This window comes from Lutra lutra, chromosome 13, assembly GCF_902655055.1.
Source record: "Lutra lutra chromosome 13, mLutLut1.2, whole genome shotgun sequence".
NCBI lineage: Eukaryota > Metazoa > Chordata > Mammalia > Carnivora > Mustelidae > Lutra > Lutra lutra.
Genome location: NC_062290.1, coordinates 83,386,795 through 83,530,973, shown reverse-complemented (window position 1 = coordinate 83,530,973; position 144,179 = coordinate 83,386,795). Strand labels below are relative to the sequence as shown.

The 144,179-nt window shown below is 40.3% G+C and overlaps 6 protein-coding genes and 2 pseudogenes across 6 annotated transcripts; 1 reads left to right on the top strand and 7 right to left on the bottom strand.

Annotated features, from left to right (window-relative positions):
- Positions 1 to 18,089: 18,089 nt before the first annotated feature.
- On the bottom strand, positions 18,090 to 19,040 carry LOC125083018 (olfactory receptor 1N2-like). Its single transcript, XM_047698912.1, is given in 4 exon segments — positions 18,090 to 18,281; positions 18,283 to 18,309; positions 18,311 to 18,361; positions 18,363 to 19,040. Coding segments are annotated over 4 exon segments (948 nt in total).
- A 12,619-nt stretch (positions 19,041 to 31,659) lies between these two features.
- LOC125083016 (olfactory receptor 1G1-like) lies at positions 31,660 to 32,575 on the bottom strand (annotated as a pseudogene).
- An 11,878-nt stretch (positions 32,576 to 44,453) lies between these two features.
- On the bottom strand, positions 44,454 to 45,419 carry LOC125083015 (olfactory receptor 1N2). The gene has a single exon (XM_047698910.1). The coding sequence runs from the start codon at positions 45,411 to 45,413 to the stop codon at positions 44,454 to 44,456; it is 960 nt and encodes a 319-aa protein (XP_047554866.1). The 5' UTR covers positions 45,414 to 45,419.
- A 21,842-nt stretch (positions 45,420 to 67,261) lies between these two features.
- On the bottom strand, positions 67,262 to 75,949 carry LOC125083478 (olfactory receptor 1J4-like). The gene is made up of 2 exons (XM_047700128.1): positions 75,456 to 75,949; positions 67,262 to 68,207 (listed from the first exon to the last, which is right to left on the bottom strand). The coding sequence occupies exons 1-2, from the start codon at positions 75,947 to 75,949 to the stop codon at positions 67,262 to 67,264; spliced, it is 1,440 nt and encodes a 479-aa protein (XP_047556084.1).
- Positions 75,950 to 91,012: 15,063 nt separating this feature from the next.
- On the top strand, positions 91,013 to 91,879 carry LOC125084036 (olfactory receptor 1J1-like). Its single transcript, XM_047701123.1, has one exon. It carries the CDS (start codon positions 91,013 to 91,015, stop codon positions 91,877 to 91,879), a length of 867 nt encoding a protein of 288 aa, XP_047557079.1.
- Positions 91,880 to 112,321: 20,442 nt separating this feature from the next.
- Positions 112,322 to 119,757, bottom strand: LOC125083014 (olfactory receptor 1J4-like). Its single transcript, XM_047698909.1, is given in 4 exon segments — positions 112,322 to 112,417; positions 112,419 to 112,493; positions 112,495 to 112,750; positions 118,820 to 119,757. Coding segments are annotated over 4 exon segments (1,365 nt in total).
- Positions 119,758 to 130,825: 11,068 nt separating this feature from the next.
- Positions 130,826 to 131,468, bottom strand: LOC125083012 (olfactory receptor 1J4-like; annotated as a pseudogene).
- Positions 131,469 to 134,699: 3,231 nt separating this feature from the next.
- Positions 134,700 to 137,848, bottom strand: LOC125084035 (olfactory receptor 1J4-like; the record flags this gene model as incomplete). The annotated part of the gene is made up of 2 exons (XM_047701122.1): positions 136,943 to 137,848; positions 134,700 to 134,720 (listed from the first exon to the last, which is right to left on the bottom strand). Coding segments are annotated over exons 1-2 (927 nt in total), but the record flags the coding sequence as incomplete, so codon positions are not given.
- Between the last annotated feature and the right edge of the window lie 6,331 nt (positions 137,849 to 144,179).

Here is a 144,179-nt window from a genome sequence, read left to right as displayed (position 1 = left end):
CACCCTCTTTCCCAGTTGAGTTCTTAATCAACTACTGAATAAGACAAGGACACACAAAAGACAGGGGCCATATCGCCACTTTTCTCCTGATGAAGTCTAGGTTAGAGACATGACTTGAAGTGAGAACCTAAATATTTTCCTGACCAACCCCAGAAGCAACTATTGCCGGATTTGGGAAGGTTCTCAGGAGTATATGAGTGGCCACTTTACCCTTGGAGATGCATAGCAGAGCACATGTCCCTGTGAACAGGTTGGTTCTCAATAAGAAACAGGGTTGGTCTGGGCTGAGTGTGCACAAATTTATGTTCTGGGGCAGAGTGAGTAAGGTAGCAAACTAGGGCAGTTGTTAGATGAATTAAATCTCATCCACTTGCAGGTACAAGTCAAGCTGGGTGAAAAAATATTCCTCTCAACACTAGCACACTCTTCCACCTACATTGAATCAACCATTGGTGACCCATGTGAAGTGAATATGGAGGAATTAAATAATCATTGGAAGAATTCTCCTTAACACAGTTTCTACCTCCATATTCAGAGACCTCCAAAATATTTAACAGACAGAGAAATCATGTAGAAGAGCCTTCATAAATAAATAAGAAGACTGGAAACAGGGCTTCCAGAGAGGGAGTGATTGAGGGTTTTCCCAATAGAGAGAAGGGAAGTCCTAAGATTAATTAAGATAAATAACAGAGGGGGGAGGAGTCAAGATGGCGGAGAAGTAGCAGGCTGAGACTACTTCAGGTAGCGGGAGATCAGCTAAATAGCTTATCTAAAGATTGCAAACACCTACAAATCCAACAGGAGATTGAAGAGAAGAAGAACAGCAATTCTAGAAACAGAAAATCAACCACTATCTGAAAGGTAGGACTGGCGGAGAAGTGAATCCAAAGCGACTGGAAGATAGACCGCGGGGGGAGGGGCCGGCGAGCGGCGAGCGGCGGAGCAACGGAGCACAAAATCGGGACTTTTAAAAGTCTGTTCCGCTGAGGGATATCGCTCCAGAGGCTTAACCGGGGTGAAGCCCAGGCGGGGTCAGCGCAGCCTCAGGTCCTGCAGGGTCACAGAAGGATCGGGGGTGTCTGAGTGTCACAGAGCTTACCGGTATTAGAACAGGGAAGCCGGCTACAGAGACAGAGCCGAGGAGTGAGCTCTAAGCTTGGGGTTTCCTTGAACCGGTCGCAGGCTCGGTCAGCTCAGAGCGCGGCCGGAGGCCAGGGTGACAGGAGTCATTGGGCGCTGTTCTCTGAGGGCACACTGAGGAGTGGGGCCCCGGGCTCTCGGCTCCTCTGGGCTGGAGACTGGGAGACCGCCGTCTTCATTCCCGTCTTCCGGAACTCTACGGAAAGCGCTCAGGGAACAAAAGCTCCTGAAAGCAAACCCAGCAAACCCGAGCGGATTACTCAGCCCAGTCCCGGGAAAGGGCGGTGCAACTCCGCCTGGGGCAAAGACCCTTGAGAATCACTACAACAGGCCCCTCCCCAGAAGATCAACGGGAAACCAAGCCAGGACAAGTTCACCTACCAAGGAGTGCAGTTTCAATACCAAGGAGAGCGGCGGAATTCCAGAGGAGAAGAAAGCAAAGCATGGAACTCATGGCTTTCTCCCCATGATTCTTTAGCCTTGCAGTTAATTTAATTTTTTTTTTCTTTTTCAATTTTTTTTTCTCTTCTTCTGCTAAATTTTTTTAAACTTTTACCATTTTCTTTTTTAACGTTTTTTAGTTTATCTAATATATATATATTATTTATATAAATATATATATTTTCCTTTTTATATTTTTTATCGGCTTTCTTTTTTAATAGTTTCTTTTTTTTTTCTTTCTGAACCCCTTTTTATTCCCTTTCTCCCTCCTCATGATTTGGGATCTCTTCTGATTTGGCTAAAGCATATTTTCCTGGGGTTGTTGCCACCCTTTTAGTATTTTACTTGCTCCTTCATATACTCTTATCTGGACAAAATGACAAGTCAGAAAAATTCACAACAACAAAAAAGAACAAGAAGCAGTACCAAAGGCTAGGGACCTAATCAATACAGACATTGGTAATATGTCAGATATAGAGTTCAGAATGATGACTCTCAAGGTTCTAGCCGGGCTTGAAAAAGGCATGGAAGATATTAAAGCAACCCTCTCAGGAGATATAAAAGCCCTTTCTGGAGAAATAAAAGAACTAAAATCTAACCAAGTTGAAATCAAAAAAGCTATTAATGAGGTGCAATCAAAAATGGAGGCTCTCACTGCTAGGATAAATGAGGCAGAAGAAAGAATTAGCGATATAGAAGACCAAATGACAGAGAATAAAGAAGCTGAGCAAAAGAGGGACAAACAGCTACTGGACCACGAGGGGAAAATTCGAGAGATAAGTGACACCATAAGATGAAACAACATTAGAATAATCGGGGTTCCAGAAGAAGAGGAAACAGAGAGGGGAGCAGAAGGTATATTGGAGAGAATTATTGGAGAGAATTTCCCCAATATGGCAAAGGGAACAAGCATCAAAATCGAGGAGGTTCAGAGAACCCCCCTCAAAATCAATAAGAATAGGCCCACACCCCGTCACCTAATAGTAAAATTTACAAGTCTTAGTGACCAAGAGAAGATCCTGAAAGCAGCCCGGGAAAAGAAGTCTGTAACGTACAATGGTAAAAATATTCGATTGGCAGCAGACTTATCCACAGAGACCTGGCAGGCCAGAAAGAGCTGGCATGATATATTCAGAGTACTAAATGAGAAAAACATGCAGCCAAGAATACTATATCCAGCTAGGCTATCATTGAAAATAGAAGGAGAGATTAAAAGCTTCCAGGACAAACAAAACTGAAAGAATTTGCAAATACCAACCAGCTCTACAGGAAATATTGAAAGGGGTCCTCTAAGCAAAGAGAGACCCTCAAAGTAGTAGATCAGAAAGAAACAGAGACAATATACAATAACAGTCACCTTACAGGCAATACAATGGCACTAAATTCATATCTCTCAATACTTACCTGAATGTTAATGGGCTAATGCCCCAATCAAAAGACACAGGGTATCAGAATGGATAAAAAAACAAAACCCATCTATATGTTGCCTACAAGAAACTCATCTTAAACCGAAGACACCTCCAGATTTAAAGTGAGGGGGTGGAAAAGAATTTACCATGCTAATGGACATCAGAAGAAGCAGGAGTGGCAATCCTTATATCAGATCAATTAGATTTTAAGCCAAAGATTATAATAAGAGATGAGGAAGGACACTATATCATACTCAAAGGAACTGTCCAACAAGAAGATCTAACAATTTTAAATATCTATGCCCTAACGTGGGAGCAGCCAGCTATATAACCAATTAATAACAAAATCAAAGAAACACATCGACAAGAATACAATAATAGTAGGGGACTTTAACACTCCCCTCACTGAAATGGACAGATCATCCAAGCAAAAGATCAACAAGGAAATCAAGGCCTTAAATGACACACTGGACCAGATGGACATCACAAATATATTCAGAACATTTCACCCAAAGCAACAGAATACACATTCTTCTCTAGTGCACATAGAACATTCTCCAGAATAGATCACATTCTTGTTCCTAAATCAAGTCTCAACCGTTATCAAAAGATTGGGATCATTCCCTGCATATTTTCAGACCACAACGCTCTGAAGCTAGAACTCAATCACAAGAGGAAATTTGGAAAGAACCCAAATACATGGAGACTAAACAGCATCCTTCTAAAAAATGAATGGGTCAACCAGGAAATTAAAGAAGAATTTAAAAAATTCATGGAAACAAATGATAATGAAAACACAACGGTTCAGAATCTGTGGGACACAACAAAGGCAGTCCTGAGAGGAAAATATATAGCGGTACAAGCCTTTCTCAAGAAACAAGAAAGGTCTCAGGTACACAACCTAACCCTACACCTAAAGGAGCTGGAGAAAGAACAAGAAAGAAACCCTAAACCCAGCAGGAGAAGAGAAATCATAAAGATCAGAGCAGAAATCAATGAAATAGAATCCAAAAAAACAATAGAACAAATCAACGAAACTAGGAGCTGGTTCTTTGAAAGAATTAATAAGATTGATAAACCCCTGGCCAGACTTATCAAAAAGAAAAGAGAAAGGACCCAAATAAATAAAATCATGAATGAAAGAGGAGAGATCACAACGAACACCAAAGAAATACAGACAATTATAAGAACATACTATGAACAACTCTATGCAAACAAATTTGACAATCTGGAAGAAATGGATGCATTCCTAGAGACATATAAACTACCACAACTGAACCAGGAAGAAATAGAAAGCCTGAACAGACCCATAACCAGTAAGGAGATTGAAACAGTCATCAAAAATCTCCAAACAAACAAAAGCCCAGGGCCAGATGGCTTCCCGGGGGAATTCTACTAAACATTTAAAGAAGAACCTAATTCCTATTCTCCTGAAACTGTTCCCAAAAATAGAAATAGAAGGAAAATCTTCCAAACTCATTTTATGAGGCCAGCATCACCTTGATCCCAAAACCAGACAAGGATCCCATCAAAAAGAGAACTACAGACCAATATCCTTGATGAACACAGATGCAAAAATTCTCGCCAAAATACTAGCCAATAGGATTCAACAGTACATTAAAAGGATTATTCACCACGACCAAGTGGGATTTATTCCAGGGCTGCAAGGTTGGTTCAACATCCACAAATCAATCAATGTGATACAACACATTAATAAAAGAAAGAACAAGAACCATATGATACTCTCCATAGATGCTGAAAAAGCATTTGACAAAGTACAGCATCCCTTCCTGATCAAAACTCTTCAAAGTGTAGGGATAGAGGGCACATACCTCAATATTATCAAAGCCATCTATGAAAACCCACCGCAAATATCATTCTCAATGGAGAGAAAACTGAAAGCTTTTCCGCTAAGGTCAGGAACACGGCAGGGATGTCCGTTATCACCACTGCTATTCAACATAGTACTAGAAGTCCTAGCCTCAGCAATCAGACAACAAAAGGAAATTAAAGGCATCCAAATCGGCAAAGAAGAAGTCAAACTATCACTCTTCGCAGATGATATGATACTATATGTGGAAAACCCAAAAGACTCCACTCCAAAACTGCTAGAACTTGTACAGGAATTCAGTAAAGTGTCAGGATATAAAATCAATGCACAGAATCAGTTGCATTTCTCTACACCAACAACAAGAACGAAGAAAGAGAAATTAAGGAGTCCATCCCATTTACAGTTGCATCCCAAAACTATAAGATACCTGGGAATAAACCTAACCAAAGAGACTAAGAATCTATACACAGAAAACTATAAAGTACTCATGAAAGAAATTGAGGAGACACAAAGAAATGGAAAAATGTTCCATGCTCCTGGATTGGAAGAATAAATATTGTGAAAATGTCTATGCTACCTAAAGCAATCTACACATTTAATGCAATTCCTATCAAAGTACCATCCATTTTTTTTCAAGGAAATGGAACAAATAATCCTAAAATTTATATGGAACCAGAAGAGACCTCGAATAGCCAAAGAATATTGAAAAAGAAAGCCAAAGTTGGTGGCATCACAATTCCGGACTTCAAGCTCTATTACAAAGCTGTCATCATCAAGACAGCATGGTACTGGCACAAAACAGACACATAGATCAATGGAACAGAATAGAGAGCCAGAAATAGACCCTCAATTCTATGGTCAACTCATCTTCGACAAAGCAGGAAAGAATGTCCAATGGAAAAAAGACAGCCTCTTCAATAAATGGTGTTGGGAAAATTGGACAGCCACATGCAGAAAAATGAAATTGGATCATTTCCTTACACCACATACGAAAATAGACTCAAAATGGATGAAGGATCTCAATGTGAGAAAGGAATCCATCAAAATCTTCAGGAGAACATAGGCAGCAACCTCTTCGACCTCAGCCGCAGCATCATCTTCCTAGGAACTTCGCCAAAGGCAAGGCAAGCAAGGGCAAAAATGAACTATTGGGATTTCATCAAGATCAAAAGCTTTTGCACAGCAAAGGAAACAGTGAACAAACCAAAAGACAACTGACAGAATGGGAGAAGATATTTGCAAATGACATATCAGATAAAGGGCTAGTGTCCAAAATCTATAAAGAACTTAGCAAACTCAACACCCAAAGAACAAATAATCCAATCAAGAAATGGGCAGAGGACATGAACAGACATTTCTTCAAAGAAGACATCCAGATGGCCAACAGACAAATGAAAAAGTGCTCCATATCACTCGGCATCAGGGAAATGCAAATCAAAACCACAATGAGATATCACTCACAACCAGTCAGAATGGCCTAAAATTAACAAGTCAGGAAATGACAGATGCTGCGAGAGATGCGGAGAAAGGGGAACCCTCCTACACTGTTGGTGGGAATGCAAGCTGGTGCAACCAACTCTGGAAAAACAGCATGGAGGTTCCTCAAAATGTGAAAATAGAACTACCCTATGACCCTGCAATTGCACTGCTGGGTATTACCCTAAAGATACAAACGTAGTGATCCCAAGGGGCACGTGCAACCGAATGTTTATAGCAGCAATGTCTACAATAGCCAAACTATGGAAAGAACCTAGAGTCCATCAACAGATGAATGGATAAACGAATGAGTGGTCTATATACACATGGAATACTATGCAGCCATCAAAAGAAATGAAATCTTGCCATTTGCGACACCGTGGATGGAACTAGAGGGTATCATGCTTAGCGAAATAAGTCAATCGGAGAAAGACAACTATCATATGATTCTCCTGATATGAGGGAGAGGAGATGCAACATGGGGGGTCGAGGGGGTAGGAGAAGAGTAAATGAACAAGATGGGATTGGGAGGGAGACAAACCTAAGTGACTCTTAATCTCACAAAACAAACTGAGGGTTGATGGGGGGGAGGGGTTGGGAGAGGGGGGTGGGTTATGGATATTGGGGAGGTATGTGCTATGGTGAGTGCTGTGAAGTGGTGTAAACCTGGCGATTCGCAGACCTGTACCCCTGGGGATAAAAATATATGTTTATAAAGCTGTAAAAAAAAAAAAAGAAAGAAAAAAGAAAGGATGAATACCCAAGTTTTGTAGCAACAGGACGGGACTGGAAGAGAATTATGCTGAGTGAAATAAGTCAAGCAGAGAGAGTCAATTATCATATGGTTTCACTTATTTGTGGAGCATAACAAATAGCATGGAGGACAAGGGTAGATGTAGAGGAGAAGGGGAGTTGAGGGAATTGGAAGGGGAGGTGAACCATGAGAGACTATGGACTCTGAAAAACGATCTGAGAATTTTGAAGGGGTGGGGGGTGGGAGGTTGGGGGCACCAGGTAGTGGGTATTGTAGAGGGCACGGATTGCATGGAGCACTGGGTGTGGTGCAAAAATAATGAATACTGTTATGCTGAAAAAATAAAAAATTTAAAAAAAACTGTATATATGCAAGGTATACAGTGTGATGTTTTAATATAAATATACATTGTAAAATGATGATCACAGTCACATTAATTCATACATCTTTTGCCTTAGAGAATGTAAATATCCAATTTGGCAGTTACAGTTCTCATGGCAAATGAAATTAATGATGTTTTTGGCTTATGCATCAGTCTCTTGTGAGTGTGATTGATGTGAGTCAGTCCATTTCACTTTAACCCAGTGCTTGGATGAGATCCACACCACATGGGAGCATTTCCTGTATTTCACAGAATCGAATCTTTACTATATCTATATACTTAAAACCACTACATGAGACTCATCTATTTGTCTTCAAGCAGAGTATTTAGGTTGCATAGCATAAACGGAAAAATTTAGTTTGTACTTAGAAAATTTTGACTCACCTTCCCCCCCCTTTTGTTAGATTTTTAAAAAATTTATTTATTTGACAGAGATCACAAGTAGGCAGAGAGGCAGGCAGAGAGAGAGGGAAGCAGGCTCCCTGCTGAGCAGAGAGCCCCATGTGGGGCTTGATCCCAGGATCCTGAGATCATGACCCCAGCCAAAGGCAGAGGCTTAACCCACTGAGCCACCCAGGCACCCCTTGACTCACCTTCTTTATCAAACATTGTAATATGGCTTCAAATAATTCATTTAAACTGTCAAACTTTGGTTTCACCCCCATGAAGAAAGGTAACTGAATTGATGTCATAAGCTGTTGTGAGTCTCCTTCTCACCATCAGAAAAACATCTAGGCTCTTTCTTATCATGACATTATTAGCCCTTCTTGAGTCTGTTTCCATCTTTCTGTCCAGTGACAGTCCCCTGTTACGCCACACCAGTCTTGCCTGTGAAACCGCTAACAGTCCTCAGACAACTCACGTGTCTTGCCTGTGTGATTTGGTATTTAGCCCTTTCACCTTCCTAGATGCTTCCTCCTCCTCTCCACCTGGCAAGAGCTTGGGTGTCAATACTGGACAATACTTCATATTCTCCTTTTGGAATCCATTGCTTTACCCTCTTTGCTCCCACAGCTCTGTATTCGAGTTTTGCTGGAACACTTGACATACTACCTTATAATTAGTTGCTTATCCCCATTAGATGGTGTCTCCCTCAGTGCCAGGGACTCATTTTTCTTCATTTTGTTTCTTTTTATGTATGCACTTCACATGTACTATTGAATAAGATAGTGGATGGATGGGCAGTAAAATGGCTTTTTAAGCTATGATGAAACTGTATGATGTTATCATTTAGCTACCAGCATTGGCTTTTATACTTTAAGTAAATTACAGTTAATGGAAGAGGTGTATGAAGAACTTAGGTTGCCTAGCATACATTCTAACACAATGTGAAAAAATGTTTAAAGTATTTGAATGTTGAATTAGTAAGTCTAATCGGTTGTGTTTCTTCCCAAGCACTGAATGTGTGGTTTGTTTATATCTTACATTTAAACTAAATATTGTTGGGTTTTAATTTAAAAATGCAGAGAAAATGGATGCTTGGAATTCCGATTTAGTAGGAATGTATCTTCTCATAGGTCTGAATCTGCTCCTTTGTACCCCTTCCGAGTGCTAAGAAATGTTCCCCTGAATCGCTTTGCTTTTCCATATTTGAAAACAGTCAATCCGACCTGACATGTTCCATCCACATATCAAGTCCCTTTCAGGAATATGTGGAAGTTTCAGGAATGTAGTTTCAGGGACTAGAGGGTTAAATTCATAGCTCAGTGAAGTAGACCTCTGGATCAAGGCTACCCTGCCACTCCATCCTTTAGGGACTGATGGATATTAAGCCATCTTATACAACTCTTTTTTAAAAATATTTTTTTAATTTCTTTTCAGCATAACAGTATTCATTGTTTTTGCACCACACCCAGTGCTCCATGCAATACGTGCCCTCCTTAATCCCCACCACCTCTTATTTTATGAATGAGTAAACAGAATCTCCAAGAGCTGCTGTAATCTGTCCAAGTTCAGTACTACAATTGATACCAAAAACAGGATTCCTGAAACAATTTCCAAAGGACCATTCTGCTTCTCTTGACTGACAGGGAAGGGGGAAGCATGGCCAACGACTTACTGTCAGTTCTGAGTTGGGCCCAGAAGAGCTCCTTGTTTTTTCACATTATGGTAGAGATTTGACTCTTCTGCTCTGGGTTCTCACTTGTCAAGAGTGGAAAAACCATATTTGATGACCAGATGAAAAGACAGCATCTTCCCCTATATTTAAGGCATAAAGGACTCCCTGGGACATGGAACCCTCATCTCCTCCAAGGATGGAGAAATGAGTGTGGGCCATCCTAGATCCTGAGTCAGCCAAACTGACTAGAAATGCAGAAAAAAAAAGAAGCTATCTCCCTGTGGTTTCTGGAGCAATCCCCAGAGCTCCCTGCTGGAAGTTGCAGAGACATCTGGGAACACCGGTCTCTGAAGTATTCACTGGGAAAAACCTTGGTCTGTTGCCCAGTCCCCAAACTCTAAATGGACTGCTCTGTGGCTTTGGGAAGTTCACTTATCCTTTCTGGACTTTTCTCAGGTAAGTAAGTCAGAAAACAAAATATTCTCTCAAATAGAAATTTCCGAGTTCACATTTTTGCCATCCTAAGTGTATGAAGTTGTGCTTTTATTTCACATTTCCCCAGTTCTTAATGATCCAGAGCACATTTTCTTGTGCTTGTCAGCCATTCTTATATCTTTGTTTTATGAAAAGTCTGTCCATTTTTACTGGGTTGATTGTCTTCTGATACTGATTTGTAGGAACTTTAATTCTGATTTGTAATGGATATACTTTCTCATTTTTCCTTTAGTTTAAGCCTTTAAAAAACCCCCAAATTTTATCAAGATGGTTAGCCATCTTTAATTTCCATACATCTTGCAGCATTTCCTAAAAATGTTTGTCCTTTAAGGTGCCTGGGTGGCTCAGTTTGTTAAGTGGTTGACTCTGGATTTCACCTCAGGTCATGATCTCAGGGTCCTGGGATCCAGCCCTGCATCAGGCTCCCCAGTCAGCCAGGAGCCTGCTTAAGGATTCTCTCCCCAACCCACATATTCACACATGCTCTCTTTCTCTCTAAAATAAATAAATAAATACTTTTTAAAAACATTTTACTTTTTTTATTATGTTCAGTTAGCTAGCATATAGTACGTTATTGGCTTTTTTTTTTTTTAAAGATTTTATTTATCTGACAGAGAGAGATCACAAGTAGGCAGAGAAGCAGGCAGAGAGAGAGGGGAAAGCAGGCTCCCTGCTGAGCAGAGAGCCTGATGCGGGGCTCGACCCCAGGACCCTGGGATCATGACCTGAGCCAAAGGCAGAGGCTTAACCCACTGAGCCACCCAGGCGCCCCACATTATTAGCTTTTGATGTAGTGTTCAACAATTCCTTAAAAAATGTTTATCTTTTTTAAAAATTTATTTTCAGCATAACAGTATTCATTGTTTTTGTACCACACCCAGTGCTCCATGCAGTCCGTGCCCTCTCTAATACCCACCACCTGGTTCCCCCAACCTCCCACCCCCCCACCTCTTCAAACCCTTCAGATTTTTTTTCAGAGTCCATAGTCTCTCATTGTTCACCTCCCCTTCCAATTTCCCCCAACTGCCTTCTCCTAACTCCCCATGTCCTCCATGCTTTTTGTTATGCTCCACAATAAGTGAAACCATATAATAATTGACTCTCTCTGCTTGACTTATTTCACTCAGCATAATCTCTTCCAGTCCCATCCATGTTGCTACAAAACTTGGGTATTCATCCTTTCTGATGGAGACATAATACTCCATAGTGTATACGGACCACATCGGCCAAACAGTCTCCACCCAAGATTATAGATTCCAGAAAAACATCAAGGCACCTGATAGTCAAATTGAGGAATCATAATTGTAGGTATAATCTCTTGAAAGCCGCTAGGACAAAAAATGTTTATCTTTTAATTTGAGTGTTTCCTTCACAAGTTTCAGTGAGGCAAACCTTCTGAAGCTTTATGCAGATATACAAATTATCTTTATTTAGATATATAAGAATATTTGTAATATGTTTTCACATCTGAGTGACAACTTTGCTGGATATAAATTATTGATTTTAAAGCTATATTCTTTTTATGCATTAAAAATATTTCATTGCGTTTTTATATACAGTATAGCTATTAAGAAATCGGATATGAGTATGATTACTGCAGGCAAACTCCCCTTTGTCTCAAAACTTTTCTCTGACTTTGAAATTCTTTTTTTTTTAATTTTTTATTTTTTATAAACATATAATATACTTTTATCCCCAGGGGTACAGGTCTGTGAATCACTAGGTTTACACACTTCACAGCACTCCCATAGCACATACCCTCCCCAATGTCCATAACCTCACTCCCCTCTCCCAATCCCCCTCCCCCCAGCAACCCTCAGTTTGTTTTGTGAGATTAAGAGTTACTTACGGTTTCTCTCCCTCCCAATCCCATCTTGTTTCATTTATTCTTCTCCTACCCCCTTAACCCCCCATGTTGCATCTCCACTTCCTCATATCAGGGAGATCATATGATAGTTGTCTTTCTCCGATTGACTTATTTCGCTAAGCATGATACCCTCTAGTTCCATCCACATCGTCGCAAATGGCAAGATTTCATTTCTTTTGATGGCTGCATAGTATTCCACTGTGTATATATACCACATCTTCTTTATCCATTCATCTGTTGATGGACATCTAGGTTCTTTCCATAGTTTGGCTATTGTGGACATTGCTGCTATAAAGATTCGGGTACTTGTGCCCCTTCGGATCACTACATTTGTATCTTTAGGGTAAATACCCAGTAGTGCAATTGCTGGGTCATAGGATAGTTCTATTCTCAACATTTTGAGGAACCTCCATGCTGTTTTCCAGAGTGGTTGCACCAGCTTGCATTCCCACCAACAGTGTAGGAGGGTTCCCCTTTCTCCGCATGCTCGCCAGCATCTGTCATTTCCTGACTTGTTAATTTTAGCCATTCTGACTGGTGTGAGGTGATATCTCATTGTGGTTTTGATTTGTATTTCCCTGATGCTGAGTTATGTGGAGCATTTTTTTCATGTGTCTGTTGGCCATCTGGATGTCTTCTTTGCAGAAATGTCTGTTCATGTCCTCTGCCCATTTCTTGATTGGATCATTTGTTCTTTGGGAGTTGAGTTTGCTAAGTTCTTTATAGATTTTGGACACTAGCCCTTTATCTGATATGTCATTTGCAAATATCTTCTCCCATTCTGTCAGTTGTCTTTTGGTTTTGTTAACTGTTTCCTTTGCTGTGCAAAAGCTTTTGATCTTGTTGAAATCCCAATAGTTCATTTTGCTGACTTTGAAATTCTTAAAATTTATTAAAACATGTAGATGTGCGAGCTTTTCATTTTCTTTCCTTTTCATCACTCTCTAGACCCTTGAACTCTGAAGTCATTAATATTTAACTCTAAATAAATTGTCTCCATTATTTTTCCAAATTTCTTCTCTAATTTTATTTTTTGTTCTGAGATTCATATGATTTTTTTTCATTAATCCTTTTATTTTGCTTAGGAGATAAATTGCATTGTTTGATTATTTTTTAATATGCTAAAATACACATAACATTTACATAAATTTACCATTTTAACCATTTTAACATGCACAAGTCAGTGGCATTAAGTATATTCACAGTGTTGTGCAACCATGACCTCTATTTTGGCTTCCCCTTTAAGTTCAGTAACAATATCACTTCTAGTCAATGTTTGCTGGAGGTTCTGGCCAGGGCAGTCAAGCAAAAAAAATAAAAAAATAAAAAAATAATATAAAAGGCATCTAGGCTGGAAAGGAAGGAGCAAAACTCTATTTATTTTCTGATGATTTTTGTATATATAGTTGATCCTTGAACAACTCAAGTTGAGCTGCATGGGTCCACTTGTATGTGGATTTTTAAAAAAATAAATACAGGACAGTACTATAATTTATTTTCTCTTCCTTATGACTTTCTTAATAACATTTTCTTCTCTCTAGCCTTCTTTGTTGTAAGAATACAGTATATAATCATGGAACATACAAAATATGTGTTAATTGACTCTTTATGTTACCGTTAAGGCTTCTAATATTCGGCTATTAGTAAAGTTTTAGGGGAGTCAAAAGTTATACAGGGATTTTCGACTGCATGGTAGAGGTCAGTGCCCCTAATACCTGCATTGTTCAGTGGCCAACTGTAAAAGATACTAAGGAATCAAAAAACAAACTATTAAAATGAATAAGTAGGTTCAAATATTGCAAAGTACAAGGTCAATATACAAAAATTGATTTCTATATACTATCAAGGAACATTCTGAAAATGAAATTAAGGAAACAGTTCTAGGGTCATATGCACCCCAGTGTTCATAGCAGCAATGTCAATAATAGCCAAACTGTGGAAAGAGCCAAGATGCCCTCCAACAGAGGAATGGATAAAGAAGACGTGGTCCATTAACAAGTAATGGAATATTACTCAGCCATCAGAAATGATGAATACCCAATTTTTTCATCAACATGGATGGGACTGGAGGAGATTATGCTGAGTGAAATAAGTCAAGCAGAGAAAGTCAATTATAGTATGGTTTCACTTACTTGTGGAACATAAGGAATAGCATGGAGGACATTAGGAGAAGGAAGGGAAAAATGAAGGGGTTCAGGAATTGGAGGGGGAGAAGAACCATGAGAGACTGTGGACATTGAGAAACAAACTGAGGGTTCTAGAGGGGAGGTGGGATGGAGGGATGGATTGGCCTGGTGATGAGTATTAAGGAGGGCACATATTGCATGGAGCACTGGGTGTTACACGTAAACAATGAATCTTGAAATACTACATCTAAAACTAATGACATACTGTATGGTGACTAACATAACAACAACAAGAAAAGAAACAATTCTACTTACAATAGGATAAAAAAGAATAGCATATTTGAGAATAAATTCATCAAAATAAGTGGAAAATTCATGATCTAAATACAACAAAATATATTGTTGAAAGAAATTAAACATGTAATAAATGGTATTGGTTGGACTGCTCATATGGATTTGGTAGCTGTTTAAAAAAAAAAAGGTAGCTGTGATACAAACCCACCCAAAGAACCAAAGAATAGTTCCTGTGACATTCCACCTTCTTCCATTTAGCCCCTCTTGGAAATTCACCACCAAGCTTGGGGACTTCACCCCAACAAAATTGTAAGCGTTGTTAGGTTTTCGTGTCAGACTTGCTGTAGCGCAAGGAGCTGTGATTGGTGAGCCGACTGTCTGTGGCTACCAGTTGCACCAAGACTGTAACAGCATTTTTACTTTCTGTACAACAAAGAAGCTTTATAAATAAAATCTTAACATTTAAAAAAAAATCCCATGTTCAAGGCTTGAGTTCATATTGTCAAGATGACAATACTTTCCAAACTGATCTGTATAGTCAACATAAATACTACCAAAATCCCAGCTCTCTTCTTTACAGAAATTGACAAGCTGATTTTAAACATATATGGAAATTAAAGGGATCCCAACTAACAAAAACATTCTCAGAGAAATAGAACAAAGTGTCAGGATCCATATGTCCTGATTTCAAATTTACTACAAAAGCACAGTAATCAGGATAGTATGATATAGGCATGAAAATGGATTTAGACCAATGGAACAGAGCTGAAAATCCAGAAATAATCCCTCATATGTAAATCCAGCAGGAATTTTATTTTATTTTATTTTATTTTTTAATTAATTAATTTTTTTTGCATTTGTTATTTGATTTTTTTAATTCTATTTTTTTCAGCATAACAGTATTCCTTGTTTTTGCACCACACCCAGTGCTCCCATGCAATCTGTGCCCTCTCCAATACCCACCACCTGGATCCCCCAACCTCCCACCCCCCACCACTTCAAACCCCTCAGATTGTTTTTCAGAGTTTTTATTTATTTTTTTCCCAGAGACTTCTTTTTTTTTTTCAGCATAACAGTATTCCTTGTTTTTGTACCACACCCAGTGCTCCATGCAATCCGTGCCCTCTCCAATACCCACCACCTGGTTCCCCCAACCTCCCACCCCCCGCCGCTTCAAACCCCTCAGATTGTTTTTCAGAGTCCATAGTCTCTCATTGTTCACCTCCCCTTCCAATTTCCCCCAACTCCCTTCTCCTCTCTAACTCCCCTTGTCCTCCATGCTATTTGTTAAAAGATGTCAAGACAAATCAGTAGGGAAAGAAATATTTTTTAAATAAATGGCTCTGGGAACACTACATGCAAAAGAATGAAGTTGAATCTTTTTGTGTGTGTTCATTACTCAAAATTAACTCTAAATAGATCATAAAAAGCAAGCTACATAATAAAAAAAATCCTCAATACATATATTTAGCAAAGGACTCCTATCTACAATATATAATTTTTACAAATTAATGTTTGAAAAGGTGAATACCTAATTAAACAGTAGCAAAATAATGGGAACATGTTTGTTACAAGAGAAAATAGTCAAATGATCAATAAGCATAGGCACAAGAGATAAACTACATGAGTTCTAAGACAAATGCACATAAAAACCACAACACATGATTTCTACAAACCCAGAAGAATGTGTCCAGTGGAGAAGGACAGTATAAGTGTGGCTGAGGAAGTGGACCACACTTATTCATATTTTATAGGGATGAGTGTAATTGATAAAGCACTTTATCTAACTTTCCGGTATTAACTACCAAGGCCAAAAATATGCATACACTCTGCCCCACCCCCAAATCCCATTCTCCAGAATGGATACATATACATACAAAGAGTAGAAATGTTCCATTTGGGATTAGGTTCAAGCAGGTCCAGAGAGCACAAGGCAACAAGAATGGTTATGATCTCCATGTTCTGGACCTTGGTTTCAGTTTCTTTTCACTCAGCTCACACCATTGGTCTGTTGGGGTAGAAAACACTTGAACCTGGTTCATGGATAAAATCATGATAGAGTGTAATGAGTTGAAAACAGATGGATGTCCATTGCCTGGATGTACACTGCCATATACAACCCCACCCCGGAGTGATTCTAAGGAAGAGGAACAAGGAAAAATCCAGTGCACAGAGCATCCACTTGCTTGCCTTTTTGAACAGAGGGTAGAAGCCCAAAGATAAGAATATAAGCAGATTCTTTGAAAGTGATGAATGCCTCACTCAGATAATATTGTTAGTATAATTGAAAATCATGCATAAAAGTAAACCAAGCATTATTCAAAGATAGCAGGTCCAGAAGGGTTTATGAAAAGCTAGTAAATTACAGCAAACAAAGAATAAAAAAATTGAGTAAGATATAAAAGGATTCAACCAGGGCTAAGTATTCAGGAACTTCTTGGTGCTGTCAACATGCTCGATCCCTCACTGATTTTTTACCTTGAAAGGGCAAATAATGAGGTAGGTATTTTCATACCTTATTTCATCTGCCCTTTTGCTGCCATGAAGGATGTCCCACAACAGGACTGTCAAACCTGGTTGCACTAGAATTACCTGTTTGTTTTGTGTTATAAAAATACTAGGATCTCTTCTCTAGAGAGTTCTAAAGCTCCAGAAAACACTAATCTACAGCTAGAATTCAAAAGCACTGACAATGACAGATAGCTACAAGGAACAGAATTGGCCAAGAGTATTGGCCAACAGAACTGGGAACGAAAACCTCAGACCCATATTTAGAGACCACTACGAAACACTTCCAAGGTTGGGCTGACATGGCTCCAACAACCTGCATGCCCCCCATTGTAAACAGCCTGTCGCTGTGGAATCCTCACTTTTCTTTCCTCACTAGTTCCAGTGAGCTGACAAAATGTCACATCATGGGTAAAACTATGCCTCACCATGGTTACGCATGTTACTTTTTGTCATGGCAACTATCACCATCTGACTTGACTGGTCACCATCTGACTAAATTGGACACGTGTCTGTCTCTACCATGTATAGGTATCGACAATATCTCATTCATTTTACATTTTACCAATAGTGCATAGAACAGTGCCTGGCATATGGTAGGCATCAGTGTACATACTAGCTTAAAGTGAATATGTCTCTTTCCACAAACATTAGCACCAAAAAGCAGGACACTAAAGCAGGAGTTTGAACACCAGAGTCAGACTAAGACTAAATTTAATACTTCTTTCCCCGCTTATTAGCTTTGGTCTCCATCTGTAAAATATAATAATCATAGCATTTAACCCAAGATCATTATAATTGGAGAAATAAATGGCATAATACATGTAGTGAGTAAGAACATGGAATAACAGAGATAATAAGCTTTATGAGAAATCATGATGATTGGACTTGTATTTAGTTAATTGCATGTACAGCTGCATGCCATTTTGAATTCTATCAGGGAATTCCATAAAGGCATGGAATCCAGTGCTTCCTCTGCCAGATATAGTATTTGGAGATTAATTATTTCTGATGAATCATAGGTTAAAAAATATAAATGCATTAGGATAACAGCAAACAGAAGAAGTTCTAATTGACCTTAGCCCCGTGTAGCTTAGATCACCCTACACAACACCAGGGAAATATTCACATTTATAGCATAGCACAAGTCCTTTATGAAATACACCCACCATACACTGTTAGGTTTGAAGTTTAAGAGAATGATCCTGGATCCTTCTTTTGAAACCTAAGCAAATGTGATAGGTGATGGTGTTGCTTCAAAAACACATGGGTTCTCCAGAGCGCAACGTCAAAATACGGCTGTAGGATCAAAGTCCCTGAGAAGACAATGTATGAATTCCAAAAAGGTTTCTCAGTGCAGCCTTCATATCGCTGTTCCTGAGGCTATAAATGAAGGGGTTCAGCAGAGGAGTCACAACAGTGTAAAATACAGCTGCAACCCTGTCCTTACCCCCAGATGTGAGATGAAGGGGAAACAGATAGACAACAATTGCTGTGCCCATAAAACAGGAAGACAACAGTGAGGTTGGGACCCACAAGTAGAGAAGGCCTTCTGCCTCCCAGCGGCAGATGGGGACCCTGAGGATGGTGGAGATGATGTGTGCATATGACAAAATGATCAGAGAGAGAGGACCAGTGAGGATCATGGAGCCCACGGTGAATAGGGCTACCTGGTTGGTGCTGGTGTCTGAGCAAGATAATTGCAGCAGAGGGACCACATCACAGAAGAAGTGATGGATGCTGTTGCCTGCACAGAAAGAAAGCCTAGCCATAAGCAGAGTGTGCAGGAGAGCAGCAAGGTTGGTGAGAAGCCAGCATGCCACCAGAAGGAGCACACACGCCAGGGGCCTCATGAGCGTGGAGTAGTGAAGAGGCCTGCAGATGGCCACATAGCGGTCATAGGCCATCACCCCCAAGAGGAAGTCGTCCAGCGCTCCAAATGTCATGAAGAAGTGCATCTGGGCCAAACACCCTCCATATGGGATGGTCTGACTTTGTCTCTGGATGTTCACCAGCATCTTGGGGATTGTGGTGGAAGAAAAGCAGGCATCAGCAAAAGAGAGGTTGGCCAGGAAGAAGTACATGGGCTTGTGGAGGTGTGGGTCAAAGCCAATGGCCAGGATGATGAGCAGGTTCCCCATGACAGTGACCAGGTACATGCCCACAAAGATAGCAAATAGGAGAGGCTGCTGCTCTGGCCTCTCAGAAAGACCCAAGAGGAGGAATTCAGTGACACTGGACTGGTTGATTCTGTCCATGCCACTACTCCTTCTGGAAGGAGAGAAAAAACAAGTTAAATAGTGTAAAAAAAAAAAAAAGTTGGTACTTCTAGCCTTCTCTAAAATAAACACCCCCCCCATCCAATTCACATATGTCTCTATTCCAAGTTCCTGGACCTTCCCTCCAAGGTCTGCATTGCTCCCTACTTTTCAATCCATCCAAGAAGGGAGATCAAGCTGGCTGAGAGGTTAAAATGCAGAAGCAGGGGCACCTGGGTGGCTCAGTTGGTTAAGCGCCTGTCATCTGCTCAGGTCATGATCTCAGGGTCCTTGGGTGGAGTCCCACATGGGTCTCCAGGCTCAGTGGGGTGTCTGCTTCTCCCCCTCCCTCTGTCTCTCTCCCCTGTTCATGCTCTCTCTCTCTCTTTCTCTCTCTGTCTCAACATGACCAAACAAACAAAACCAAACACAAACCTCTAAATGACAAAAGCAACGGTGATAGGTAGCTGTTGGAGAGGTAAGTTTTAGGATACCTCCATCACTTCTATCTTGTCACTGAGATTCCTCATCCCTGACTTCCAGGTCCTAAGCCATCTAAACTGCGGAACAGTAAGAGCCAACACTTTGAATTCTAAGCACTACATAATGCAGCATCTAATTGAAAACCTACACATTCTATTACATACACTTCACTAATGGGTTACTGAAATTCAGTGAAATTAAGTCATTTGCATAATATTACAAAGACGACGTGAAAATAGCATGGGGGTCTGAAGCCATTTCTCATACCCCTGGACACCCCGAATCAAGGCCAAGTCCGCTTAACCCCATCCTCTGCCGGGGCAGACGTAGGTGACTTTCTCTCTAAGGAAGTAGTTTCCACTGCCCATCCCAGGATGGGCTGAGAGACAGGAGGCAGGGACTCAGACTGGTATCTTTTGTGGGTATCAGAGGGAACACCCAACCCTGTCTTTTTCTTGGAGCACTCACCACAGGTGTCTGGCCCAGACAGCATCCACCATCAAAGTCAACCCCCCTGCACCTGTTCTCGGTTTGGTCTTACAGGACCTTGCTTTGGGCCTGCAGGTTCTTCTTAGCCTACAGCAAATGAGAGAGCAGAGGCCCCAGGACCACGGGCTACACCAGGCCAGCCAGATAGCAGCAGCCCAGACTGCAGAGGGGGAGGTTGGATGTGTTTCCCACATTGTCACATAAGTATTTCTAGGTTCTGTGCCCCAGGATTGTGATTCCCCAAGCTGGTCCTCAGAGACAAATCTGAAATAATTGCTGCAGCTTCATGGTTTGGCTTCCTAGGCCAGCAGTCACCGAGGAGCATGCGCGGAGGGAACGCATGGCACGTCGCTGGGTTTGCATTTGATAAATTTTGTCCCCGGGGATGTGTGTGCCTCTCCATTCTTAGTGTGGTGGCTGCTCTGGGAAATCTGCTGGGAAGCTGGTAACTGGGCCAGAAGGGGCTCCAAATGGGAGGTGGAAAACAACAAACTTTGATTCCAACCTGGATAGAAGGTGTCCTGGCCTTGCTATCCTGGGGTGGGTTGTTTGAATTCTGTGAGCCTTCGGGTTTCAAGTTCCTGCTAAGAGGGTAATTAGCTTATTAGACTGCCAGCTCCCACCCACAAAAATAATCCTAGACAAACTGAGGTGAGCAAAAAATCCAGACAATCACAAGAATATTAAAAAGTGAGAGTCCCATGGGACTAAGGAAGATGGCTCTGAGCCAGAATGTGTTGTGGGGACAGAAGGCTGGGTAGAGACTCGCTGTGGGGAAGAGATCTATCCCTTCCCTGTGAGAGGAAACTGGGAAAAAGTGAATCAAGCCTGCTGTCGCTTGTCTCTGCCCCTACCGGGAGTATTTAGATGACAGAGGTTTGGACTTCTCCACAGAAGTCCTTCTGGATATTTTTTCTTTTGTTTCCCTTGCCTTTGGAGTTGTGTCTTGAGAGAAGTTGCTGTGGCCGATGTTGAAGAGGTTACTGCCAACATGGATGGGACTGGAGATTATGCTGAGTGAAATAAGTCAAGCAGAAAAAGTCAGTTATCAGATGGTTTCACTTATTTGTGCAACGTAAGGAATAGCATGGAGAACATCAGGAGAAGGAGGGGGGGGGAATGAGAAATCAGAGTGGGAGACAAAGCATGAGAGGGTATGGACTCCGGAAAACAAACTGAGGGTTTTAGAGGTGGGGTGGAGGGATGGGTGAGCCTGGTGATGGGTATTAAGGAGGGCCCAGATTGCATGGAGCCCTGGGTGTTATTCGCAAACAATGAATCATGGAATACTACATCAAAAACTAATGACGTACTGTATGGGGACTAAGAAAAAAAAAAGTCCCGGGGTGCCTGGGTGGCTCAGTGGGTTAAAACCTCTGCCTTGGTCTCAGGTCATGATCCCAGGGTCCTGGGATCCAGCGCCATGTTGGGCTCTCTGCTCTGCAGGGAGCCTGCTTCCCCCCTCTCTCTGCCTGCCTCTCTGCCTACTTGTGATCTCTGTCAAATAAATAAATAATTTTTTTTAAAAAAGTCCTTCTGGATAGTGAATTGAGGAAAGTGGACACTTAGTGACTAGTCTATGTCATTCACTCTCATTTCTTCACACTAAGTACTCGGTGTTGAGGTTATTACCATAGGAGACCCGATTTCTTCTCATTTCTGTTTGATCCTAGCGGTTTGAAGATAAAGATGGGACAGATAAAGCTGGGAAATGGAATGCTGAAAGGCAGGAGGAAATGACTGTGGTTGATGATAAACGCAGCTTTCCCACTTAGCCCTCACCCTGCTGTCTCCTTCAGCTCTCAGGACAGACGGCTTTTCGGCCATGCTGACTGCACAGTGCCTGGAAGATATCCAGTACTGCACAGGGAACGCGGATCCACAGGGAGCCCCTGGTTGATGTGGGAGCAGAAGGCTCGCTGAGGACAAGGCAGAAGCTGACCCCCTGCAATCTCCCCACACCCCCCAACTCCAGGGTAGGACATGGGTGACATTCTTCCTGTCTTAATGTTAGTACCTTGCTAAGAGGGGAATACCAGCCTTAACCTGACCATGGCAAGGCCTAGGTATCTCCTAGGTCCTCTTTAGCATATGAAAAATTCTTTATGAAACCTCCCTTTTACATTCCCCAATCTGCCACCCCTCACAACCCAGGGGCAGCAACTCTTTCTGCCCATTTGTTCTGTCCCGGTGGTTAATAGAACCACATTTTTGCACCAGGGAGGTTCTTAAGAATTCTTTCTTGGCCATCTGCTCTGTCCCTCACTTATATTCTAAAACTTCATCATAGTCAACTTCTCAGTGATTCTGTATTCTCCTCACTGATGTATTCCTTATTGCTTTAGGAAAGGATCTCAGATGATTTCCGGTCTCGGATGATGAATCCATTTCCAACATGGCCCCAGAATCCCTGAGATTCTCACCTCTTCCTCTTTTACTTTGCAAGCAGTTGCAGCATCTGCATCCACTGACTGTGAGTGCCACCATGTCCAAGCCCAGCAATGGTCCCCGCGGTGTAGGAGCCCTTGTTCCGGGTGTTCTGTCTCCTGACTCACAGGAGTGAGAGTCCTCCCATATCAACCAGTTTTACCCCGTCTAGCCTAATATTTCATGATTTCTTTGTCCAGCCATTTATATTCCTTCATTGACTAGTGAAATGTATTAGCTAAGTGCTGCTCCCCTTTGAATGAATCAGGTAAATATTCCTGTAGCCAGGACTGTTATTTCATGCTGGGACTGCACTGACATCTGTTCCAAGTTACTGGTCTAGAGAAAATGAGCAAGGCAGGCATTTTGAGGAAGGCACTGCTGTCTCCAGCTCTCAGAGAAGATGTTATCAGTTGTCTAGTGCTGCGTAACAAACCACCCCCAAACTTAGTGTTTAGGCAACAACCACACCTTTTACCTTAGTTTACGTTTCTTTGGGTTAACATTTCAGATTTGGCTCAGCTGGCTCCCGGGTTTTGGGTAGGCTCACTCCTGCTCTGTGGTCAGCGGCCATCAATTGGGTGAGGTGACAACTTCAGGAAATGGTGGCTTGTTCTAGTGAATGAATCTCTGATACCAGAACCTTAGCCTCCAGCTTTCAAAAGATACCAGGGATGTGTCTCAGCACTCAGTGGCTCTGGACCACCTCCTCCCTGAATGGTGCCTGCAACTGCAATTCTCTACTCCTACCCGTGCCTTCTGGTGATGCCAACTAGGGTTACAACAGGGGCAGCAAATCCCTGACTTTTCCTGCTGCCTGAAGTCTAGCCAGATGCTGATTTCATCACCCTTCTTGCTTTCTAGTTTTTGAAGATCAAGTGAACCATAAGCATGCACTGACCAGTGAGTTAATGGCCAAGGGCCATTTTAGGTGGCAGTACCCAGTCTGTGTACATTATAAAAACTGACTACATCAGGAAATGATTGGATGCCCCAAGATCAGGAACAGAACATCCCCATGTCAACACACCTACACGACAGTAACTTCTCATTTCCTGTCTTGACATAAATTTGTGCTTTTCTGTATTCTTTTCCTCCTGCCTTGAAAAAGTTCTCTTTTCTGTTTTGCAATAACATATCCATACTTCAAAACCCACCACTTCACCCTCAGTGAAGTCCTCCTGGATAGATGAATCCAGGAGGACTTAAAACACAAATTACATATGATTTGTGTTTTGAGCAGAACTTGAAGATTCCAGCATAACGTGTTAAGACAGGCTAAGCACTTTACATGTGTTATCTTTTTGATTTCTCACAACAGCCTTAGATGGTAGTTACTATAACTATTCACTTGTTTATATTTGGAAAAGGGGCATTGGTGCCTAGCTAGAAGTCATTCAGGAAGTGAATACTGAAACTGATACAAAAACTGGGTATTTGTGATTCCAGTGTAAGCCTTAGTTTCGCTTAAAAAATTATTGAAAAAATCTGAGTTGGTCAGTGAGTGAGATTTCAGTGTCATAATTATGCAGGGAAGAAATTGATGGAGCGTACTGAAGTTTCCAAAGTTTCTCCTGTGGGTTATTGAAAAATCCTCTGCAGGTTGTTAGGATAGACCCCCCCCAGGGGGGATGCAGTAATGAAATCGATATATTTAAAAATGTATCTGAACATAGGTTGCTGGCATTGTACTGACTGAAGAATGATGGCCTCATAAAAGAAACCTGGTGAGAACCCAACATAATGTTGTCCAAGGACCATTCTCTCTGATCATGTGGCTTGGTTCCTAAGTCATTTCAGAATAGCCAACCACAGATTTATGCTCAAGCAGAGGGCCTGCTTTCTTGGGGACGTCTGAGGATCTCTGAGGCTGTTTATACTTCTGTCCTAGGTTCTGATTTGCCTTGCGCCATCCTCAAGTCATTTGGTAGTATTGAGAGAGAAGTTGCTGAGTAGAAATGTGTATGTGAACACTGTGACAGAAGCAAGAAAAGAAAACAAACTAGTAATTGAGAGAAATTTGTGATTTCATATCCATTTAGGCGTAGTGTAACCATTAAGGGTGTGCATTTTGGAGCCAGATACCTGGGTTCAAATTCTGGCTCTGGCACTCAATACCTGTGTTACTTCCTATAAGTAATTTAACTTTTTTTGAGTCATTGTTTTCTCTTCTGTACAATGCAAATATTTACCTCAAAGAAATATGTTGAACATTGCTAAAGAAAATGAAGATCTAAAATGCCTAGAAGGAGAAAATTTGCATATTTTCCTCTTGATTCTTCCAGGAACACTGCATGATAGAGAATATATTTTTAAATTTTTTTTTAATTTTTTTATTTTTTTCAGCATAACAGTATTCATTATTTTTGCACCACACCCAGTGCTCCATGCAATCCGTGCCCTCTACAATACCCACCACCTGGTGCCCCCAACCTCCCACCCCCCACCTTCAAAATTCTCAGATCGTTTTTCAGAGTCCATAGTCTCTCATGGTTCACCTCCCCTTCCAATTTCCCTCAACTCCCTTCTCCTCTCCATCTCCCCTTGTCCTCCATGCTATTTGTTATGCTCCACAAATAAGTGAAACCATATGATAATTGACTCTCTCTGCTTGACTTATTTCACTCAGCATAATCTCTTCCAGTCCCGTCCATGTTGCTACAAAACTTGGGGATTCATCCTTTCTTTCTTTCTTTTTTTTTTTTTTTTACAGCTTTATAAACATATATTTTTATCCCCAGGGGTACAGGTCTGCGAATCGCCAGGTTTACACACTTCACAACACTCACCATAGCACATACCCTCCCCGATATCCATAACCCCACCCCTCTCCCAACCCCCTCCCCCCATCAACCCTCAGTTGTTTTGTGAATTAAGAGTCACTTATTGTTTGTCTCCCTCCCAATCCCATCTTGTTTCATTTACTCTTCTCCTACCCCCTCGACCCCCCATGTTGCATCTCCTCTCCCTCATTCAGGGAGATCATATGATAGTTGTCTTTCTCCGATTGACTTATTTCGCTAAGCATGATACCCTCTAGTTCCATCCACGTCGTCGCAAATGGCAAGATTTCATTTCTTTTGATGGCTGCATAGTATTCCATTGTGTATATATACCACTTCTTCTTTATCCATTCGTCTGTAGATGGACATCTAGGTTCTTTCCATAGTTTGGCTATTGTAGAGATTGCTGCTATAAACATTCGGGTGCATGTGCCCCTTCGGATCACTATGTTTGTATCTTTAGGGTAAATACCCAGCAGTGCAATTGCAGGGTCATAGGGTAGTTCTATTTTCAACATTTTGAGGAACCTCCATGCTGTTTTCCAGAGTGGTTGCACCAGCTTGCATTCCCACCAACAGTGTAGGAGGGTTCCCCTTTCTCCGCATCCTCGCCAACATCTGTCATTTCCTGACTTGTTAATTTTAGCCATTCTGACTGGTGTGAGGTGATATCTCATGGTGGTTTTGATTTGTATTTCCCTGATGCTGAGTGATATGGAGCACTTTTTCATGTGTCTGTTGGCCATCTGGATGTCTTCTTTGCAGAAATGTCTGTTCATGTCCTCTGCCCATTTCTTGATTGGATTATTTGTTCTTTGGGTGTTGAGTTTGCTAAGTTCTTATAGATTTTGGACACTAGCCCTTTATCTGATATGTCATTTGCAAATATCTTCTCCCATTCTGTCAGTTGTCTTTGGTTTTGTTCACTGTTTCCTTTGCTGTGCAAAAGCTTTTGATCTTGATAAAATCCCAAAAGTTCATTTTTGCCCTTGCTTCCCTTGCCTTTGGTGATGTTCCTAGGAAGATGTTGCTGCGGCTGAGGTCGAAGAGGTTGCTGCCTGTGTTCTCCTCGAGGATTTTGATGGATTCCTTTCTCACATTGAGATCCTTCATCCATTTTGAGTCTATTTTCGTGTGTGGTGTAAGGAAATGATCCAATTTCATTTTTCTGCATGTGGCTGTCCAATTTTCCCAACACCATTTATTGAAGAGGCTGTCTTTGTTCCATTGGACATTCTTTCCTGCTTTGTCGAGATGAGTTGACCATAGAGTTGAGGGTCCATTTCTGGGCTCTCTATTCTGTTCCATTGATCTATGTGTCTGTTTTTGTGCCAGTACCATGCTGTCTTGATGATGACAGCTTTGTAGTAGAGCTTGAAGTCCGGAATTGTGATGCCACCAACTTTGGCTTTCTTTTTCAATATTCCTTTGGCTATTCGAGGTCTCTTCTGGTTCCATATAAATTTTAGGATTATTTGTTCCATTTCTTTGAAAAAAATGGATGTTACTTTGATAGGAATTGCATTAAATGTGTAGATTGCTTTAGGTAGCATAGACATTTTCACAATATTTATTCTTCCAATCCAGGAGCATGGAACATTTTTCCATTTCTTTGTGTCTTCCTCAATTTCTTTCATGAGTACTTTATAGTTTTCTGAGTATAGATTCTTAGTCTCTTTGGTTAGGTTTATTCCTAGGTATCTTATAGTTTTGGGTGCAATTGTAAATGGGATGGACTCCTTAATTTCTCTTTCTTCTGTCTTGTTGTTGGTGTAGAGAAATGCAACTGATTTCTGTGCATTGATTTTATATCCTGACACTTTACTGAATTCCTGTACAAGTTCTAGCAGTTTTGGAGTGGAGTCTTTTGGGTTTTCCACATAGAGTATCATATCATCTGCAAAGAGTGATAGTTTGACTTCTTCTTTGCCGATTGGATGCCTTTAATTTCCTTTTGTTGTCTGATTGCTGAGGCTAGGACTTCTAGTACTATGTTGAATAGCAGTGGTGATAACGGACATCCCTGCCATGTTCCTGACCTTAGCGGAAAAGCTTTCAGTTTTTCCCATTGAGAATGATATTTGCGGTGGGTTTTTCATAGATGGCTTTGATAATATTGAGGTATGTGCCGTCTATCCCTACACTTTGAAGAGTTTTGATCAGGAAGGGATGCTGTACTTTGTCAAATGCTTTTTCAGCATCTATGGAGAGTATCATATGGTTCTTGTTCTTTCTTTTATTAATGTGTTGTATCACATTGATTGATTTGCGGATGTTGAACCAGCCTTGCAGCCCTGGAATAAATCCCACTTGGTCGTGGTGAATAATCCTTTTAACGTACTGTTGAATCCTATTGGCTAGTATTTTGGCGAGAATTTTTGCATCTGTGTCATCAGGATATTGGTCTGTAGTTCTCTTTTTTGTTGGGATCCTTGTCTGGTTTTGGGATCAAGGTGATGCTGGCCTCATAAAATGAGTTGGAAGTTTTCCTTCTATTTCTATTTTTTGGAACAGTTTCAGGAGAATAGGAATTAGTTCTTCTTTAAATGTTTGGTAGAATTCCCCCGGGAAGCCGTCTGGCCCTGGGCTTTTGTTTGTTTGAGATTTTGATGACTGTTTCAATCTCCTTACTGGTTATGGGTCTGTTCAGGCTTTCTATTTCTTCCTGGTTCAGTTGTGGTAGTTTATATGTCTCTAGGAATGCATCCATTTCTTCCAGATTGTCAAATTTGTTGGCGTAGAGTTGCTCATAGTATGTTCTTATAATTGTCTGTATTTCTTTGGTGTTCGTTGTGATCTCTCCTCTTTCATTCATGATTTTATTTATTTGGGTCCTCTCTCTTTTCTTTTGATAAGTCTGGCCAGGGGTTTATCAATCTTATTAATTCTTTCAAAGAACCAGCTCCTAGTTTCGTTGATTTGTTCTATTGTTTTTTTGGATTCTATTTCATTGATTTCTGCTCTGATCTTTATGATTTCTCTTCTCCTGCTGGGTTTAGGGTTTCTTTCTTGTTCTTTATCCAGCTCCTTTAGGTGTAGGGTTAGGTTGTGTACCTGAGACCTTTCTTGTTTCTTGAGAAAGGCTTGTACCGCTATATATTTTCCTCTCAGGACTGCCTTTGTTGTGTCCCACAGATTCTGAACTGTTGTGTTTTCATTATCATTTGTTTCCATAAATTTTTTCAATTCTTCTTTGATTTCCTGGTTGACCCATTCATTCTTTAGAAGGATGCTGTTTAGTCTCCATGTATTTGGGTTCTTTCCAAATTTCCTCTTGTTATTGAGTTCTAGCTTTAGAGCATTGTGGTCTGAAAATATGCAGGGAATGATCCCAATCTTTTGATACCGGTTGAGACTTGATTTAGGACCAAGAATGTGATCTATTCTGGAGAACGTTCCATGTGCACTAGAGAAGAATGTGTATTCTGTTGCTTTGGGATGAAATGTTCTGAATATATCTGTGATGTCCATCTGGTCCAGTGTGTCATTTAAGGCCTTGATTTCCTTGTTGATCTTTTGCTTGGATGATCTGTCCATTTCAGTGAGGGGAGTGTTAAAGTCCCCTACTATTATTGTATTATTGTCGATGTGTTTCTTTGATTTTGTTATTAATTGGTTATATAGCTGGCTGCTCCCACGTTAGGGGCATAGATATTTAAAATTGTTAGATCTTCTTGTTGGACAGTTCCTTTGAGTATGATATAGTGTCCTTCCTCATCTCTTATTATAATCTTTGGCTTAAAATCTAATTGATCTGATATAAGGATTGCCACTCCTGCTTTCTTCTGATGTCCATTAGCATGGTAAATTCTTTTCCACCCCCTCACTTTAAACCTGGAGGTGTCTTCGGGTTTAAGATGAGTTTCTTGTAGGCAACATATAGATGGGTTTTGTTTTTTTTATCCATTCTGATACCCTGTGTCTTTTGATTGGGGCATTTAGCCCATTAACATTCAGGGTAAGTATTGAGAGATATGAATTTAGTGCCATTGTATTGCCTGTAAGGTGACTGTTATTGTATATTGTCTCTGTTTCTTTCTGATCTACTACTTTGAGGGTCTCTCTTTGCTTAGAGGACCCCTTTCAATATTTCCTGTAGAGCTGGTTTGGTATTTGCAAATTCTTTCAGTTTTTGTTTGTCCTGGAAGCTTTTAATCTCTCCGTCTATTTTCAATGATAGCCTAGCTGGATATAGTATTCTTGGCTGCATGTTTTTCTCATTTAGTACTCTGAATATATCATGCCAGCTCTTTCTGGCCTGCCAGGTCTCTGTGGATAAGTCTGCTGCCAATCTAATATTTTTACCATTGTACGTTACAGACTTCTTTTCCCGGGCTGCTTTCAGGATCTTTTCTTTGTCACTAAGACTTGTCAATTTTACTATTAGGTGACGGGGTGTAGACCTATTCTTATTGATTTTGAGGGGGGTTCTCTGAACCCCCTGGATTTTGATGCTTGTTCCCTTTGCCATAATGGGGAAATTCTCTCCAATAATTCTCTCCAATATACCTTCTGCTCCCCTCTCTGTTTCCTCTTCTTCTGGAATCCCAATTATTCTAATGTTGTTTCGTCTTATGGTGTCACTTATCTCTCGAATTCTCCCCTCGTGGTCCAGTAGCTGTTTGTCCCTCTTTTGCTCAGCTTCTTTATTCTCTGTCATTTGGTCTTCTATATCGCTAATTCTTTCTTCTGCCTCATTTATCCTAGCAGTGAGAGCCTCCATTTTTGATTGCACCTCATTAATAGCTTTTTTGATTTCAACTTGGTTAGATTTTAGTTCTTTTATTTCTACAGAAAGGGCTTTTATATCTCCCGAGAGAGTTGCTTTAATATCTTCCATGCCTTTTTCAAGCCCGGCTAGAACCTTGAGAATCGTCATTCTGAACTCTATATCTGACATATTACCAATGTCTGTATTGATTAGGTCCCTAGCCTTTGGTATTGCCTCTTGTTCTTTTTTTTGTTGTGAATTTTTCCGCCTTGTCATTTTGTCCAGATAAGAGTTTATGAAGGAGCAAGTAAAATACTAAAAGGGTGGCAACAACCCCAGGAAAATATGCTTTAGCCAAATCAGAAGAGATCCTGAATTGTGAGGGGGCAGAAAGGGGATAAAAAGGGGTTCAGAAAGAAAGAAAAAAAAAACTATTAAAAAAAAGAAAGCCGATAAAGAAAAAATATAAAAAGAGGAAAAAATATATATATATTAGATAAACTATTTAAAAAACGTTAAAAAAAAAGAAAACGGTAAAAGTTAAAAAAAATTTAGCAGAAGAAGAGAAAAAGAAAAAAAAATTGAAAAAGAAAAAAAAATTAAATTAACTGCAAGGCTAAAAAATCATGGGGAGAAAGCCATGAGTTCCGTGCTTTGCTTTCTTCTCCTCTGGAATTCCGCCGTTCTCCTTGGTAGGTGAACTTGGTCCTGGCTGGGTTTCCCATAGATCTTCTGGGGGAGGGGCCTGTTGTAGTGATTCTCAAGCGTCTTTGCCCCAGGCGGAGTTGCACCGCCCTTACCCGGGGCCGCGCTGAGTAATCCGCTCGGGTTCGCTTTCGGGAGCTTTTGTTCCCTGAGCGCTTTCCGTAGAGTCCGGAGGACGGGAATAAAGATGGCGGCCTCCCGGTCTCCGGCCCGGAGGAGTCGAGAGCCCGGGGCCCCACTCCTCAGTGCGCCCTCAGAAAACAGCGCCAAATGACTCCCGTCACCCTGGCCTCTGGCCGCGCTCCGAGCTGACCGAGCCTGCGACCGGTTCAAGGCAACCCCGAGCTGAGAGTCACTCCTCGGCTCTGTCTCTGCGGCCGGCTTCCCCGTTCTAATACCGGTAAGCTCTGCGACACTGAGACACCCCCGATCCTTCTGCGACCCTGCGGGACCTGAGGCCGCGCTTACCCCGCCTGGGCTTCACCCCAGTTAAGCCTCTGGAGCGATGTCCCTCAGCGGAACACACTTTTAAAAGTCCTGATTTTGCTCCGTTGCTCCGCCGCTCGCCGGGAGCCGGCCCCTCCCCCCGCGGTCTATCTTCCCGTCGCTTTGGATTCACTTCTCCGCCAGTCCTACCTTGCAGAAAGTGGTTGATTTTCTGTTTCTGGAATTGCTGTTCTTCTTCTCTTCAATCTCCCGTTGGATTTGTAGGTGTTTGCAATCTTTAGATAAGCTATTTAGCTGATCTCCTGCTACCCGAAGTAGTCTCAGCCTGCTACTTCTCCGCCATCTTGACTCCTCCTATTTTTAAATTTTTTAATTGTAGTATAGTTGACATGATAGAGAATATTTTATTACCTTCTTTCATGAATAGGGAAATTATGGCTCACTGAGGTTACTTAATTTGGTGTAGGTTGGAAAGCTGGCAAGAAGCAGATGCAAGATAACTCTATTAGTTGATATCCCCTGAATTCCTGGGATGATGTCCTTGGTCCCATGGAGATCACAGTGCCCTTCCACTCTAGAGTCTCCCCAAGGCACTCTTCATGTCTTTGTTTCTCAGGCTATAGATGAACGATAAGCATGGGAGTCACCACAGCATACATCACTGCTGCAATCCTGTCCCTGCTGGCTGAATCAGCAGAGGAGGGAATGAAGTAGACCCCAATAGCAGACACATAGAACAAGCAAACAGCTGAGACATGGGAGCTGCAGATGGGAAGGCCTTCCACTTCCCACTCATTGATGGGACTCTCACAATGGCAGCCATGATGCAGACATAGGAAATGATAATTAGCAAGGGGATCAAGATAGTTAAGGCTCCTCCCCAGTATATTAGCACACACTGGTTGACATAAGTATTGGAAGAAGAGAGCTTCAACAGGGGGAGAAGCTCACAAAAAGAAGTGGGGGATAATGTTGTCAGTGCAGAAGGATAACTGAGCCAGGAGAATGGTGTGGGTCAGAGAGTATGACTCAGTGAGTATTAGGGGCATGACCAACAGCAGAGTACAGCTTCTGGGAGTCATGAGCAAGGTATAGTGAAGGGGGTGGCAGATAGCCACAAGCCAGTCATATGCCATCACTGCCAGGAGGAAAACATCTAGACCAATGAACTATAGGAAGAAGTAGATCTGAGACAGGCATCCACTCTAAGTGATGATTTTCCTATCAGCTTGGATGTTTGCCAGCATCCTGGGGACTGTGGTAGATGCTAAACACAAGTCAGTGAGGGAGAAGTTTGCCAGGAAGAAGTACATGAGGGTGTGGAGGTGTGAATCAGAGACAATGGCCAGGATGATGACAATGTTCCCCAACACAGTGACCAGATACATGCTCAGGAAGATGCCGAAGAGAAGGGGTTGCTGTTCCTGCTGCTCAGACAGGCCCAGGAGGAAGAATTCAGAGACACTCATTGTGTGGTTTCCTGGTTTCATGTTGTGGGTGTAACTAAGGAACAAAATGGAGGATGACACTTCAAAAACGTTTCCAGCCCTGGTGTTGTCTAGATGGAAACAAAGACATAAAATAAAGATGGATTGTCTCCTTGACATCTGAAAGAACGCTATGAGGTAGTCATTGTTATGCTGGTATTATTGACGAAAGAACTGAGTCACCTAGAAAGTGGTGGAGGTAAAGTTTACATCTGGCAATTCTGACTTTAGAGTCTGTGATCATAACCTCTTTATCGATCTGGCTCTGATCAGGCACCCAGAACTAATTCATTTATTCATTCCACATTCAACCAGTACTTACTGTGTGTCAGTCTCTGCTCTCAAGGACCAGAGACAATGGTAACAAATACAGCAGGGCCCCTGCCCTCATGTAGATAGTATTCTAGCTGGAGGAGCTGGGTAACAAACACTTAAATAAACAAGAATGGGTTACTCAACTGAAAACAAAATATAGCAGTGACTAGCAGATTACTTTAAATGTTGTGGTCAGCAAAGGACTATGGAGGAATGGAGAGGATGGGGTCAGCCAAGTAAAGAATTTTGTCGAAGAGTGTTTCAGTTGCAAGGATCCATAAGTGCAAACATAGGAAGGAGCACATACATTTGGAGAAGCAGGAGGAAGGAAAGTGGGGTCAAGTGTGGTGGGTATAGGATAGGAGCGGCAGACAGGTGGGTGAGGAGGTGGGCAGGTTAGAGAAGGGCATGAAGTGCAGATTCTCAGAACCATCAGAGAGCCCTGGGGATGAGGGCTGCTTAAGCAGCAGACAGCCATGATCTGACCTCAGGTATGGAAAGAGCATCCTGGAGAAGTGCTGTAGGGAGCAGAAAACAGATAGGATAATAAGAAAGCACATGTGGGGCCCAGCAGCTGGGGAGACAGAGTGAAGTTGATGGATTTGGGCTTGGTTTCAGAGAGTTTGGGGACCTTGCCCAAGGAACCACAAGTGGTGGATCTGGGCCCTAGTAAATAGCCTTTGGCTTCCCCAGCTGCACCTGCACCTTTGAGGTACAAATAGTAAAGCTGTGTGAAGTGAACAGGAAAGAATTAAGGTGATTTCTTTTACCCATAGGGGTTGTTTAAAAACTGTACAGCTATAAGAAGCACAGAAATGATCTCTAGACTATTTCTTAATTGGCAGAAGCTCTGGAATGTTCTGGAAATGTAAAAAGACTAGGAGGAGAGGTGCCAGAGACATGGATAGCTCTGTTATCCCCAGTAGGGGAGCGAATGAAGGGGAAAAGGCATTTAGGGCCCATTTGCAAAAATGTATAAATAAAAGCCATTTATGATGTGTCTACACATCATAAATGTGTAGTATGCCAATGACTAGTGTCATTTAATCCACACCACCCCTGTGCTAAGTATTTCCCTCACACTTTTCAGATCAAGAAACAGGGCTCAGAGAGGCTAACTGACCAGCCTGAGATCACACAGCTAATAAAATCTCTTTTCTGCCAAACCCGGAAGTCAGTCCACTATGCAATTCTACTTCCTAAGACAGGCAGATCTTTGTTTTCTCATGGGTACTATAGATACTTGTCAACTTTGGGAGTACTTCGGGTATTTCTCAATACTTTGGGAATGTAACCATGTGGAGTTGATCCATCCTTTAGAATGCCTCTACATGTCTACAAGGTCTAGGGAGCTGTGTTTGCAATTTTTCATCTATGCCGATATCTGCTGATCGCTTACCTTATGGCAGACATGCTTGTGCGCACTGGATATTTAAGACTAATCAGAACAGGCACAGTCCCTGGGCTTTCAGGCTAATTGAATGGACTGACAATGAACAACTTAACAAGTGAACATATAGTCAGAAACTCTGATTAGTACCGAAAAGCAGAGGTATAGTAGTATCACCAAGAAAGTATAATTGGTGGACCTAATTTAGATCAGAGGCCAGGGGACAATTCTTTGAGAAACTTAGATCAAACTGAGGGTCTGAAGTAGTAATTAGCTCTGACAGTAGGATAGTAAACTACCCAGCACCTGCGACAGTCGTCAGGTGGTAAAGGGCCTGGCGGGCAGGGGAGGACCATGTGTCCAGAGAACAGTGAGCAAGAAGAGTTGCACAACTTAGGAGCCAGGATCTCTGGCTGCAGGTGACTGAACCACGGGGTCTATTGAATCAACCTGAGTCAGTCGGGTTGTCTTTTCAAAACTTGGAGTTAGTGATACAGAGAGTTTAGCCAGTTAGTTTTGGGACCCGAAGACCTAAGTACAGTAGAAATTGAAGTTCCTATAGAATAAAGAAAAGTAGCAGCATCCCAGCCCACCCGGCCTCATGTGAACCTTTGTTACAGATGGACAGAAACTGAGATGCCTCTACAGTGGGGACATTGAAAGAGACAGAGAAAAGAGCAGTCAGGGGGCGTGGCATTCCAGAAAGAAGCAGAGTAGCTGCCTCCTGATTTTCCAGCATAATCTCATTTTCTAGTCTGTTCCCCCCAGGACAGGGGGCAGAAATGACTTAGTCCCCAGCAGTACGGACCTGGGTGTCGAGGGCCAACTATTAGCTGTGGGTTTGTTACGAAATGACTCAGTGATCACAACATGGAGTGTGAATGAGTATTGACTGTTATCTGCCAGGTGCACTGTGCTGAAATGGCTTTACTTACCTGGTTGTATTTTCACTGTCTTATTAGGTGAACTCTCTGTTTTTCAGATAAGGAAACTGAGGTGAAGGAATTCGTCCCAAATGAAGCAGCTGGTAAGTAGTAAAGTCCAGACTTGAGCTCTGATGTGAACTCTGATTCAGCACTTTCCCAACCGTTCTCAACCAGTCTCACACATTTTTGAGCAGTGGGTTTCTGTGGCCCAAACACTTTGTCCTTGGACAATGCAAATTCACATCACAGCTCCATCTGGAGGCTCAGACTGTGCCCCTTATGTGATGGTAGGCAACTGCAGGGTGGATTTTTGGAGTCACAGTAAATGGAACTGAGAGGGCCTATGGGGACCCACGCGAATACTTACCAGAAAGCTCCAGTGTTCTCCTTAGTGGGAACAGAGGACTAATCGTCTCTGAATCCCTAAGGAGAGGAGGGCACTGATGTTTTCCAGAATGGCCCTGTTCTAGGTGCACACTCGCGGAGAGTGTTCCCTTTGTCTTTCACCTTGGGGGTTACTGCTCTTGCCTTGATACTGTCACTCTAGTCACTGCAGTCTGTAATTCAGAAGGAAGTTAAATATAACTTCCTGGGTAAAATGTCCAGTCATCTGTTTTTTCATCTGAACTTGAGATTGTCTTGGCCCAAGTATGTTGGCCCATATTCTAACCCTTCTGTGTGTTATGGTTCTCATAACATGTAACGAGGGTGTCTTGTCGAACAGAAATTCTTAATTTTAATGTAGACCAACTTATCAGTTTTGGGTGATTTATTTGTGACATTCACCAAACATTTAATATATATTTGGTTTATTTTATTCTGGTTCTGTTTAGAATTCCATTATGTGATTATACCTCGATTTCTAGCCCATTATAATGGGGGTGAGCATTTAGGTTTTTTCCAATTTGGGACTATTATGAATAAGGCTGCTGTGGATATTCTTGTAAATATCTTTTGAGAGGCATGTATACGTAGTTCTCTGGATTACATACCTAGGAATGCAAATGCTGTGGCATGGGGAGTATATTTGCAGGTACTGCCCAGTGGTACTCCATAGGGTTTATACCAACGCACACCCCCATTTGTAGCCTAAGGAGGTTTTGGTTCTACATCTTCTGTAAGACTCAGATTGATAATCTTTTAAATGTTCACAATGCTGCTGGGTGTGTAATAGTATCTTATTGTGGTTTTCAATTTGGGTTTCTTTTATATCAACCAAATTTGAACACCTTTTAATATGTACATTTTTCATTTGGAAATCTTCTTGTGTGAAGTAGCTATTCAAATCACGTGCTTATTTTTCTTTTTTATTTTTTCAGTGTAACAGTATTCATTATTTTTTACCACACCCAGTGCTCCATGCAATCCATGCCCTCTCCAATACCCACCACCTGGATCTCCCAACCTCCCACCCCCCGCCCCTTCAAAACCCTCAGATTGTTTTTCAGAGTCCATAGGCTCTCATGGTTCACCTCCCCTTCAAATTTCCCTTATTTTTCTATCACATTTTCTTTCTTTTCTCTTGTTGGTTTGAAGGATCTTTCCTATGTTCTGAATTTGATTTATTTGTTAAAGATAGAGGGATAGATAAGGAGAGAGGAAGAGCGAAAAGGAGGGAGAGAGAGAGAATCTTCTAATCTGTGTGTTGCCTTTCCACTGTCTAAATGGTATAAATGATATATTTTGATGAATAACAAATCATAAATGTGATATACTTCAGTTAATCTCTTTGCTCCTTGATGATGAGTACTCTTTGTATTTTGTGTTAATCTGGCCAAATATATAAAAATATTCTATGTTATTTCCAAAGAGCTCTTGTCTTTTCCCTTATATATAGTTAGATCTATTATTATCCCTCTGGAAGTAATTTTTTTAATACTGCGAGTTATAATTCGCCTTTCTTCTGTAGAGACACACAGTTCCTTTAGCGTCATTTGTTGGAAAGGCCATCCTTTCTTCACTGCATATCACTTTCACTCACTGCAAGGTCACCTTTGCCCCCTCTATGTGTGTACATGAATAGCCACACATACAAGTCTTTGTGTGACATTTTCATTTGTCTTGGCTAAGTACTTAGGAGTGGAATTGTTGGGTCAAGTGTATCTTTAACTTTATGAGAAGCTGCCACACTGTTGCCCAGAATGGCTCAACAGTTGCATTACTACCAGCATGTATGAAAATTCCACTCTCCAATGTCCTCACCACCAGCTGTTGTTGGAACTTAAGGCATTCTAGTGGGTTCATCGCCATATGTTCTAGTGGCTTTCATTTCCATTTGTCTAATGACCAATGATGTGGAGTGTCTTTACACATGCTGATTTGCTATGGATCTTCTTTCATGAAATACCTGTTTAATTCTTTTACGTGTACTTTTATAAATAATTAGGTTGCTTGTCCTCTGTATATATTCTGGATTCTAGTCTTTATAAGAAATACCATTGGCAAATACTTTCTGCCTGAGGCTTGTTTTTTTCATTTTATTAAGAGTCTCTTTTGAAGAGCAGATACATTTTCTTTCTTTCTTTTTTTTTTCAGTAGTCATTAATTTATTATTGTAAAATCAATCACGGTTACTTTAGCAAATGTTTAGTGTTCAAATCATTAATTTAGATCTATACATTTAAACACAATTACTTTGGTCTCTCCTCTGTGGAGGATAAGACATTTTTGTGCTTCATGACTCCCCCTTTCTTCTATTTGTCATTTGCTTAACCTAAGGTTCTTTTTCCTTTTTATCTTTGAAATTCCTTTTTTTTTTTAATTTCCAAGAAGTCCAAATTATAAATTTTTCTAGACTTCTGTGTCCTATTTAAGAAAATTTTTCCTACTCCATGTTTATCAAGTTGTTGTCCGGTGTTTTCTTCTAATGGTTTTATAGTTAAAGTTCTTACACATTTGACCCATTTCAAGCTACATTTTGTATGTGGTACAGTGTAAAGAGTCTATGTTCATTTAATATATATTAAAAATATATATATAGATAGATGATAGATAGATAGATAGATAGATAGATATTGAATCATGCCGGCACCATTTGTTGAAACAATATCCTTTTCCAATTGAATTATGTTTGCACATTTGAAAATATTAGTTGATCATATATGTATTGGTCTATTTCAGGATTGTTCATTCTGTTCCACTGGCCTCTATTTTGTGCTGGCCATGACACTATTCTTATATTTGTACATTATTATTTTCAATGATATGATTTATAAAAAGTGTTGAAATTAGGCAGAGTACTTCTGCCAGGCTTTTCATTTTTAAGTTGAAGAAATTCAGATTTCTTTTCATTTCCATATAAAATTAAGCATTATCCTCTAAAACCAGCCTGCTGATATTTTGACTTCGATCACACTGAATCTATAGACCATTTTTGGGAGAAACTTAACACCATAATAATATTAAGTGATTCAATCCATGTGCTAGGTACATCTCTTTATGTATTTGAGTCTGCTTTAATTTCAGTCATGAATATTTTGGAGTTTTTAATGTACTGGTATACATGTATTTTGTTAAATTTAACCATATGTGTTTCTTAATCTTTACACAATTATAAATTGTGTATTATTGTACACCTAGCAGTCAGTCCTTACCCCACCTTGCTCCCAGCCCTTCGGAACCACCAACCTACCTTCTCTTTCTGTGGATTTTCCTATTCTGGACATTTCATAAAAATGGAGTAATATAATTGAGGTCTTTTTTTGTTTGATTTGAATTTTGCTTAATGTTTTCAACATCTATTCATGTTGCAGCATGAACCAATATTTCATTTCTTTTTATTGATGAATAATATTCCATTGCATAGATGTACTACATTTTGTTTATCACTTATTGGTTGATGGATATTTGAGTTGTTTCCACTTTTTGGCTATTGTGAATAATGCTATTATGAACACGAATGTGCAAGTTTTTGTAGGGACAATATTTTCAATTCTTTTGGATATATAACTAAGTGTGGAATTGTTCAATCATGTGGCAAATCTATGTTTAAACTTTGGAGAAGCTGAACTAGTTTCCAAACTAGTTTCTAAAGTGCCAGTACCATTTTACTTTCCCATCAGCGAAGTTAGGGTTCCAGTTTCCCCCCATTCTCATTAACACTTGGTATTGTCTGCCTTTTTTATTTAAGTCACCTTAGTGGATGTAGAGTGAAATTTCAGTATGTGTCTGTGTGTGTGTGTGTCTGTGTGTGTGTTTTGTTTTGTTTTGCTTTGAGAGAGAGAGAGAGAGTCAGTAAGAGCACGTTGTGGGGAGGGCAGAGGCAGAGGGAGTGAATCTTAAGTGGGTTTGATGCAGGGCTCGATCTTGCAACCCTGAGATCATGACCTGAGCTGAAATTAAGAGGCAGGTACTTACTTAACCAACAGAGCCACACAGGCACCCCTCAGTGTGGTTTTGATTTGCATTTTGCTAATGACTAATAATGTTGAGCATCTTTATATCAGCAGACTTAGAGCATGATCTTTAGTTTGACTATTGAAATATTTACACTTTTCCTGGGAATTCCTTTTCCATATTTTCTGTGAGTGCTCTTGGCATGTTATGATCTTTAGCACCAATCCATATGCCCTGAAAAATCTAATATCTAAATATTAAATATCTCAGTACTAAATATCTCAGAACTTTGTTCCTCTGCCTTGACAATAGGAGAATGTAAATTACTGCAGATCAGACATATCAATTTAGGGGAAGAGAAAAGTTGTTATTCAATATTTTTATTAATAAATATTTGAGAAATAATCAGTTGGCCCTCTCCATCCAATCTGACCTTGTTCTGCTCTACCTTCCTATATTTCAAAAGCTGGAAAGAAGAAAGGAATACTTTTCCCAGGCTCCTTTGCAGGTCAGGTCCTAGATGTGAATTTAGTTCTATTGAACAGATGCACTTATGTGAAATTTGGAATATTGAAATGAGATGAAGGGCATTTGTTGTTGTTGTTTGTTTGTTTGTTTTTGTTTTTTGCCTTTTCTACTGACAGATGTATTAATGGAGCATTTTTTCAATAGCAGAATTTCAGTGTCCAATCAGTAGTTACATAATGCTGAGAGGCAGTTACATTGAGAATAGTAACTGGATCCCACTTTTCTGGGTCCAGTCATCAGGTTAGTTGATATCAAGAGGTAGTTTTGATGTTGATTCCCATTATCTGGGTCACAGCTGCACTGATATTCTCTTGAATTCAATAGTTCCAGTGGCAACCTTCTGATTCCCCACATTCTTGATTACATAAGAGATGGGAGTACTTCACGTTGGTCACATTATTACTGTTTTTTTTTAAAGATTTTATTTATTTATTTGATGGACAGAGATCACAAGTAGGCAGAGAGGCAGGTAGAGAGGGAGGGGGAAGCAGACTCCCTGCTGAGCAGAGAGCCCGATGTGGGGCTTAATGCCAGGACCCCAGGGTCATGACCTGAGCCAAAGGCAGAGGCTTTAACCCACTGAGCCACCCAGGCACCCCTATTACTGTTCTTAAGATTATTCCTGAAGACATCCTAGAGACATTCTATAAAACTGAATGACTTTGTAAGGACCCAATTTCCTAAATTAACTTAATTTCTGCTTAAAATACCAAAGTGGTTTCTTTTTGCCACCCTGAACCTTGATTAATAAAATAGATAATGAAGTGTAGACTTAATGCTGGAATAATTATGATGTCTGGCCCTTTATGCTTGTGTAGTTAGACAGGAAACTTTTCAGTGCCAAATGAAAACATCACAAATGATTTCTAATACAGATGGAATAACTACTTTTATTTTTAAAAATACTTCATTTTCTTTAAAAAGCCCCCTACTTCTTTCCCTTGTAGCAGAATACAGATGGTTGGTGGTTCAACTTCATGATTTTTTCACTGTACATGGTGCAAAAGTGATATGCATTCAGTACAAACAGTACTTTGAATTTTGATCTTTTCCTGGGCTAGCAATATGTGGCACATATCATGATGCTCTCTTGTGACACCAGCAGCAGCAGCTCCCAGTCAGCCACGTGATCAACAGGGGAAACAACCCATGCACTTGGAACCATTCCATCCCATACCACCATCCTCCTTTTCATTTTCAGTATACTATTCAATAAAGTACATAAGATATTTAACACTTTGTCATAAAATAGACTTTGTGTTAGATGATTTTGTCCAACTGTAGACTAATATAAGTGTTCTGAGCATGTTTAAGGTAGGCTGGGCTGAGCTATGATGCTCAGTAGGTGAGGTGAGGTGTATTAAATGAATTTTCCACTTAGGATATTTTCAACTTACAATGGTCTTATCAGGACACAGCCCCAATGTATGTCATGGAAGACCTGTTTACATTATTCTATGTTAAAAATGTGTTATCAAATAACTGGAAAGTCCACACACTAATCCATTGTACTGACATAATATAATTTAATTAACCAAGCTGCAGTTGTTGAAATTTGGGTGGTTTCTCTGTTTCTCTTATGAGTAACATCATTATATATAAGTTCTTTTTTTTCTCATTTGTAATGCTTTTATTTATTTTTTTAATCATTTTTTTAATTTATTTTCAGCATAACAGTATTCATTGTTTTTGTACCACACCCAGTGCTCCACTGTTGTACTATTTCCTTGAAAAGAGTAGGTAATAAGGTACAAATATTTTTGTGCTCATAATATTTATTATGAACTTATTTCCTGGAAATCTATGCCAATTTATACTTTCAGTAGCACTTGAGAATATCTCCCTTACCTGCTTTTATACACCATCAATTATTGTCATTTAAAAACCCAATTATTTTAAACCCGGTATTTTAAAGTATACATGTGGGGTGGTGTTATTTCCAAAAGTCTTTCCGTTATTATTCTGTACTATATGAAGGACTATTTCCGTTCTTAGAGTTTTGTTAGTTGTAATTAGCTATCTATATCCCAGAGGATATAGTGGAATTCTTGGATATGTCATTAAAGTCTCCAAATTTTTGTATACAAAAGAAACACTTTTACTAGTTAACACATATTAAAATTTGATTAAAATGACAGGTGATACATATGTAACTTCTAGGAAAAAAGTAAAGCACCAGTGAATTTAATCTATGGGGTCCCAATTTACAGTATGTATGCAGGCTTCCTTTCCAATTCATTCACTCTGCCTGAACAGTATCCCCCTTTATCTTCTGAGTCTTACAAGGGGCAGTCATAGTTGAGAACATGGGGAAAAGAGAAACCGGTAGGGTGTACCCACCCTATATTTAGCTATGTTCCTGCATCTAAAATTTCTGGACTCAGAAATACCTTCAGCAATATCCTATCCGTTTGAGATCCATTTGTTTTAAAAAGATCACCTTCCAAAATGTGAATGGTCCTCTGAAAGAATGAACCTTACTTACAAATTGAGTGCCTGTCTTTTAAGGGATATAATCATATTTGGCTCCGTGCTTCAGGAATGGGAGTTTGATCTGGGGCAGTCCATTAATGCAGGGCAGGAAGCAGACTGAATAGATGGTGAACAGCATGGTGAACCTGGATGATGGGAGAACGGAGGTGGGAATATTCCAGGGAGGAAATTGGTTCAGAAAAAGAGGGCTATTACTGACAAACACGAAACTTGCTCTTTTAAGCTTTGCTTTCTTACTGGAAATTGCAGTAGTAGATTGCTGTAGTCAGAGCCAAATAACCTACTTCAAGGCCAGGAGGATCTAGTCTGGTTTGCCTGGCTGTCACGTTATTCCTACCTCTTCTATCCAAGAAGAAACGACAGACGGGAGAAGGGATGATGGCCAAAGGGAAACATACACAGGTGCAGCCTTCTTCCTTCATGATCTTTCTTTCAAAACAAGATCTATTGTACGAGACATCAAAAAGTCACACCCTCCCTTTTTAAAAAGATTTATTTATTTATTTTAGAGAGAGAAAGTGGGGTGGAGGAGCAGAGGGAGAGGGAGAGAATATTAAGCAGCCCCCGCACTGAGCATGGAACCTGACATGGGGCTCAAACTCATGACCCTGAGATCATCACGCCAGCCAAAACCAAGAATTGGATGCTCAAAAGACTGGGCTACTCAGGCACCCCATACACCCTCCTTTAAAAAAAAAAAAAAAAAAAAAAGCTTGATCCAGGCAGCATTGGGCCCCAGGCTCAGTGGGGAGTTTGCTTGAGATTCTATCTCACCCTCTGCCCCTCCCCCACTCACTCTCTCTTCCTAAAATAAATAAATAAGTCTTTTGGAAAAAAAATAAAAATAAAAACATGATCCAGGATGAACTTGACCTTGAAACTTTGGAGAGCTCTGTTTTGGGGTACTTCTTTATATCTCTGGAGTGACTTGCTAGTCATTAGAATATTTTTGTGCCAGCCCTCAAATTTCATTTCCTGGCTCCAAAAATATCTATATTTGGAACATTTATATCTAGAATTTTCAAAACATTTAAATATTTAAAAAATAGTAACCTGTAATCCCACTGCAAAAGATAATCTTTGTTAAGCTTGTGACTTCTTGGAACACCCATTTCTACCAGACTAGCTTTCCTCAAATTATTGCTCTAAAATTTCCAGCACACTTGATTTATGGTTTTGTATTTGTATTTTGATTTTTTTATGAAAGAACTCAGAGGATAAATCATATACTTAGTACAAAATTGGCACACAGTAGGCACACATAAATATCGACTCTGTTTCCCCTAGAATAAGAGAAAGGAGTGTTCTTAAGTTAAAGAGATAAAATATTTTGGAAATTATATACTAATTTAATTCTTTACTTCCTATCATGATCATTCATTATTTTTCATGATCTCCACAATGTGGTGTGGTAGAAAGAGGATGGGTATTGGAATCAAACTTACCTGGTTTGGGGAAGCTATTTACATTCTGACTCACACTTTTCACAAGCCTACCTCAAAGAACTGTTGTGAAGAACAGTGAGGAACCTGGTAGATACTCAGTACGTGTTTGTATTCTTATCCCTTTACCTTATGTCATAGAACACAAGGGGAGGGTTACTTGGCTCTAGAACATGAATCATATCCTTTAATCCACTCTGGCTAATAATCTGGTTTTAGAGGTGAGGAAGGGGGAATGGTGTCCTGCCCTTAGTGATGGATGCTTCATTGGGATCGAGAGAGAGAGTGAGACAGAAGATATCATTCTAGAGCCAAGTAAAGGAGTGGAACTCACCTTTTCATTACATCCCTAACCCAGATTTAGTGATAATCTTCCCTTAAAAATCAGCCAGAATGGTGGAATCACTGAAATAATGAAGGGGAGGGATTGATCGGAATACCAGGATCAGGCATCACTGTGATGGTAAGAGGAACATTTTTCCATTACCAAATAGTTTACCCAAGGCCTCCTTCATGTCTCTGTTCCTCAAGCTGTAGATGAACGGGTTTAACATGGGGATAATCACCATGTAGAGAATGGCAGCCCTACTTTCACTCTCTGCCAAGTGAGTTGATGGAGGAAGTAAATAAACACCCATCAGAGACCCATAGAAGAGCAGGACCACTGTGAGGTGGGAACCACAGGTAGAGAAGGCTTTCCATCGCCCTCCAGGAGATGAGATGCCAAACACAGCCCAGGAAATGCAGCCATAGGAGAGGAAAATCAACATGAGGGGAGCAGTGAGGAATATTAGACCCATGGTGATGATCATCAGCTCATTAATGCGAGTATCTGAGCAGGCAAGCTTTAGCAGAGCACTGGGATCACAGTAAAAGTGAGAGATGGCCTTGTGGGCACAGAAGGCCACACGGGTCAGCAGCAGTGTGTGCATCAGTGCAGGGCAGTTGGTTAGCACCCAGCACATGACCAGCATTAGTACACAGAGTTGGGGATTCATAGCTGTGCTGTAATGGAGTGGCTGGCAGATGGCCACATAGCGGTCGTATGCCATCACAGCCAGCAGGCAGTTGTCAAGGCCACCAAACATAAGGAGGAAATACAGCTGTGCAAGGCACCCAGAATAAGAGATGGTCTGACTCTGGGTATGAATCTTGGCCAGCATTTTGGGGACTGAAGCAGAAGTGAAACAGGCATCAGTTAATGATAGATTGGCCAGGAAAAAGTACATGGGAGTATGAAGGCGTGGGTTAGAGCTTATGGCCAGGATGATGAGCAGGTTCCCTGTCATGGTGACCAGGTACATGCCCAGGAAGATGCCAAATAGGAGCCGTTGCTCCTCTGGCTTCTCAGAGAGTCCCAGAAGGAGAAAGTCTGAAACAGCTGTTTGGTTCACTTGGCTTGGTTTTCCCATCCTTTGTAGTTCTTATTATCTGTTCAATAAAACCCTTCATATGTTAGTATTTAATTACTAGATCAGTCACAGATGTGTATCTGTATAGCCAGAACTATACTGGGGGGAGGGGAGAGGAATACATGGACCTTGCCAGTGAGAATATTAAATCTCACTGGGGATGAAAAAAAAACACCCATGGAACACCAGAAGGCAAGACAATACTCATACAAATGCAGATTGTGCTTTTTGTGTTACAATAGGTCCAGAGAAGAGATCAGTTTGGCCAGAGAAGTCAATATGGGCTATAGCAAGAGGTAAGAATTGAGCATATCCACATCTTCCATCCGTATACGCTATGGAGTATTATGCCTCCATCAGAAAGGATGAATACCCAACTTTTGTAGCAACATGGGCGGGACTGGAAGAGATTATGCTGAGTGAAATAAGTCAAGCAGAGAGAGTCAAATATCATATGGTTTCACTTATTTGTGGAGCATAACAAATAGCATGGAGGACAAGGGGAGTTAGAGAGGAGAAGGGAGTTGGGGGAAATTGGAAGGGGAGGTGAACCATGAGAGACTATGGGCTCTGAAAAACAATCTGAGGGGTTTGAAGTGGTGGGGGGTGGGAGGTTGGGGGAACCAGGTGGTGGGTATTAGAGAGGGCACGGATTGCATGGAGCACTGGGTATGGTGCAAAAACAATGAATACTGTTATGCTGAAAATAAATAAATAAATAAATAAATAAATAAATAAATAAATAAAAAGAATTGAGCATATCTTTGAAGGCAAGATTGGAAAAGTCATTTACATTTACCAGTTGAAAAGGAAAGAGATGATTTCCATTGCTGCCTCTCCCCCAACACACACACACACACACACACACACACACACACACACGCACACACACGCACATGTAGACAAAACAGCCTCCTCTCTACTTGCCTTCCCCAGTCTCTAGAAATTGACCACACCATTCAGCTCCCATCCCTGTGCCCTTCCTTAAATGGTGGCACAGGGTATATAAGCTAGGGGCAGTGAGCGTCTATGATATCCCATCCTCCCCATCCATCACTAGGACCTCCCCTCCATAAACGGGGAGGGGGCTGCCTCTGCCTCCATCACTCTCTCTCCTTTGTCCTCTTCCCCTTCTGCTCTTCAGCACCTGTTATTTGCTCTAGGAGCTGATACTTCAGTTCTCCTGGCCTCTTGTCATGACCCCTATTTGTCGAGACTGGTTAAATACCAGATACCTTCATGGCTTTGTTTTTACTCTTCACAAGGCTATGAAGTAGGTATCCTTGACAACATTGTAAATGGTAAAACTGAGCTTCAGAGATATTTGATGTACTCAGATAACTAGTAAATTATATTCAAACACAGGTGTGCCTCTAGATCCTATGCCTTCACTCCTACAATTGTACCACATCTCTCTGATATTTCCTCAGGGGAAGGAAGGTGAAAGGAGCCAGGCTCTGGTTCCTTGGGCTTGAAAGTAGCTACTCTGTTCTTCTGCTCCCCTAGGGTTTGGAGGGAGCTGGTGTGAGAGGGCATTTGATAGTGACCTTGTCGAAACTGGGACCTTAGAAGCTTCTGTGAACATTTAATCCTCTGTTCTTTGGTTCAGAGAAAGGCTTGTGATCCTAGGCAGAGACTTAGCTCATATCTACCCAGGGAACTTGTGCTTAGCTCTTGGGCTGGGAACAGTGGTGTGTGTGTGTGTGTGTGTGTGTGTGTGTGTGTGTGTGGTCCCTTCCAGATTCTCACCTGTGAGACCATGAGTCAGTGTCAGGCATCTTCAGATTTTCCATTTCTCTCCCTTGGATGGATAATTCACAATGAGGAAGTGCTGGGACATTTCAGACTCAGTCAGTGAAGATGGGGTCTGTGGAGTCCAGGGTTCACTAGGAACACAGAGTGTATGATTAATTTTGACTCCCCTAGGCCTGAAAAGACAAGAATCTTTTTCAGGGTTTTAAAGCTCCTGAAACACCATTTCCCAAGGTGATCATTAGAGCCAACTTCAGTGTCATCGTGCAGCCTGTCCTCCAGCCAACTCTGGCTAGGTCTTGGGAGAACAGAAAGAGGGCATCTCTTTCTCAGGGGTTAAGCTCAGATGTGGATCTCAGGAGAGTGATTCTGAGGCCTCTTGCTGGGATACAGTGCACTTCAGCCTGACTGGCAGGCCTCCTAGGAACTCATGCTTATGTACTAGACAGTTTAATGCCTGTTCCATACCCTAGGTAGAACTGGATTGAGGGAGATGTCAGGAGTATAAATTATAACATGACTATTTCTGCTGGTGATTTTCCTAAACAGAGTAATCCTAGTATGAAACAAACCCCTTAAGTCCTAAACTCTCAGTGAAATGAGGCAGCCTATATAGAGCATGACAGCCATAAAGTCTGATACAGAGCAACTGCTAAAAATGTTATATCTTCTGTATTTTTATGAACACTATTGAATTAATCCTATTATTAATATTATTGAACACTTTCATTACACAATCTCAGTGATACAGCAAGCTTAGAATACAGAAACTATTCTTATTCCCATTTTATAGGTGAGAAAACTGAGGTCCAGGGAGTATAATGACTTGACCAAGGTCATACAACTACTAAATGGAGGGGGCAGAATTTGATCCCAGATTTGCATGACCCCTAGAGTCTATGCTCTTAACCACCACACTTTCTCTTAGTGTCATTGCTGGTTTTAATCACTAACAATTTCTTATGTATAAAATAATATTGTTCTACTTGCATGTCTTTGGTTACTAGTGAGACTGAATATTTGTTTCTCTGATTTTTAACCATGGTAAATATTCCTCAAATTATCCTGCTATTATATCTGTCCTTTCATCTACTTGGATGCTTGTGCTTTTTGAAATGGATGTTAAAGACCAAACAAATGAAAACATTTTATTCTGGGTGTTTTTAATCTTTGCTTACCATTCCAACATGTGTACAACTTTTTAAAAATTATTTTTGTAGTAAAAATCAACAGATACCAAAATAAAAAGCTTCTGCACAGCAAAGAAAGCAGTCAGCAAAACTAAGAGGCAACCCACAGAATGGAAGAAGATATTTGCAAACGACATTACAGATGAAGAGCTGGTGTCCAAGATCTAGAAAGAATTTCTCAAACTCAACACCCCCAAAAAACAAATAATCCAGTCGAGAAATGGTTTCACTTACTTGTGCAACATAAGGAATAGCATGGAGGACATTAAGAGAAGGAAGGGAAAAATGAAGTAGGGGGGGTAATGATGAACCATGAGAGACTGTGGACTCCAAGAAACAAACTGAGGGTTTTAGAAGGGAGGAGAGTGGGGGGATGAGTTAGCCTGGTGATGGGTATTAAGGAGGGCACAGATTGCACGGAACACTGGGTGTTATACACAAACAATGAATCTTGGAACACTACATCAAAAATTAATGACATTCTGTATGGTGACTAACATAACATAATTCAAAAAAAAAAAAGAGAGAAAGAAATGGGCAGAAGATATGAACTGACACTTCTCCAGAGAAGACATACAAATGGCTAACAGACACATGAAGAATTATTCAACATCACTAGCATCAGGAACATCACCAGGAAAATACAAATTGAAACCACAATGAGATACCACCTTCTACCAGTTAGATGGCAAAAATTAACAAGGCAGGAAACAACAAATGTTGGTGAGCATGTGGAGAAAGGGGAACCCTCTTACACTGTTGGTGTGAATTCATGCTGGTACAACCACTCTGGAAAACAGTATGGAGTTTCCTCAATACATAAGGAATAGTGCTGCCCTACAACCTAACAATTGCACTACTAGGTATTTACCCCAAAGATACAGATGTATTGAAAAGAAGGGGCACCTGTACCCTAATGTTTATAGCAGCAATGTCCACAATAGCCAAACTGTGGGAGGAGCCAAGATGTCTTTCAATAGATGAATGGATAAAGAAGATGTGGTTCATATATACAATGCAATATTACTCAGCCATCAGAATGGATGAATACCTACCATTGGCATCAACATGGATGGAACTGGAGGGGATTATGTTAAGTGAAGTATATAGCAATACCGGCCTATCTCAAGAAGCAAAAAAATCTCAAATAGACAACCTAACTTACACCTAAAGGAGCTAGAGAAAGAACAACAAATGAAACCAAAAGCCAGGAGAGGAAGGGAAATATTCCTAGTTTCCTATAGTGTTTTTATTGCGAATGGGTGTTGAAGTTTACCAAACACCTTTGTTGCATCTGTTGAAATTTTGAAAGGATTATTCTCCTTTTTATTTTAATGGAATGAATTTCATTAAACTATTACATTAAACTAATCTGTCATCACAAAATAACCCTTTGGCTCAGTGTAGTATGCTTTTTGTGTATCTCTGGATTTAACTTTGTACTATTTTGCTTAGAATTTTGAAACTTCAGAGATCATCCTTTGATTTTCCTTTCTTTTCATTTACCTCTCAGATTTTAGTATTAGGGCCATGCTTGCCTCACAAAAAGAGTTACAAACTTATTTCTCTTTTACTATTCTAATGAAGCATTCATTTAAGACCTGTTACCTTTTCCTTATATGTTTGGAAGAATCCATCAGTGAAATCATCTGGGACTTTATATTTTCATTATGGGAACTTCTGACAATGGATTCCATTTCTCTACTAGATAGCAGGATATTCAGATTTTCTTCTCTTTTGTCAGCTTTAATGTATTTTTAATACCTGAAGTTTTTGTCCAATTTGCTCAAATTGACATTCCTTAGCTTAAAGTCACTCATAGTAGCCTTATATTGTCCTGAAATTAAGAAAATGCAAGGAGGGGCGCCTGGGTGGCTCAGTGGGTTAAAACCTCTGCCTTCAGCTCAGGTCATGATCCCAGGGTCCTGGGATAGAGCTCCTCATCAGGCTCTCTGCTCAGCAGGGAGCGTGCTTCCCTCCCTCTCTCTCTGCCTTCCTCTCTGCCTACTTATGATCTCTGTCTGTCAAATAAATAAATAAAATCTTTAAAAATAAATTAAAAAAAAGAAAATGCAAGGAGCCAAAACCACAAATAATACCTGTAAAAATTAATGAATGGACCGAAGTGTCTTCATTCTCATTGGTTTCCATGAATTGTTTAAGTTCTTCTTTCATCTCCTGATTGATCCAAGCATCCTTAAGCAAGCTGGTCTTTAGCTTCCAGGTGTTTGAGTTCCATCCAAACTTTTCCTTGTGATTGAGCTCCAGTTTCAAAGCATTGTGATCTGAGAATATGCAGGGAATAATCTCAGTCTCTTGGTATCAGTTGAGTCCTGATTTGTGACCCAGTATATGGTCTATCCTTGAGAAGGTTCCATGTGCACTTGAGAAGAATGAGTATTCTGTTGTTTTAGGGTGGAATGTTCTGTATATATCTATGAGGTCCATCTGGTCCAATGTGTCATTCAATGCTCTTGTTTCTTTATTGGTTTTCTGCTTCGATGATCTGTCTATTTCTGAGAGAGGCATGTTAAGATCTCCTACTATTAATGTATTCATATCAATATGACTATCTTGATTAACAGTTTTCTTATATAATTGGCTGCTCCCATATTGGGGGCATAGATATTTACAATTGTTAGATCATCTTGGTGGATAGTCCCTTTAAGAAAGATGTAGTGTGGGGCGCCTGGGTGGCTCGGTAGGTTAAAGCCTCTGCCTTCGGCTCGGGTCATGGTCCCAGGGTCCTGGGATCGAGCCCCACATCGGGCTCTCTGCTCAGCAGGGAGCCTGCTTCCTCCTCTCTCTCTCTCTGCCTGCCTCTCTGCCTACTTGTGATCTCTATCTGTAAAATAAATAAATAAAATCTTAAAAAAAAAAGAAAAAAAAAGAAAGATGTAGTGTCCTTCTGTATCTCTGACTACAGTCTTTAGTTTAAGATCTAATTTATCTGATCTGAGAATCACTACCCTGGCCTTCTTTTGAGGCCCATTGGCATGAAAGATGCTTCTCCATCCCTTCCCATTCAATCTGGGTGTATCGTTAGGTTCAAAATGGGTCTCTTGTAGACAACATATGGATGGTTCCTGTGGTTTTATCCAACCTGCAACCCTGTGTCATTTTATGGGCGCATTTAGGCCATTCACATTAAGAGTGATTATTGATAGATATGTTTTTATTGACATCGTGTTACCTTTGAAGTCTCTCTTTCTGTAGATTGTCTCTATATTTCTGTTCAATGCTATTCTTAGGATTTTTTCTCTTTTATAGACTCCCCTTAATATTTCCTGCAGTGTCAGCTTTGTGGTTGCATAGTCTTTTAAGCCTTGCCGGTCTTGGAAACACTTTATCTCTCCATCCATTTCTGGGAAAACTGGACAGATATATGTAGAAGAATGAAACTCGACCATTCTCTTATACCGTACACAAAGATAAACTTGAAATGGATAAAAGACTTCAATGTGAGAGAGGAATCCATCAGAATCCTAGAGGAGAACATAGGCAGTAATCTCTTCGATATCAGCTACAGCAACTTCTTTCAAGATATGTCTCCAAAGGCAAAGGAAACAAAAGCGAAGATGAACTTTTGGGACTTCATCAAGATCAAAAGCTTCTGCACAGCAAAGGGAACAGTCAACAAAACAAAGAGGCAACCCACGGAATGGGAGAAGATATTTGCAAATGACAGTACAGACAAAAGGTTGATATCCAGGATCTATAAAGAACTCCTCAAACTCAACACACACAAAACAGACAATCATATTAAAAAATGGGCAGAAGATATGAACAGACACTTCTTCAATGAAGGCATACAAATGGCTATCAGACACATGAAAAAATGTTCATCATCACTAGCCATCAAGGAGATTCAAATTAAAACCACATTGAGATACCACCTTACACCAGTTAGAATGGCCAAAATTAGCAAGACAGGAAACAGCATGTGTTGGAGAGGATGTGGAGATTGGGGAACCCTCTAACACTGTTGGTGGGAATGCAAGTTGGTGCAGCCACTTTGGAGAACAGTGTGGAGATTCCTCAAGAAATTAAAAATAGAGCTTCCCTATGACCCTGCCATTGCACTACTGGGTGTTTACCCCAAAGGTACAGATGGAGTGAAAAGAAAGGCCATCTGTACCCCAATGTTTATAGCAGCAATGGCCACGGTTGCCAAACTGTGGAAAGAACCAAGATGCCCTTCAACGGACGAATGGATAAGAAAGATGTGGTCCATAGACACTATGGAGTATTTTGCCTCCATCAGAAAGGATGAATACCCAACTTTTGTAGCAACATGGACGGGACTGGAAGAGATTATGCTGAGTGAAATAAGTCAAGCAGAGAGAGTCAATTATCATATGGTTTCACTTATTTGTGGAGCATAACAAATAACATGGAGGACAATGGGAGTTAAAGAGGAGAAGGGAGTTGAGGGAAATTGGAAGGGGAGGTAAACCATGAGAGACTATGGATTCTGAAAAACAACCTGAGGGTTTTGAAGGGACAGGGGGTGGGAGGTTGGGGGAACCAGGTGGTGGGTATTAAGGAGAGCACGGATTGCATGGAGCACTAGGTGTGGTGCAAAGACAATGAATACTGTTATGCTGAAAAGAAATAAAAAATTTAAAAAAATTAATGAAAGTTACATATGTATATATCCATGTAGCCTCTATGCAGACAAAAATATAGGACATTTTCATTGCCCTAGTATTCTTCAACAATACCCCAAAGATAAAAAGACAGACACTGTTACATTTGTTGAGTCTATTTAGCAACTAGAACTCTCAATTATTTTGGATGGGAGCATAAATTTGTATAAGCATTTCGGAAATAGTTTGCCTACACATAATATTTCTCACTCTAATGCCCAGACATATTACTCCTGGGTGTGTGCCTGAGAGAAAGAAATACATATGACCCACGAAAGGCATGCTTAAGGATTCCTATCACCTTTACTCATAATAACCAAAAATTGGAAGCAATCCCTCTATGTTCATCAACAGAAAAATTAATCAACTAATATTTGTGTAATGAAATGTTACACAGCAATATAGAGAACAAACTCCTATTATAGGTCATACATGATTGAATCTGACAGACACCATGTTGTGCTAACAAAGCCAGATGTAGGCATTCTACTATAGGATTCCTTTTACATGAACTTTAAAAATGGACAAAACTAACCTTCTGGTAATATTTATCACAAGAATAGTCACCTCTGAGAGGATAGTGCCTCAGAAGGGAAGAGAGGGAACCTTCTAACCAGAAGGAAATATTCTATATCTTGATTTGTGGGGTGGTTATAGTGGCATGTAAACATGGAAAATTTGTAGGGCTGTGCATTTCAGATTTGTGTGCTGTGCTGACTTGTGCCATACCCAGTGCATTTTTGGGAAACTGGCTGGCAGCTCTGTGCTTATAGATGGAACTGTTGATTGAGTTTCACTGAAGTGCATCCTGGCTGGGAGTCGACCTGTTTTTGAGAAGGGAACCTCCAATGCCCATATCTTCAGTTCTTTCCTGTTCAGCCTCCAAAGAAAATCCTTCTAATATTCTATATTCAGGATAGAGGTCTGCCAGCAACATCTGGATAAAGGGCTGTGGGTCTCAGCATTCAATATCTGGTGTGTAGGTATAGTCATGTAATTTCCTTGTTTTTCACATGCTTCACTAATAATAAGATCTTGAGCTGTATGTGGCAATGCCCCAGTCCCAAGCTTCTCCAGAAAGTAAACCTCCCAGTTTCTGCTGGGGTAGGGCAGGGACAGCATTCCCATAGTGTGGGCTGTAAAGTGGAATCTAGGGACCTAGCTTCTTCTGAAATAACTGTCACCTCTTAGAGTTCCCTTTTACTCTTAGGTCCCACGTTACCAAGGGATTCCAGTTTCTGGGCCTTTTGAGGATTCTTTGGTGCTTACAAGATTGACTCTTTTATTTCACCTGCTGGTAGTTTAGGATTCCACTTGTCTGTTAACTCATATCTGTTGATTCAGTCCCATAAAAAAAAAAAGGTTGTACCACATGGAGCTAAACAGTCAAGGAAGACTTTATTCAATATGATTGCAGGTGCAGATGTGGACAAAAGAGAACTATTGTGTCAATTGGTGCAGCCACTGTGGGAAATAGTATGGAGCTTCCTCAAAAAATTAAAAATAGAACTACTATACAACCCACCAATTTCACTTCTGGTCATATACCTGAGGGAAACAAAAACACTATGTTGAAGAGATATCTGCACGCTGTGTTTATTATAACATTACTGACAGTAGCCAAGACATGGAAACAATGGAAGTGTCCATCATCAGATGGATGGATATAGAAATTGTGAAACACACACACACCAGGAATAGTTTTCAGCTATAAAAAAAAAGAATGAAAACATCCCATTTGCAACAACACGAATGGACCTTGAGGGTATTATGATCAGTGACATCAGTCAGAGAAAGACAAATACTATATGATCTCACTTGTATGTGGAATTAAAAAGAAAAGAAAAGAAAAAATCCCAAACTCAAAGACAACTGGATCAGATTTATCATTTCCAGAGGTAGGGTTTGGGTGATTGGGGAATTGGATGAAGGTGGTCAAAAGTTACAAGCTTCCATTTATAGGATAAATGGGGCTATAATGTACAACATGATAACTATACTTAACAATCCTGTACAGTATATTTGAAAGTTGTTAAGAGAGTAGATCATAAGAGTTCTCATCACAGGAAGAAAAATTTTTGTATCTATTCGAGATGATGGATGATAAGCAAACTTACTATGGTAATCATTTTACAATATATGTAAGTCAAGTCACTATGCTGTATACCTTAAACTTATACCGTGCTGCATATCAATTATATCTCAATAAAACTGAGGGGAACATGATTGCAGTAGGAAAGAGAGATTGAACTCGATTCCACTGGAAAAAAAACGGTGGAGGACTTTTTTTTTTTTTTTACATAAGGTCTACATGCAATATGGGACTTGAGCTTATAACCCTCAGATCAAGAGTCACATGCTTTACCAACTGGGCCTGCAGGAGGACTTTTAAGTGCTCAGGGGGGCTGGTAGAAAAGTAATGGAGGCACTTAGAAGGTTGGTCACTGTGATTAGGCCATCTGTGTTTGCTGATTGGCATCACTGGAGTAGGGTTCCTACCCTTCCACTGAGATTGGGAAATAAGTATGCTCTTTCTTCATGATTACATTTCAAAATGATGGCTCCCAGGTACTTGAGAAAGATATTTCTAGATTGTAAAACTGTCAAAAAGCTGGGATAAGTTTTATATATCAAAGAGGGCAGAGGAAAAAAACTAAGTTTTCTAAAGTAAAGCTCTAAGAAAGTGGAGGTCAGAAGCACATAGCCAGGAGAAACTGTCTGCAGCTTAGTGATGTTGAAGACAATGTTAAGATCATCTTTTGCTATTTAATGTGATAGAGTGACTTACCTTATTAAAGTTTTCAAATATAATGTTTAAGCTTTTAATTAAAAATAAATTTTAAAAGTACTGAAATTAGTATTTGAGTAAAATACTATCAGTTTTCCCCACTAAATAAAAGTTTGCAAATGTTAAAAAAAATGCTTAGTACAGTGACTACAGTGATAAGTGACTCATAAGTATAATAAGTGGCTGGTAATTGTTAGCTGTGGGATGCTCTTGGTGCTGATGACAAATAACTCCAAACACTGGAGGAAAAATACAGAACTCCATCTTATTTTGGAAGAAATGATAAGGAAATAAAACAACATGAGTTCTTGTGTCTGATAGCCATTTCTTTGTCTTCATTGGAAAAGTGTCCGTTCATATCTTCTGCCCATTTTTTGATATGATTGTCTGTTTTGTGTGTGTTGAGTTTGAGGAGTTCTTTATAGATCCTGGATATCAACCTTTTGTCTGTACTGTCATTTGCAAATATCTTCTCCCATTCCGTGGGTTGCCTCTTTGTTTTCTTGACCGTTTCCTTTGCTGTGCAGAAGCTTTTGATCTTGATGAAGTCCCAAAAGTTTATTTTCGCTTTTGTTTCCTTTGCCTTTGGAGACATATCTTGAAAGAAGTTGCTGGTGCTGAAGAGGTTACTGCCTATATTCTCCTCTAGGATTCTGATGGATTCCTGTCTCACGTTGAGGTCTTTTATCCATTTTGAGTTTATCTTTGTGTACGGTGTAAGAGAATGGTTGAGTTTCATTCTTCTACATATAGCTGTCCAGTTTTCCCAGCACCATTTATTGAAGAGACTGTCTTTTTTCCACTGTATATTTTTTCCTGTTTTGTCAAAGATTAATTGACCATAGTTGAGGGTCCATATCTGGGCTCTCTACTCTGTTCCACTGGTCTATGTGTCTGTTTTTCTGCCAGTACCATGCTGCCTTGGTGATCACAGCTTTGTAGTAAAGCTTGAAATCAGGTAACATATTGCCCCCAGTTTTATTTTTGTTTTTCAACATTTCCTTAGCGATTCGGGGTCTCTTTTGGTTCCATACAAATTTTTGGATTATTTGCTCCAGCTCTTTGAAAAATACCGGTGGAATTTTGATCGGAATGGCATTAAAAGTATAGATTGCTCTAGGCAGTATAGACATTTTAACAATGTTTATTCTTCCAATCCAAGAGAATGGAATGGTCTTTCATCTTTTTGTGTCTTCTTCAATTTCTTTCATGAGTGTTCTGTAGTTCCTCGAGTACAGATCCTTTACCTCTTTGGTTAGGTTTATTCCCAGGTATCTTATGGTTCTTGGTGCTATAGTAAATGGAATCGATTCTCTAATTTCCCTTTCTGTATTTTCATTGTTAGTGTATAAGAAAGCCACTGTTTTCTGTACATTGACTTTGTATCCTGCCACGTTACTGAATTGCTGTATGAGTTCTAGTAGTTTGGGGGTGCAGTCTTTTGGGTTTTCCATATAAAGAATCATGTCATCTGCGAAGAGAGAGAGTTTGACTTCTTCATGGCCAATTTGGATACCTTTTATTTCTCTTTGTTGTCTGATTGCTGTTGCTAGGACTTCTAATACTATGTTGAACAAGAGTGGTGAGAGTGGGCATCCTTGTCGTGTTCCTGATCTCAACGGGAAGGCTGCAACCTTTTTCCCATTGAGGATGATATTTGCTGTGGGTCTTTCATAGATAGATTTTATGAAGTTCAGGAATATGCCCTCTATCCCTATACTTTGAAGCGTTTTAATCAGGAATGGATGCTGGATTTTGTCAAATGCTTTTTCTGCATCAATTGAGAGGACAGTGTTCATCATCACTAGCCATCAGGGAGATTCAAATTAAAACCACATTGAGATATCACCTCACACCAGTTAGAATGGCCAAAATAAGCAAGGCAGGAAACAACATGTGTTGGAGGGGATGCGGAAAAAGAGGAACCCTCTTACACTTTTGTTGGGAATGCAAGTTGGTGCAGCCACTTTGGAAAACAGTGTGGAGATTTCTCAAGAAACTAAAAATAGAACTTCCCTTTGACCCTGCCATTGCACTACTGGGTATTTACCCCAAAGATACAGATGGAGTGAAAAGAAGGGCCATCTGTACCCCAATGTTTATAGCAGCAATGGCCACGGTTGCCAAACTGTGGAAAGAACCAAGATGCCCTTCAACGGACAAATGGATAAGGAAGATGTGGTCCATAGACACTATGGAGTATTATGCCTCCATCAGAAAGGATGAATACCCAACTTTTGTAGCAACATGGACGGGACTGGAAGAGATTATGCTGAGTGAAATAAGTCAAGCAGAGAGAGTCAATTATCATATGGTTTCACTTATTTGTGGAGCATAACAAATAATATGGAGAACAAGGGCAGTTAAAGAGGAGAAGGGAGTTGAGGGAAATTGGAAGGGGAGGTGAACCATGAGAGACTATGGACTCTGAAAAACAATCTGAGGGTTTTGAAGGGGCAGGGGGTGGGAGGTTGGGGGATCCAGGTGGTGGGTATTAGAGAGGGCACAGACTGCATGGGGCACTGGGTTTGGTGCAAAAACAAGGAATACTGTTATGCTGAAAATTAAAAAAAAAAAGAAAAAGAATGATGTAGTGTCCTTCTGTATCTCTGACTACAGTCTTTAGTTTAAAATCTAATTTATCTGATATGAAAATCACTACCCTAGCCTTCTTTGAGGCCCATTGGCATGAAAGATGCTTCCCCATCCCTTCACTTTCAGTCTGAGTGTATCTTTAGGTTCAAAATGGGTCTCTTGTAGACAACATATGGAGGGGTCCTGTCGTTTTATCCAATCTGCAACCCTTTGCCATTTTATGGGCGCATTTAGGCCATTCACATTGAGAGTGATTATTGATAGATATGTTTTTATTGACATCGTGTTACCTTTGAGGTCTTTCTTTCTGTAGTTTGTCTCTATATTTCTGTTCAATGAGACTTTTAGGATTTTTTTCTCTTTTATAGAACTCCCCCCCCCCTTAATATTTCCTGCAATATTTTGGCTTGGTGGTTACATAGTCTATTAAGCCTTGCCGGTCTTGGAAACTCTTTATGTCTCCATCCATTTTGAATGTCAGTCTTGCTGGATAAAGTATTCTTGGCTGCATGTTCTTCTCATTTAGTGCCCTGAATATATCTTGCCAGTGCTTTCTGGCTTGCCAGGTCTCTGTGGACAGGTCTGACGTTATTCTGATGGGCTTTCCTCTGTACGTAAGGAGCTTCTTTGTCCTGGTTGCTTTCAAGAGGGTCTGCCTACAATTATAATTCTTCATTCTTACTATTAGGTGTCTCGAGGACTTTCGAGAATCCATAATCTTGGGGGGAAACCATTCTGCCTCTAGTACATGAACGCTGGTTCCATTCGTGAGATTGGGAAAATTTTCATGAACAACTTGTGCCACTATATCTTCTAGACTTCTTTCTTTCTCCTCCCCTTCAGGGATTCCAATAATTCTGACGTTGGAACGTTTCATGGCATCATTTATTTCCCTGATTCTGTTTTCATGGCTTCTAAGCTGTTTGTTCCAGGCTTACTCCTGATCTTTTCTCTCTATCTGTTTGTCCTCCAGATCACTAATTCTATCTCCTGTCTCAGTACCCTAGCTTTTAGAGAATTTAGATTAGATTTGAACTCATTGAGAGCATTTTGAACATCAGCCCTGGTGGCTTTCAGTTCTGCCCTAACATTATGAACATCATCCCTGGTGGCTTTCAGTTCTGCCTTAATCAATTCTGTTTGGTCTTCCATGGCTTTCTCCAACCTAGCTATTGCCTGGATAATTGTTAGCCTGAATTCCCTTTCCAACATATTGTCTATGTCAATAGCCATTAGCTGTTGCAGAAGGCCCATCCTCTGTATTTTCCTTCTGTTGGGCATTCCTCCTCCTAGTCATTTTGGTGAGAGATGACTGAACAGATGTAGCTGGATGTATCGACTGTGGTGCAGTCAAGGTGCACCCTGGAACGCTTCTGAGCAATCAGGATTCCCCACCCAAATGAGAGAAAAAAGAAAAGAAAAAGAAGAAAAAGAAAGAGAGAGAGACAGGTAAAAAAGGGAAGACAAAAGAGAAGGCTCAGCCCAAATGGGCCCCAAGGTAAGATTTATGAAGTATACAAACAAAAACAGACAAACAAAAAGACTGATAAAAGTATATGACAAGATAATATATATATATAAAAGCAAAAAAAAAAAAGGAAGAATCTCATCAAAAAGAACCCCAAGTATAAGATTTATATACTATCAGGACAAATACAAATATACAGAAACACTGGCAGAAGAAAAAGATGGGAGAGTGGTTATAAATCTTCAGTGTGGGTGAGGAAGGCTATTTTGATTCTTCCTGGATGTATCATGATATCTTTGTTAAAGACTCAACTTTCCTAAGATAAGGGGGGATTAAAAATTGGTTTACCTATAGGGGTAGCATTGTTTGGGGAAAGAGGATTACCTTGAAGTTTAACTCTATATGAATATTAGAAAATAAAAATAAAAAAGAATTAACTAGACTAAACTAAACTAAAATTTTTAAAAAATTTAAAAAATAGAAAAGCAAAATAAAAACACGGGTGTATGTATCAAAAAGTTCAGGTTAGAAGCTTATTATGGAATTTGATGTACTGGACATCTCATTGTGATGGTAAATAGGTTAAAAAATTATCTATATAAAAAAAATGAACCAGAATAGTGGGAACGAGTTAAAAGTAAAAGTTGTATCTATGAAGTAGTGGTGGTTGTTCTCCTGTCATCTTTTTTTCTTTTTCCTTTCCTGGTTCATTTTCTGGGGGAGGGGCCTGCCCTGTGGGTTTTCAGTCAATGATGTTCCCTGAGTTAAATCCTCCCACCCCACTCAAGGTGGTGGGCTCTGAGGAAACTGATTTTTCAGGCTTTTGTTCTCTGGAGGTTTTTATGTTTGTTTGTTCTTCTTTTTTTTTTTTCTCTCACCTTGACAGCTTTTGATGGTTTTTGGAGGTTTAGAGGAAAGCAAACTGCACCTGACCTCCCTCTCAGAGAGAAGCCTCAGTCTGCTCCCCTGTGGGTGCTGCAGAGCTGCTGGCAGAGCAGATTTGGAGTCACGGTCCCTGGGGATGCAGGATCGCCTGCTTGTACCCAAAACCATGGCAGCGGCGGCTGTCTGGGCAGCTCCAGACCGCCAGAGAGGTTCCAAGCAGCGATCACACACTGAGATTTTCCCACTGGCCCTGGCTGAGAGTGCCTGGTCTTTCCGGGTCTGAGAGCACTGGGCTGGCACCTGCATGCACCTCTCTCAGGGGAGCGTGTGGGGCGTGTGGGTCTCAGGCTCTGATAGCACGGCGTGGCATTCTGCCATCTGGCGAGGCTCGCAGCCCCTCACAGGAGCCAGACCCCATGCGTTCTTGGGCACGCTGGTGGCTCAGGGACCAAGACCTGGTTTCTCTGCCACACTCTCTCTGGCTCAGCACCAGGGGAGGCTGTCCTTGGTCCAGGGACTTAAGCCCTTGTCCCTAGTCGCCCCAATTCCCACAATTTACCCCCATGATCCTTTGATCTTTTTGAGTGCTTTCAACCAGACTCCAAGTTAATGTTGGTCCCCAGACACAGGGCACTCTCATATTGGGGTATTACTTTCCAATCAGCCGCCTCTGGTGGCTCCCTCCCCCTTTTGTTTATCTTGCATTATCAGTCCAACATTCCCACTCTGCTTTACCTGCCCACTGGCATCTTCTGCCCCTGTAGAAATCCAGACATGTATAATTCTGATCTCAGGCTGATTTCATGGGTGATCGGAGTTCTTTGGTAGGTAATCAGCTCACTTTAGGGTACAGGTTGAAATGGCGCCTCCTCCTACTTCCCTGCCATCTTGTCTCCCCTAGGATGTGCTTTTAACTGGGATAGAGTTGGGGGTGATGGTGAAGAGCTTTCTAATTTGTCCATTATGGCATTTGCCTTCCTCTTGCTTGGAAACTTTCTTTAAAAAGCAGATGGTTAGAAACTTTTTTCTTCATTTTTAAAAGACTTTATATTTTTTAGAAGATTAAATTTCATTTATTATGTGCATAGCACTTTAAAACCTAATCAAAATTATTCAAAGTGCCTAACCTTCCAGTATTTTCTTAAATATCAGTTCACAAGACCAGAAATCCAGAACAATCTATTCTACCATCTACTTCCCATTAATTACAAAGACCAGTCTAGTCTACCTTTGAAGATATTCTTTTGTCTGTTCCCATGCCATAGTCTTCATTCAGGCACACATCATCTGTGACCTGGATGTACAATGACCTGCTAATTGAGCTCTCTGTCTCTAGGCTCTCCAATTCATTGCCAGCTCATCTGGCACATTGGTTACCTGAATGATCTTTCTAAGATATAACATAACCTTCCCCAGATTTAATCCCTACTGCATCCCTGGTGGATGCACTAGCCGATGGCACCCATTCACTTGCAAGGCAATGTCTAGATCCCCCTACAGGTAGTATCCTAACCCCTTCACCATATAGTCCTTGTCTGCCTGTCTAGACTCACCTGTTGAATCCCCCCTCAACTCATACATACATATGCTTTAGCAACACCCACTTTTTTACATAAACAGAATTTACTATGCTATTTCAATGCCTTCATTCACTCTGTTCCCTCTGCCAAGACTGCCATTTCTTGGGGCTTGGTCAGTTAAGCATCTGACTCTTGATTTAGCTCAGGTCATGATTTTAGGGTTGTGGGGTTGGGCTCCTAAAATTCACCCTCTCCCTTTACTTCTCCTTCCCACTTTAAACAACAACAACAAACTATTATTTCTTTCATTATGTATCATAATCCTTCAACAACCAGCTACAGAACTGCCTACCCTGTAAAGCTTTTGGTGATATCCAGTCAGTGTTAACTATATCCTCCTTGTGTTACTGCCATTTATTACATTTAGGTCACTGTCTCTAAGCCCATTTCCCTCAATTGGAAAATGCAGATAATAATGCACAGGCTTCATAGGATTATTATGAGCATTAAGGAGGTAAAGCTTTTAATACAATGCCCAGCACACTAACCATGCACAATAAGCACAATTAGTAGTAGTAGTATTATATTAAAGCACTTTTTAATACTCCTGTATATTTTTAGTTTACCTATCTCTACACTACTAAAATGTTCCCTTCTTTCATATGGAGGTTGTATCTTTATCCACCTCTATATGACCAGGTCTAGACACACTGACTTAGAAAATGTAACTTTCTAAATAGCTAATGAATGAAAGAATCTATATGATAAGGAAAGTCTCACTATTTTCCTGCTTTTTACTCTAATTATCCTTAATGAAAAAGAAATTAAAATTCATATATATCTGAGTCCCCTCCTGATTTCATTTATAACTTCTTTCTCAAAGAAACTTTCTTGGGCTCAAAGACAATAATCAATGCAGCTCCTGTGGTTTTTTCCTTTAAAAGCTAAGTGATTCTAAGTCTTTTAAAAAAAATTTAATTTTTTTATTTGACAGGAAGAGAGAACACAACCAGGGGAGGTGGGAGAGGGAGAAGCAGGCTCCCTGCTGAAGACAGACCCTTAACCAACTGAGCCACTCAGGCACCCCAGTTCTGGTTCTGTAGTAGATCTTCTCATACAATTACCATCTATAACAAAATACATGTAAATCATATATTATATATATATATGTATATATATATATATATAAATTATATACATACAATTTCAACTCAGATATGTAAATTTTAAGAGGAAAATCCTATTTTGATATATATATGGTATCAATATATATGATACCCATATCATATATATCAATGTATTGGTATATTATATATAGCATATATATCGATATATATATGTGTGTGTGTATATATATAAAAAACGTGTGTGTGTGTGTGTGTGTGTGTGTGTGTGTGTGTGTGTGTGTGAAGAAATGGGGAAGGGAAGGAAAAAATAAAATAAGATGAAAACAGAGATGGAAGCAAACCATAAGAGACTCTTAACTATAGGGAACAAACAGGGTTGTTGCTGGAGGGGAGGTGGATGGAGGGATGGGGTAATCAGGTGATGGGCATTAAGGAGGGCATTTGGTATGATGAGCACTGGGTGTCATATGCAACTGATGAATCACTGAACTGTACCTCTGAAGCTAAGAATATACTACATGTTAATTACATTTCAATTTTAAAAAGAATTAATGGTAACTTTAAGTTTTGAGAAGGATATAAATTAGTCAATTGAAATGTCAATAATTACTAACTTCCAGAAGTATTTGTAAACCTGTGATTACCTCACACACTCACATTTTTTCAAAAAAATGTAGGGGAGGTGAACCATGAGAGACTATGGACTCTGAAAAACAATCTGAGGGTTCTGAAGGGGCAGGGGGTGGGAGGTTGGGGGAACCAGGTGGTGGGTATTGGAGAGGGCACGGATTGCATGGAGCACTGGGTGTGGTACAAAAACAATGAATACTGTTATGCTGAAAATAAATTAAAAAATTTAAAAAAATGTAGCAAACTTTGTTCTAAACCTAAGGGGATGCTTTATTGGGGAAGATCATGAGACAGCCCAGATATGGCTGAGGGGAAAACATATACCTCAAAAGTGATTTCCAGGAGTTCTATATACATATCCAAATCAATATGGCACATACCAGTTTGCTTTGGGCTGTCCACAACCAAGGAAAACCAATCTAGCAGGACAAGTATTGCTAGAACACTTCCCAGCAGGCAAGTGGACTTGGCATTTCTTGAGAAAAGTCTGTTTAGAGCAATGTCACCAGCCCATGGCTAAAAATATGAATGACAGCATTACTTTTTGGAAGATTAGCGTGACAGGGCTAGGCAGATTGTCAGGGATCCAAAACAAAGAACTGCAGTGCATACAGAAAACTGAATCAAGTAATCGAGGGTGTGTCTTGGCCTAGCAAGGCAAACTTTCTCTAGACCAGCAAGAATAGTTCCTGCCCTGTTCAGGTTTTGTTTTGGCCATGCTTGAGCCTGAGTCTGCAAACAAGGTGACTCCATGGCTATAGTTTAATCAGGCAGGGTGGGGGTACTCCCTGTCCTTCCACAAGGAAAGCTGGGATGTTAAACAGCAGCTTCATCAGCTCCCAGGTCAAGGGCCACTCTTGAAGTGAATATTGAATAAGTAGAGAGTAAGATAACTCTGCTGATTTGTCTTTCTTCATCTACCCACCCACAAACTCATCCATTGCTCCTTAGTCATTTGATTCTAGCCCAAGCCACAGAAGATGTGCTGCTGCATCCTAGGATAGCTCATTGCCTGTGAACTGGGAATATAATCTATATGCTGTGCTCCCATAATCACCGTAATTCAGTAGTATCTGTGCAAGTTCTGCTCCAAATCTCATCTCTGATGCACAGGTAGGGAAAACTAATCTTCATTATTTTTTATTGGCTAAGCCAAATTTCTAATTTCATTTACTTCAAATAAAAAACATTAGGAGAAGAATAAATGTAACAAGATGGGGTTGGGAGGGAGACAAACCATAAGTGACTCTTAATCTCACAAAACAAACTGAGGGTTGATGGGGGGAGGGGGGTTGGGAGGGGGGGTGGGGTTATGGATATTGGGGAGGGTATGTGCTATGGTGAGTGCTGTGAAGTGTGTAAACCTGGCGATTTGCAGACCTGTACCCCTGGGGATAAAAATATATGTTTATTAAAAATAAAATTAAAAAAAAGAAAAAGAAAAAGAAAATGTTAAATTATTAAAAAAAAACATTAGGTGTTTTACAATTTTTACATTTACACAGAAGAAGAAATTGAGGTTAACAGGAAATAAGTCAATTGCCTGAGGCCACACACTTTGGTAGCTACAACTGAGTTCTGTCTTTCCCAAATATTCTTCTCTTTTAACTGCATGGTGCTAACTCGCACAAGAATTTGTGATCCTGTTTATCCTTAACTAAGTACAGACTGAAGAAAGAGAACCCTGTGGTTCTTCACTGGATGCTGAAGAAAATTGGTCACTTGGGCTCATAATACAAACCTGGAGTCACTAAACTGAGTAGAAATGACTTTCAGGGAGATAAATAAGAGCTTGAATGAGAAAGTCACAAAATTCAGTGGGGGCAACAGAAGACTGGGCTATGGATGCCTTCTTTTCTACTCATTCTCCATCTGGATTGAGGCTGTCTGTTGATTGAAAATCACACATGCATTCAGAAAGCTTCATAGATAACTGGTCTGAGAGTGAATTGCTGACTGAAGGTAACCATAGTCTGTTAAGAGGGAGCACTGGGTATGGTGAATAAACAGTGAATTTTGGAACACTGGAAAAAAATTTAAAAAAAAGAGTGATCAGTATTCCTAAAATCCAGAAAGCTCAAGTTCCTAAGTGGAGCACCTGAACTGATAACAATGGATAGTTTCCTGGAGCTATATAGGGCAGCATACACTTTCTTCTTCTAGTCCACCATCAGCACCACCACCAACAACAAATAAAAGAGCACAGAATAGGAGGTGAGGAAAGGAAAAGAGATACTTTTCACATTCCCAGTTATGGACACTTTATTGCCAAAAGAGCCCTGTTAGTATCTTCTGAGGTTCTTAAAAACTTATAACTTCCCAATATCACCTCATCTCCCCCTCCCCCTAGCACCTGGCAACCACCATCCTATTATCTGCTTCTATGAATTTGACTATTTTTATGTTCCACATAGAAGTGAGATCATGCAGGATTTGTCTTTCTGAGTCTGGCTTATTTCACCTGGCATATTGTATTGAGTTTTAGCTACGCAAGATGAACAAGTTTTTGAGACCTAATGTATACCAAGATGACTATAGATAACAATACTGTGTTGTGTACTTGATGTTTGCTAAGAGAATGGGTCTTATATCTCCTCACCACACACACAATGATAAAATGAAATGATAACTATGTAGAGGTGTTAGATATATTAACTAGCTTAATTGTGATCATTTCACAACATGTACATATCAAAACATCAAGTTGTGTACTTTAAATACATATAACATTTATACGCCAATTATACTTCAATAAAGCCATTTAAGGGGGGTGCCTGGGTGGCTCAGTGGGTTAAACCTCTGCCTTCAGCTCAGGTCATGATCTCAGGGTCCTGGGATCTAGCCCCACATCGGGCTCTCTGCTCAGCGGGGAGCCTGCTTCCTCCTCTATCTCTGCCTGTCTCTGCCTACTTGTGATCTCTGTCTGTCAAATGAATAAATAAAATCTTTACAAAAAGCCATTTAAGAAAAGAACTAATAAATTCCCAGGATAAGAGGAGAGACATAAATTCTATTAGCTATGTGATATCACAATCTAATAGAAAAGAGCAATAATCAGTACTGTCAACTCAGGATTCACGGTTCATACTAAAGAATTGGTAGGAAAAGAGACAATAACTGTAATAGAATGTAATTGAAGTTATCAAATATTTACTGAGCACTTATTCCATACTAGCCTCAAGATTAGGGGTCTAACATCTGAGGATACATGAATACATACATCTGTTATAAAGATGAGCAGATATCACTGATATAAGACTGTTACCCTGTTGAAGAGTTTCTCCAAGGCCCCCTTCATGTCTCTGTTCCTTAGGCTATAAATGAAAGGGTTAAGCAATGGAGTGACCACTGTGTACATCACAGAGGCAATTATGTTCCTGTCACTGGAACTGCTGGATGAGGGGAAAAAATAAAGCCCAATAATTGTCCCATAATACAAAGATACCACAGAGAGGTGGGAGCCACATGTGGACAAGGCTTTGAAGATCCCTCTGGCAGAAGGAACCTTCAGAATGGTGGCTCCAATGTGGCCATAAGAGATCAAGATGCATATTAGTGGGAGGGTAATGACTGCCACTCCTGCTGTGAAAATGACCAGCTCATTAAGTGATGTGTCTGAGCAGGAGAGCTTGAGCAGGACACCAAGGTCACAGAAGAAATGGGAGATGCTGTTGTCAGCACAAAAGGACAGTTGGGCCAAGAGGAGGGTGTGAGACAGGGCACTGGCAGAGGAGAGGATCCAGGATACAGCTACTAGCAAGATACATACCCCTCCTCTCATGATGGTGGCATAACGGAGGGGGTGACAGATAGCCACATACCGATCATAGGCCATTGAGGTGAGAAGGAAATTGTCCAGATCAGTAAAAAATATGAAAAAATACATCTGTGTTACACACCCTGCATAGAGGATGGATTGATCCTGAGTATGCATGTTTATCAGCATCTTAGGGACAGTGACAGATGAGAAAGAGACATCCGTGAAGGCCAAGTGGCTGAGGAAGTAGTACATGGGCGTGTGGAGGCGAGAGTCCAGCCTGATGAGCAGGATGATGAGTAGGTTCCCCAGCACCGTGGTCAGATACATGCCCAGGAACAGGGCGAAGAACACACCCTGCTGCTCTGGGTGGATTGGGAGTCCCAGGAGGAAGAACTCGGACACGCTGCTCTGATTCTCCAGCCTCATGCTCCTCTTGTTAAGGATGGAGCCTCATGTCTGAGTGCCATGTGGTATATTAGAAAAATAATACAATTAGAAATAGATTCACATTCTGACAATACCACTTCATGTTTGTGAGTTCTGGGTAAGTGACCCACTTTGAGTCTCAATTTTCTTATCTCCAAATTGGAGACATGACTATGAGCCTGTCATGAGAAAATAGCTAATATCAAGAAGATAACATTAGTGAAGCACTACTGCAGATAGTTGGCGCAAATCAGTGTTAGTTTCCTGCCCTCTGTTTCATGAGACCCCTTTATTTCTCCCTCTGGACTGTTCATTCCCCTCAACAGGCCAATAATGAGTAGGGTTCAGGTGCCACAAAGCCACTTCCTTATGGGATTAAGATCTGATATAGGCAAAGGTCATATACATCAATGAAGAAGTTGGGAATACAGATGAAGTCCAACCACATCCTGCTTGGTAGAGAATGACACCTCTGATAGCCCACTGTTTTGGACTTCTCCTATTTTCTCTCAATTCTGCCTGGTTTCCCTCATGCTTTGTAATTAGGATTACTTTTTCCTAAACTAGTAAACTAACCTAGTCTATGGGATTTGAGATTTTAATAAAAATCCATGGATACAACTTTATCGTACCTCTCTCTCTCTCTCTCTCTCTCTCTCTCTCTCTCTCTCTCTCTGCATAAACCTTTATAAAGGTCACATATGGACTCTCACTCCACAACATCCAGCCTTCTGGCCAATAGTACTTCAAACACAGCTTACCAATAACGGATATTTCTTTGACACTGAGGCTGTGTGCTGTAGAGGGCAAAGCATGAGCTTTGTAATCAGACAGAATGGGTTAAAATCACCTTTCTGCTATTTGTCAGATCATGTCTTTGGGCAAGGCATTGAACCTCTTGGAGCCTCAAGTTTTCCTCTCTAAAACAAGTACTAGTCCCTGAATCAAAAAGAGTTAAATGTAGAAGAATGAAACTCAACCATTCTCTTACACCATACACAAAGATAAAATGGATAAAAGACCTCAACGTGAGACAGGAATCCATCAGAATCCTAGAGGAGAACATAGGCAGTAACCTCTTCCATATCAGCCACAGCAACTTCTTTCAAGATATGTCTCCAAAGGCAAAGGAAACAAAAGCGAAGATGAACTTTTGGGACTCCATCAAGATCAAAAGCTTCTGCACAGCAAAGGGAACAGTCAACAAAACAAAGAGGCAACCCACGGAATGGGAGAAGATATTTGCAAGTGACAGTACAAACAAAAGGTTGATATCCAGGATCTATAAAGAACTCCTCAAACTCAACACACAGAAAACAGAGAATCATATCAAAAAATGGGCAGAAGATATGAACAGACACTTCTCCAATGAAGGCATACAAATGGCTATCAGACACATGAAAAAATTTTCATCATCACTAGTCATCAGGGAGATGCAAATTAAAACTACATAGAGAACAATCTGAAGGGTTTGAAGAGGTGGGAGGGGGTGGGAGGTTGGGGGAACCAGGTGGTGGGTATTGGAGAGAGCACAGACTGCATGAAGCACTGGGTGTGGTACAAAAAACAATGAATACTGTTATGCTGAAAATAAATTAAAAAATGATTAAAAAAAAACCACATTGAGATACCAACTTACACCACTTAGAATGGCCAAAATTAGCAAGACAGGAAACAACATGTGTTGGAGGGGATGTGGAAAAAAGGGAACCCTCTTACACTGTTGGTGGGAATGCAAGTTGGTGCAGCCACTTTGGAGAACAGTGTGGAGATTCCTCAAGAAATTAAAAATAGAGCTTCCCTATGACCCTGCAATTGCACGACTGGGTATTTACCCCAAAGATACAGATGTAGTGAAAAGAAGGGCCATCTGTACCCCAATGTTTATAGCAGCAATGGCCACGGTTGCCAAACTGTGGAAAGAACCAAGATGCCCTTCAGCGGACGAATGGATAAGGAAGATGTGGTCCATATACACTATGGAGTATCATGCCTCCATCAGAAAGGATGAATACCCAACTTTTGTAGCAACATGGACGGGACTGGAAGAGAGGATGCTGAGTGAAATAAGTCAAGCAGAGAGAGTCAAGTATCATATGGTTTCACTTATTTGTGGAGCATAACAAATAGCTTGGAGGACAAGGGGAGATGGAGAGGAGAAGGGAGTTGAAGGAAATTGGAAGGGGAGGTGAACCATGAGAGACTATGGGCTCTGAAAAACAATCTGAGGGGTCTGAAGGGGAGAGGGGTGGGAGGTTGGGGGAACCAGGTGCTGGATATTGGAGAGGGCACGTATTGCATGGAGCACTAGGTGTGGTGCAAAAACAATGAATACTGTTTCGCTGAAAATAAATAAATTTATTTAAAAAAAAGAGTTAAATAAGGTAATGCATGTAAAACACCTCACTCCTAGGAGGCATCCTACAAGAAGTGATATTGCTCCTATTAAATATATGCAAAGAACTCTAGTGAAAAAACTCAGGGTCTTATCTTCAGTGGAACCCAGAAAAATGTAACTGGGGCTAGTATCCAAGATCTATAAAGAACTTCTCAAACTCAACACCCAAAAAAACAAGGAATCCAGTCAAGAAATAGCAGAAGACATGAACAGACATTTCTCCAAAGAAGACATACAAATGGCCAACAGACACATGAAAAAAATGCTCCACATCCCTTGGCATCTGGTAAATTCAAATCAAAACCACATTGAGATATCACCGTATACCAGTTAGAATGGCTAAAATTAACAAGACAGGAAACAAGAAATGTTGTATCGATGCAGAGAAAGGGGAACCCTCTTACACTGTTGGTGGGAATGCAAGCTGGTACGGCCACTCTGGAAAACAGTATGGAGTTTCCTCAAGAAGTTAAAAATAGAGCTACCCTATGACCCAGAAATTGCACTACTAGGTATTTACCCCAAAGATAAAAATGTAGTGCAAAGTAGGGGCAACTACACCCCAGTGTTCATAACAACAATCTCCACAATAGCCAAATTGTGCAAAGAGTTGAGAAGTCCCTCACTGGATGAATGGATAAAGAGATATTATGTGTGTGGTAATAATATTCCACACACTAGCATATCACTCAGCCATCAGAAAGGATGAATACTTACCATTTACATCGATGTGGATGGAACTGGAGGTTATTATGCTGAGCAAAATAAGTCAATCAGAGAAAGACAATTATCATAATGTTTTCACTCATGTGGAATAGAAGGAACAGGGTCTGCAAAGGACTATAGGGAAAGGAAGGGAAAACAGAATGGCAAGTTGTCAGAGAAGGAGAAAAATCATGAGAAACTCTTAAGTATAGTGAACAAACTGAAGGTTGCTGGAGGGGCAGTGGGTGGGAGGATAGGGTAATTGGGTGATGAGCATTAAGGGGGGCACATGATGTGATGAGCACTGGGTGTTATACGCAACTGATAGATTATTGAACACTACATCTGAAACTAATGATGTACTATTGGTTGGCAATTGAATTTAAATTAGAAAAATATATACCTTCGGGGCGCCTGGATGGCTCAGTGGGTTAAAGCCTCTGCCTTCGGCTCAGGTCATGATCTCAGGGTCCTGGGATCGAGCCCTACATTGGGCTCTCTGCTCAGTGGGGAGCCTGCTTCCTCCTCTCTCTCTGCCTACTTGTGATCTCTGTCTGTCAAATAAATAAATAAAATCTTTTAAAAAATACCTTCAAGATAAAAAGAAAAGAAAAAATAATCTTCCCTGGGCCCAAGGCTTGATGCTTTCTATGAAAGTATGAGACTATATTAGGGAATTCAGGCAGGAAATCATAAAACGGAATCTAAGAGACCTGTAATATAGGTACTATGTAAAGCAAAAAAGGAACCAAAGCTCTCTAAGTAGAAGTTGTCTTTCAAATATAATTTCAGGTGGAAGCAACGATGCTGTCTAAAGGGGAGGGAGTGATCAGGGACTTTGGAGAGAAGCATTGGAAAGGGCTGGTTGACAGTGCCTGCAGTAAGAGCAGCTAGGAACCAAGCCACACTAACACTAACCAACTGAGAACTAGGATTTTACATCTAAGACTTGAATAATGAGATGGGGGCCCCAGCCTGGATCTGGTGATATGCCCACTAATTGTATGCAGCCAGTTGGCTCTCTTCCTCATTTCCCCAAGGTTTAGCGTTAAAGGTTTGAGAGTCAGTGGCCAGTGGTGAGTGTGGTATCCTTCTGTTTATGAACTAGTAATAAGAAGTGACTTCAGGGAGAGCACAGAGAAGTGATGAACATGCACATGCACGCACACACACACACACACACACACACACACACACCTGCTCCTGATGAAGGATACCCAGTCCTGCTCTGAACTTCATGCACAAGTCATCTAGCTCCTGGGAGTATGGGTTTGGCTTCTCAGCTTCTCGTCAGCACACCCAGGGACCAGATTCAGCCTACAACTTCCGTGATCCTAACCCTCTCACTGACACAGAAAAAAGTCATGAGCCTGGAGCTTATGACTTCTTATCCTTCTTAAATCACCAGCTTCAGAAACGGAGATGGGAAGACTCCATTCGACTCACCAGGGAAAGAGCCCAAGGAGACAGGACACCAAGCTCTAGGTTAGAGACCTGCATTGAACATGGATTAATTGCTCAGTTCTCTTCTCCCTCCCTCCAGCACAGATGCCCTAGGGCAATGTCCCTAAACTTCCATGTTCAGCAGAACCTCCTGGGAGTTCATTAAAGATGCAGATCCCAGCCCCACCTCCAGAGATACTCATGCATGAGATCTGGAGACAGCTAATTCCGAGGCAGGTGGTTCTAAGGGAAGACTTTGAGGAAACACCATCCTTAGGAAGAATATCAGAGTGTGAGGCCAAAATGAGATGCTGATTTCCTGATCCTTGCTTGCCAGATTTGTGTTTCTCCTAGTTAGGTCATAGCTTAGGATATCGTGGGATCTTACAGCTTCCATGATTTAAGTCTTCACAACAGTGCTCTTCAAATTGTAGTTCACAGATCTGCAGCATCAACGTCATGTGGAAACTTGTTAGAAATGCAAAATTGGGGGTCCCATCCCAGAACTACTGAATAAGAACTCATGGTAGTAGATTCCAGGACCCTGTGTTTAAATAACCTCTCCAGGATTTTTTTTTAATTTGAGTAATTTAAGTCGACAAACGATGTTACATTAGTTCCAAGTGTACAACAGTGATTCAACTTCCCTATACATTATGCCATGCTCACCACAAGTGTAGCTACCACCTGTCACCATACAACATTCTTGTTAATTATATTCCCTATGCTGTGCCTTTTATCCTTGTGACAGAAATGCACACTGAAGTTTGAGAAGCTCCGCTTTTATTCTTCACTTGGGAAGGTGGGGTATCTGTGGATAGTCAGTGCTGAACCTGGAGTGGCATTTGTAGGAAAGTAGTGATGCTTTCAGAGAGATGCACTATAATTTTGTTATATTTACAAAGAAGGCCAGCGTGAAGCATGCTTTCACTTGTGATTGCATATGAGGGCTAAGCAGCAACAACCACACAGTGTTGGCAAAGGAGGGTTGGTGAGTCTTGATTTCCTACCGGGCCCTCTGTCTTCAGAGCTGTTGTTGTAACATTTTATATCATGGGCAGAGGGTAATACATTTCCTCTTATTCAGGTGACAAGCAGTTTGGATACTTTGATTTCAAAAGATCTAACAGGTGTAAGGTGGTATCTCATTGTGGTTTTTATTTGTATTTCCCTGACAGCAAAATATCTATAAAGATGGAAAGAAAATCTGTTTAAGATACCTAAGATTTACCAAAATGAGGCTTTTAAGTTTCTTTGACTCTTACCTTGCACATTTTTTTTCCCTGGCAAGCATATAGGCATTCCACAGAAAGCCCCTGGGGTCTTGGAGACAGAACAATTACCACCATTAGTGTGGTTCTAGGGAAACAGGAAACAGTGTAAAGAACCTGTGCTCTCCAGGGGACACCCAAAGACCACTGCTCCATGAGCAGGCACCCCTCTCCTGGGCCTTAATTCCCTTATGTGTACAGTGGGGACACTCAGCTGTTAGCTTCCCCCTTCCTCATCCTCCCACCATCTGCCTATGGTAGTTTCTATCTTCCTGGGCAGGTCATACAAGTCAAGACATGTTACAGTGGGGTTTATTTATTTATTTAAAACAAATTACCCAAGGTATAGTATGTTGTTTTTGATGTGATGTTCAGTGGTTCATTGTTTGCATATAGCACCCAGTGCTGATCGTGTCATGCACCTCCTTAATGCTCATCATCAAGTTATCCCATTACAGTGGGGTATAAATGCTGGTGACCTTTGCAGACCTTACCCTGACTATACACATTTGTTTGGTCCATATAGTATTTTAAAACTGGGATGCTCACATAAAAAATCCAATTGGGAGCTTTTATTAAAAATTGGAGGATTTGCAAAAAAAAATACATAAGAGAGTGTAATGAAATGAAATAGCTAATTCTTTAGAGTTGGGGCATGTTAAAGCCTGAGATTACGGGCCCAATAATAAGGGGTTCCAAAAATCTCAAATAAGGGATAACCAAAACCAAATCATTATATTATTCATGCCCCCAAGTTGCAGAAATAAGTAATAAAGTTAAGTTAGCATTTGCTGATCAAAAGGTATTTATAAAAGAGAGCATTGTTAATACGTGAATGGAATTCTGGACAACAAATATTTACCACGCACATCCAACATGCCACCATTTGCTTTAGGGTGGGAACATTAAAGTTTTGAAAAATATTCAAATGGAAAATCAAATACATACATCAACCAAAATGAGGTTTTGATTTAAATAAATGTTATATCACTGTGAGGAAAAAGTTGCCCCACTGAAGAGTTTCCCCAGGGCCTCTTTCATGTCCCTGTTCCTAAGGCTGTAGATAAAAGGGTTTAACATGGGTGTGACCACTGTGTACATGAGAGCCACAATGATGTCCTTGTTAACTAAATTGCCTGATGTGGGGAAAAGATATTGCCCAAATATTGCCCCATAATACAGAGACACTACAGACAGGTGGGAGCCACATGTGGACAATGCTTTGCAGATCCCTTTGGTGGAAGGAACTTTCAAGATGGTGGCCCCAATGTAGCCATAAGATACCAGAATACATATGAATGGCAGGGTAATGACCACCACTCCTACTGTGAACATGACCAACTCATTGAGGAAGATATCTGAGCAGGACAGTTTGAGCAGAGCACCAAGGTCACAGAAAAAATGGGAGATGGTGTTAGCAGCACAGAAGGATAACTGGGTGAGGAGAAGGGTGTGGGAAAGGGAGCTGGCACAAGACAGGATCCAAGATATAGCCACTAGTAAGGCACATAGCTCTTCCCTCATGATGGTGGTATAATGAAGAGGGTGACATATAGCCACATAGCGGTCATATGCCATTGATGTAATAAGGAAGCTGTCCAGGTCAGTAAAAAATATAAAAAAATACATTTGTGAAATGCACCCTGCATAGGGAATGGATTTGTACTTAGCATGCATGTCCATCAACATTTTGGGGACAGTGACAGATGAGAAAGAGACATCCGTGAAGGCCAAGTGGCTGAGGAAGAAGTACATGGGGGAGTGGAGGTGAGAGTCCAGCCTGATGAGCAGGATGATGAGCAGGTTCCCCAGCACCGTGGTCAGGTACATGCCCAGAAACAGGGCAAAGAACACTTCCTGCTGCTCTGGCCAGATGGGGAGCCCCAGGAGGAGGAACTCGGACATGCTGCTCTGGTTCTCCCTCCTCATGATACTCTTTCCTCTGCTGGGAATGAAGAATAGTTGAAATTATTAAGGACTCTGAAATAATCATTTTTAGTAGTCATATGAAAAATATATATGTTTTATTTGGAAAAAATATATATTTTATTTATATGTTTTATTTTATTTTAAATTATTATGTTTTATATATGAAAAATATATATGTTTTATTTGGAAACTTATTTCTCATTTTTTTTATATGTTGGCACATAACAGAATTAGAAAAATTGTTGATGAAGGACTGTTAATGAGAGCCAGCTTTTCCTGGGTTAGTGACAAACCAGAATTCTGACACTGATGACCAGACTGTGGAATATGATGTCTCAGCCATGTTACTACCCCAAGAATGCTCTGTGTTGAGTATTCCAAATCATCAACCATAGCACAGCAACCTCAAGAAGCTTTGACTTCAACAATTTGAATTCAGTTGTTCAATTTCAGATGGGAGGTGGATTTTTCAAATAAAAGGATACAAATAGTATTTATTGGCTAAAAAGCACTCATCAATATACATACATTTTAATTTTAATTCAGTAGAGGGTTCTTCCAATTCAGTAGAGGGTTTTTATGAAACTCTGAATTATATTATCCATTCTCCCTACGGCAGCCGAAGATAGATTTTTTTCTTTAAAACCTATATTTCTTTCTAAAAATCTAAATAACTTTCCCTGTTTGAAAACCCTCAAAGTTTTCCTGTTGATCTTAAGATGAAGTGTAACAACCTTAATATGGCTTAAAGACCCTGAAAAATCTGTCTCTCCTGCATTTCCAACTCTTCTCCCTTACCTCCACCTCTCTCACTCTTGGCTGACTTCTCTGTTCCAACTTCTTAGAAACACACATTTACATTTTTTTAAAATTTTTAAAAAGATTTTCTTTATTTATTTGACAGAGAGATAGAGAGCACAAGCAGGCAGAGCAGCGGGCAGAGGGAGGCTCTCCACCAAGCAGGGAGTCTGAGGTAGGTCTCAATCCCAGGAGCCTGGGATCATGACCTGAAGTGAGTTCTTGTTTTCCCATAAATTTGCAGGGAATATATAATCTGTTGGAACTTGAGGCAACTGATAACCTACTTGCCATTTTCCAAAATTCTGTGCAATTGAGGAGCTTCCACATAATACTCAGTGGAAATGAATTAATCCTCAATGTAATAACAAGCTAAAAGAGTCTCCCTTCAGCTCACATCGTGAACTCAGGTTTCTGGGATCGAACCCCACGTCAGGCTACCTGCTCAGTGGGAACCCTGCTTCTCCCTCTCTCCCCTGCTTGTGCTCTCTTTTGCTCTCTTTGTCTCTAATAAATAAATAAAGTCTTAAAAAATAATAAGCCAAAATACACATCTCATTAAGACTTTCCTAAATTCCATATATGGGGCGCCCAAGTGCTTCATTCAGTTAAGCGTTTGCCTTCAACACACATTTACATTTGACACTTAGACTCCTTCCCTTTGGTGGTTTTGGTTGGTGGTTTGGTGGTTTCCTGGATCTCATGTTGAGAAAGCAAAGATCAGGCCGATTTCCAGCAAATATTTCATGCAGATTTATTTGTAGTTTATTTTCTACTGACAACATATAGAAGGCTGTGATGATGCAACAGCATTTTAAATTACATACCAAGTATGTCTTTTTGAATACGTTTCCTTTCCTCCTTATGCAACATAATAGCATCCCATAATGAAAAATTAGGAGTACAATCAAAAGATGCCAAAAGAAGTGAGTTTTTAGCTTGTATCTCAATTTTTCATTGCTCTCTTTGTTGGAATTAAGGTTGCTAATCAGCTGCCTTTAAAATGAGATTAGCTTGGATTATCTGGGAGAGCCCAATGTAATCACAAGTATCCTTAAATGTAAAAGAGGGAAGCAGAAGGATCAGTCAGGGAGAGACTTTAAAATGTTTTACTGCTGATGTAGAAAATGGGGAAAGGGCCATGAGCCAAGGAATTCAAGTGGCCTCTAAAAACTGTATGGTGACTAAAATAACAACATAACATAACATAACATAACAAACATAACATAATACATACATACATACATAAAAAAACAAATTCTCCCTTTAGAGCCTTCACTGAGGAGTGCTGACATTTCAGACGTCTGACCTCAAGAACTATAGGATAATAAATGCTTTGGTTTTTGAAGCCACTACCATTGTGGTAACTTGTTAGAGCATTAATGGGAAATGAATACACCACTATTGGAAAGATCTCAGGAATATCCAGAGACTCTGGTTATCTGGGTACCAGTATACAACAAAACTCATGTGTCCTTCCCAACGTCCATGTGGTATTCAATGAAATGAAGCAATTGCTTTGTAAAGCTAATTCCTACCTAAAATGTAAGGTCATGAGGGTACTGTCTCATTAGAGACATTTGCCACTAGTCACAACGGTGACTATAAAACACCCTCTCCCACTCTAGGAAACAAACCAAGGTTTGCTGGAAGGGGGGTGGGGGGGACGAGAACTGGGTGATGGGCTTTAAGGAGGGCACTTGATGTAGTGAGCACTGGGTATTATATGCCACTAAGGAATCACTAAGTTCTACCCCTGAAACTAATAATACAGTATAGGTTTACACTGAATTTAAATAATTTTTTAAAAATATTTTTAAAAATAAGACAATATTATTGAGAATCTAAAGATATAATTAAAAAAATAAAATACCCTCTCCCACATTCAGCAACTGTACTATGTCAGAGCTAAAGCAAGTGGAAACTCCTCTGAAGACCACTTCCCTGTATCTCACCATCTCTTGGTTCACTTTTGTCTTTTTTATTTTCTTTCTCTTCTTGTCCATCCTTTCAGTTTATCTTTGTCATTTTCTCCTTCCTTCTCTCTCACTTCTCATTCTCTCTGCCTCTGTCTCTCTGTTTTTCTGTCATTCCATGTCTCTACTCCTTCTCCCTTCCTCCCTGCCCTCTCTCATTCTCTCTTTTTTATTCTCTCTGTTTTTTTTTAAAGATTTTATTTATTTATTTGAGAGAGAAAGAGAGGATGAGAGAAAGAAAGCATAAGAGGAGAGAGGTCAGCAGGGGAAGCAGACTCCCCGCTGAACAGGGAACTCAGATTCTGGGACTCCAGGATCATGACCTAAGCCTAAGGCAGTTGCTTAACCAACTGAGCCACCTAGGCACCTCCCCCTGCCTTTTTAAAAAGATTTATTCATTTATTTATTTATTTATTTGAGAGACACAGAGAGAGAGAGAGAGAAAGCATGAGAGGAGAGAGGTCAGCAGGAGAAGCAGGCTCCCTGAAGACGAGGGAGCCTCTTTTTTATTCTCTCTTCTCCTCCATGTCAGAATCATCTTTCTCATTCTTTCTCTTCCATCCCTGTGTATAAACCCATATGTGCTGAGGAAACAGACCCATTCCATCCAATACTGACCTTGCCTGAATTTATGATCCAGTGTTTGGTAAGTAAATGTGTCCTGAGATTCTCTTTAGGGGGCCTAAATATCAGCTTCCAAGGTCCTAGACATTTCTTGGGCATCAACAAGAAAAGTTAAACATTCAGACTCTCACTCCTATGAACCAGCTCCAAATCTATGAACTGAGGAGTATAACTAGCAAGGAGAGAACCCTAGGGGGTAGGAAGCAGATGTTATAATTTACAGTTCAAAACATCCTGGAGACTTAGGTTACAGGCCTGATTTTCTCCTTAATTCCCGTAGGAAAGATATCCTGTGGTAGGTATGTTAGTGCTGGGAAACATGGAGAATGAGCCCACAGGGAAAGGATCTCAAGGTATCTTCAGTCTCCTTTCTGTTCTAGGCTCTACTTTAATCACATTTTGACATAAACTGAACTCCAGAGAGGTTAAAAAAAAAAAGGAGAGAAATTACTGGATCCAACCAGATCCAAACAGAAAGCCAAATGACTAGATGGCCTCTGAGAATTTAGGTAGAACTATCTCCTATACAAAGGGTTCTTGTTGGGCTCTACCCACAAGGTAGCCCAAAGAAAATGACTTTTTCTCTCTGGTGATGATTATGAAATGCAACATGGGAAGAGATAGGAATAACCACCTTTTTGGGGAGAGGATTTAGTATTTTCTTGACAAACTTAGGTTTGGTTATATCAAATAAAAATAATTTTCAAGGAAGAAAGAAAAGAAGGGAGGAAGGGAGAGAGGGAGGTAAAAATAACCCACAAAGAAGACAAACTTGCAAAAAGAAAAAAATGTTGACACACACACAATCCAGAAAAACTGACTCAAAGTTTAAAAGCTTCAAGTTCTTTGAAACTGACCTTTGAAGAAAATGCTCATTTACTGTGGCATTAGTCATTCTCTGGAATGAGACATATGTGATAAAGAAAGAAGTATTTATACCTTGAGTTAATAATCTTTGAAAGTTTATTTTGGCCTTTTTGATATCTGGATTTAGGGGGTGGGAGGTATTAGCAAGCTTATAGCTGAGCAAGCTGTTCTCTAGCTCTGATGACCCTGTATTAATGCCACAACTTCATGTACCCCAGAGCAAAGGGACTCAGGAGACTGTGAGCTCAGAATCGTTGAAGACTAACAGCATTCTAGGCAAAAGCCAGAGAAAAAATGACTGGAATATTAGCAAGTAGCCCCTTAGCAACCTCAAAGTGGGCATTGCAAACTAGCATTGCAAGCTACCAGACTCATTGGGAGGGACACAGCAGACACTTGGTGCAGTGGGGAGGGAAAATCTATGGTGAGGCAAGTCAGTAGATGGACCAGATAGCAATACTTGGATACAGAATGTAGGGAGCTCAGACACTGATACAGAAACCTATATAGGCATCGATACCAACAAGAGTAGACAGCAATGCATGGCAAAGCTATGTAAGGTGGGTCTGGGAAGACAGAAATGCAGCGAGTCAAAATGGAGACCCCTTAGACTGAAGTCTGATATGCTACAGACAGAAGAAAGATCTGTGGCAAGAAGCATGGCATAGAAGGCAACAGAGGAGCTCATACTTGGGTGGACGAAAGACAAAATTCTAGCTGGAAAGCAAAGGGCAAGTTATTGCATGTTTCACAGCACTTTGTAGGACTCGTCAGAGTTTGGAGAGCGCATACCACACCTAGAAGACTGCTTTAATTGATTTGTCAAATGACTTGGTAGACTGCCAGTTTTGAGTGGGATCTCAACAGAGGGCTCTGCAGCTGATTCAGGCTATGGTACAAGGCACCCTACTAACTGAATCATCTAAGTTGGCAGAACCTGAGGCCCTTGTTGGAGCTATCCATGGTAGATAATGGCACCCTTAGGAAGCATTTTTAAAGTGGATCTCTGTGTGCCCAGTACTAAGGGATAAAAAGTCAGGGATAAATTCAACAAAGATCATGCTTTCTTCTCTCTCTGCACATGTATTTAGAAAGGTGGAAGCCCCATAAAGTAGTGGGATATAGACTATTTGGCAGTGGCAGTAAACATTTGCTTGCTGGCTGCAGGTTATTTTTAGGAGAGGGACTATTCCCTGAGGCTGCAGGAACTTGTCCTTTGAAGGTTTTATGCCTTGATTTTCAGGGTCCTGTGTAATGAATGGGAGCGGGGAAAAGAGCAATCAGAGCATCAGAGCAATGATGCCTATTAGGGGCAACTGCCTTCCTCTTCTTATACCTTTCTTCCTGGAACATGAAATTCAACAATGTTTTATAAGACCTTAATATTTTCATTGCTTATAAAATAAATGTATGAGTATATAAATATTATGGCAGAGAAATATTTTTAAAATACATAAATGCCTGTGTATTCTGGATTTTTCAATATTTTTGAGGGAGGCTTGGATGGCTATGTATTTCCCCCTTAGGACCGCCTTTGCTGTATCCCATAGGTTTTGGACCGAAGTGTCTTCATTCTCATTGGTTTCCATGAATTGTTTCAGTTCTTCTTTGATCTCCTGGTTGATCCAAGCATTCTTAAGCAAGGTGGCCTTTAGCTTCCAGGCTGTTTGAGTTCCTTCGGAACTTTTCCTTGTGATTGAGTTCCAGTTTCAAAGCATTGGGATCTGAGAATATGCAGGGCATAATCTCAGTCTTTTGGTATCGGTTGAGTCCTGATTTGTGACCCAGTACGTGGTCTATTCTGGAGAAGGTTCCATGTGCACTTGAGAAGAAGGAGTATTCTGTTGTTTTAGGATGGAATGTTCTATATATATCTATGAGGTCCATCTGGTAAAGTATGTCATTTAATGCTCTTGTTTCTTTATTGGTTTTCTGCTTCGATGATCTGTCTATTTCTGAGAGAGGTGTGTTAAGATCTCCTACTATTAATGTATTCATATCAATATGACTATCTTGATTAACAGTTTTCTTATATAATTGGCTGCTCCCATATTGGGGGCATAGATATTTACAATTGTTAGATCATCTTGGTGGATAGTCCCTTTAAGAATGATGTAGTGTCCTTCTGTATCTCTGACTACAGTCTTTAGTTTAAAATCTAATTTGTCTGATATGAGAATCACTACCCTGGCCTTCTTTTGAGGCCCATTGGCACGAAAGATGCTTCTCCATCCCTTCACTTTCAGTCTGGGTGTATCTTTAGGTTCAAAATGGGTCTCTTGTAGACAACATACAGATGGGTCCTGTGGTTTTATCCAACCTGCAACACTGTGTCATTTTATGGGCGCATTTAGGCCATTCACATTAAGAGTGATTATTGATAGATATGTTTTTATTGACATCGTGTTACCTTTGAGGTCTTTCTTTCTGTAGATTGTCTCTATATTTCTGTTCAATGAGACTTTTAGGATTTTTTTCTCTTTTATAGAACCCCCCTTAATATTTCCTGCAATATTTTGGCTTGGTGGTTGCATAGTCTTTTAAGCCTTGCCGGTCTTGGAAACTCTTTATGTCTCCATCCATTTTGAATGTCAGTCTTGCTAGATAAAGTATTCTTGGCTGCATGTTCTTCTCATTTAGTGCCCTGAATATATCTTGCCAGCCCTTTCTGGCTTGCCAGGTCTCTGTGGACAGGTCTGACGTTATTCTGATGGGCTTTCTTCTGTAAGTAAGGAGCCTCTTTGTCCTAGCGGCTTTCAAGAGATTATATCTACAATTATGATTCCTCAATTTGACTATCAGGTGCCTTGATGTTTTTCTGGAATCTATAATCTTGAGTGGAGACCGTTCGGCCTCTAGTACATGAACACTGGTTCCATTCGCGAGATTGGGAAAATTTTCATGAAGAACTTGTTCCACTATGTCTTCTAGACTTCTTTCTTTCTCCTCCCCTTCAGGGATTCCAATAATTCTGACGTTGGAATGTTTCATGGCATCATTTATTTCCCTGATTCTGTTTTCATGGCTTCTAAGCTGTTTGTTCCAGGCTTCCTCCTGATCCTTTCTTTCTATTTCTTATACACTAACAATGAAAATACAGAAAGGGAAATTAAAGAATTGATTCAATTTACTATAGCACCAAGAACCATAAGATACCTGGGAATAAACCTAACCAAAGAGGTAAAGGAACTGTACTTGAGGAACTACAGAACACTCATGAAAGAAATTGAAGAAGACACAAAAAGATGAAAGACCATTCCATGCTCTAGGATTGGAAGAATAATCATTGTTAAAATGTCTATACTGCCAAGAGCAATCTATACTTTTAATGCCATTCCGATCAAAATTCCACCGGTATCTTTCAAAGAGCTGGAGCAAATAATCCTAAAATTTGTATGGAATCAGAAGAGACCCTGAATCGCTAAGGAAATGTTGAAAAACAAAAATAAAACTGGGGGCATCACGTTACCTGATTTCAAGCTTTACTACAAAGCCGTGATCACCAAGACAGCATGGTACTGGCAGAAAAACAGACACATAGACCAATGGAACAGAGTAGAGAGCCCAGATATGGACCCTCAACTCTATGGTCAATTAATCTTCGACAAAACAGGAAAAAATATACAGTGGAAAAAAGACAGTCTCTTCAATAAATGGTGCTGGGAAAACTGGACAGCTATATGCAGAAGAATGAAACTCAACCATTCTCTTACACCGTACACAAAGATAAACTCAAAATGGATAAAAGACCTCAACGTGAGACAGGAATCCATCAGAATCCTAGAGGAGAACATAGGCAGTAACCTCTTCAATATCAGCCACAGCAACTTCTTTCAAGATATGTCTCCAAAGGCAAAGGAAACAAAAGTGAAATGAACTTTTGGGACTTCATCAAGATCAAAAGCTTCTGCACAGCAAAGGAAACAGTCAAAAAAAAAAAAAAACACAAAGAGGCAACCCATGGAATGGGAGAAGATATTTGCAAATGACAGTACAGACAAAAGGTTGATATCCAGGATCTATAAAGAACTCCTCAAACTCAACACACACAAAACAGATAATCATATCAAAAAATGGGCAGAAGATATGAACAGACACTTCTCCAATGAAGGCATACAAATGGCTATCAGACACATGAAAAAATGTTCATCATCACTAGCCATCAGGGAGATTCAAATTAAAACCACATTGAGATACCACCTTAGACCAGTTAGAAGGGCCAAAAATAGCAAGACAGGAAACAACATGTGTTGGAGGGGATGTGGAGAAAGGGGAACCCTCTTACACTGTTTGTGGGAATGCAAGTTGATGCAGCCACTTTGGAGAACAGTGTGGAGATTCCTCAAGAAATTAAAAATGACCCTTGGGCGCCCGGGTGTCTCAGTGGGTTAAGCCGCTGCCTTCGGCTCAGGTCATGATCTCAGAGTCCTGGGATCGAGTCCCGCATCGGGCTCTATGCTCAGCAGGGAGCCTGCTTCCTCCTGTCTCTCTGCCTGCCTCTCTGCCTGCTTGTGATCTCTGTCAAATAAATAAAAAAAAAAATAAAAAAATAAATGACCCTGCCTTTGCACTACTGGGTATTTACCCCAAAGATACAGATGTAGTGAAAAGAAGGGCCATCTGTACCCCAATGTTTATAGCAGCAATGGCCACGGTCACCAAAATGGAACGAACCAAGATGCCCTTCAACAGATGAATGGATAAGGAAGATGTGGTCCATAGACACTATGGAGTATTATGCCTCCATCAGAAAGGATGAATACCCAACTTTTGTAGCAACATGGACGGGACTGGAAGAGATTATGCTGAGTGAAATAAGTCAAGCAGAGAGAGTCAATTATCATATGGTTTCACTTATTTGTGGAGCATAACAAATAGCATGGAGGACAAGGGGAGAATGAGAGGAGAAGGGAGTTGAGGGAAATTGGAAGGGGAGGTGAACCATGAGAGAAATGGACTCTGAAAAACAATCTGAGGGTTTTGAAGGGGCGGGGGGCGGGAGGTTGGGGGATTCAGGTGGTGGGTACTGGAGAGGACACGGATTGCATGGAGCACTGGGTATGGTGCAAAAGTAATGAATACTGTTACACTGAAAAAATAAAAAAATAATAAAAAAATACATAAATGCCTCTATTCCCTATAAAATGTAGCTTCTGTTAATATTTCAGAGCACATTCTTCCGGGTTTTAAAAATATGGTAATCTGGGTGCACCTGGGTGGTTTAGTCAGCTAAGCATCTGACTTGATTTTGGCTCAGGTGATGATCTCAGGTTCATGAAATAGAGTAGCACAAATGGCTCCATGCTCAGGAAGGAGCCTGCTTCAGATTCTCTCTCCCTCTCTCTCTGCCCTTCTGCTTGTGTGTGTGTGGGCTCTCTTTCTCAAAAAAATAAAATTAAAATATGATAACTTGGATTTTCATATAGAGTTGTAAACATGCTTATATACAGTTTTCCATTATGTTCTTTGAAAGATTATATCATAAGTTTTTCATAAACATCATTGGAGTGTCTATATAATATTACTTCCAGTGAGTGTGTATCATAATTGCCTTAACCCTTTCCTTGAGGAAACTGGGCTGTAACTACTTATCTTTTATATTATGCTGTGATTAGATATCTTTCTAATCTAATTCTAAAGAAAGATTTTTCAAAGTACTTGAAAAAGTATTGGGCAAAGAGTAGAAACTGTTATGTGTCAAAGCCTACACCACCAACTACCAAACTCACCCACCCTAACTACAGCATTTAACACACACTGTTTGCTCTGGCCTGCCTCCTAAATTGTGAGCTATTTCAGAGAAACAACAACAACAACTGTATTTTCACAAATCTTTACTCACCATACCTCATAAAATTTTTGCCACACAGAAGTTACACAACATTTTGAGTAAATGGATGAGTAAATTAATAAATTATTGAAGAAAATAATGAATGAAAATTCTATCTCCTCCACTTGATTTTGTGTTTCTTCTCTAATTTTTCCAATCTGAATGGAGTAGGTTTCTGAAGGCTTCTCATACTCATAGTTAAAGAATGTATTTTGAGCCCTGAGTGTGTGCCAACTATCATTGTGTCATGGCTGACCAAGTAAATAAATAAATAAATAAAAATCCTGGGTACATTCAGGTGTTTCTAAAGGAAGAGAAAGAACCCCTCTATTTTTGAGAAACAGAAGTCCAACTATTCCTTGATAAATGTATTTATTTCCCAGGGACTATTAACAACTCTCTTCCCAGTTTCAGATTAATTGTGAGAAGGAAGAAGTCCATATGATATAGATCCTGCCATTATGAGAGAGGCATCATGGTGCTATGGAATTAGGCTTTAGGTTTGAAGTTTCCATGTTTGGGTTACAATCCTCATTGGCTTTTTTTTTTTTTTTTAGCACTCTCAAAGGCAATAAAATGGGAAAAATGCTATCTACCTCAAGAATTATTGGGAGCATTAAGTGAGCTTAATGATGTGAAAGTTCTTTACAAATAAATGAGTCTGCAAACTAGTCCTCATTTATATTCCCAAAGGAGTTGACTATCTTTCATATATGGTAAAGGCACATCTCCACCAGGAATGGTTAAGGGAAACTCAGTAATTATTTCTAAATTGTCCAACACCAGAAATTTGTAGCCCTGGTCCCCTGGTTCCCAAGCTAGCTGATAAAAATTGATACCTTTGTTGTTGCCTTGGACCTGGTGAAAAAGAGGACCTGCTCATTTGAGGGTTGAGCTTGTGACTTTTTTGAAATGAAAAAATATTTCCCATCCTGGAGCTGACAGTCCTTGAGTTTATCCTTGAGTTTACTGAGTTCGGTAAGGGCAGTGCTTATAGACTTCATTCAGCAATGTGTGTGTGTGTGTGTGTGTGTGTGTGTGTGTGTGTGTGTGTGTGATCAGCTACAGAATTATTGCAGATGATTATACTTTTACCAAACATTTTTATAATTTCATTGTATCAAACCCCTCAGATTGTTTTCACTTCAAAGAACTTAAGTGAACATAATGATTATAATTCCTTGAAGGTTGGTACTTTCCTTGTAGGAAAATGTCTCTTTTACAGTTCTGCTGAATATATGGCATGCATTCAAACCATAAGAACAACTTCCCAGGTTAAAAAATAATATAATCTGCCTTGTTTTGCAAATGGTTGTAAATAGGTCTACCTACCTACAATTTGCTGTTATGTTCTTTCAAAAATTATAAGCTTTTAGAAACTCATTTTATTAGCTATGTGGCATTGTTTCCAGTAGATACATACCATAGTTACTTCACTTTTTTCACTTATTGATAGAAATTAGGTAGTCTATCTAAAAAGATTGACCAATATCTGACCTGCTTTTGTCCTGGAGCTCTGAAAAATTCACTCTATGAGCAGCTATCTTTGTAGATCCTGTAGCTTGTGTCCTAGTGTCTCTATTTTTGATCATCTGAATAAGGACTAAGGCCCTACATCCACCCAAAGGCTTGGGGGAAATTACAGGTTCCATCGTCTTCTCCTTTATGAGGAGCATATACCCAGAGGTCTCTTTTCCATCAAACCATGCTCTCCTACAGACAATATAGGATGATGGTTAGGAACATGGATTTGAAATCATGTATATCTGGGATTGAATGACTTGTCCTTAATTTTCTTGCTGAATGATTTTAGGCAAATTACTCATACTCCCCAAGCCCTAGTTTCCAACAGGTTAAATGAAAAAAATGACTTTTTTGTTGTTCTGTTAGGCTGAGATGATATAAAGTACATGTCACAGCAGCTGGCTTACAGTATTCACACGATATATATGTGATTAATGAATGATTATTATTATTATAATGTTACTGTTATCATGATTATTAATATTACCATCTAGGCATATCTTGAAGCCATAGATTTGTATTAATCCTCAGACTTCCTGACTTATTAAAAACAATAAATAAAAACAAACTTTACTTCTTAAAATTTTTTTTTTTAAATTTAAATTTGATTAGCCTACACATAGTATACTTCCTAAAATTCTTGAGTGCTCTCAGGAAACAAGTTCTGTCTTACTTGAGGGCATCATTAATAAGTCATGTAATATAGTGGAAGCAAAATAGTCTTTGAGGACAGATAGACCTGGGATTAAGTCCCAAATTTATCAGATAATAGGGCTATCTAACAATGGGCAAGTTTAATTACTGAGTTCCAGCATTCTTCTTTCTTAAATGAGGATCTGGATGTCTATGTCAAAAGGTTGGGGAAGAAAGGGCATCTTGGTGGCTCAGTTGTTAAGCATGAGCCTTTGGCTCAGGTCATGATCCCAGGGTGCTGGGATCAAGCCCCACATTGGGCTCCCTGCTCAGCGGGAAGCCTGCTTCTCCTGCTCCCTCTCCCACTCCCCCTGTTTGTATTCCCTCTCTTGCTGTATCTCTCTCTCTCTTTCTCAAATAAATAAAATCTTAAAAAAAAAAAAAAAGCTGGGGAAGGAAATGAACAGTACTTGAAAAGCACCTGGCACAAATTAGGTGCTAAGTCAGATCTTAACAGTGTGACTATTTTTAGCCTTAGAGCAGCCCAATTGCAAAAGTTATGAATTTGTTCTTTATCTTCAATCTCTACTTTCATGCTGCATGTAATCCCTAATCCTCTCCTTTCCTCAGTTTGTCTGAGGAGGTCAGTGCCCTTTTTCTATCATCCAAACCTGGTCCCCAAATATTATAAATGGCTCCCAGTCATCCCATCAGTGAGGGGATTGGCCATAGGAAATCCTCATCTAGGAATATTTACTTTAGTTGGGAACTTAAAGCCTTTTTTCTCTTGCTGAATGAATTTCAAGTACCAACAGTCTATTGAGTGTGGTATTTTGGGTGGAGATACAGAAGATTCGATGTTGTTCTGGAAATCACACTACATAGGTATTGTTCTGCGTGTCCCCCCAAGAAAACTGACCCAGAAAATTTGAAGAATCTCAAATAAGTTAGAGGGAGTGTTCTGTCATTCATTTTCCACAATCCATGAAAACACTGGGGTCAATGTTGGGTCCAAAGTGCTGGAATCCGTGCAGAAAGCCTAGAGGCTTTTGCCTCTAGGACTAAGTGGCAAACAACCTTGCACCTATTTCTGGGAGACCTAATAGAAAACCATTCATAAATATTCTGATTTGATATCTGGTTCCAGACATTACAGGGAGTGAGGGGGCTCCCTTTGCCATTGATATTTATCTCTCAACATGAATTTTCACCTACTAGATTAAAATGGTTCATGATTACACAATTCCTTTCACTTGTTTGTGGGTAGAGGAACCAGAACTGATGGTACATGGGTGCCTTCTAAATCCAGTTGACAAAGCGATGGTGAGACTAGGTCCTCATCATAAACATATCTGTTTCTATGTTCTCTATTTTCCTCTACTGTTTTATTAGTTTATCTTTGTAAAAATACATTTTTTGTTGTAATCAATATGCCTTTACAATAAGTTTTGATATGTTATAATGAATACCTGCCTTCTCTTTAAAAAAAAAGAACATAAATATTTTTATATTGATTTGGGTTAGGAAATAAATCTCTTGTAGACTGTTTTAGACACACTGGAAAGATTAGAATTCCTTTTAAAAATTACATTTGGTGGGGCGCCTGGGTGGCTCAGTGGGTTAAGCCGCTGCCTTCGGCTCAGGTCATGATCTCAGGGTCCTGGTATCGAGTCCCACATTGGGCTCTCTGCTCGACGGGGAGCCTGCTTCCCTCTCTCTTTTTCTCTCTCTCTCCGCCTGCCTGCCTCTCTGTCTACTTGTGATCTCTCTCTGTCAAAATAAATAATAAATAAAATCTTTTTAAAAAATTACATTTGGCTTTTAGATCACAGTTCTTTGAATATTACACCATGCTTGGGACCTCAGAATTATTAGGATAAAACCTAGGTTTTGAACAGGCCTGAGGTAAGTTTCTTAAGAGGCTGCCATGATGAATTTAACTGAATGTGACAACTTTTGGTGGAAAAACAAATTTATATTGTGTATTCATTAATTGTCTATGATAGATTCTGGATCTACAGCCAATGAACAAATCAGCAATAATCATGGAATGTGTCAAGAAACAGGATGAAGAATTAAACAGATCACTACACACAAAATAAAGAAGGGCAGTGAGATTTCTTTTTTTAAAGATTTTATTTACTTATTTTAGAGGGAATAGAGAGCTTGAGTGGGGAGAGGGGGAGTGGAGGAGAGAGAGAACCTCAAGCAGACTCCACACTGACTGTGGCTGAATCTGACTACCCTGAGATCATGATCTGAGTCAGAATCAAGAGTCAAATGCTTAACTGAGCTGAGCTGCCCAGGTGCCCCACGGGCAATGAGATTTTTGATGTCAAGTAACTTATTCTGCTTCCAGAGAACAAACTCTGGAGTCCCAATCCTAGCCAATCCTTTTCTTACCTCAGTGACTCTGAGACTGTCTTCCTCTGCTAGCCCATCTGAAAAGTGAAATAACAAGGTACCTCCCTCATTTATATACTTAAGATGGTTGAATCAGTTACTGTACATGAGCTATTTGAACAGTGCATGAGGACCACATTCAATAAATGTTAACTGTTAGTATTGTCATTTGCAGAGCCTGGCATCGATTGAGAAAGAGAAAGAAAGTGGTTACATATCCTAAATGCACATGTTTTCTATATTTATCTGGCAAAATATGCCTCAAATGTAAGAAAATATGAATGAAAACTTTTCTAAATCAAAAAGTCCTGTCTGTTATACTCTCCACAGTGATTGCTTTTTTATCCAGAAACATTCCACCTTTTCCTTTCAACTTACCCACTGGTCCCCTTCAGCTGATATACCAGCATGAGACTGGAGAACCAGAGCAGCGTGTCCGAGTTCCTCCTCCTGGGGCTCCCCATCTGGTCAGAGCAGCAGGGAGTGTTCTTTGTCCTGTTCCTGGGCATGTACCTGGCCACGGTGCTGGGGAACCTGCTCATCATCCTGCTCATCAGGCTGGACACTCGCCTCCACACCCCCATGTACTTCTTCCTCAGCCACTTGGCTTTCATTGATATTGCGTTCTCATCTGTCACTGTCCCAAAGATGCTGATGAACATGCATACGAAGTACAAATCCATTCCTTATGCAGGGTGCATTTCACAGACATATTTTTTCATATTCTTTGCTGATTTAGACAGTTTCCTAATCACTCCAATGGCCTATGACAGGTATGTGGCCATCTGTCACCCTCTGCATTATACCATCATCATGAGTCAGAGCATTTGTGTCATGCTGGTGGCTGGGTCCTGGGTCATTGCTTGTGCTTGTGCTCTTTTGCATACTGTCCTCCTAACTCGGCTGTCCTTCTGTGCTGACCACACCATCCCCCACTTCTTTTGTGACCTTGCCGCCCTGCTCGAAATGTCCTGCTCAGACACCTCCCTCAACCAACTGGTAATCTTTACTGCAGGATTGACAGCTATTATGCTTCCATTTTTATGCATTATGGTTTCTTATGGCCATATTGGGGCCACCATCCTCCAGGTTCCTTCTACCAAGGGCATCTGCAAAGCCTTGTCCACTTGTGGATCACATCTCTCAGTGGTGACTCTCTATTATGGGGCAATTATTGGTCTCTATTTTCTTCCCTCATCCAACACCAATGACACCAATAATTGCTTCATTGATGTACACAGTGGTCACTCCCATGTTGAACCCCTTCATTTATAGCCTGAGAAATAAAGACATGAAAGGGGCCTTGAGAAAACTCTTGAGTAAGAAAACATATTCTTTCAACTGATACTTCTATTTTAAAATATCCATATGATCTTATTTCCTCAATTACATGTAAATACAAATTATTGTAAAAATAGCTCACTTGTCTTCCTTCCACAATGTCACTCAGAAAAACTTTGCTGACAATATCCTTTCACCTGTTAAGGAGAATAGTAAAATGGGACATGGTTTATAGGACTTAATTTGCTCTTTTCTTGGATGATGGGATTGCAAAATACTTGGAAAATGCTGTATCACTTTGGCTGGTATCGTCAAATGGAAGCCATTGGGGCTGGCCTTCTGCCAAATTTTCAGTTTGTTACAAAATGTATTTGGTCTTTCAAACATCTGGTGTGAGGTGATATCTCAATGTGGTTTTAATTTGAATCTCCCTGATGGCTAGTGATGATGAACATTTTTTCATGTGTCTGATAGCCATTTGTATGTCTTCATTGGAGAAGTGTCTGTTCATATCTTCTGCCCATTTTTTGATATGATTATCTGTTTTGTGTGTGTTGAGTTTGAGGAGTTCTTTATAGATCCTGGATATCAATCTTTTGTCTGTACTGTCATTTGCAAATATCTTCTCCCATTCCGTGGGTTGCCTCTTTGTTTTCTTGACTCTTTCCTTTGCTGTACAGAAGCTTTTGATTTTGATGAAGTCCCAAAAGTTTATTTTGGCTTTTGTTTCCTTTGCCTTTGGAGACATATCTATATACACTATGGAGTATTATGCCTCCATCAGAAAGGATGAATACCCAACTTTTGTAGCAACATGGATGGGACTGGAAGAGATTATGTTGAGTGAAATAAGTCAAGCAGAGAGAGTCAAGTATCATATGGTTTCACTTATTTGTGGAGCATAACAAATGGCATGGAGGACATGGGGAGTTAGGAGAGGGGAGTTGGGGGAAATTGGAAGGGGAGGTGAACAATGAGAGACTATGGACTCTGAAAAACGATCTAAAGGGTTTGAAGAGGTGGGGGGGTGGGAGGTTGGGGGAACCAGGTGGTGGGTATTGGAGAGGGCACAAACTGAATGGAGCACTGGCTGTGGTACAAAAACAATGAATACTGTTATGCTGAAAATAAATTTAAAAATGATTTTAAAAAAACCACATTGAGATACCAACTTACACCAGTTAGAATGGCCAAGACAGGAAACATCATGTGTTGGAGGGGATGTGGAGAAAGGGGAACCCTCTTACACTGTTGGTGGGAATGCAAGTTGGTGCAGCCACTTTGGAGAACCGTGTGGAGATTCCTCAAGAAATTAAAAATAGAGCTTCCCTATGACCCTGCAATTGCATGACTGGGTATTTACCCCAAAGATACAGATGTAGTGAAAAGAAGGGCCATCTGTATCCCAATGTTTATAGCAGCAATGGCCACGGTCGCCAAACTGTGGAAAGAACCAAGATGCCCTTCAACGGATGAATGGATAAGGAAGATGTGGTCCATAGACACTATGGAGTATAATGCCTCCATCAGAAAGGATGAATACCCAACTTTTGTAGCAACATGGATGGGACTGGAAGAGATTATGCTGAGTGAAATAAGTCAAGCAGAGAGAGTCAAGTATCATATGGTTTCACTGATTTGTGGAGCATAAAAAATTGCTTGGAGGACAAGGGGAGTTAGAGAGGAGAAGGGAGTTGAGGGAAATTGGAAGGGGAGGTGAACCATGAGAAACTATGGACTCTGAAAAACAATCTGAGGGTTTTGAAGGGGCAGGGGGTGGGAGGTTGGGGGAACCAGGTGGTGGGTATTGGAGAGGGCATGGATAGCATGGAGCACTGGGTGTGGTGCGAAAACAATGAATACTGTTACGCTGAAAAGAAATTTAAAAAAAAGAAAAAACTTTATTCCTAGGTATTTTATTCTTTTTGATGTAATTATAAATGGGGTTTTTAACAATTTTCTCTCTCCAATAACTTGCTATTAGTGTATAGAAACACAACATAGTTTTTGTATTTTGATTTTGTATCATGCACCCTTACCAAATTAATTTATTGGTCCTAACAGCTTTTGGGTAGAATCCTTAGGGTTGTTTTTTTTTAATTGTGTTATGTTAGTCACCATAAAAATACATCATTAGAGCTTTATATATATATATACATACACATATATGTGTATGTATATATATATAATATCATGTTATCGGTCAATAGTGACAATTTTACTTTTTCTCTTGCAGTCTGGATGCCTTTTTCTTGCCTAATTGCTCTGGCTAGGACTTCCAATACTATTAAGTAGTGAGAGTAAGCATCCTTGTCTTGTTCCTAGTCCTAAAGGAAGTTTTCAGCTTTTCCGCATTGAGTACAATGTTAGCTGTGGGTTTGTATATATGGCCTTTATTATGTAGAGGTGTGTTTTCTCTATACCTGCTTTATAAAGAGATATTTTAAAATCATAAATTAATGTTGAATTTTCTCAAATGCCTTTTCTGTATCTATTGACATGATCATATGATTTTATGCTTTATTTTATTAATGTGGTATGTCACATTGATTGATTTTTGTTTAGTCTCCATGTATTTGGGTTCTTTCCAGATTTCCTCTTGTGATTGAGTTCTAGCTTTAGAGCGTTGTGGTCTGAAAATATGCAGGGAATGATCCCAATCTTTTGATACCAGTTGAGACTTGATTTAGGACCAAGAATGTGATCTATTCTGGAGAATGTTCCATGTGCACTAGAGAAGAATGTGTATTCTGTTGCTTTGGGATGAAATGTTCTGAATATATCTGTGATGTCCATCTGGTCCAGTGTGTCATTTAAGGCCTTGATTTCCTTGTTGATCTTTTGCTTGGATGATCTGTCCATTTCAGTGAGGGGAGTGTTAAAATCCCCTACTATTATTGTATTCTTGTCGATGTGTTTCTTTGATTTTGTTATTAATTGGTTTATATAGTTGGCTGCTCCCACGTTAGGGGCATAGATATTTAAAATTGTTAGATCTTCTTGTTGGACAGTTCCTTTGAGTATGATATAGTGTCCTTCCTCATCTCTTATTATAGTCTTTGGCTTAAAGTCTAATTGATCTGATATAAGGATTGCCACTCCTGCTTTCTTCTGATGTCCATTAGCATGGTAAATTCTTTTCCACCCCCTCACGTTAAACCTGGAGGTGTCTTCGGGTGTAAGATGAGTTTCTTGTAGGCAACATATAGATGGGTTTTGTTTTTTGATCCATTCTGATACCCTGTGTCTTTTGATTGGGGCATTTAGCCCATTAACATTCAGGGTAAGTATTGAGAGATATGAATTTAGTGCCATTGTATTGCCTGTAAGGTGACTGTTATTGTATATTGTCTCTGTTTCTTTCTGATCTACTACTTTGAGGGTCTCTCTTTGCTTAGAGGACCCCTTTCAATATTTCCTGTAGAGCTGGTTTGGTATTTGCAAATTCTTTCAGTTTTTGTTTGTCCTGGAAGCTTTTAATCTCTCCTTCTATTTTCAATGATAGCCTAGCTGGATATAGTATTCTTGGCTGCATGTTTTTCTCGTTTAGTACTCTGAATATATCATGAAAGGCCAGCTCTTTCTGGCCTGCCAGGTCTCTGTGGATAAGTCTGCTGCCAATCTAATATTTTTACCATTGTACGTTACAGACTTCTTTTCCCGGGCTGCTTTCAGGATCTTTTCTTTGTCACTAAGACTTGTAAATTTTACTATTAGGTGACGGGGTGTGGACCTATTCTTATTGATTTTGAGGGGGGTTCTCTGAACCTCCTGAATTTTGATGCTTGTTCCCTTTGCCATATTGGGGAAATTCTCTCCAATAATTCTCTCCAATATACTTTCTGCTCCCCTCTCTGTTTCCTCTTCTTCTGGAATCCCAATTATTCTAATGTTGTTTCGTCTTATGGTGTCACTTATCTCTCGAATTTTCCCCTCGTGGTCCAGTAGCTGTTTGTCCCTCTTTTGCTCAGCTTCTTTATTCTCTGTCATTTGGTCTTCTATATCGCTAATTCTTTCTTCTGCCTCATTTATCCTAGCAGTGAGAGCCTCCATTTTTTATTGCACCTCATTAATAGCTTTTTTTTTAATTTTTTTATTTTTTTCAACATAACAGTATTCATTATTTTTGCACCACACCAAGTGCTCCATGCAATCCGTGCCCTCTACAATACCCACCACCTGGTGCCCCCAACCTCCCACCCCCCACCCCTTCAAAATTCTCAGATCGTTTTTCAGAGTCCATAGTCTCTCATGGTTTACCTCCCCTTCCAATTTCCCTCAACTCCCTTCTCCTCTCCATCTCCCCTTGTCCTCCATGCTATTTGTTATGCTCCACAAATAAGTGAAACCATATGATAATTGACTCTCTCTGCTTGACTTATTTCACTCAGCATAATCTCTTCCAGTCCCGTCCATGTTGCTACAAAACTTGGGGATTCATCCTTTCTTTTTTTTTTTTTTTTTTACAGCTTTATAAACATATATTTTTATCCCCAGGGGTACAGGTCTGCGAATCGCCAGGTTTACACACTTCACAACACTCACCATAGCACACACCCTCCCCGATATCCATAACCCCACCCACTCTCCCAACCCCCTCCCCCCATCAACCCTCAGTTTGTTTTGTGAGATTAAGAGTCACTTATGGTTTGTCTCCCTCCCAATCCCATCTTGTTTCATTTACTCTTCTCCTACCCCCTCGACCCCCCATGTTGCATCTCCTCTCCCTCATATCAGGGAGATCATATGATAGTTGTCTCTCTCCGATTGACTTATTTCGCTAAGCATGATACCCTCTAGTTCCATCCACGTCGTCGCAAATGGCAAGATTTCATTTCTTTTGATGGCTGCATAGTATTCCATTGTGTATAGATACCACATCTTCTTTATCCATTCGTCTGTAGATGGACATCTAGGTTCTTTCCATAGTTTGGCTATTGTAGACATTGCTGCTATAAACATTCGGGTGCACGTGCCCCTTCGGATCACTACGTTTGTATCTTTAGGGTAAATACCCAGCAGTGCAATTGCAGGGTCATAGGGTAGTTCTATTTTCAACATTTTGAGGAACCTCCATGCTGTTTTCCAGAGTGGTTGCACCAGCTTGCATTCCCACCAACAGTGTAGGAGGGTTCCCCTTTCTCCATATCCTCGCCAGCATCTGTCATTTCCTGACTTGTTAATTTTAGCCATTCTGACTGGTGTGAGGTGATATCTCATGGTGGTTTTGATTTGTATTTCCCTGATGCTGAGTGATATGGAGCACTTTTTCATGTGTCTGTTGGCCATCTGGATGTCTTCTTTGCAGAAATGTCTGTTCATGTCCTCTGCCCATTTCTTGATTGGATTATTTGTTCTTTGGGTGTTGAGTTTGCTAAGTTCTTTATAGATTTTGGACACTAGCCCTTTATCTGATATGTCATTTGCAAATATCTTCTCCCATTCTGTCAGTTGTCTTTTGTTTTTTTTAACTGTTTCCTTTGCTGTGCAAAAGCTTTTGATCTTGATAAAATCCCAAAAGTTCATTTTTGCCCTTGCTTCCCTTGCCTTTGGTGATGTTCCTAGGAAGATGTTGCTGCGGCTGATGTCGAAGAGGTTGCTGCCTGTGTTCTCCTCAAGGATTTTGATGGATTCCTTTCTCACATTGAGATCCTTCATCCATTTTGAGTCTATTTTCGTGTGTGGTGTAAGGAAATGATCCAATTTCATTTTTCTGCATGTGGCTGTCCAATTTTCCCAACACCATTTATTGAAGAGGCTGTCTTTGTTCCATTGGACATTCTTTCCTGCTTTGTCGAAGATGAGTTGACCATAGAGTTGAGGGTCCATTTCTGGGCTCTCTATTCTGTTCCATTGATCTATGTGTCTGTTTTTGTGCCAGTACCATGCTGTCTTGATGATGACAGCTTTGTAATAGAGCTTGAAGTCCGGAATTGGGATGCCACCAACTTTGGCTTTCTTTTTCAATATTCCTTTGGCTATTCGAGGTCTTTTCTGGTTCCATATAAATTTTAGGATTATTTGTTCCATTTCTTTGAAAAAAATGGATGGTACTTTGATAGGAATTGCATTAAATGTGTAGATTGCTTTAGGTAGCATAGACATTTTCACAATATTTATTCTTCCAATCCAGGAGCATGGAACATTTTTCATTTCTTTGTGTCTTCCTCAATTTCTTTCATGAGTACTTTATAGTTTTCTGAGTATAGATTCTTAGTCTCTTTGGTTAGGTTTATTCCTAGGTATCTTATAGTTTTGGGTGCAATTGTAAATGGGATGGACTCCTTAATTTCTCTTTCTTCTGTCTTGTTGTTGGTGTAGAGAAATGCAACTGATTTCTGTGCATTGATTTTATATCCTGACACTTTACTGAATTCCTGGACAAGTTCTAGCAGTTTTGGAGTGGAGTCTTTTGGGTTTTCCACATAGAGTATCATATCATCTGCGAAGAGTGATAGTTTGACTTCTTCTTTGCCGATTTGGATGCCTTTAATTTCCTTTTGTTGTCTGATTGCTGAGGCTAGGACTTCTAGTACTATGTTGAATAGCAGTGGTGATAACGGACATCCCTGCCGTGTTCCTGACCTTAGCGGAAAAGCTTTCAGTTTTTCTCCACTGAGAATGATATTTGCCGTGGGTTTTTCATAGATGGCTTTGATAATATTGAGGTATGTGCCGTCTATCCCTACACTTTGAAGAGTTTTGATCAGGAAGGGATGCTGTACTTTGTCAAATGCTTTTTCAGCATCTATGGAGAGTATCATATGGTTCTTGTTCTTTCTTTTATTAATGTGTTGTATCACATTGATTGATTTGCGGATGTTGAACCAGCCTTGCAGCCCTGGAATAAATCCCACTTGGTCGTGGTGAATAATCCTTTTAACGTACTGTTGAATCCTATTGGCTAGTATTTTGGCGAGAATTTTTGCATCTGTGTTCATCAAGGATATTGGTCTGTAGTTCTCTTTTTGTTGGGATCCTTATCTGGTTTTGGGATCAAGGTGATGCTGGCCTCATAAAATGAGTTTGGAAGTTTTCCTTCTATTGCTATTTTTTGGAACAGTTTCAGGAGAATAGGAATTAGTTCTTCTTTAAATGTTTGGTAGAATTCCCCCGGAAAGCCGTCTGGCCCTGGGCTTTTGTTTGTTTGGAGATTTTTGATGACTGTTTCAATCTCCTTACTGGTTATGGGTCTGTTCAGGCTTTCTATTTCTTCCTGGTTCAGTTGTGGTAGTTTATATGTCTCTAGGAATGCATCCATTTCTTCCAGATTGTCAAATTTGTTGGCGTAGAGTTGCTCATAGTATGTTCTTATAATTGTCTGTATTTCTTTGGTGTTCGTTGTGATCTCTCCTCTTTCATTCATGATTTTATTTATTTGGGTCCTCTCTCTTTTCTTTTTGATAAGTCTGGCCAGGGGTTTATCAATCTTATTAATTCTTTCAAAGAACCAGCTCCTAGTTTCGTTGATTTGTTCTATTGTTTTTTTTGGTTTCTATTTCATTGATTTCTGCTCTGATCTTTATGATTTCTCTTCTCCTGCTGGGTTTCGGGTTTCTTTCTTGTTCTTTCTCCAGCTCCTTTAGGTGTAGGGTTAAGTTGTTTACCTGAGACCTTTCTTGTTTCTTGAGAAAGGCTTGTACCGCTATATATTTTCCTCTCAGGACTGCCTTTGTTGTGTCCCACAGATTCTGAACCGTTGTGTTTTCATTATCATTTGTTTCCATAAATTTTTTCAATTCTTCTTTGATTTCCTGGTTGACCCATTCATTCTTTAGAAGGATGCTGTTTAGTCTCCATGTATTTGGGTTCTTTCCAAATTTCCTCTTGTTATTGAGTTCTAGCTTTAGAGCATTGTGGTCTGAAAATATGCAGGGAATGATCCCAATCTTTGATACCGGTTGAGACTTGATTTAGGACCAAGAATGTGATCTATTCTGGAGAACGTTCCATGTGCACTAGAGAAGAATGTGTATTCTGTTGCTTTGGGATGAAATGTTCTGAATATATCTGTGATGTCCATCTGGTCCAGTGTGTCATTTAAGGCCTTGATTCCTTGTTGATCTTTTGCTTGGATGATCTGTCCATTTCAGTGAGGGGAGTGTTAAAATCCCCTACTATTATTGTATTCTTGTCGATGTGTTTCTTTGATTTTGTTATTAATGGTTTATATAGTTGGCTGCTCCCACGTTAGGGGCATAGATATTTAAAATTGTTAGATCTTCTTGTTGGACAGTTCCTTTGAGTATGATATAGTGTCCTTCCTCATCTCTTATTATAGTCTTTGGCTTAAAGTCTAATTGATCTGATATAAGGATTGCCACTCCTGCTTTCTTCTGATGTCCATTAGCATGGTAAATTCTTTTCCACCCCCTCACGTTAAACCTGGAGGTGTCTTCGGGTGTAAGATGAGTTTCTTGTAGGCAACATATAGATGGGTTTTGTTTTTTGATCCATTCTGATACCCTGTGTCTTTTGATTGGGGCATTTAGCCCATTAACATTCAGGGTAAGTATTGAGAGATATGAATTTAGTGCCATTGTATTGCCTGTAAGGTGACTGTTATTGTATATTGTCTCTGTTTCTTTCTGATCTACTACTTTGAGGGTCTCTCTTTGCTTAGAGGACCCCTTTCAATATTTCCTGTAAAGCTGGTTTGGTATTTGCAAATTCTTTCAGTTTTTGTTTGTCCTGGAAGCTTTTAATCTCTCCGTCTATTTTCAATGATAGCCTAGCTGGATATAGTATTCTTGGCTGCATGTTTTTCTCATTTAGTACTCTGAATATATCATGCCAGCTCTTTCTGGCCTGCCAGGTCTCTGTGGATAAGTCTGCTGCCAATCTAATATTTTTACCATTGTACGTTACAGACTTCTTTTCCCGGGCTGCTTTCAGGATCTTTTCTTTGTCACCAAGACTTGTCAATTTTACTATTAGGTGACGGGGTGTAGACCTATTCTTATTGATTTTGAGGGGGGTTCTCTGAACCTCCTGGATTTTGATGCTTGTTCCCTTTGCCATATTGGGGAAATTCTCTCCAATAATTCTCTCCAATATACCTTCTGCTCCTCTCTCTGTTTCCTCTTCTTCTGGAATCCCAATTATTCTAATGTTGTTTCGTCTTATGGTGTCACTTATCTCTCGAATTCTCCCCTCGTGGTCCAGTAGCTGTTTGTCCCTCTTTTGCTCAGCTTCTTTATTCTCTGTCATTTGGTCTTCTATATCACTAATTCTTTCTTCTGCCTCATTTATCCTAGCAGTGAGAGCCTCCATTTTTGATTGCACCTCATTAATAGCTTTTTTGATTTCAACTTGGTTAGATTTTAGTTCTTTTATTTCTCGAGAAAGGGCTTTTATATCTCCCGAGAGGGTTGCTTTAATATCTTCCATGCCTTTTTCAAGCCCGGCTAGAACCTTGAGAATCATCATTCTGAACTCTATATCTGACATATTACCAATGTCTGTATTGATTAGGTCCCTAGCCTTTGGTATTGCCTCTTGTTCTTTTTTTTGTTGTGAATTTTTCCGCCTTGTCATTTTGTCCAGATAAGAGTTTATGAAGGAGCAAGTAAAATACTAAAAGGGTGGCGACAACCCCAGGAAAATATGCTTTAGCCAAATCAGAAGAGATCCTGAATTGTGAGGGGGGAGAAAGGGGATAAAAAGGGGTTCAGAAAGAAAGAAAAAAAAGAAACTATTAAAAAAAAGAAAGCCGATAAAGAAAAAATATAAAAAGAGGAAAAAATATATATATATTAGATAAACTATTTAAAAAACGTTAAAAAAAGAAAACGGTAAAAGTTAAAAAAATTTAGCAGAAGAAGAGAAAAAGAAAATAAATTGAAAAAGAAAAAAAAATTAAATTAACTGCAAGGCTAAAAAATCATGGGGAGAAAGCCATGAGTTCCGTGCTTTGCTTTCTTCTCCTCTGGAATTCCGCCGTTCTCCTTGGTAGGTGAACTTGGTCCTCGCTGGGTTTCCCGTAGATCTTCTGGGGGAGGGGCCCGTTGTAGTGATTCTCAAGCGTCTTTGCCCCAGGCGGAGTTGCACCGCCCTTATCCGGGGCCGCGCTGAGTCATCCGCTCGGGTTCGCTTTCGGGAGCTTTTGTTCCCTGAGCGCTTTCCGTAGAGTCCGGAGGACGGGAATAAAGATGGCGGCCTCCCGGTCTCTGGCCCGGAGGAGCCGAGAGCCCGGGGCCCCACTCCTCATTGCGCCCTCAGAGAACAGCGCCCAATGACTCCCGTCACCCTGGCCTCCGGCCGCGCTCCGAGCTGACCGAGCCTGCGACCGGTTCAAGGCAACCCCGAGCTGAGAGTCACTCCTCCGCTCTGTCTCTGTAGCCGGCTTCCCCATTCTAATACCGGTAAGCTCTGCGACACTCAGACACCCCCGATCCTTCTGCGACCCTGCGGGACCTGAGGTCGCGCTGACCCCGCCTGGGCTTCACCCCGGTTAAGCCTCTGGAGCGATGTCCCTCAGCGGAACAGACTTTTCAAAGTCCTGATTTTGCTCCGTTGCTCCGCCGCTTGCCGGGAGCCGGCCCCTCCCCCCCGCAGTCTATCTTCCCGTCGCTTTGGATTCACTTCTCCGCCAGTCCTACCTTGCAGAAAGTGGTTGATTTTCTGTTTCTGGAATTGCTGTTCTTCTTCTCTTCAATCTCCCGTTGGATTTGTAGGTGTTTCCAATCTTTAGATAAGCTCTTTAGCTGATCTCCTGCTACCCGAAGTAGTCTCAGCCTGCTACTTCTCCGCCATCTTGACTCCTCCATTTCATGTATTGTTGAATTCACTTTTCCAATATTTTGTGTAGAATGGATATGTGATCAAGACAGTATGATACTGACACAGAAATAGACACATAGATCAATAGAACAGAATAGAAAATCCAGAAGTGGACCCACAAATATGTGGGTTTTGACAAAGCAGGAAAGAATATCCAATTGGGGAAAAAAAAAAAGATGGTCTTTTCACAAATGGTACTAGGAAAACCAGACAGCAACATGCAAAAAAAATGGAACTGGACTACTTACTTACTCCATACAGAAAAAGAAATTAAAAATGAATGAAAGATCTAACTGTGAGACAGGAAAACATCAAAATTCTAGAGAAGAACAGTCAGTGACCTCTTTGACATCAGCCTTAGCAACTATTACTAGATATGTATCCTGAGGCAAAGGAAACAAAAGCAAAGGTAAACTATTGGAACTATATCAGAATAAAAACCTTCTTCACAGTGAAGAAAACAATCAACAAAACTAAAAGGCAACCTATACAATGAGAGAATATATTTGCAAACAGTGTATCTGATGCCCTTCAACAGACGAATGGATAAGGAAGATGTGGTTCATAGATACTATGGAGTATTATGCCTCCATCAGAAAGGATGAATACCCAACTTTTGTAGCAACATGGACGGGACTGGAAGAGATGATGCTGAGTGAAATAAGTCAAGCAGAGAGAGTCAATTATCATATGGTTTCACTTATTTGTGGGGCATAACAAATAGCATGGAGGACAAGGGGAGATGGAGAGGAGAAGGGAGTTGAGGGAAATTGGAAGGGGAGGTGAACCGTGAGAGACTATGGACTCTGAAAAACAATCTGAGGGTTTTGAAGGGGTGGGGGGTGGGAGGTTGGGGGAACCAGGTGGTGGGTATTAGAGAGGGCATGTATTGCATGGAGCACTGGGTGTGGTGCAAAAACAATGAATACTGTTACCCTGAAAAGAAATTTTTAAAAATTAATTAATTAAAAAAACAACTGTATGTCAGTTACGTCCCAATAAAACTGCAAGTGAAATCAAAGAAATAAGAAAGAAGCAAGAGTCCCTTTGAACAACAGAAATATTTCCATTGAGATCTTTCCCTAATTATCTTAATTGAAATATTCTTCACACCAGAGAAAACTTTCCACACAAGTCTATTTCACAGCAAAATTTAACATGGAAAGACTATTTTTCTTCATCTTCATTTTTTCAGAGCATTTTCCTTCAGAAGAATAAGCTTTTTCCACCCAGTCACAGTCTAAAGGATGGGAAACCAGAGTGGTATCTGTTCTATTCCAATGTGTCCAGAAGGGATGATTCTTTATAGCTGGTCCATGTTTCATTATCTACAAGGCTTTTAAGGAGAATAGGTTCTATCATCTGGGTTGGAAAATTTTGGCAGGATATTCTTCCTGGATCATATCATATTGGTTACCTATAACAATTCCCAGCATAGGTATAGTTGTTTATTTTCAGTTGATTCAGTTACATATGTTGCCCTGAATCAGTTAATCCAAGTGTTCTCAACCTCAGCTGCACATTAGAATCACCTGCCAGAAGTTTTGTAGTATGTTTAGATTTTGGGAAACTGTAAGAAGCATTTAACCAGTCATCTACTCAATTAAGTAAGCCAGAATTCTGCATTTCCCTATCTTAAACTTTGTAGCTAACTTGAGTTTTTGTAACTCTAGAAAAAAATGTTTTAAGAATTGAGAGTGAGACCGGAGGAGTCAAGATGGCGGAGAAGTAGCAGGCTGAGACTACTTCGGGTAGCGGGAGATCAGCTAAATAGCTTAACTAAAGATTGCAAACACCTACAAATCCAACGGGAGATTGAAGAGAAGAAGAACAGCAATTCCAGAAACAGAAAATCAACCACTTTCTGCAAGGTAGGACTGGCGGAGAAGTGAATCCAAAGCGACGGGAAGATAGACCGCGGGGGGAGGGGCCGGCTCCCGGCAAGCGGCGGAGCAACGGAGCAAAATCAGGACTTTGAAAAGTCTGTTCCGCTGAGGGACATCGCTCCAGAGGCTTAACTGGGGTGAAGCCCAGGCGGGGTAAGCGCGACCTCAGGTCCCGCAGGGTCGCAGAAGGATCGGGGGTGTCTCAGTGTCGCAGAGCTTACCGGTATTAGAACGGGGAAGCCGGCTGCAGAGACAGAGCCGAGGAGTGACTCTCAGCTCGGGGTTGCCTTGAACCGGTCGCAGGCTCGGTCAGCTCAGAGCGCGGCCGGAGGCCAGGGTGACGGGAGTCATTTGGCGCTGTTCTCTGAGGGCGCACTGAGGAGTGGGGCCCCGGGCTCTCGGCTCCTCCGGGCCGGAGACCGGGAGGCCGCCATCTTTATTCCCGTCCTCCGGACTCTACGGAAAGCGCTCAGGGAACAAAAGCTCCCGAAAGCGAACTCGAGCGGATGACTCAGCGCGGCCCCGGGTAAGGGCGGTGCAACTCCGCCTGGGCAAAGACGCTTGAGAATCACTACAACGGGCCCCTCCCCCAGAAGATCTATGGGAACCCAGCCAGGACCAAGTTCACCTACCAAGGAGAACGGCGGAATTCCAGAGGAGAAGAAAGCAAAGCACGGAACTCATGGCTTTCTCCCCATGATTTTTTAGCCTTGCAGTTAATTTAATTTTTTTTTCTTTTTCAATTTTTTTTCTTTTTCTCTTCTTCTGCTAAATTTTTTTTAACTTTTACCGTTTTCTTTTTTTAACGTTTTTTAAGTAGTTTATCTAATATATATATATTTTTTCCTCTTTTTATATTTTTTCTTTATCGGCTTTCTTTTTTTTAATAGTTTTTTTTTTTCTTTCTTTCTGAACCCCTTTTTATCCCCTTTCTCCCCCCTCACAATTCAGGATCTCTTCTGATTTGGCTAAAGCATATTTTCCTGGGGTTGTTGCCACCCTTTTAGTATTTTACTTGCTCCTTCATAAACTCTTATCTGGACAAAATGACAAGGCGGAAAAATTCACAACAAAAAAAAGAACAAGAGGCAATACCAAAGGCTAGGGACCTAATCAATACAGACATTGGTAATATGTCAGATATAGAGTTCAGAATGATGATTCTCAAGGTTCTAGCCGGGCTTGAAAAAGGCATGGAAGATATTAAAGCAACCCTCTCGGGAGATATAAAAGCCCTTTCTGGAGAAATAAAAGAACTAAAATCTAACCAAGTTGAAATCAAAAAGCTATTAATGAGGTGCAATCAAAAATGGAGGCTCTCACTGCTAGGATAAATGAGGCAGAAGAAAGAATTAGCGATATAGAAGACCAAATGACAGAGAATAAAGAAGCTGAGCAAAAGAGGGACAAACAGCTACTGGACCACGAGGGGAGAATTCGAGAGATAAGTGACACCATAAGACGAAACAACATTAGAATAATTGGGATTCCAGAAGAAGAGGAAACAGAGAGGGGAGCAGAAGGTATATTGGAGAGAATTATTGGAGAGAATTTCCCCAATATGGCAAAGGGAACAAGCATCAAAATCCAGGAGGTTCTCTGAACCTCCTCAAAATCAATAAGAATAGGTCTACACCCCGTCACCTAATAGTAAAATTGACAAGTCTTAGTGACAAAGAAAAGATCCTGAAAGCAGCCCGGGAAAAGAAGTCTGTAACGTACAATGGTAAAAATATTAGATTGGCAGCAGACTTATCCACAGAGACCTGGCAGGCCAGAAAGAGCTGGCATGATATATTCAGAGTACTAATGAGAAAAACATGCAGCCAAGAATACTATATCCAGCTAGGCTATCATTGAAAATAGACGGAGAGATTAAAAGCTTCCAGGACAAACAAAAACTGAAAGAATTTGCAAATACCAAACCAGCTCTACAGGAAATATTGAAAGGGGTCCTCTAAGCAAAGAGAGACCCTCAAAGTAGTAGATCAGAAAGAAACAGAGACAATATACAATAACAGTCACCTTACAGGCAATACAATGGCACTAAATTCATATCTCTCAATACTTACCCTGAATGTTAATGGCTAAATGCCCCAATCAAAAGACACAGGGTATCAGAATGGATAAAAAAACAAAAACCATCTATAGGTTGCCTACAAGAAACTCATCATACACCTGAAGACACCTCCAGGTTTAAAGTGAGGGGGTGGAAAAGAATTTACCATGCTAATGGACATCAGAAGAAAGCAGGAGTGGCAATCCTTATATCAGATCAATTAGATTTTAAGCCAAAGATTATAATAAGAGATGAGGAAGGACACTATATCATACTCAAAGGAACTGTCCAACAAGAAGATCTAACAATAATAAATATCTATGCCCCTAACGTGGGAGCAGCCAACTATATAAACCAATTAATAACAAAATCAAAGAAACACATCGACAAGAATACAATATTAGTAGGGGATTTTAACACTCCCCTTACTGAAATGGACAGATCATCCAAGCAAAAGATCAACAAGGAAATCAAGGCCTTAAATGACACACTGGACCAGATGGACATCACAGATATATTCAGAACATTTCATCCCAAAGCAACAGAATACACATTCTTCTCTAGTGCACATGGAACATTCTCCAGAATAGATCACATTCTTGGTCCTAAATCAAGTCTCAACCGGTATCAAAATATTGGGATCATTCCCTGCATATTTTCAGACCACAATGCTCTAAAGCTAGAACTCAATCACAAGAGGAAATTTGGAAAGAACCCAAATACATGGAGACTAAACAGCATCCTTCTAAAGAATGAATGGGTCAACCAGGAAATCAAAGAAGAATCGAAAATATTTATGGAAACAAATGATAATGAAAACACAACAGTTCAGAATCTGTGGGACACAACAAAGGCAGTCCTGAGAGGAAAATATATAGCGGTACAAGCCTTTCTCAAGAAACAAGAAAGGTCTCAGGTACACAACCTAACCCTACACCTAAAGGAGCTGGAGAAAGAACAAGAAAGAAACCCGAAACCCAGCAGGAGAAGAGAAATCATAAAGATCAGAGCAGAAATCAATGAAATAGAAACCAAAAAAACAATAGAACAAATCAACGAAACTAGGAGCTGGTTCTTTGAAAGAATTAATAAGATTGATAAACCCCTGGCCAGACTTATCAAAAAGAAAAGAGAGAGGACCCAAATAAATAAAATCATGAATGAAAGAGGAGAGATCACAACGAACACCAAAGAAATACAGACAATTATAAGAACATACTATGAGCAACTCTACGCCAACAAATTTGACAATCTGGAAGAAATGGATGCATTCCTAGAGACATATAAACTACCACAACTGAACCAGGAAGAAATAGAAAGCCTGAACAGACCCATAACCAGTAAGGAGATTGAAACAGTCATCAAAATCTCCAAACAAACAAAAGCCCAGGGCCAGACGGCTTTCCGGGGGAATTCTACCAACATTTAAAGAAGAACTAATTCCTATTCTCCTGAAACTGTTCCAAAAAATAGCAATAGAAGGAAAACTTCCAAACTCATTTTATGAGGCCAGCATCACCTTGATCCCAAAACCAGATAAGGATCCCAACAAAAAAGAGAACTACAGACCAATATCCTTGATGAACACAGATGCAAAAATTCTCGCCAAAATACTAGCCAATAGGATTCAACAGTACGTTAAAAGGATTATTCACCACGACCAAGTGGGATTTATTCCAGGGCTGCAAGGCTGGTTCAACATCCGCAAATCAATCAATGTGATACAACACATTAATAAAAGAAAGAACAAGAACCATATGATACTCTCCATAGATGCTGAAAAAGCATTTGACAAAGTACAGCATCCCTTCCTGATCAAAACTCTTCAAAGTGTAGGATAGACGGCACATACCTCAATATTATCAAAGCCATCTATGAAAAACCCACGGCAAATATCATTCTCAGTGGAGAAAAACTGAAAGCTTTTCCGCTAAGGTCAGGAACACGGCAGGGATGTCCGTTATCACCACTGCTATTCAACATAGTACTAGAAGTCCTAGCCTCAGCAATCAGACAACAAAGGAAATTAAAGGCATCCAAATCAGCAAAGAAGAAGTCAAACTATCACTCTTCGCAGATGATATGATACTCTATGTGGAAAACCCAAAAGACTCCACTCCAAAACTGCTAGAACTTGTCCAGGAATTCAGTAACGTGTCAGGATATAAAATCAATGCACAGAAATCAGTTGCATTTCTCTACACCAACAACAAGACAGAAGAAAGAGAAATTAAGGAGTCCATCCCATTTACAATTGCACCCAAAACTATAAGATACCTAGGAATAAACCTAACCAAAGAGACTAAGAATCTATACTCAGAAAACTATAAAGTACTCATGAAAGAAATTGAGGAAGACACAAAGAAATGGAAAAATGTTCCATGCTCCTGGATTGGAAGAATAAATATTGTGAAAATGTCTATGCTACCTAAAGCAATCTACACATTTAATGCAATTCCTATCAAAGTACCATCCATTTTTTTCAAAGAAATGGAACAAATAATCCTAAAATTATATGGAACCAGAAAAGACCTCGAATAGCCAAAGGAATATTGAAAAAGAAAGCCAAAGTTGGTGGCATCACAATTCCGGACTTCAAGCTCTATTACAAAGCTGTCATCATCAAGACAGCCTGGTACTGGCACAAAAACAGACACATAGATCAATGGAACAGAATAGAGAGCCCAGAAATGGACCCTCAACTCTATGGTCAACTCATCTTCGACAAAGCAGGAAAGAATGTCCAATGGAACAAAGACAGCCTCTTCAATAAATGGTGTTGGGAAAATTGGACAGCCACATGCAGAAAAATGAAATTGGATCATTTCCTTACACCACACACGAAAATAGACTCAAAATGGATGAAGGATCTCAATGTGAGAAAGGAATCCATCAAAATCCTCGAGGAGAACACAGGCAGCAACCTCTTCGACGTCAGCCGCAGCAACATCTTCCTAGGAACATCACCAAAGGCAAGGGAAGCAAGGGCAAAAATGAACTTTTGGGATTTCATCAAGATCAAAAGCTTTTGCACAGCAAAGGAAACAGTGAACAAAACCAAAAGACAACTGACAGAATGGGAGAAGATATTTGCAAATGACATATCAGATAAAGGGCTAGTGTCCAAATCTATAAAGAACTTAGCAAACTCAACACCCAAAGAACAAATAATCCAATCAAGAAATGGGCAGAGGACATGAACAGACATTTCTGCAAAGAAGACATCCAGATGGCCAACAGACACATGAAAAAGTGCTCCATATCACTCGGCATCAGGGAAATACAAATCAAACCACCATGAGATATCACCTCACACCAGTCAGAATGGCTAAAATTAACAAGTCAGGAAATGACAGATGCTGGCGAGGATGCGGAGAAAGGGGAACCCTCCTACACTGTTGGTGGGAATGCAAGCTGGTGCAACCACTCTGGAAAACAGCATGGAGGTTCCTCAAAATGTTGAAAATAGAACTACCCTATGACCCTGCAATTGCACTGCTGGGTATTTACCCTAAAGATACAAACGTAGTGATCCGAAGGGGCACATGCACCCGAATGTTTATAGCAGCAATGTCTACAATAGCCAAACTATGGAAAGAACCTAGATGTCCATCAACAGACGAATGGATAAAGAAGATGTGGTAGATATACACAATGGAATACTATGCAGCCATCAAAAGAAATGAAATCTTGCCATTTGCGACGACGTGGATGGAACTAGAGGGTATCATGCTTAGCGAAATAAGTCAATCGGAGAAAGACAACTATCATATGATCTCCCTGATATGAGGGAGAGGAGATGCAACATGGGGGGTCGAGGGGGTAGGAGAAGAGTAAATGAAACAAGATGGGATTGGGAGGGAGACAAACCATAAGTGACTCTTAATCTCACAAAACAAACTGAGGGTTGATGGGGGGAGGGGGTTGGGAGAGGGGATGGGGTTATGGATATCGGGGAGGGTGTGTGCTATGGTGAGTGTTGTGAAGTGTGTAAACCTGGCGATTCACAGACCTGTACCCCTGGGGATAAAAATATATGTTTATAAAGCTGTAAAAAAAAAAAAAGAAAGAAAGGATGAATCCCCAAGTTTTGTAGCAACATGGACGGGACTGGAAGAGATTATGCTGAGTGAAATAAGTCAAGTAGAGAGAGTCAATTATCATATGGTTTCACTTATTTGTGGAGCATAACAAATAGTACGGAGGACAAGGGGAGATGGAGAGGAGAAGGGAGTTGAGGGAAATTGGAAGGGGAGGTGAACCATGAGAGACTATGGACTCTGAAAAACGATCTGAGAATTTTGAAGGGGTGGGGGGTGGGAGGTTGGGGGCACCAGGTGGTGGGTATTGTAGAGGGCACGGATTGCATGGAGCACTGGGTGTGGTGCAAAAATAATGAATACTGTTATGCTGAAAAAAATAAAAAAATTAAAAAAAAAAAAGAATTGAGAGTGAAACTAAAGAGCAAATTGCTAAAATATGGATTATCATTAATTTTTATACAACTATTTTAAGAGTATTCTAATTATCTGCACCACTAAGATTCATAAACATCTGAAACAAGTTCATATGAGGTCCACATAAAGACTTGACATTTCCAAACCACAGCACATTTGACAGTTCCCAAAATTCTTCAACACGGGCATGAGAAAGGTAAAGAATGAGAAGACACAGCTTATAAAAATGCCTAACAGATCCAAATAGCAAATAAATTTGAAGTCAAATGTCCTTTCCCTTAAAGAGGAAAGCATGAATTTTGTGTGTGTGTAGTCACGAATATAAGGCAATACTGTAACTGTTAAGGATAATTCCCACTCCAGATTTATGAGTTTTGTGCTCTGAAGACAATTGAGATAATGGTGCTTCTGTATGTGCCAAGTCCCAAGGCTTGAGGAAACCTAAAGAGGCATAAAATAAAGTTAAAAAGGAAGTTGGTTTACAGAGCACAGATGGTTACAGCAAATACCACTCAATGTGTCTGTGCTTGGTGGTTTAAATGAACTCACTGGGTTTAGGAAGAGTCAGCAGGAAGAACTGTCAAAGCAGGTCACCTGGAAACAGGAAAGTGGAGTGGGTACCAGCAACAAGGATGGTCCTCTGCATAGTAATCCAAAGAGGAATGTCTGGCAGTGCCATTTGGTGAACTAAGAACTGAGAAGGGGAGGTGGTTGTCACTTGGAGAAAAATATTTCCCTCCTAAAATGTCTCCCCAGAGCCCCTTTCATGTCCCTGTTCCTCAGGCTGTAGATGAAGGGGTTCAACATGAGGGTGACCACTGTGTACATCACTGAAGCAATTATGTCTTTGTCATGGGAGTTGTTTGATGATGGGAAAATGTGCATAACCATGATTGTCTCATAGAATAGAAATACCACAGAGAGGTGGGAGCCACAGGTGGACAAGGCTTTACAGATCCCGTTACTAAAGGGAACCCTCACGATGGAGACCCCAATGCGGACATGAGACCAGGATGCCAGCCAATGGTATGATGATTCTCAGTGCCCCCACAGTGAAGTTGACCAGCTCATTGATGAAAGTGTCAGAGCTGGACAATTTGAGCAGAGCGGCAAGGTCACAGAGGAAATGGGGGATAGTGTTATCAGCACAGAAGGACAGCCAGGCCAGGCTGACATTGTGGGACAATGTGAGACACTGCACTGCTACATGAGAATAACCAGGACACAGCCTGGTTGAGATTCACAGGTTTTCTCACATGATGGTGGTGTAGTGTAGAGGATGGCAGATGGCCAAATACCTGTCATATGCCATCACTGTGAGAAGGTGGTTATCAATGCAGCCAAAAAAATATGAAAAAATACATCTGCGTTACACACCCTGCATAGGGCATGGATTGATCCTGAGTATGCATGTTTATCAGCATACTTTGGGACAGTGACAGATGAGAAGGAGACGTCAGTGAAGGCCAGCTGGCTGAGGAAGAAGTACATGGGGGTGTGGAGGCGAGGGTCCAGCCTGATGAGCAGGATGATGAGCAGGTTCCCCAGCACCGTGGTCAGGTACATGCCCAGGAATAGGACGAAGAACACTCCCTGCTGCTCTGGCTGGATGGGGAATCCCAGGAGGAGGAACTCAGACATGCTGCTCTGGTTCTCCCTCCTAATTCCCCTCTTCTGCCTACTGGGGGTGAAGGAATAGGGAAATGTCAGAGACTTTGGAAGTTGATAATATCCACAATGGGGTTTCTTATTTTCTCCTGAAAACAAAACAAAAAAAACAAAAACTAAAACAAACAAAAAAAAACTGCCTGGATTTCTGTCATCCACTAGTGTCGCCAAAGCACAAGACTGATCCTCAATGCCCCAAATGATTCCTTTTGGTGGAAACGAAAGCAAAATTATTATTTTTTTTAGAGAGCGAGGGAAGAGAGAGGCAGAGAGAGAGGGAGATAGAATCTCAAGCAGGCTCCATGTCCAGCGAGGAACCTGACACAGGGCTCCATCCCACAACCCTGAGATCATGACCTGAGCTGAAATCAACAATCAGATGCTTAACTGACCGAGCCACCCAGGCCCACCAAGGGCAAAATCATTCTTATTTGTTTTTAACCAACAATGTTCCTGGCATTGTGCTACCAGCTGGAGATAAAAGAATAAATAGGTCACACAGGCCATCTTTCCCCAGGATGCTGATCCTCAACAGAACACCTGACAGAGGCCAGACTGAAGGTATGGGTTTATAGCCAGATGGTTCATGTCGAGATCCCAGCTCCACCACTTGCTGGCTATATGACTTATGGAGCTAAATCTCCCTTGGCCACATGTGATGCTTCTGTAATGTAAAGATACCAATATCACACATTCATAAAGGTTAATAAGAGAACTCTAATTCCATACACATTAGCCTCCAAGTACAGTCCTATATAAAATAAACACACGAAGTTTTATAGATTATTCTCTTTTTTTTTGACAAGATAAGTTTCCAAATAAAACCAGGATCAAATTCAAGGATTTCATGAAATAACATTATGAGATGTTCAACACGAAGAACCAAGTAGCTGATCTAAAACTTGTGTTAACTTGTCTGAGTGTGCATACCCTCAGAGGAGTCCCTAAGTTCATTTCCTATCACTGGGGGTAAATTCCCTGGTGGAACTTGACTTAATGCATGTTCAATTTTGTTGTGAAAAATAAATCTTTAGTTCTCCATCTTTAGTTCTCTTTAGAAAACTTTAGTTTATCTTTAGAAAACTTTAGTTCTCCATCTCTCTCCATCTGTGTCTGGTGCTTGAAGCTGACTCAGGTCTCAGTTTTCATGGGCAGGAAGATACCTGAGATGCGAGACCCAGGATCTGGGATGTGAGAAATACTGAAGGACTGGAGGTTTCTGTCAGATTTCACAGTTATGTGATTTACCATCACCGTTTCCCAGTATCTTCCTAGTACTTCACCCTTAGAATAATTGACACTTAAAGTACACTGTGTCAGACAAATATGTTTTTGCACTATTGCCTTATTAAATATTTTTTCACAGTCCTACAAGGTAGGTGTTATCATAACTTTACCACACACATACTCAGGAGGAGTGTGATCACATAGTAACTGCTATAGTCACAATTCTCTCTCATGTGTTTTTTAAAAATTTATTGGAATCTTATTCCTATAACTGTACTCTTCCTTTCTCTCTTTAATTAGACAAAAGAGTCAAGATATTAAAAAATATCACTTCAGGATTTGAAGGAGTCCTGCTCAGATAACTGTGGCCAATGATTCCTACAGCCCTTTAGTTTGTAAAATACTTTCATGTTTCTTCAATTTCTCTCAATCCATCAATGTTTATTTTGTGTCTAAGAAATAGAGAAGACAGTGAGGGTTTTTTCCCTTTCATTTTATTAACAGGAGTAGGGAAATCGCTTGCACAATGTCACATAGATATTCCATAGTAAAGACTGGTCTTAAGAGTAGATTTTCTCAAAATCTTTTCATTAGAGAGAGAATTTACTGGAGGGGCTGGAATATAAGCCCTGACAGTTGTTTGTTTTCTGTGTTTTGTTTGTTGTAACACAAGTGCCTGGCTTAAGCTTTGTTGAAGCATCAATCTCAGAGGCATAGGCTACCTTGAATAAATACTTGGCCAATACACGACCAGATAAACAGCTAAGCCACTTCTCCCCATGGGGGTTTCTTTGATTTCAACATCTTGCTTGATTTCTATAATGGACCATTTGGACAACTTGTCTCTTCTCTTCCCTGTACTTCATATTTATACTCTTATGCTTTAAATTCACCAATAACACACAGGCCATCAAAACTCTAGACCCCCACTCTCAGCCACAATAAAAGTAGAACCCCAGGCCTGCACTCTTTCTCTCTACTATGACCTCACTGTGTAGCCTCACATGTGCTATGTGATTTCCAGGTCTTGTAAATAATAAAGCTCTATTTTTCAAATATTCCTGATGGTTGCTGCCGAAAACCATCTTTCAAGCCAAACAAAACCCACAAGGGCAGGTCCAACCACAACACTTGGGTATTGATAGGCTGAAACTGGTACAAAACAGGAGTGAAACTACAGTCAAATGTTAAAATACTCATATGGTTGGTAGAGGAATTTAACATTCACATTGTTGTATGTCTGACAGTAAATGCTTGTTCTAGACCAGGAAGTTGTTGGGTGCCACTGGCTGGCCTGGTTCAGGGGGCATGAGGAGGGGATAGGTACTTCACCCTTCTGCCGAGGTCTGGCTTCTCACTGAAAGTTTCCAGGTCAGACTTAACCCAGAATCTCAAACATCTCCTACAGGAGACCCAGAGCATCTAAAGAAACCACAGAGCTACAATTTGAAGGGAAGGGAACAATACAGATAAGGTGCTTTGGCTTAATCAGCACAATGCATGAAAGAGGTGGATGGGAAATGCTCAGTATTGAAGCGAGGAAGCTTTTGCCTGGGACTTGGGAGAGAGCCTGTCTCCTGAACAGTCTCCTGTTCAGTCTCTTGAATAGTCTCCTGATGGTGTCTCCTGAACAGCCAGGAAGTAGAGAGTCAGGTGTCTCAGCCCCCATGAGCCTATAATTTACTAAGTGTTTATGATGTGCCTAGTACTTGTTGAGCAGCTTACAGACAGTACCTTACAGCAATGATCATTATTCCCACTTGACAGCATCAGAGAGGCCACACCTCAAGACCACAAAACTATTAAGTGGGAAAAAGACAAAGATTTGGGTGTAAATTTTTGTGATACCAGAAATGAGCATTTAGTTTCTGAACTGTGTTACCAAAATTGAAGAAGAGTGTCAAAAATATTGGGCTTGCAGGGCCCCTCCTACTGTATGGAAATCCTACTGTATGGAAATAACTGGCCCCTACCAGTTATTCAAAGTGGGTTTCCTGGGTTGGTTCTGGCCGCAGGCAAGTGAAGAGTCAGAATATGAGAATGTTAAACACAGACACATAAATGTTTGTATCTTGGTTTTAAGTCTCTATTCTATACATATTCTATGTAAAGGAAGTTAGGGGTGAGTGTGTTGTACACAAAAGCACTCACACACTATCACAGACACATACTTGCCGAAGGGAGATTTATAGCCTTCTCCAGCTTATACTCAAACTAGGTAAATACAGTCAGGGTGTGAGTCAGCTCCACACACATCTATGCAAAATTCACAAACAAAATACACCCTTACATGTATGAACAACTGCACACACAGGACTATCAAGCACCCAATAGCCTACCCATTGTAGTACAGGCAGTCACATATATTCAAATTATAAGCAATGTACAAGGTCTTACATACAAGTAACATAAATGCAAATAAAATAGGCATTCATGTGGCTAAGAGTAAATTTCCAGCATTCTCTGACTTATATATATCCTAGGTGAAGACATTCAGTGTGAAAGTCAGTTATACACACATAAAGTCATACAACACACACACACACACACACAGAAAACTGTGGAGATTTCAGGGCCCCTTCTTATCTATAGCAGTGCTATAAGTTCAGATACTCTCTGCTTTGTACTGTTACCTGAATCCTTACTTTCTGTCCAAAAGACCCAGGATCCAAGGAAAAACAGCAAACCTTGGTGGCCCACGGACTTTTACAGACATTCGTATCTGTTTACCAGCCTCAAAACGATGTGCAAGAAGATCTCCTTTTATACATCACAAAGTTAAAAAAAGAAAGAAAGAAAGAAAAAACGAAAAGAAAACAAAGGAACCCCGAGGAAACGTGCCCAACTTCCTGACTAGGGAAGCCATCATCTTGCACTAATTGTTCAACTTCCTCCTGGCCCCTTGGGAAGGAGCACATATAGGTTCCAGGGGGCTGAGATACATACAAGTGAAGTCACAGGAAAAAGTGTCCGTAATGTCAGTGATATTTTGGGCAGAGCAGGTCTCCAGATGGGAGGCACAAGCTTCCTCAGTTGCCCATGGCCTGTGCCTCATGAGTTCAGATTCTCTGGACAGTAGTACATGGCCCAGGCAGTACTGGGATCTCAGCAGGCTTCTGCAGGCTCCACAGCACCTACAGAGGCCTCTATTAGAGCACAAAGGCTCTTAAAATGTATAGGTCTCCCCACTGCTCTGTGACGTCCTGTAGGGTAGGGTCTGTCCAGGGTAGGGTCTGTCCCTTGTTCAAGAGTAGGGGGATTGAGTCTATATATTCGGGGGGGGGGGGGAAGATTCTGGGCTCTTTTTCTTACTAATAGGGCATACCTGAGCAAATTACCAAAAATCTCTGTGACTCAGGTTCTTCAAAGTGGAAATAATAATAGTACTTTTTGTGTGAGTTTGAGGGATAGTTAAAAGAACATATTATGGAAGCTTAATAAATGTTAGGGTTTATTGTCAATGTCCTTGTATCACTAGAGATCAGCCACGGCACACAATAGGTAATTGGTAACTGCTGAATGACTTCAATTACTCATTCACTCAATCGCTTAACAAATAAATCATTAAGGGTCTTAAAAAAGGAAGAACCTGATATATGCTCTGGAGACAGAGAGGTGACATCAGCAACCAAAAAAAAAAGAAAGAAAAACAAAACTGCTATGAAAAAAAGGAGCGTGAGGAGTGGGGTCAGGAATGCCAGAATGTGGGGCACCTGGATGACTCAGTCAGTTAAGTGTCTGCCTTCAGGTCATGATTTCAGGGTCTTGGGATTAAGCCCTGCCTAGGGCTCCCTGCTCAGCAGGGAGTCTGATTGTTCCTCTCCCTCTCACTTTGCCCCTCCCCATACTCGCACACTCTTTCTCTCTTCTCTCTCTCAAAAAATTAAAAAAATCATCTTTAAAAAAATTTAATCATACCCATGACTACATGGGGATAAACTTGGGAGTCTTTTCCTTTTTTAACTTGCATGCACAGGGCTTAGAAAATTACCTAGCTTATAGTAGTCATGGTAAATAATTTTGTGAGCATGAGTTATGAATTCACGTATTTATCTTTTTCCTTCTTAGAAGTGGAAGCTTTCACTTTAGGAACAAGACAACACTCATTTTCCCAAATTAAAACTAATCAGGCAGATAGTGGCTATTCTCTCCACAAAAATCCAACTTAAAGTGGAAAATTAAAATCTTCCTAGAATGGAGAAATGAGGTAACTTGATGGACTCCACTGGGCTCCCCTATTAATTTCTTGTCATAGGCAAAATCAAATGTAAGTTTATTTAAGTTTTAGCAAACCATCAAAAACACTTTATTCTAGCTACTGAATTAAGAAGGTAGGCCGGGGCGCCTGGGTGGCTCAATTGGTTAAGCGGCTGCCTTTGGCTCGGGTCATGATTCCAGGGTCCTGGGATCGAGCCCCGCATCAGGCTCCCTGCTCAGCAGAGAGCCTGCTTCTCTGTCTCCCCCTCTCCCTGCCACTCTGCTTACTTGTGCTCTCTCTCTAGCTCTCTGTCAAATAAACAAATTAAATATTAAAAAAAAAAAAGAAGGTAGGCCTTCTGCACTTTCTAAAACTAAACATTAGAAACTTTACTGAATATTTGTAGTTTTGGAAAATAATAGACAAGAAACAGGAAATAAGGAGCTGATTTATATCTCATTTACTTCAATAGATAGAAACTGTGGGTTATAATTAAAAGCTAAACATGACGAAACTGAAATGGGTTGGGTCCTATAACGTAACCGCTCATTTAAAGGACAGTTGGGAGGATACAGGAGACATGGATAGTCAACACACAATTTTTCAAGATCTCTGACAAGGTCAGTGGGTGAAATAACACAATTAGGTGATTCTCACTTAGTGAAAAGGATTTTGTTTCTGAAAAGAATCCCCAGAGCCAATTTCATGTCTCTGTTCCTTAGGCTATAGATGAAGGGATTCAACATGGGAGTGACCACTGTATACATCAGTGAGGCAATCATGTCCTTGTCATTAGAGCTACCCGATGAGGTGGAAAAGTACAGTGCCATAATTGTTCCATAGAATAGAGATACCACAGAGAGGTGGGAGCCACAGGTGGACAAGGCTTTGCAGATACCTTTGGTAGAGGAGGCCTTCAGAATAGAGGCCCCAATGTGGCCATAAGAGACCAAGATACCACTCAATGGAAAAATGACAACCACAGCCCCTGCAGTAAATATGGCCAGCTCATTAAGAGAGGTGTTGGAGCAGGACAACTTGAGTAGGTTGCGGAGGCTACAGAAAAAGTGGGGAATGATGTTGTCAGCACAGAAAGACACCTGAGTCAGGAGGAGGGTGTGCAAGAGGGCACTGCCACAGGAGAGAATCCAGGAGCCAGCCACCAGCAGCACACACACGTCCTCTTTCATGATGGTGGTGTAGTGTAGAGGGTGACAAATGGCCACATACCTGTCATATGCCATCACTGCAAGAAGGATATTATCAACACAACCAAAGAGTAGATAAAAATACATCTGTGAAATACAACCTGGATAGGAAATGGACAAGCGCTGAGTCTGCATGTTTCTCAGCATCTTTGGGACAGTGACAGATGAGAAATAGATGTCAGTGAAGGCCAAGTTGCTGAGGAAGAAGTACATGGGGGTGTGGAGGCGAGAGTCCAGCCTGATGAGCAGGATGATGAGCAGGTTCCCCAGCACCGTGGTCAGGTACATGCCCAGGAACAGGACAAAGAACACTCCCTGCTGCTCTGGCCGGATAGGGAGTCCCAGGAGGAGGAACTCGGACATGTTGCTCTGGTTCTCCCTACTCATGCTGCTTTTCTCTCCTGGGGGAATAAAAAGAAATGGGAAATGTCAGGCACTTAGAAATACTAAGCATAGCAATTACCATGTGGTCACATTTCTCCAAATGACTGTGTCAGCGTTCAGACAAGTATCGCCTCACACTGATCCAGTCTGGAGGGAGGGATGCAATGAAATTTGTCTGTATCCTGACATAATCACTTGGAGAAAGAATGCAACATCAAACTCTTCAATGAGTATAAGCAGGTCATTCTTTTTTGCTGTTGTTTTTTTACACACATAGAGACACTGTGGTAGACACCAGGGAGAAAGTCATATATAAGACACAGTCCCTTCCTCTGGGGAGTCCACATTCCAGTGAGCAGCCTCACAGCCCTGATGAAGAGCCTGGCTCTGCAGCCAGACTGCTTATGAGCTTGTGTCTTGTTCTTGCTTCTCCTGATTGCTGCTCACCTGGTCCATCTGTCTGTCTTTCTCTCACACATATGCATGCTTGCCACTTACAGCACTGAGAAGATTAAAGAAATGTTACATGTACAAAATAAGTCCTCAATACATAAACTCACTTCACACCATTAGGATAACTATCTGGAAGAGATTATGCTGAGTGAAATAAGTCAAGCAGAGAGAGTCAATTATCATATAGTTTCACTTATTTGTGGAGCATAACAAATAGCATGGAGGACAAGGGGAGATGGAGAGGAGAAGGGAGTTGAGGGAAATTGGAAAGGGAGGTGAACCATGAGAGACTATGGACTCTGAAAAACAATCTGAGGGTTTTGAAGGGGCGGGGGGTGGGAGGTTGGGGGAACCAGGTGGTGGGTATTAGAGAGGGCACGGATTGCATGGGGCACTGGGTACAGTGCAAAAACAATGAATACTGTTATGCTGAAAAGAAATAAAAAATTTTAAAAAAAGAAAAGAAAAAAGAAAAAGAGAGGAGAGGAAAGGGAAGGGAAGGGAAAGAAAAGGAAAGAGGGAAAGAAGGAAAAAAACAAGTGTTGATGAGGATATGAAGAAATTGGAACACTTGCTGATGGGAATGTAAAATGGTGCAGTCACAATGAAAAACACTATAGCAGTTCCTCAAAAAATTAAAAATAGAATTACCATATAACCCAGAAGTTCCACTTCTGGGTATATATCCAAAATAATTGAAATCAGGTTTTTTTTTTTTTAAGATTTTATTTATTTATTTGAGAGAGAGACAGTGAGAGAGCATGAGCGAGGAGAAGGTCACAGAGAGAAGCAGACTCCCCGTGGAGCCGGGAGCCCGATGCGGGACTCGATCCCGGGACTCCAGGATCATGACCTGAGCCGAAGGCAGTCGTCCAACCAACTGAGCCACCCAGGCGTCCCTGAAATCAGGTTCTTAAACAGATATTTTAACACCCATGTTCAAAGCAGCATTATTCATAACAACCAAAAGATGGAAACAACCTGTGTCCGTTGACAAATGAATGGATAAACATAATGTGGTATATACACACAGTGGAATGGAAAGAAGGAAGTCCTGACACATGCCTCAATGTGGATGAACCTTGAAGACATGCTGAGTAAAATAAGCCAGTTACCAAATTATAAATACTGTATGATTCCACTCACATGAGATCCTAGAATAGTCAAATTCATAGAGACAAAAAGTAGAATGGCAGTGACCAGCAGTTAGAGGGAAGGGAAATGAGAAGTTATTGTTCAATGTATACAGTTTCAGCTTGGGAAAATAATAAAAGTTCTGGAAGTAGATGGTGGTGATGGTGTGAATGTACTTAATGGCACAGAACTGTATACTTAAAGATGATTTAAATTGCAATTTTTATGTTATATATTTCACCACAATAAAAATGTTTTAAGTTAGAAAATATATAAATAAGAGTTAATAAATTATTGACTCTAGGGGTACCTGGCTGGCTCAGTCAGTGGAACATGCCTCTCTTGATCTCAGTCAAACCCTATGCTGGGTATAGACATCACTTAAAAATAAAATCTTTTGGAGCATCTGGGTGGCACACTCAGTTAAGCATCTGACTCTTGGTTTCAGCTCAAGTCATGATCTCAGGGTCCTGGGATGGAGCCCTGCATCAGGCTCTGAGCTCAGCAAGGAGTATGCTTGGGATTCCCTCTCTCCCTCTCCCTCTGTCTTTCTCCCAGCTTGTATTCTCCATGCCCCCCACCCGTCTCTCCAAAATAAATAAATAAATCTTTTTAAAAATCCTTATAAAATTTTTAAAATTTTATTCTTGCTTTTTTAAATTGTGTTATGTTAGTCACCATACAGTACATTATTAGTTTTTGATGTAGTGTTCTATGATTCATTGTTTGCATAATAACACCCAGTGCTCCATGCAATACTTGCCCTCATTAAAACCCATCACCGGGCTAACCCATTCCCCCACCACCTCCCCTCTAAAACCCTCAGTTTGTTTCTGAGTCCGTAGTTTCTCATGGTTCATCTCCCCCTCTGATTCCCTGCCCCCTTCATTTTTCCCTTCCTTCTCCTAACATCCTCCATGCTATTCCTATGTTCCACAAACAAGTGAAACCACATGATAATTGACTTTCTCTGCTTGACTTATTTCACTCAGCATAATCTCCTCCGGTCCCATCCATGTTGATGCAAATGTTGAGTATTCATCCTTTCTGATGTCTGAGTAATATTCCATTGTATATATGGACCACATCTTTATCCATTTGTCCATTGAAGGGTATCTTGGCTCTTTCCACAGTTTGGCTACTGTGGCCTTTGCTGCTATGAACATTGGGGTGCATATGGCCCTTCTTTTCACTACATCTGCATCTTCAGGGTAAATACCCAGTAGTGCAATTGTTGAGTCATAGGGTAGCTCAAGTTTTAATTTTTTGAGGAACCTGCACACTGTTTTTCAAAGTGGCTATACCAGCTTGCATTCCCACCAACTGTGGAAGACGGTTCACCTTTCCCCACATCCTCTCCAACATTTGTTGTTTCTTGCCTTGTCAGATTTTGCCATTCTAACTGCTGTAAGGTGGTATCTCAATGTGGTTTAGATTTTAATTTCGCTGATGGCTAATGATGAATATTTTTTCATGTGTCTATTAGCCATTTGTATATCTTTCTTTATTTGACACAAAGAAAAAGAGAACACAAGCAGTGGGAGTGGCAGGCAGAGGGAGAGGGAGAAGCCAGCTTCCTGCTGAGCAGGGAACCCGATGCAGGACTGGATCCCAGGACACTGGAATCATGACCTGAGCCAAAGGCAGTTGCTTAAATGACTGAGTCACCCCAGCACCCCTAAAAAAATTCTTTAAAAAAAAATGAGTAAAGGGCACATTCAAAAGGAAGGTGACTAAAGAGGGCACATGATGTGATGAGTACTGAGTGTTATATTCAGCTAATGAATCATTGAATATTATATCAAAAAGGGCGGGGGGTGGGAAGTTGGGGGAGCCAGGTGGTGGGTATTATGGAGGGCATGCTTTGCATGGAGCACTGGGTGTGATGCAAAAACAATGAATTCTGTTACACTGAAAAGAAATAAAAATAAAAATAAAAAAATAAAAAAAGAAATGTAAGATAAACAGAAGAAAAAAATAAATAAATGCTATGGACTCTGAAAAACAATCTGAGGGTTTTGAAGGGGTGGGGGTGGGAGGTTGGGGGAACCAGGTGGTGGGTATTAGAGAGGGCATGGATTGCATGGAGCACTGGGTGTGGTGCAAAAACAATGAATACTGTTACGCTGAAAATAAAAAATAAAGTAAAATAAAAAAAAAAGTCCTCAATTTAAATGTGTAAAAAGGGGCGCCTGGGTGGCTCAGTGGGTTAAGCTTCTGCCTTCGGCTCAGGTCATGATCTCAGGGTCCTGGGATCGAGTCCCGCATCGGGCTCTCTGCTCAGCAGGGAGCCTGCTTCCCTCTCTCTCTCTCTCTCTCTCTGCCTGCCTCTCTGTCTACTTGTGATCTCTCTCTGTCAAATAAAAAAAAAAAATAAATGTGTAAAAAGGCCATGTAATTTATAAAAAAAACCCCCACAAACTAATGATGCACTATACCTTTGCTAATTGAATTTAAATAAAACAATACCAATAAATAAATAAATAAATAAACTCACTGTTTTGGCAGCATGAAGATCATAGGTCAGGAATTAAAGAAAACAGAGGTGTATATAGGCCATCAGGGAAGATCAAGTAGCTTCCTGATAGCGTGTCTTTACTTCTGTGATCTCTCCCATATCCAGGGAAATAGCGAAGGCCCAGACCATGATCCCTGGTGATCAGAACATCCACAGCACTTAATTCACCACATTTTTAACAAATTTGCCAATAAATAACTTCCTTCATGTTTGCCATTCTTTCTCTCCCCTTCATGCCTGCACTTCATAATGGCTAAGTTCTGAGTATACATGCAATGTGAGTGACATGAGAATCTGCCCAATGATGTGGCCCCAGAGAACAATATATTATGGATGTCATTGGCCTAAGGAGCTATGCCAGAATTCATAGTCATGTGAGTAACTAGACAAGGTTCCAGTATTAACAACACCATGTTACCCAAAGTGGAAATATGGAAATCACTGAAGGTCAATGAAGAAATTTGGGGGGGCCTGGAGAATTTCAGTAGCCTTCAAACCACATGGACAAATTTCCATCAACTTTGCCTAAAAAGGACTTTCCTTGGAGCTTCCTGTTGTGTCTAGAGCTGAGACAAGAGAGGAGTCAGGCTGTAGAACCATTTCCCCAGGTCAAGTGCATACACATCGCACACACAAAACAGACACGTAGAGTAACACAGAAACAAACCCAAGGTGCTATGCTTTGGCCCTCTCTGACCTATACTCATCTCCAGTTGAAAGTATAGAACTTATATTCATTTTTTTTTCTTATTTTCATTTTTAAAATGAAACATTTTGTCACACAAAACTTAAAAAAAAACAAACAAACAGAAGGAACCCTTCTAATGCTGTTGGTGGGGATGTAAAATGGTCAGCTGCCATGGAAGACAGTATGGTGTTACCCCAAAACATTGAAAATAGAACTACCACATGATCTTGCTTCCCACTTCTGGGTATATACCTTTATAAAGGATTGAAATCAAGATCTCAAAGCAACTTCAAAAGCACTTCCATGCTCATTGCAGTACTATTCACAATAGTGAAGTTATAGAAACAACCCAAATGTCCATCAACAGAAGAGTGGGTAAAGAAAATGTGGTATAAACATACAATGGCATATTATTCCACCTTAGAAAAGAAGGAAATCCTTCCATTTGTGATAACATGGATGAACCCAGAGGACATTAAGCTAAGTGAAATAAGCCAGTTCCATAAGGACAAATACTCTATGATTTCACTTTTATGAGGTATCCAAAAAAGTCAGACTCATAGAAATAAAGAATAAATAGTAGTTACTAAGGGGAGGAGGGGGAAAAGGTATAGCTGTTACTCAAATGATATCAAGTTTCAGTACCTGAATGAATTAGTTCTAGAGGCCTGCTCTATGGCATGGTGCCTGTAGTCCACAGTACTTTATTGTGCACTTAAAAATTCATTTAAAAAGTAGATCTCATTTTAAGTTTTTTTGAAAAACGATCTGAAGGGTTTGAAGAGGTGGGGGGTGGGAGGTTGGGGGAACCAGGTGGTGGGTATTAGAGAGGGCACAGACTGCATGGAGCACTGGGTGTGGTACAAAAACAATGAATACTGTTATGCTGAAAATTAAAAAAAAAACAGGGATGCAAGGAAATTTTTGGAGGTGATGGATATGTCTGTTACTTTGATTGTGGTGATAACTTCAAATATATATGCATATGTCCAAACTCATTAAATTGCGTATGTTAATTTTGTAGTTTTTCTATCAATTGCACCGCACTAGAAATGTTTAAAAAATCATGCAAACACCACATCCCGTCATCCAGGCAACTCACAAACCACACATACACAACACACAGAACCTCACTACACACAATAAGAATCACTTGTAGTCTAACACAACATACAATTAACCTAAACAGAAACAACATATACACACCCACACAAGCACACACAAGCACACATATATGCATTGCCAGGAGATTTCCAGCTTTCCATGATCTATTATCAGCACTATTCAATAAGATGGTCTACAGTGATGGAAATGCTCTATATCTATGTTGTCCACTATAGCAGCACTAGCCCCCTGTGACTACTGAGAACTTGAAATAGAGCTACTGCAACTGAGGAACAAAATTTTGATTTCAATTAATATCAGTTAATTTTAATTTTATGGCCACATGTGGCTAACAGCATCATAGAGGTCAGTGTGGAAGTCAGCCTCTAAAAACACAAGCAACATAAATACATTGTCTCCTAGTCCTCAAATGCACATATCTAGGTCTAGTGATGTTCCCCACCTTGTTCCAAACTATAACAATTCTTGCTGGTCCCGGCTGCTACCTGAATACTTCTCTCTTATGCCTCCCTGGGCTGAGGGTCTTTAGCACCTTTCATGCATATTCACAAGCACTAGAACAATGAGCAGAAAGATTCACATTTACCAATAAGACAAAGACCCAGGGGAACACAACCCCAAGCTTCTGGTTAGAGAAGAAGCCAACAGAACTAATTGCCCAATTTCTTGCCTCCCTCTTGAGATGGATCCTGTGCAGGGACCAAAAGGGGGTGAACCACAAGAGTCCCTGGAGAAAAGTGTCCCTAGTGTCAGTGACATATTAGCCTCCCCTCTGCCTGGTCATGAGAAGATGGAGAGGCCATGAACACCCTTGACTTGAAGAATACAGCAATGGACTCTGTCTCTCCATACATCATGGAAAGGCCCAGACAGAGTAGTACTGCCCTTATAGACTCCCACACCACTGATTCCCCCCCAAATGTATTAAAACACATACACCACCACCATTTTTTCCATTCTTAGAGAATGGAAAGATCCACAAAAGCCAAAGCAATCTTGAGAAAATTGAACAAAGTTAGAGGCATCACACCTTTACTAAAAAAAGATATTTATTTATTTATTTATTTATTTACTTATTTATTTATTTATTTGAGAGAGAGAGACAGAAAGAAGGAGCATGAGCAGAGAGGAGAGGGAGAAGCAGGCTCCCTGTCAGTAGGGAGCCCAAGAGGAGGCTCTATCCCAGGACCGAGATCATGACCTGAGCTGAAGGCAGTTAACTGAATGAGCCACCCAGGTGCCCTGAGGCATCACATTTTTTACTTCAAACTATAATACAGAACTATAGTAATCAACACAATATGTTATTGGCATGAAAACATATAGACCATGGAATAGAATACAAAGCCCAGAGATAAAACCATAAATAGGCCATCAACTAAGCCTTGACAAGGGAATCAAGTGTATACACAATGAGTAAAGGATAGTCTTCAGTAAATGGTGTTGAGAAATAGGATATCCACATGCAACAGAATGAATATGAATCCCAAAACGTGAAAATAGATATCTGTGACATTCAGCGCCAGGAGCCAAAAATGTCTGCAACCTTCATGGTCAGCAGAAGCACCATCCAGATGCTGTTCAAGTGCATGTTTCAGAGAAGTTCATGGCCATGTTCAGGTGCAAGGCTTTCCTGCACTGGTACACAGGCAAGGGCATGGATGAAATGGAGCTCACCAAGGCCAAGAGCAGCATGAATGACCTGGTTTCCAAGTGCCAACAGTACCAGGATGCCAGGGTCAAACAGAAGGGAGAGTTTGAGGAAAAGGTAGGGGAGAAGTTGGCCTAGAGTTGTCTGGTACCCGGTAAAGCATGGAAGCCATGTGAACTCTTTATTTACTCACAACCTGTTCTCTGATGGCAAGTTTCACTGCATGTGCGCTGCTCTTCTTCCTGCCTTTACAGCACATGCACTAGAGCATAGGATATTTGTGTATGAAGTTTTATATCTATTCCAAGTGGAGACTAGACCCTTTTAAAAATACATATAATTTTCAAATATTTTCTCCTAGTGATAATGAACATTTTTCATGTGTCTGTTAGCCATTTGTATGTCTTCATTTGAGAAGTGTCTGTTCATGTCTTCTGCCCATTTATTTATTTATTTTCAGCATAACAGAATTAATTGTTTATGCACCACACCCAGTGCTCCATATAATACATGCCCTCCATAATACCCACCACCTGGCCATTTTTTGATATGATTATGTTTTCTGTGTGTTGAGTTTGAGGAGTTCTTTGTAGATCTTGGATATCAGCCCTTTGTCTGTACTGTCATTTGCAAATATCTTCTCCCATTCCGTGGGTTGCCTCTTTGTTTTCTTGACTGTTTCCTTTGTTTTGCAGAAGGTTTTGATCTTGATGAAGTCACTTTTGTTTCCTTTGCCTTTGGAGACATGTCTTGAAAGAAGTTGCTGTGGCCAATGTCAAAGAGGTTACTGCCAATTAATCTTTTTTTTATAATCATTTTTTTAATTTATTTTCAGCATAACAGTATTCATTGTTTTTGTACCACACTCAGTGCTCCAAGCAATCCGTGCCCTCTCTAATACCCACCACCTGGTTCCCCCAACCTCCCACCCCCCCCCACCTCTTCAAACCCTTCAGATTGTTTTCCAATTAATCTTAAGCAGGCTCCATGCTCAGCATAGAGCCTGACTCAGGGCTCAATCTCATGATCCTGAAATCACGACCTGAGCTGAAATCAAGGGTTAGACACTTAACAGACTGAGCCACCAACGTGCCCCAAAGAAGAATCTTTTTTAAGATAAAAACTTAAGGGAATAACCTCAGTTTCCTTTTTTTTAAGATTTTTTTAATTTATTTGACAGACGGGATCACAAGTAGGCAGAGAGGCAGGCAGAGAGAGGGAGAAGGAGGCTCCCCACTAAACAGAGAAGCCCAATGCAGGGCTCGATCCCAGGACCCTGGGATCATGACCTGAGCCAAACGCAGAGACTTTAACCCATTGAGCCACCCACATGACCCATAACTTCAGTTTCTTTTGGAAAATAAAAATTTCTTAAATTGGATATGAAGTTAGTCACACAGGAAAAAAATTAATACATATAACTACATTAGATATATAATCTTAATATATAATGACTACATTAAGATATATAATTCATCAAAAGACACATAAACATTATGAAAAAGGGAGCAAAAAATGCTAAGCAAAATAAGTCAGAGAGAGACAAATATATTATTTCACTCATATATGCAATTTAAGAAACAAAACAGATGAACATAGAGGAAAAGAAGGGAAAATAATATAAGATGAAAACAGAGAGGGTGGTACATCTGGGTGGCTCAGTCATTAAGCATCTGCCTTGGGCTTAGGTAGTGATCCCAGGGTCCTAGGATTGAGCCCTGAGTCAGGCTCCCTGCTTAGTGGGCAGCCTGCTTGTCCCTCTCCCACCGCCCCTGTTTGTGTTCCCCCTCTCACACTCTCTCTCTCTCTCTAATAATAAATAAATAAAATCCAAAAAAGGAAGAAAGAAGAAAGAAAGAAAGAAAGCAGAGAGGGAAAGAAACCATAAAAGACTCTTAAATATAGGAAACAAACAGGGTTACTGAAGGGTAGGTGGATGGGGGATGGGGTAAATGGGTGATGGGAATTAGGAGGGTAATGAGCACTGGTTGTATGCATCAGTTGTATGCAACTGATGAATCACTAAAAAGTCTACCTCTGAAACTTAAAAAAAAAGAAAGAAGAAAGAAAGAAAGGAAGGAAGAAAGAAAGAAAGAAAAGGCAAGCCTTAAATTATTGAACACTACATCAAAAACTAATGATATACTATATGTTGGTTAATTGAACATAATTAAAAAAAAAACTTGAAAAATCAAAAAAGAAAAAGAAAGCCACATTACAAAAGAATAAATTCTGAACACATATATCCAGCAAAGGGTTTATATCCAGGAATATACATATACATAAAGAACTCTAGAAACCAATAAGAAAAAATAGACTAGCTGATAAAACAGCAGTAAAGGACTAAGAACAAACCACTTATAAGAGAGGATGCCCAAATTACCAGCCCCCATGAGTACTCGTAACAGCAAGGTTGAATAGATTATGCTGAGTGAAATAAGTCAAGCAGAGAAAGTCAATTATCATATGGTTTCACTTATTTGTGGAGCATAACAAATAGCATGGAGGACAAGGGGAGAATGAGAGGAGAAGGGAGTTGAGGGAAATTGGAAGGGGAGGTGAACCATGAGAGACTATGGACTCTGAAAAACAATCTGAGGGTTTTGAAGGGGCGGGGGGGGGGGGTGGGAGATTGGGAGATCCAGGTGGTGGGTATTGGAGAGGGCATGGATTGCATGGAGCACTGGGTGTGGTGCAAAAATAATGAATACTGTTACACTGAAAAAATAAAAAATTAATTTAAAAAACCGCCTATACACATAAAATATATATGAAGCAAAATGCAAAAAAAACAAAACAAAACAAAACAAAAAAACAATACCAAGGGGTGTCCTTGGCTCTAAAGAATTTCTGAAGATCATCTCTCATGTCCTTATTCCTCAGCTATAGATGAAGAGGTTTAGCATGGGGATGACCACCATGTACATCACAGAAGCAAGTATGTTGCCTGATGAAGGGAAAAAGTAAATACCAGCAGTTGTCCCATAGTATAAAAACACTATAGGGTTACCTGGGTGGCTTTGTGGGTTAAAGCCTCTGCCTTCAGCTCAGGTCATGATCTCAGGGTCCTGGGATCAAGCCCTACATCAGGGTCCCTGCTCGGCAGGGAGCCTGCTTCCTCCTCTCTCTCTGCCTGCCTCTCTGCCTACTTGTGATCTCTGTCTGTCAAGTAAATAAATAAAATCTTTAAAAAAAAAAAAAAACTACAAAGAGATGGAGCCACATGTAGACAAGGCTTCGAAGATTCTTTTGAAGGAGAGGAACTTCAGAATGATACCTGCCTGGTGTGCCTGGGTGGCTCAGTGGGTTAAAGTTTCTGCCTTTGGCTCTGGTCATGTTCCCAGGGTCCTGGGATCGAGCCCTGCATCGGGCTCTCTGCTCAGCAGGGAGCCTGCTTCCACCTCTCTCTCTCTCTGCCTGCCTCTCTGCCTATTTGTGAGCTCTGTCAAATAAATAAATAAAATCTAAAAAAAAAAAAAAGAATGATACCTGCCATGTGGATTTATGAGCCCAAGATACCACTCAATGGCAAGATAAAGATCAGTCCTCCCCCAATGAGAATAAGCAGCTTATTGCAGGAGGTGTCAATCAGGAGGACTTCAGTACAACAGCAAGATTACAAAAGTGGAGTACAATAGTTCCTGCACAGGACAACCAGTCCATGAAGAAGGTATGCAGCAGAGCATGGGTACAAGATAAAAACCAGGACCTAGCCACTAGGATGATACAAAGCTCATTCCTCAAGATAGTGGTGTAATGGAGAGGGTAACAGATGGCCACATACCAGTCAAATGCCATCACTGTGAAAAGAAACCTGTCGATACAACTAAAATTAGTGAAGAAATACATTTGTGAAATGCACCAAGCATAGGGGTAGGCTGATCTCAAGCACACATGTTTATCAGCATCTTAGGAATAATGACAGATGAAAAGGAGACATCTGTGAAGTCCAGTGGCTGAGGAAGAAGTATGGGGGTGTGGAGGCGAGAGTCCAACCTGATGAGCAGTGTGATGAGCAGGTTCTCCAGGACTGTGGTCAGATAGATGCCTAGGAACAGGGCAAAGAACATGCCCTGTTGCTCCAGCCAGTTGGGGGAGCCCAGAAGGAGGAACTTGGACAAGCAGTTCTGGTTTTCTGACCTCATACTGCCTTTCTATATGCTAGGAATGAAGAAGTTTGGGGAATCTCAGAAATGTAAAAAGAACTATCACATCTCATACTGTAATTTTGGGGGGGGGAATAAATTTTTAACTAAACTCATAAATTTCTTACAACTATGAATGCATGTACCTTCACTCTGTCCCATTCTGGCTCCAGGAAAACATCTCACCCAAGGGCAGCCAAGATCTCATTGCATAAAGTAAGAGGGCATTTGCTGTTTTATTCAGCCATTGTTCCACAGAACATTGAGTCTGTATCGGGATCTCTACTAAGGGCTGAGAATGTAGACATAAACAAGAAAGGCAAAGACCTTGCCCTCTTTGAGTGTAGATCTTGATAAGTGTAGAGGGATAAATTACTACACCAAGATACAGCCAAATTGTAATAGTTCACTGTGGCAGAAATAGTAGATGACCCTTGGAAAACTGGTATCACTTGCTTCCGCCTTAAAATGACATGAGACTCCAGTGCTGAGGTGGAATTGTGGTGTTGACTTCTCCTGTGAAACTGGCTTCATGATATCAGACTAGTGATTTTATTCTTTTTTATTTTATTTTATTTTATTTTTGATTTTGATTTTGATTTATTTTATTCTTGATCAATTGGTTAAGGTGGTTCTCTACTGTAAAGTCACTATTTTAACTTTTGTAATTAATTAGTGTCATTTGAGTAGATACTTTAAAATTATATAACCATAACTTATTTCTTTTTTTTAATCATTTTTTTAAATTTTCAGCATAACAGTATTCATTGTTTTTGTACCACACCCAGTGCTCCATGCAATCAGTGCCCTCTCTAATACCCACCACCTGGTTTCCCCAACCTCCCACCCCCCACCTCTTCAAACCCTTCAGACTGTTTTTCAGAGTCCATAGTCTCTCATTGTTCACCTCCCCTTCCAATTTCCCCCAACTCCATAACTTATTTCTTATTAAAACTTCACCCACTATGTTTAACATTTTTTTCCTCTTTGCTCTTTTGTTTTGTTTCTTAAATTCCACATGTGAACGAGATCATATGGTATTTGTCTTTCTCTGACTGACTTATTTCACTTAGCCTCTAGCTCCTTCCATGTTATTGCAAATGGCAGTATTTCATTCTTCTTGATAGCTAAATATTATTCCATTATGTGTGCTTGTATGTGTGTGTATTCCACATCTTAGTGTGTGTGTTTGTGTGTGTGTGCATGCATGTGTGTTTGTCTGTCTGTGTGTAACACATCTTATTTTTTTTTCCTCAGATCTAGGGTTAGGGTTAGGTCTAGGGCCAGGATGAAAGTATGTGCCTGGGATCTTGCAGTTCAGACATTCTGGAAAACCATGTGGAATTTCCTTGAGAAGTTAAAAATAGAGATACCCTATGACTCAGCAATTACACTACTAGGTATTTACCCTAAAGATACAAATGTAGTGACCTGAAGGGGCACCTGCACTCCAATGTTTAGAGCAGCAATGTCCACAACAGTCAAACTATGGAAAGAGCCCAGATATCCATAGACAGATGAATGGATAAAGAATAGGTGATATATATGTATACATACAATGGACTATTACTCAGCCATCAAAAGGATGAAATCTTACTATTTACATTGGCATGGATGGAACCAGAAGGTATTATACTGAGCAAAATAAGTCAGTCAGAGAAAGACAATTATCATATGGTTTCACTAATATGTGTAATATACAGGGCAGAAAGAAACAGGGCAGAGGACCATAGAGGAAGGGAGGGAAAATAGAATGGGAAGAAATTAGAGGAAGACAAACCATGAGAGACTCTTAACAATAGGAATCAGACTGAGGGTTGCTGGAGGGGAGGTGGGTGGCAGATTGGGATAATTGGGTGACAGGCATTAAGGAGGCACATGATGTGATGAACACTGAGTGTTATATAAACTGATGAATTACTGAACTCTACATCTGAATCTAATGATGTACTATATGTTGGCTAATTGAATTTAAATAAAATTTTTAAAAAGAAAACATAGTAATATGAAAAATATAAATTCAAGTATATCATATTAAATGTTACTAGATCAAATTCTCCAGAAATACAATGATTATGAATACCAAAAAAAAGAACACAACCTCTTTAGTTAGATTTATTCCCAGGTATCTTATGGTTCTTGGTGTGTAGTAAATGGGATTGATTCTCTAATTTCCCTTACTATATTTTCATTGTTAGTGTATAAGAAAGCAATTTATTTCTGTGCATTGAGTTTTGTATCCTGCCCCATTACTGAATTGCTGTATGAGTTCTAGTAGTTTGGGGGGTGGAATATTTTGGGTTTTCCATATAAAGTATCATGTCATCTGCAAAAAGAGAGAGAGTTTGACTTCTTCTTGCCAATTTGAATACATTTTATTTCTTTTTGTTTTCTGATTACTGTTGCTAGGACTTCTAGTACTATGTTGAACAATGGTGGTGAGTTTGGGCATCCTTGTCGTGTTCCTGATCTCAAAGGGAATACCATTGAGAATGGTATTCGCTGTGGGTTTTTCCTAGATAGATTTTATGAAGGTGAGGAATGTTCCCTCTATCCCTATGTGTTGAAGAGTTTTAATCAGGAGCAGATGCTGTATTTTGTCAAATGCTTTTTCTGCATCAATTGAGAGGACCATGTGGTTCTTCTCTCTTCTCTTATTGATTTGTTCTATCACATTGATTGATTTGCGAATGTTGAACCACCCTTGCATCACAGGGATAAATCCCACCTGGTCATGGTGGATAATCTTTTTAATGTACTGTTGTATCCTACTCGAGGAACTATAGAACACTCATGAAAGAAATTGAAGAAGATACAAAAAGATGGAAAAGTATTCCATGCTCATGGATCAGAGGAAAAGCATTCCATGCTCATGGACTGGAATAATAAGCTTTGTTAAAATGTCTATACTTCCCAGAGCAATCTATACTTTCAATGCCATCCCAATCAAAATTCCATTTTTCAAAGTGCTGGAACAAACAATCCTAAAATTCATATGGAACCAGAAAAAAACCCAAATTGTTAAGGAAATGTTGAAAAAGAAAAACAAAACTGGGGGCATCACGTTGCCTGATTTCAAGCTTTACTACAAAGCTGTAGTACTATGTTGATAGTACTGGCACAAAAACAGACACATAGATCAGTGGAACAGAGTAGAGAGCCCAGATATGGACCCTCAACTCAATGGTCAAATAATCTTCGACAAAGCAGGAAAAAATATCCAGTGGAAAAAAGACATCTTTTCAATAAATGGTGTTAGGAAACTTGGACAGCTATGTATAGAAGAATGAAACTTCACCATTCTCTTACACCATACACAAAGATAAACTCTAAGTGGATAAAAGACCTCAACGTGAGGGAGGAATCCATCAAAATCCTAGAGGAGAACATAAGGAGTAACCTTTTCAACATCAGCCACAGCAACTTCTTTCAAGACATATCTCCAAAGGCAAAGGAAATAAAAGAAAAATGAACTTTTGGGACTTCAAGATCAAAAGCTTCTGCAAAACAAAGGGAAGTCAAGAAAACAAAGAGGCAACCCACAGAATGGGAGAAAATATTCACAAATGACACTACAGACAAAGGGCTGATATCCAGGATCTATAAAGAACTCCTCAAACTCAACACACACAAAACAGATAGTCAAGTCAAAAAATGGGCAGAAGACATGAACAGACACTTCTCCAAAGAAGACATACAAATAGCTGACAGATACATGGACATATGTTCATCATCATTAGCCATCAAGGAAATTCAAATCAAAACCGCATTGAGATACCACCTTACACCAGTTAGAATGGCCAAAATTAACAAGACAAGAAACAGTTGTTGGGGAGGATGTGGAGAAAGGGGAAGTCTCTTACACTGTTGATGGGAATGCAAGTTGGTGCAACCACTTTGGGAAACAGTGTGGAGATTCCTTAAGAAATTAAAAATAGAACTACCCTATGACCCTGCAATTGCACTACTGGGTATTTACCCCAAAGATACAGATGTAGTGAAAAGAAGGACCATCTGTACCCCAATGTTCATAGCCGCAATGGCCACAATTGCCAAGATGAGCCAAGATGCCCTTAAACAGATGACTGGATAAAGAAGATATGGTCCATATATACAATGGAATATTATGCCTCCATCAGAAAGGATGAATACCCAACTTTTGTATCAACATGGATGGGACTAGAGGAGATTATGCTGAGTGCAATAAGTCAAGCAGAAAAAGTCAATTATCATATGGTTTCATTTACTTGTGGATCATAAGGAATAACATGTAGGACATTAGGAGAAGGGAAGGAAAAGTGAATTGGGGGAAATCGGAGGGGGAGATGAACCATGATTGACTGTGGAGTCTGAGAAACAAACTGAAGGTTTTGGAGGGGAGGGGGTGTGGCATTAGGTGAGTCTGGTGGTGGATATTAAGGAGGGCATGTATTGCATGGAGCACTGGATGTGGTGCATAAACAGTGAATCTTGGAATACTGAAAAAATGAAATAAATGAAATGAAATGAAATGAAATGAAATGAAACCTAACTTCACAGTGCTAACAAGGAATGTCTCACAGATATAAGGACATAGAACAGTTTAAAGGAAATTGATGGAAAAGAAATACCACATAGGTAGCCAAGTGATGGGTATTGAGGAGGGTTCATGTTGTGATGAGCACTGGGTATTATACACACTAATGAATTGTTGAACACTATATCAAAAACTAATGATGTACTATATGATGGCTAACTGAATATAATTAAAAAAAGACATATCATGTAAATGCTAACCAAAAGAAAGCTGACACATCTATACTGATAATCAGAAGAAGTAGATGAGATGTTAAGCCAGGAGCTGCTGCTAGAGATAAAGAGAAACATCTCCTATTTATAAATGCAGTAGTGTGATGTTAAATGAATAAAAATAGCTCTCAGAGAAGCCTTGCTTTGTAGCATTTGACAATTACCATAGTGTAATTATTTCCAGTATGGCTGATTTCAATCTACCAAAGTGATGTCATTAAATGTGGAGTTGAAAGAGATGTTCACTTTCAGCTTGAAACCAATGCAAGCCAGCTTCAGCACACCACTGTATTAAAGAACCAGTACATAGAAGCAGATCATGATGTTAAATCTGCATGTCCTCAATGACAGCTTATAAAATACACAAGCAATAACTGAGTATATCTAAAAGTGGAAAAATAAATCCACAATTACAATTGTGCAGCATGTTTCACATAAGATTTTGCACATATAAGAGATGATGAACAAGGAGAAAAAAATTAGGGGTAAAGGATATTTAATAAACCAAGTAACAAACTTGACATGGTGGACATATTAACAACACTATGACAGCAGAATGTATATTTGTTTTAAGTTACATAGAGTTGCCAATCATACTATAGTTTGAGGAGATATATCTCCATTGCATGACTGCAGTAACTGGATTTAGTAATTGTCACTTAAAAGTTAGCCCTCTTGACAAAGATTTCTAGGGCCTGTTTTATATCTTTGTTCCTCAGGCTATAGATGAAGGGGTTCAGCATAGGGGTAACTACTGTATACATGACTGAAGCAATTATGTCTTTGTCACTGAAGTCCCATGATGTGGAGAAAAAGTAAACACCTGCAAGTGTCCCATAATATAAAGACACCACAAAAAGATGGGAGCCACAGGTAGAAAAGGCTTTAAAGAGTCCCTTAGTAGAGGGGATCCTCAGGACAGTTGTCCCTATGCGGACATATGAGCCCAAGATACTACTCAAGGGCAGGATGAAAAGCACTCCTCCTTCAGTAAAGATGACCAGTTCATTGAGAAAGATGTCTGAGCAGCTCATCTTCAGGAGCACAGTGATGTCGCAGAAGAAGTGGGGGATGGTATTATCAGCACAGAAGGATAATCGGACCAAGAGCAGGGTGTGCAACAGGGCATGAATGCAAGAGAAGAACCAGGACCCAGCTATTAATGAGATACACAGTTCCTGCCTCATGACAGTGGTGTAGTGGAGTGGCTGACAGATGGCCACATACCTGTCGTATGCCATCACTGCAAGAAGGAAGTTGTCAAGACAACCAAAAAGTATGAAAAAATACATCTGAGAAATGCACCCCACATAGTGAATGGATTGTTGCTGAGTCTGCATGTTCATGAGCATCTTTGGAACTATAATAGATGAAAGGGAAATATCAGAGAGGGCCAATTGGCTGAGGAAGAAGTACATAGGGGTGTGGAGGCGGGAGTCCAGCCTGATGAGCAGAATGATGAGCAGGTTCCCCAGCACCGTAGTCAGGTACATGCCCAGGAACAGGGCGAAGAACACTCCCTGCTGCTCTGGCTGGATGGGGAACCCCAGGAGGAGGAACTCAGGCACGCTGCTCTTGTTCTCCCTTCTCATGTTGTTCTTATCTCTTCTGGCAACTGGGGAAAATAGGGAAGGTCAGTCAACATGTCATAATGTTTTAGTAAGTTCCTTTCTATGAAAATTCTTAATTTTAACTACCTTTCTGTTTATTTTTCACAACTGTTGGTGCATGAGATAATTTGCCCATCTCTAGCTCTAATGATACATGAAACTGCACATTTACCAGTTTTTTGGAAAACAGCTAAAGGACAATTATTCTTTACTCAACAAATATTTATTGAAAAAAAAAAAACACTTCATCCCATATTGAGTACACAGTAGTGAGCAAGAAATACGAAATCTCTATGTTCAGGAAGTCTATATCTTTATATCAAGCTAGGTTCAAGCCCCAATAATTTACTAAGATCAAAATGTGAAATGGGCACCAGGAAAGAGGTATGTGTCATTTCCTTTTAAAAGGGATGTGAAGAGCAATGGCCACAGTTGCCAAACTGTGGAAAGAACCAAGATGCCCTTCAATGGATGAATGGATAAGGAAGATGTGGTCCATATACACGGAGTATTATGCCTCCATCAGAAAGGATGAATACCCAACTTTTGTATCAACATGGATGGGATGGAAGAGATTATGCTGAGTGAAATAAGTCAAGCAGAGAAAGTCAATTATCATATGGTTTCACTTATTTGTGGAGCATAACAAATAACACGGAGGACATGGGAGATGAAGGGGAGAAGGGAGTTGGGGGAAATTGGAGGAGGAGATGAACCATGAGAGAATGTGGACTCTAAGAAACAAACTGAGGGTTTTGAAGGGGCGGGGGGTGGGAGGTTGGTGGGGATTATGGAGGGCATGCATTGCATGGAGCACTGGGTGTGGTACATAAACAATGAATTCTGGAACACTGAAAAGAAATTTAAAAAATAAAATAAAAATAGTAAAAAAAAAAAAAACAAAGATGCAAAGATCCCTAAGTTGGAACAGAATTACTAAAGCTTTATCACAGTCTTTCAGTACAATTGGTTGGGTTCTGCCTGTTTTAAGTTATTTAAAATTCCCTATTACCAAAAATGTCCATCCAGTTTTTCCAAACCAACATTAAGAACAGCACCGAGCACTATTTCAAGTGTTTTACATATACCTTCAAACAGAACCTCACCATAGTCCTTACAAATGGTGTCATTATAGTCATTTTAACTGTGAGACAACAAATATGTACATTATTTAAATGTGCAAAGGTACACACAATTAAGTGCAATAGATAGAATCACAACATATGTCTGACAGAGTGCATACTTTTAACCACTCTGCGTAGAAATCATACTCTCATTAGAATGTCCAGAGAAGTTATGTGTCAACTACCTTTGTCCAAAATGTCCTTAACTCCCTCTAAGAAAAATTTAGCACTCATGTTTATACAATTTACAAAGGATTTTCACATGCTTTGACTTCTCTGAAAACAGCAAGTGTATATTTAGGGACTGTTTAGTACACAAGGCAAACTTCATGTCCTCATTTTATAGATATAACAACTGAAACTAAAAAGATTACTGACTTACCCACCTTGACTCTACTCATTGGTGGTAGATTCTAGATTTATTATCTATTTGGACATTAGACTAAAGGTTAGGATAAAACACATACCCTCGAAAAAAGAATCAAGACTGACATTCTCACTCAAGTGTAGGAGCAAGACAGTGAGTCCTCCTTAAGGACCACAACCTTGCTTAGGGACACAGGTATCTTGGTTCATGGCTACCAAGAAGGAAAGTGACTTGACTTTTATGTGGAGGCATGCCTGCTCACTGCCATAACCTGTGTCAGTCCTTACTGAGAAATCAGAGGAAAACAAGAGGGCTAGGACCAACCATGAACTTTGATTCAGGCAGGACCTTTAGATGGAGACAACTGGGCCTATAGCCATGGAAAGGAGGTCAGACTGTGACCTTGAAGTATGAGAGGGAGCCTTTAAATGGATCTGTTTTCTCAGAATTCTACCTGTCCTACTCTAGACAATGGTGAAATAGGAACCTTTGTGACACGAACATCAGATTCAGGAAAAGCTAATAAAAATTCCTTCCATTCCACCTATTATGTTACAGGCATGGTGCTGAATGATTTGTATGCATTGTCTCATTTATCCTTAAAATAGCATAATGAAGAAAGAATAGTTACCTTTCCCTTGCCAGTGAAGAATCTGAGGCTCAGAGAGATGAAGTCACTTCCTAAGATCACAAAATATGTAAGAGCCAGACTGAAGTTTGGGCCCCAGGCTACTATACTGCAGACACTGAGCTTATACCCATTGGTATATAACACATGTCCAGGACTGGAAATGCATGTGAACCCACATGCTTAATGCAGTAATATACATATGACCACTGTTGAAACACAGTTAAAAAAGTAGTTGAGTTCATAGAAAAGAACCAGAGGACCCTAAGATAAGTACATGAAACATACAATAACAACAACACACTCTAAACATTTGGAACCATATAAAATATGACTTATAAACAAAATGCGGTATTACACATAATCAAACACTGAGGTGACATTTTAAGACCTCTCACCTATTGCTGGTCATGAGTAAATTCATGAAACTTCTCCCCCAGGTTGGGGAGCACATGCGTTTCTCTTCAGACTACACAATCTCATTTAACTATGATGTCTGTCCAAGGATGAAAATATGGGAGTTATAGAAAAGAGAGGGGGCAAATACTTGATCTCAAAGGGACTGAGGAGACCCAAGATCACAGACACAGATGCCCTGCACTTGTTTAAGGGGGCAACACTTATTTAGACTTCTGTGCCCTTGTCTAAGAGAGGAAAAGGATAAGACCAGCAGTCAATCACTCACACACACACACACACACACACACACACACAAAATTCATGAACAAAACATACCTATATCTGCATTGTACAAGCAAGGAAACACCACACAGACCCATACATATGTAGAACTCTAGACACAGAGACACACTTTGCCCACCTAGAATTCCCAGCTCTCTCTGACCTGTGCCACTTCTTAGTGAACTAAGGTACCTTCTAATACAGTTTCTTGGGTCCTCAGCTTCTGTTTAGAACACCAGGAACAAAAAGTAAGAAGAAAGCCTTTGTGAGCCCATGACCTCATGAGCTCTCTGTGACTGTCCTTGAGCTCCAGGGCAACAGGCAGGAGATAACCATTTTACAAACCTCAGAGAGGACTCATGGGAAGTCCCTAAGCTCCTGGTTAAGGAAAGAATCAAAGCAGACTAATGGCCACCAATTTCTATCAGACCTTGGGGATGAACCTGTTTAGGAGCTAGAGGGACTGAGCTGCTAGAGCCACCTGAGAGGGTGACCCAGATCTCAGGGACACTCTTGGCTCCTCCTTGCTCATACATAGTTCCAGAGGGGAAGTAGAAAAGTCTTATTCAGCCTCCATCACCAGAGTTGCCAGTGCACTGGGTCAGCCTCTCCCAACAGCACATTATGGTCCAAGAAGAGTATGTCTGGCTCCTGCGAACTCCCACACCACTTGCTACCATGAGCACTCAAATCTAGCTTTAACTTCACATCTTGCAGGTCCCCTCTCTCCCTAGGGAGAGACTTCAGGGCATGAAGTTTGCCTTTTCCAAGAGAGTGTAGAGGGGGGAAATTGAGTCTTTGGGCTCAGTTCTCAGAAGAATTGAGTCTGGTCTATACCACACATTAATTTTTGGCCCTGAGAACATAAAGTAATCCCCTAAGACCTGTTACATCAGTTGTAAAGTGTGGACAAAAATATATTGTCTGCAGAAATTATTCTTGAAATTAAATTAGATGTTTCATGCTAAAACACATAAGAAATGCACAACAGACATCAGCTCTTGTGATCATTATCTTTGTATCTTCCCCCAAAAGATAATGATATCTAGAATCACTGTTATTGCCATGGGATTGCTATTAAATGAATACTTGAATTAACTGATTAATTAATTCTTCCAATCTAATAGTAAGAATTTATTCCTGCCCTAAGAGATTAAATGAGTTAAAACATATGGTGAACTTAGAACATTGTCTGGCATTTTGTAAGTCCTGAATAAACTTTGACTATTTTGTTGCCATGGTTTACAGACTCATTACCTTCAGCTGCTCACATGTACACATATTTGTTTCATTAACATCTTAGTTACTGATAACTCCATGTTGTTCAAACCAAAATGTAGGAACCTGTTAGCTACCAGAGGAGAGGTGGGTTGGGGACAGGTTCAGTAAGTGATGGGGATTAAGGAGCACCTTTGTTGTGATGAGCACCAGATGTTGTATGGATGCATTGAATCACTATATTGTACACTTGAAACTAATATTACACTGTATTTTAACTAACTGGAATTTAGATAAAAACTTTTTTTAATGTAGGAATCCTTGACTCCTACCTTTCTCTCAAATTCTCAATTCATCAGCAACTCTTGTTGGTTCCAAATTACAACAAAAAACAGTATTCACCAATTTTTTACTACTCTCCCTGCTACCATCCTAGCTTATTATTTCTTAACTGCACTGTTGCAGTAGCTCCTAGGTGGTCCCCCTGCTTCCACACAGCCCTCTTCTCCAGCCAGAGTGATCCTTTTTAAAGCTGAATCATGTTACTTTTTTGGTGAAAAACTTCCAAGGGCTACACAAATAATTCACAGTAAAAATCAAATCACAAAGCCTAAAGGACCTAGGCCCTGTTGACTTTTTTTTTTATCATTTTTTAAATTTATTTTCAGCATAACAGTATTCATTGTTTTTGTACCATACCCAGTGCTCCATGCAATCCGTGCCCTCTCATAAAAAAAAAAAAAAATCATCCCCTCAAAACAAAAATAAATAAACAAAAATACCTGCACACATATGTAAATATATCTCCTCCTGCTCTTCTGCATGCTCACTGCCCTTCAGGGAAGAATCTTTTTGTTGCTTGGACATAGCTGGCATTGTCGAATTTCATAATGTTGCAGTTGCTAAACCTGTTCCCTGAAATACTTTTCCTGCAAATATCCCAGTGGCTCTGTTCCCTGCTGCCTTCAATTCTTTGTTCGAATATCACCTTCTGGGTGAGACCAGCCATCATCACCAATCATCATAACACCACTTAAAGTTGCAGCCTCTACCCTGTATTCCTGATTTCTCTGCAAACTACCTTTTATGTCACTTAAAAACCATGAAACTTACTTACATATTAAGTATATTTTCACTGTCTCCCCACTAGAATATAAGCTCCACAAAAGGAAAATATTTTTGTCTGATTTGTTCACTTCTAGAATTTTCCATAAACACAGTAGACACATTTAAAAAAATCCACCAAAAAAAAAATAAATTATCCAGACACTGTAGCCCACAGACCTCAATGTGGGCAGTGGCCTCATACAACAGAGACCATAATAGCAAGCCTCACCTGCTCAAGTATGCTACCAACTGACCTGTCCACAGACCCAAGCTGAACTGACTGGTGAAACACTGTCCTTGCCAAATAAAATCTGTGAAGTGTAGAAGAAGAGTCTGCTTATTCAAATATACAGATACTAAGGCAAGGAATTAAGATCATGAAGAATCAGGTAAAACCAACACTACCAAAGGAAACTAATAAAGCTCTAATAACTAACCAAAAGAAATAACATAATAAACTGTTTGACAAATATTTCAGAATAATCCTCTTAAAGTTTAGTGAACCACCATGAGAGGGTAGGGTTTATCCCTGGGCTGCAAGAGTAGTTCAACATATGTAAATCCATATGTGATTCACCAGATTCATAGACTAAAAGATAAAAATAATTTGATTCTCTCAGTAGATGCAGAAAAATCAATTGATTAAATGCAAACTCCATTGTGATAAAAACCTCAATAAATTGTGTAGAGAATGAACATCTCTCAACATAATAAAGGCTCTATTTGACAAGCCTGCAGCTAACATCATACTCAGTGGTCAGAGGTTGAAAGCTTTTCTTCTAAGATTGGGATCAAGACAAGGATGCCCTCTCTCATTACTTCTATTCAGCATTGTACAGAAATCCTATCCAGAGCAATTAGGCAAGAAAAAGAAATAAAACATATCAGAATTTAAAAGGTAGAAGATGAATACCCAACTTTTGTAGCAACATGGACGAGACTGGAAGAGATGATGCTAAGTGAAATAAGTCAAGCAGAGAGAGTCAATTATCATATGGTTTCACTTATTTGTGGAGCATAACAAATAACATGGAGGACAAGGGGAGATGGAGAGGAGAAGGGAGTTGAGGGAAATTGGAAGGGGAGGTGAACCATGAGAGACTATGGACTCTGAAAAACAATCTGAGGGGTTTGAAGGGGCGGGGGGTGGGAGGTTGGGGGAACCAGGTGGTGGGTATTAGAGAGGGC

Coding starts and splice junctions, on each gene's coding strand:
- LOC125083015 (XM_047698910.1), bottom strand. CDS start 45,413: ATGGGAAAACCAAGCCAAGTGAACCAAACAGCTGTTTCAGACTTTCTC.
- LOC125083478 (XM_047700128.1), bottom strand. CDS start 75,949: ATGAGGAGGGAGAACCAGAGCAGCATGTCCGAGTTCCTCCTCCTGGGG. Junction 68,208..75,455: donor CACACCCTTCTCCTCACCCA/GTTATCCTTCTG, acceptor CCTTAACAAGAG/GAGCATGAGGCTGGAGAATC.
- LOC125084036 (XM_047701123.1), top strand. CDS start 91,013: ATGAGACTGGAGAACCAGAGCAGCGTGTCCGAGTTCCTCCTCCTGGGG.